The following is a 144,179-nucleotide window of genomic DNA, read 5'->3' on the forward strand; positions in this document are numbered from 1 at the left end:
CTTATCTCAAAATTCATTCAAAATACATCCTCCAATTTCTTCTATCAAGGTGTCCATCATGACTATGATGTGACCTCCCTCTCAACTAGGGAGATTCCTTTCATCTGTGCTCCCTCTCAATCTAGGGAGATTTTTTTCATTCAAGCTCCCTCTTAACTTAGGGAGTTCTTCTTCTTTTCTATGACATCAGAGAATCTTTCATGGCTTCCATCCTTCTCATCAGAGTTATCACAATCATCATCATTCACATAATGCTTATTACATCAACTTTTTCTTTATGAACATCTTCATTATCTTGAAGATCATGTACTTGCACAACTTACATAGAAAGTACAACCAAATCTATTGAAGCATGAAGTTAACCACATCAAAATCATGGAAGCATTCAACTTTATACATCAGATAATCAAACTTAATTGCAAACAAGAGACACATACACTTCAACTTCTTGCTAGGGTTTTTGTCATAAACCCTAGACTACTTCATCAAGACTTTGAGCATTTCAACTTTCATTACATCTAGGATTTCAATGTTTTCTTCCAGAGGTATGACATACCCTACTACATCATATTGCAAACCCTAGAAATAATTCAAACAAATATAGATCTGCGATGTACCTCACAACTTTCAGAATTCATATGTTAGACTTCCGACTAGGATTTCATACAAACCCTAGATTTCATACATGAGATTTAACAATCAAAATGAATCACAACTCAACTCAAAGTAACATTACTAGCTTCCACTAGGGTTTGTTGCAAACCCTAGATTTTCTCAAACAATTAATCATACCTAAGGCTTCAAATTTCGACAACCTTACACAAATATCAAATTATCAAATTGCCATCAGATATTTGGACTTCTACTAAGGTTTAATTACAAAACCATAGAATTCACAAATATTATCATCATAGAGAATCAAACTTCAGCTAGGGCTTCGTTCCAAACCCTAGGATTCATGATCATTAACAAACAAATCTAGTATTTTATCACCATGCATAGGCATCTCATAACATGAGTTAATCAAACCCAACTACACAAATATCAATAAGAGTTAGACATATAACAAACTTGATCAAACTAGGGTTTGATAGGACAAACACACACATGCCAAGGATTTCATTTCTAAGACATTATAAGGGTCTTGCTTATACACCCTACCAAACCCTAATGATATAGGGTTTCAATACTAAACATAGCAAACCCTAAATCACCAATACTTCAAAGGCTCGGCATTTCAGACATTATCATTCAACCTTAATAAGTTAGAGTGTCAATAATCATACCAAAACCCCAAACATTACTTCATCAAAACATCAAACATTTTCTTTTGACTTCAACAATAACCCTAAGTAAGCTAGGGTTTCACACATAATCATCGACATACCCTTAAGTTAGGGTTTTTCACAATGAACCTTTCTAGGGTTCCACAAGAGTAATCAAGGATATGAGGAGGGTAGATTTATCTAATGATGAATCACCCAATCAAGAATATTTAATATTCAAGAAATTTAGACAAAAAGATGTTAATAATAGTTTATCAAGAATGAACATGGAGAGAGCAAAACTTGTAATTCATAACATACATCTTGTTTCTTAACAAACCTTGTATTTCCAATGCTTTGTTTTTGTGATGCCTTCTTTCTTGAGTCTTCAACAAGTTTTATTGAACAAGGAAATATAAGAGTAGAAATGTGATAGTATTTAATGCAAACAAAACTAGATAAGTAAGGAAAACTAAAAAAGAAAATGGTAATAGGATACTTATCTTTGGATGTTGATGGGGGCTCCCTCCAAGCTTGAGGGATACCTATAACCTTAAGAACAAATAAAAATATTTTTCCAAAATATATTAAACCTAAAAACTAGAAATCAAAATGAAATAACAAAAGCTTAGATCAAAAGAATTAGTAGTGTAAGTCCCTTAAATCCAAATCTTCGGGCTTAGTCTTCTTAGGAGATCCTTCTTCAGCGAAATTGGATTAATCCCTGCTTCTCTTCTTGTTCTTTGGATTGTCGGGACAATCACTTTTATAGTGACCCATCTTGTGGCATTGGTAGCATTCTATTTTGGACATATCGACCTTCTTTCTTGGCCCTCTTGACTTCTTGGAGTGTCCTTTCTTGTGAGAGGAGAAGCATGCATTTGACACATTTTCTTCTTCGTTGTTGGATACTAAAGAAGTTTTCATTTCTTCTTAGGTGCAAGCATTCCACAATTGTTCAAAGGTGGGAGCTTCTTTCCAACTATTGAGACCTGAAGCAAAAGAACTCCAAGTAGGTGGTAATCCTAATAGTGCAGTGATTACTAGCTCCTTCTCTGGTACTATTTCATCTATGGCTTGAAGTTCATCTCTAATTCTTGATATCCTTACAAAGAAGGAAGCCATAGTATCATCCTTTGTCATCTTAGTAGTCCTTAACTCATTCTTCAAGCTTACTACTTGACCAATATTTTTTATAGTGAATAATTGTGTCAATGCTTCATAAATTTCTTGAGCATGGTCTATATTAGAGATGTATGGGACAAGATTGTCCTTAATTCTTTCTACCATCAAAGTCTTAGCTAATATCTCCAATTCTCTATACTTCACCTTGTCTGCATCACTGGATTCTTCAATAGGTTTCTTCACCTTCCCACTAATCACATCCAAGACCTTGTTTTTTTTTAAGAATGAGGTCAATTCTCTTCTTCCAAGATCTGTAGTTTAATGTTCCTTCCAACTTGTTCTAACTCTTTAATGTGTTAGACATTGTCCTTGAAGATAGTGCAATTCTTATCTTATAAGATCTCCTTATATGATCCTTAAATCAATCCTTTAGGTTTATTCTAGTAAATACTCAAGATTGCCTCTTTCCTCCTTCACCTTGGCTCTGATACCATGTTGGAAAATCAAAAAGGCAAAAAGATTTTCTTAGATAGATAATTACTTGTGATTCTTTTATCATTATGTTCATCAAGCAATTACCAAAACAATAACACAAGGACAACAGATGTAAGCGGACATCTAGGGAAAAATCCCTATCTAGGGGAAAACCCAGTCAACAATTCTTCCTTTAGTAGTTTCTCGAGATAATCCAAGACTTTGGACCCAGATAGAGATTCCGTCCACACCAATTCAGCCCTCAATCCTTCCTGCAGATGAAAACCCTTTACAAGCAACTTCAATCTGGCAGCATCAACAGCAGCTTCAAACCAGCAGCAGTTGAAGGAGCAGCAGCGACCAAACTTGGAGAACTTCGATCTCCCTTGATACTCTCCCTTGATACACCTCGAAATTGAGTGAGATTTGTCCCAAAATTTCGATCTTGAGGCCTTCTATCTTCCTCCAGAAACTCACACTTCTTTCCAACTCCTTTTCTAGCCCTTCAACAATTTCGCACTTTTCTAGCTTCCAGCTTCAAAGATCGAACTATGTGAGAGAGAATCAGATGCTCCAAATGAATTCGAACTCCTTGTAATTATAGCCTTCTAGGGAGGTTGAATTACTTGTCTTGAGGCCGACTTTGTGTGGAGGAGAATAAATTCATTTTTTGACTCAAAAATAATTATTTTTACATGATCTAAAAGCCTAAGAAGGGTCTCTTTAAATGTACAATGACTCTAATGACTCAGAATAAATCCTAGAAGTCCTCAACGGGTACTTTGACCTAAAACATGATGACCCAAGCATGAAACCCATGCTTTAATAAGTCAGAAATAATAATAAAAATATTTTCTTCATTCTTTTGATAAGTACATCTCAAATACATTTATGAAGACCAAACCTAGTTACAAATTTCAACATGCCTAGCAAACCAAATAGGTCGAGGTTCTTGAGTCGATGTTTGACTTGACAAGGGGGCAGTTGGACAAAGTTGGACCAAGTCTACTTTGCCCATTAGGCTAACCTTGTGATTGACTAAAAGATCTGGGTGTGTCTCTTATTGAACTGAAGAATTTCTCTAAGCAAAAAGGTTGTTGGGTTTCCCCCCATGCAAGTTTTCCCAAGGTAAATGTTCGTGTTCTTCTTTGGTCATCTCTTTATGATCCTATTGACATTTAGTTTCTACTATTGAGATCTTTTGTGTAATTGTGTTATGATAAATATGAATGCAAGAAAAGAGTAACTAAAGAAATCATAAGCAATTATCTATTCTAGAAGATCCTCTGAAAAATCAACACTGAAGAGTTACCTAGTATGTTTGTCAACCCTTTTTACCCTTGTCTGATGTGACTAAGAATTAGTTCACTTGGAGGGGGGAGGCCTAGATTTTCTCCTCTACCTTGAGCCTCAACAACTTGATTTGGGGGTATCTTCAGTCATATCATTTGTTGTAGTAAACAACACAAACTAAAAGGATGGAACAACGAACCCATAATAAGAGACGTGAACCGCCCCAAACCAATATCCTCCCGACAACTTATAAAATTATCTCTTGGTCACCATAGAGGAAAGACTAGCCTATAGGTATTAGAACATAAAATGAATGATATAGAGAAAAACCTAGGACAACCCAACTCACCATCGACACTTGGAACCAAAGACGCGGGATAACAAACAAATTGTAATGAGACAACCCCTCAACTATGAGCAACAGACCAAGCACTTGAGATCTCAATAGGAATGTCAAGCCAACACAATAGAGAATTGAAATTAGGTAAAAAACGTAAGCACCCAAAAGAACAAGGATTAAAACTACCTTAACTATCAACAAAGCCAACATGGTGGAGGTCTTACCCTTGTGACCCAAGGATTCAATCATTACCCTTGTGACCCAAGGATACATGATTGATTGAGTCATGCTTCTGCATTGAAGGATACTATCTCCACCTAAAACCATCATCTCCCAAGCCATCAACTATTTGACCTCCTTATAGTCTCAAAACTTTGTATTCAAGTCATTATTTGAACCATATAGTTATGACCTTGATTCAAATCTCCACTAGCTTCAACAAACTCTCACATATAACCATAATAACATTTGTATTATAACCAAAGTAGCCCAAAGAGGAAATGATATCTAAGAAGACATATGTTAGGCCTTTACCCTACATGTGGTAGAGGCATTAGTTCCATAGTTGATTACCTAATTCAAGGGACCCTCCTATCTTACAATTACTTTATTTATATTTATAACTTTATTTCTTATCGATTTGTATATAACAATGTTATTCAATAAACACTTTCAAACAATGTTTTGTATTCTTTTTTATTTTCTCATTCTCCCTTAACTTCGTATTAAATTCTAGCACTATTATCTAGAAGTGATATGTTAGTTCATAAACCTCACACCCCTATTTATCCATATTTCACTACTTGAATGGTCAAATGGATTTTATTAATTTTACTTCCTCTCAACCATCTAAATCCTCTTAATTGATCATCCTTTCTTTGAACATCTTCCTTTTCTTTTTGACCACAACCACATCAATGACATTAAAGAAAATATTTAATGGATTTTATTAATTTTACTCTCTCTCAACCATCTAAATCTTCTTAATTGATCATCCTTTCTTTGAACACCTTTTTCTTTTTGACCACGGTCACATCAATAACATCAAAGAAAATGTTTATATTAATGACACCTTTTACACCTAAAGTAATTAATAAATTTGGCTTAAAGTAGTTTTAAGAACATTCAATTTTACAATATTAAATACTTAAAGTAGTTTTAAAAACATTCAAGTTTGCATTTTTAACTAGTCCCTTTAGATTCATATTCATACATATATAGAATAAAGTGGCCAACGTAAAGGCCTTTACTTAGAATTTTGTATATTATTTTTATTTTATTAACATTTTTCCATATCAAAATTCCAATGGTTTATTGGGTATCTTCAGCATGATTGCATAATTGCAAAACCTTTTCTTTGTAATAATATATCAATAAAAAAAGCATATTTGATTAACCAAGATAGTTATTCTTGTATAATTTTTATTTTTTTAACTATATTTCCAACGAAGCTGTAAAGTCAAATTTTATTAGTCCATAAACTAGACAAGATAATTATCCCTCCACTTAAATTCATTTTTAATTTTTTAACATTTTTCCTTGAAGCTTTAATTTTTAAGAAAAAAGAGACATCTGGTGAAATGCCTTTTTAAACTTATTTTATGTACGGATAATAATACGCGAGACAGTTATTCTCCCACGAAATGTATTTTTCAAAGTTAGCTCGGAGTTGGGATAAGGTTCCATTTAAGGAATAAAGAGAAACATGGTGAAATGCTTCTTCTTTTTTTCTTTTAGTTTTATTTACATCCTTTTGTTGGAATTATACAACATACTCACCAAAGTTTATTCTTAGTGATTCAGTCCTATACTATCAAACTTTTTACAGAATTAAAATTATATATCTACAGTCGTTAAAACAATCTTATGGTACTCAAAATAGAATTGCTGTTCCCCTCGACATGACCAATTAAAATTATTATAATAACTTGCCCAATTCATCATATAGAACAAAATTAAAATTATATATCTACAGTCGTTAATACAATCTTATGGTACTCGAAATAGAATTGTTATTCCCCTCAACGTGACCTTTGTAGCTAAATGTAAATTACACTATCAAAATTACTGGTGGGCAGTACATTTCAGAAGGGTATTAAGTGAAGACAAGCTTGATCTGTTGACAATTCTAAAACTTTAAGATGATCGTCCATAGATTGACTCTTCCCTCGTACAGCATGACTAGATTTCAAGATGAAACTCCCCTGTCCCAATTCTTGAATAAACGTACTGGCAAAAACAAGAATTGATTCCAGCATATGTTGAAATGTATCTAATTGGCAAATATCGTACTGTTAAACTAGTCAAGGATTAATAGCAACTAAGATCTGATCATGCATGTATTTGTACACATTATAATAGAGATGTATTTGTCATAGAAACAATTTCAGGAAGCACAGATTTGCACAAATTTTTAGTGATGGCCATTTTTTAAGGAGACATGGGAAAAAGTGTATGGTAGATTACTATCAAATTTTTAGTGATGGCCATTTTTAAGGAGACATGGGAAAAAGTGTATTGTAGATTACTATCAGTGAGATTTCATTTTTTTGCTTGCATCCAGGGGTGAAAGCCAAGCAACAAGCATATTCACACTGCAACCAATCAACCATTATGTCAGTAGGAGGCGCCACTTCCTTGTGGCCACCCTCATTGGCGTATTGGAGCCTAGAGCTTATATTTTGTTGTGGACCACATCTCTCCACCAATGTGCATTAATTATTTTTGCATAGAGATATTTCATGTCATTAAACAAATCCAAGACACAGATTTAGGTGTATCCTACTTAGTAATAAGCATTTTTAAAATAAACAAAATTTCAAAAAAAAGGAAAAAAAGAAAAAGATATAGAAAGAAAGATACAGTGTCCAAAGTGTGAGATTAGCAAGATCCAATGCATGATAGGAATTCAGAGTCAGCACATAAAGTTAGTAGTGTGGTATCCTTCAAGATGTCGATGTATGCATGTCCAAATGGAGAGCTGCTTCGAGTCACTAGCTCACACGTCCCGCCTTTAATCACCTACACCAAACTGACCCAAGTCAGATATACATCTCATAGGTGATATATACTAGAAGCTAGAAGCAAATATGACCTTAGCATCTAAAAACTATAAGTTTCACTTTTACCTGTAAGTCATTATATTTTTTCCCACAGAAATCCATGCATAAAACTGACTTCATTTCGTATGGAGGCTGAAATGGATCATTTACTGCTTTAGGTCTGAAGATAAAATGTTGGCTTTCTCCAACTACACCAAAAAAATCAAGTTTAATGCAAAATTGTACATTTTGAGAGATGAAAACACAGCTAGTTATAAGATAGATGCAAGGGAGTTTAGAATGCTGCAAACTAAGTAAGTCAAAGACAAATTTTTCATTTTGATATTGAGCTGGTGGGGCAGGCCACATGCAGACACAGTAGCATACGCCTGCAAGGGTGTCCAGTGTGTGTTTTAGAGAGAGAGACCTTTTCGTGTGGCATGTGAAAGAGCCCTAGGGGCAAATTGTCCGATCAAATCATTCTGTCCAATACAGATCCTTCCAAGCCACTCTGTATGAAGGCATCTGTGTGTTTCATCAAAAACAGGACTGAATTTCTTATGTGGAGGATTATACTCATGGACAGGACTGCCAATGGACTGATGATGAACTCCCTCTTCATATGTAAGCCGTGCTTTGAGCATGACATTCACAGATGGAAAGCAGGAAAAGTCTGTAAAATTCCTCAAAGGAACTGCTACTACAAATTTGTACAGCTTATCTTCAACATCAATTCTTCTTACAGTTGATGTGCTCCCCGCAATTTGTCCATGAACTGTTGTAAGTAGCAGTGTCGCTCCATCCAGAATCAGTCCTCTGAAATAGAGGTGCTCATTAAATTTTTATAGTATTCATGGCCTCAACAGAAACTTCTAGTTACAAAGCATGGAACAATACTTTCAACCATAAATTCTAGTGTTGCATTATAACATGAACCATTTTAAAACAAAGGATTCTTAATTTTTTAAAGTATACAAGCTGTAATTCAATAATAAGCAACCACACCCATCTAGCATGCTTCAAAACATTAACCCTCTTACCTGCCTTTGGCCATCTAGATTTGATCCAAATATATGCTGCCTACAGGAATTAGCAAATCCACAGAAACAGCTGCATTTCACTTTATCTTAGACCAATATCAAATCCACTATTCTTTATGACTCCAAGGTTTGAGGGGACTAGTCTGAAGTCAGCTCATTGAACATGTGTTGAGAGAGTTCAATCTAACATTCCCAAGCCTATGATCCGTTGTAGATGGACTTTTCCGCAGGCCACTGTTCAAGCCAAGTTTGGGCCCCATCTTTTATGCCTCGAGAACATTTTTAACATTGTCTTTTTCCTTCATAGGATATCCATTATAATATGAACCTTTTTAAAACAAAAAATTTACTTTTTCCAATTATATAATAGCGGAAATTTAATAGTAAGCAACCATACCCATCTAGCATGCTTCGAAAAATTAACACTCTTGCCTGCTTTTGGCCATCTAGATTTGATCCAAATGTACACTACCTAGTGGAATTACTATTATTGCATCCACAGAAACAGCTGCATTGCATTTTATCTTAGACCAAAAACAAACCTACCATTCTTTATGACACCAAGATTTTGGGGGCCTAGACTGACTTCAGCTCATTAAGTATGTGTGGAAAAAGTACAGGCCATTGTTCAAGCTGAGTTTGGGCCCTTTTACCCACCAAAAAATGGTAACCTCTAGGAGAAATTTTTTCTCCTCTTCAGCCATATCCAGCAGACCTATATGATCATCAAATAACATTATGCCAGGATCCTCTACGTATGCTCTGGTCAGATTTCTCTCCCATCCGGCATTCCTTCATGAAGGAAGATGGGTCATCCATTGGCAGGTACTTTAATCATTTTTGCAATCATGTGCTCTCAAATAATGTTATGGGCATACTAATATGGATCACAGGGAAAAACTGGATAATTGATTGATCTCGATTGTATTCTTGTTTCCTTACTTCACCTAGAAGACTAGTCTTTGAGTCTAGTCCAATGGGACCTCCTCTAAAGCCTTTGGGGTTTAGGAAGGGCACTGCTAGGGATTTGGGAAGCACTAATTAATGTAGCATGTCCAAGGTAATCCGTACTTACCACTCTCCATTTTTCCTTTTTATCCATCTCCATTCTTCAGGCTAGTTATCATTGCTCATTGGGATTGGCACCTTTCATTCACATTCTTGAGTTAGGGCCTAGAAACATGGCCTTCAAGGTTGATGCAGCTAAAAGAAAGAAAAAAGCATAGAAAGCCACAGTAAAAGAAAAATGTTAAATGTAAAAGATGGGTGGACAAAAGCCTAGCATCAATTCTACCTCTCCTTAGCCATCACTTAGTTCCTCAAGTATTTGGTGCTTCATCTAACGAAAGGAACTCTTGAAAGTCCCAAACTAGATGAGCAATAAATTGCTTTATCTTAAAGGGGTTTTATAAAAATACAAAAGAAAGCATGGGCTCCTAAGCTATTCACCTAATAAAGACAAATCATAAAAAGTAAAAGGCACACCAGAGGGTGGAAAAAGCAAGTCGAGGAAGGGGTGAGTCATGACCATGATTGCTCCCTATAAATTGCTTTATCTTAAAGGGGTTTTATAAAAATACAAAAGAAAGCATGGGCTCCTAAGCTATGCACCTAATAAAGACAAATCATAAAAAGTAAAAGGCACACCAGAGGGTGGAAAAAGCAAGTCGAGGAAGGGGTGAGTCATGACCATGATTGCTCCCTACTTACATCTAAACACTTTGGATGTTGGACCCTCCATTAGCTGGTCACATGATTATGTCACTACCTTAAAGTCACTTCCAGTCTGTAACCATCATTATCACACACACCTATGGATTGATAGGCTAATCTAGGACATATCACTCCACTATATGGATGGAAACACCTAATAGGGTTTCCCTAACTATCCCTAATATAAGTGAGGTAACCTATTTACATGTCTTAATCTAGTTAGACATTTGAAAGTGAGATTTATGTTAGGTATTCTTAAGCCCCTAGCATTAGGTATGGTCCACTATGATGCATTAATGGTTATTGTTCCTCATGATTGTCAATTTCACTTGACCTTGAGAAGAGTTTGTCAGGTGATGTTTTCACATCAACAAAGATGCCTTGAGAATAAGGCTTGATCCCCTTCAACAACACTCCAGAGGTTGTTGTATCCCATTCAGAGATTAGTTTTGACCTTGATGATGCAATGTTGCCCCTCTAGAGATGAGATTTGGGCTATGAGATGATTCCACATGGTACTTGTTTGGTCTAAAATGCATATGCAAATTAGAGTTTAATTTAATGTCAACCCAGGAAGGTAAACTTAGAAGTGCCTATCTAAAATATATAGAACTAGAAAGGTTCCTAATTTGTCCAAGATCTTAAAGTCCCCTTAAAAGAACATATTCATTAAGATCTCTTTCAATAACTAATCAAACCTAGATCTAACAATTGTTTGAGATCTATAATTCTCTTACAAGAACATATTCTACAAGATCTCTTCCAAAAATTAGATCATCTAATAAGAACTTAAAAGCTGAAATGAAATAAACCTAGATCTAATAATTGTATGAGATCTTACGGTTCTCTTACAAGAACACTTTCAAATAAGATTCCTCCAATATTAGAACATTTAACAAAACTTGAAAGCTGAAATCAAACAAAAACATAAAATAAATTATACCTAAAATAAGCAAATAAGCATACAAGTGAGCCATGGGGCCCTCCATAACTCCACAAGCACACCACTTCATTGGAGACTCAAATGTAGAAGCAAAATTGAAGTATGATCCTTTATTCCAAAATCTCCATTACAAACCAACTCTAAGATTACAACTCTAAGCTTCTAAGATTACATACTCCAAAATTCTAAGATTACAAAAACTTCAAGATTCTAATATTACAAAAACTTCAACATTCTAAAATTACAAATGGAGGAGATTGTACTCCTATTTATAAAATGGGATGAGTAACAAACTCATAATGATCATCCACTAATCTCTCATTTAGTTCCATAAATCTCTCAACCATCTAGACACATAACCCCCTTTTGTCCTTGATCTTCTCCATGAGATCATAATCTTCTCCATGAGGTTTATCTCTTCAAATTCGAATTTGATCCTTCAAGGCCACATAAAGGTGTCTTGGAAGCTTCCTTGGCACCTACACATGTCACAAAAACAACCCACTTTCCATATATAAAGTAAAATATATTATTTTCTAATATTTAATCAAGAATTTCTCTCAAAAATGCTTAAAAACAAATAATATTTGGAAAATATAAATGAGACCCATTAATGGTGAATAATAGGGAAAATGGAGTGACAAGGTGGTGAATAGTGAGTGATATAACGGAAGCATAGGTGAAAAATGAGTGATATTTGTATGACATTTTTGGAGCCCAACAGTACTTGACTCTCATGAGCACCACCAAATGCTAAAATGTTGCCCACTAAGGTTGGGCATTGGACCTACTAATTTTGTGCCTAGATGGATCCAAGACACCTCCAAGTTGGCCTTGACACTATTTGTTGGGCATTTCTTGTTCTTGAGTTCGGATAATAGTTGTTTACCCTTGAGATGAAATGGGAGGGCTTGCACACCACCTTTCAACCCCAATGCTTGGGCATGATGGTGCCCTAAGTCACCTGACACAGGGATTCGGGATACGTAGGATTCGGGATTCGTGGTGTCGGATTCGGACACGTTGACCCCTCGAAACAGGACACGTAGGATTCGTTATATATTATTTTATTAATATATATATATATATATATATATATATATATTAAAAATTAGATATTTCTTACACAAATTTTAATTAATGATACAAATTTATTGATTTCAAACATAGATCTTCATCTATAGCTATTAGCATGCATAGTACATACAAAATTCAAATAAATGTCAGTGGTACTAGTCACATAAATTTGGTGAAGTAGAACTCTCAAATGGAAATTTGGTGGTGGCTTTCCTCAAAAATGGAAGGGGGTCTTCATTCTTGGGTTTTTTTTATTTTGAAGCCACATGTTCCATACCAACATTGGCCTCCTTTTCCAATTTTTTTCTCTTTTGTAAAGAAACAACTTTACAAGCTCCAATCCCACAACCAGGTAAAGCCAACAAATGTGATTTCACATGGTAATATGTGCTTTTGAAAGAAATGTGACAAAAGTTACATTTCCATGTGACATTGCCTCCTCCCTTTCCCTTGGTGTTCGGCCCATCCTCTCTTGTGACATATTTCCACAATGGATATTTATCATTGTCTTTAGGTCCTCTTCCCTCAACATTACTTGCAGCAGACTCTGATGATATTAGGGGAGGAGGGGCATCGCCACCCATGACATTCTTGCCCTTCCTTTGCCCCTAACTGCCGCCTTTGATTGAGCCATGAATACTATAAAAGAAATGAACAAAGCATGCACAAATTTGTAAACAAAAAATCATATACAAACTGTTGTAAGAAATACAAAAAAATGGAGGTGAAATGCACTTACCTGGTAGTTGATTCTCCTTGTTGAATGCTCTACTCCCTTAACTCCTTGTTGCAAACCCTTCTCCACTTGCCAACAGCTCACAAAACACTTTGCCAAATGAAAATATGCGTGGCTGTAATGCGCAAACACGCCTTTTTCATACCCGAGCAGGTCACTTTTTGAGCCTAGCGAGTCTTGGAAAATAGGACACGATTCCCAAAATCGTGACACGCTACCAAAATCGTGACACGCAGTCGGATTCGACGTGTCATGGTTTTTGGACATGAATCTCGAGAGAATCGTGTCGGACACGATGGATTCGGGATTCGTGGGGCCTATAGGACGAATCCAGTTTCATAGATGGTGCCACATTACTCTTTTTTCCCCAAAAAGGGTGACATAGGGCACAATTTTGATGAAGTTATGGGTTTGGAGGCACTTATGCAAGCATACCCATCCACTTAAAGATTTTCTTGGAGTGACGAGTGTTACCCACCAAAATGGGTAACCCTAGAGGAGAAAACTTTTTCTCCTATCCCGGACAACTAGTTAGCCAACAACCCTATGCATTCCTCAGTGATGGAGGCATGCCCATGCAATTTGAGATTTTCTTGGAGTGAGGAGTGTTACCCTCCAAAATGGGTAACCCTATTGGAGAAAAAAATTCTCCTATCTTGGATAGCCAATGAGCCAACAACTCTACACATTGCTCAATGATGATGATATGCCACATTCCTCCGCTTTTTGCATGGCATGTTACCCACCACCAGTGGGTGACCCCATAGGAGAATTTTTTCTCCTAGATTTTTCTTCAACCAACCACTGACAACCAACAACCCCTGACAGCCACCAGTGTAGCCGATATGCCCATCTATCAAGAGCATATGTTTGAAGGTGGGCCATCCAATCCTAAAGGTATGTCTTTCATTGTGCCATTAGGTGCTTATTCTTGTTTTCATGGGCACACTTGGGTATGGTATGGATTATTGAGAGACTTGGAAGGAGGAAGGGTTTTGACTATAGTATTGTTCCCTCACCTTAAATGGGGGTTAATCCTCAACCCTAGTCCTGTGGGATCTCCCCTACTGGCTTATAGCTTTAGGATGTACACTACTTGGGAAACCTCGATTTTGGTAGCGAGGTCTCGTTTTCCCAATCCATATTTTTCACTCTCCTCCACACATTACATGCCCTATTTCATCATTTTCCCTCTCTAGGTCCACAAGGCTCTAGCACTCCCCTCCCCTTGTCCACATGTTTGGATCGGGCCTGGAATAATGCCCCAGAAGGTTGATGCAACTAAAATAAAAAGGAGAAAAAAGCATAATATGGCCACCTACAAAAGGAAATAATACCACAAAATGCAAAAAATGGTCGCTACGATAAAATTTAACACATGGGCCAAAAACCCTACCCCATATCATTATGGCCATCAACATGTTTCCTAGGGCCCCTATGAGTGCCCCTTGCATGTTCCAACCCCTAGTCGGCGATAAAATGCCCCACCTTAAAGGGGTAATCATGGCTATATCATACACAGCATGCTCTCATCCCCTAGAGTCTCGAGCACTAAAATAAAAGAAATATCAATAAAAAGGCAAAAGGCAAATGAAAAAGGGTGGAAAAACAAAGGCCAAGGTAACTCATGTACCACGATTGCTCCCTCCTTCATTCATACACCCAAATATGTGGACGTCCCTCATCATTACTACCCTTGAGCCCATGGAATTTGGCCTTGAGACGCTTGTGTCCCAATCCACCTCATCATTATCCACATGACACCTACCACTTGAAGGATGTACCTTGAACATGTCCTTCCCTTTAGGGGCTGGGGACACCTGATAAGGTAATTTATTAACCACTCCAAACTGGGAAGGTAACACCATCACATGCTCAAAGCCCCAAATTTGGAAGGGAAACCCACTATGAAGTCTCATTTGTGCCCTTGACTAACAAGCTTGATTCACTTGAAGGTGAGGAAACACATTGGATCTTATACATGACTAGTAGGTGGTTTCATCATGGGTTGGGCAACTTACCTAGGTCCCAAGCCCACCAGAGGATCATATTGACACTTATAAGGGAAGCATTGAGAGCCATGGGTTTCCATCATGTGACAAAGCATTATCTCCTGCTACGGGCAGCCTCAGGGCCTTCAACAGCTTGTTCATTGCACCCACATTATATGTGAGATGATGCACTTGGACCAGTAGTGCCCCCGACCAGCTTAGCAGTATATACAAGGTTTGGGAGTTGATCCAAGGCCCAGAGAAGGTTTGTCTCATCTTTGAGACATAAGAGGGAATGCCCTATCTTTTGTGCCCTCGTTTGGAGCAATCTACATGCTTATTTCTCATTAGGAGACCATGAGCCCATTACTTGAGCCCCAAAGCCACATTGGAGCACCACATGATGTTTTACTTGGAGATCAAGGGGCCACCCGCTTATCTATCGTTCATGGAGCCCTCACTCTCAATATGGCACCTTGAGGAGTCATCCAACGACCCTTCTACACCATCATTTCATCATTTCAGCTAGCTTTGGATGGCTTCTTCTTCACTTTATGAGTTACTTGGTGGGCTTGTCATCAAGGATATGTTATTTTGCACATTAAAATAATTTTAGTGGCATCTTATGCTAATTCAAATTAGATAGAGGATCATATATATTTAGATCTCTCCTATTGAGAGAGATCATTATCATCACACTTGGATCTATTCTCTTGAAGAATTTCACACTTTTTCTTGGGTGACTATTAGAGACATCTATTGATGCATTTCGATATCATTGGAGGCTGAAATTTTTGTCCTTTCTTGGAGCCAATTGTTCTATGGATGGATATATCTCTTGTCATCTTGAAGTGTTATTTTGTTGAAGATCTCACTTGACTAATGTCTAACGTGTGGAATTGTTGCAATTAATTAATGCTTTTGTGCCCTAGTTTTGTTGAATATCATTGTAAAAGGTTATTTGATTGGCAATTGCACATGTTACTCATTGTATGACAATAGATGAACGTTCCTAATGGATGGGATTCATCTTTCTTCCATGAAAATCCATAAAAAATTGGGTGGGTAATTGTTAAAGAGAGCTTGCTAGGGCATCACTCTTTGGCCTCCTTGAAGACAGTTTTGGAAAAAATTTAAATCATCATAGACTCCATAGTCCAAGGATTAGACACTGGTCCAAGAAAAATTGGTGGTCACCTCCCCTTTCCTTCTCTTTTCTCTTCTCCAAACCTTTCAACCCCTTTTACAAAGCAGCCAACTAGGATTTCCTACAAAACCTTATAAAGGGGTGATCTTTCAAAACCATTTGGATAGGCATCTACGTTGGTGTCTCCTCTATAAGATCTCCAAGTTTCGTTGAATTCCCATGGTTAAATCTCTGAAAATTTGATGCCCTAGCTATGTCTTTGGATTAAAACCTAGTTCTTTCATCCCTTGGATAAGGGGTCTTCTTAGAGGTTGCAAAACATGATATTCGTTGGAATAAAACATTCAAGACCCCATTCCTTCTCTCACCTTGACCTACTGTGCTTCTCTTTGGCATTTTTGTGGATGTATAGACTCTTCATTGTGTTGTAAATGCCTTTTGATGCTATATTTTATGGTCTAATGAATGTCTAATGCACAAAATCTTGTCTTATGGTATTTAATGTGCCCTAATTAATGAAATTTTGTTAGAACATTGAAGCTATTGGAAATTTTGCATGAGTTACTCATAAGATGATGAATGAATGAATTTTCCTAGAGGGTTATTTGCATTTACATCCTTGAAACTACATAATAAGTGTCATTGAAGTATAAAAGTCTAAAGTTGCCATGTAGCTACATCCATAGATAGTGAAGTTGCTTCTTTAGGACTCCTTGAAGAGCAAGTTTCCATTTCTTGGTTTATCCTTGACTCCAATTATCACAATAGGTTGACATTGGATCTTAGATCCATGGTGATCACATTATACTCGAAAAATTATTCTGCCTTCACCTCTTTCTCACCCTTTTCCTCATCCCTTTAAGGATAAGGAAGCCTCTCTAAGGCTTGGTGTGAATTCCAATAGAGGAGTGTGTTTGGATTTCCGTGTGGATGGGCCTCTTCCTTAGTGTCTCCTCTAGGCATCTTCAAGTTTTGAACGAATTCCAAAGGTGGAATCTCAATATAATTGATGCCCTAGCCATCACACCAAGGGTGAACCCTAGAAGCTAATCCTTCAACTTGGGGATTCTTTGAAGGTTTATGTTTCAGCACTTGTTAAAATATATCATTTGCAACCTTTTCTCTTGTCTACATGGACCTTGGATGAAATCTTATCTCGTCAAATATCTTAGCCCTAGGTCTCTTGTAGTTTTCCTTTCAAGGGGTTTTTCTTGGAAATCTTCCTCGCTTCTCCCAAAGCTCCAACTTTCATTGAACCTTTCAATTGAATGAACCACCTTGCCTCGCTTCAAACCTATCCTAGACACATCTATCACAAGTGAGCGATACTGGGACTCCTCCCATTGGTGAAAATCCGAGAAGAGAAGGGGGCTTAGGTTGTGGTGACAGTTGGCTTCTATCCTGTTGTGCCCTCTAGCTTTTGCCTATCTATTAGGCCTGCTAGTTTGTGCCACAACATTTTTGGCGCCACTGTTGGGGACATAAGATGTGTCTCATACCTATACAACATTATCAATATATCCTTTTGGCGACTCCATTGGAATAACAAAGCCCTAGTTCTTCATTGAACTTCAAGGTCAATGCTTGTAGGGTGAAGCAAGCATCTCTCAAGGAAAACTTAAATTCACCTTGCCGACTGCTACATAAGTGATATGTATAACCTAACAGGATGTCTTGCATTAATGAAGAACCTCCTCCCAGGATTAAAGGGCTCTATGATGAATGTCGTGAGCAAAGAGATCAAGATGCTACTAATTATCACAGGGCTACTTCATTCAAACCATTGGACTTTGATGCATACCTCAATCACATCTACCAATTGCTAATGGAAGTGATGTTGTTGATGCCTTAGACCATGTCCATAGTTTTGTATACGAGATCACTTTAATGTTCTACAATGAGCTTCTTGTGTACAAAGAAGGCATAGAAGATATTATTATGATACTCTTTGCATTAACATTAGAAGAAAATGCTTGGAATTGGTATAATGAATTGCATCCAGGGACCATTTTCAACTTTGATCAATTTGAAGATATTTTCATAAAGCAATGGACTAATCACCAAGACAAGAAAGGTGGCTCTAGTAATGTTCAAGAAAATGAGGAAAAGGTAGCCCCCTTTCTATATCATCAAGATGAGATCAATAGTGAAGGCAATAAAGAAGAAGAAAGCCAAGAGAAGCCTTTCCTGTGAGAATTCCTCAACCGGAATCCCTACTATAGCAACTGATAATATTACTCCTGTTTGTTAAATTCCTTTAAACAAATTACTTGTAGTTTCCTACGGCAATTATCGTAATACATACATTGCAGCCTTCACTCAACTAAAATATATGCGGAAACAAGAGACTGAGCAAGAAAGAAAATACAACACAATCAGCACCGTTATTTCTGGAAAAATGTCCCTGGAAAAACCCAATGCGGGAAAACCAGTGCAGCAGATCTGAGGGTTTATTATTATTAAGCAGTAGCAAATTATGAATACATCTCTAAATACCTCTCGTGTTATTCAGTTATAGAGAGAAATATTGGCAGAAAGATTTGTGAGATTACCTCACACAATCACTGAGAAAATCCCCACTGATCTGGATACTGAATGAAGTGTCTCTGGTAGCCCCTACACTGCCTCTGCACAGTCCTCACGTAGTCTCTGCGACTACCTATCTAGGCACTACATCACCCAGTTTGTTGATCAATTTGTTGCCCGAAGTCTCTGCTCTCAGCCTGCCGATCTCACACCCCGACTCCCGGCTTCTGACACTGACTCTCCTCAGCAAAATCTCGAACTCTCTCTCACCCTCTGCACTGCCTCTACGTGGCCCTTCGTTAGCCTCTACGTCTAGGTTGCTAGATCACTCTTTGCCTTTCTTTGTTGATGATTCTCCAACTGAGAAAATCTCTCTCTTCGGATGCCATCCCTGCTCCTCAATTGTAAGAAATCTCCTCGATCAGAAATTCCTCCTGAAAACTTCACTTCAGGAATTCGATCTCTTGATCTCTTGGTGTGTTTTTCAAATGACCCTCAAGCTTCCTTAAATAATCTTCTCGTTGACATTCAACTGCCCAGATTAAAAGCTAATCAATGGCTAAGATCATTTTAGCTTGATCCTTGTCTTCTTCTAGAAGTTACACCCACAATTAGATTAATACCCATTAATATTTTTAATTTCCTAAGTTTAGACTTAGGGTCCCATTAAAAAATATTAATTATTCTAATAAAATCGTTTCTGGGTGGAATTTCCCAAAACGCTTTTTGGGTTCTTTAGAATACATGTGTCCAAGCCTCCCTGCAAAATTTGATGCCTAGAGCACATCCGATGCTATCCCAAATCAACACTCCCTCTTAGCGAGGAATGTGCTCTAGCAATATAGTTGCATATTGCTCTAACTCTGAAGCATCGTCCTCTGCGCTGCTAATGTCTAACATGTTTTCCACCAACTACTGCGTAAATTTTGCATCTGTACTGTTGCTGACCCTACCACTGTCAACACTGCATTCGTATTGCAACTCCCTCTGAATTTATGCATCTATGTTGTTGTTGGCACTGCCACTACAAATTGTTGTTGCTACTCTATCAGCAACAGAAAAACATCCAAAATTACTGAACTAATTGTGTTCAGTATGATACCACGTGAATGTTGAAGCCTGACCACTGCTAGTCTTTGCGCTGACCCTCTGAATATACTGCGTTGATGCAGACCTTTGCTCTGTGCCATCTGCACTGTTGCCAACTCTGCTCTGCGTTGTTCACTCTCTGGCACTCCTAACCATTGCAACTGTCTCTCCAACACTCCTCGGCACCATCCGACACTAGTCCATCCTGCCACCACAAAATTGGGCTCCCGTAGCAAGGTATTGATCCATGAGGTGGAATCCTCAAGGATCCTGCCCATCTGTAGCTCTTTCGAACTATAGCTCCAAATCAGCCCACCTCCCTCCTGAAGGTATCTTGGTTGTCATGGTGAACTCCTCTTCCTCAATCTTCGTGGGCGCAGTGTTCGGATCATGTTTCTCATCCTTGTCCTTCTTCCTGAGAGGACACTCTGTAGCGTAGTAACCCATCTCACCACACCTGAAACACTTGATCTTCGAGACGTCCTTCTTACGTCTCCATTGCTCCTGTTGTCCCTTCGATGCAATGTTTTAAAACTCTGACTCCGACACCGACTCGGTCGAGGATCGACTCCGACTCAGTGTCAACTCGGCCGACTCGATTTCATTGTAAAAAATACATTAAATATTTAATTTTTTATAAAAAAACATAATTTTGAAGATTTTCATTCATGCTTACAAACACATAGCATTAGAATATATATAGAAGACAACATATGATCAAAGCAGGCTCATGTATATATCCATTATATCAAAATGGCACCCAGTGCACAGTCCAATACATACATGATGATGATATAGAGAATTGAGATCAAAACAAAAACACATAACAAATGATGCAAGATATTCTAATTATTAGAACACGGAAAATTCAATCCAAAAATTTGCACAGTAAGGATGAAATTTCTTTTTTTTATTAAGCAGTGTCAGTCTGTTCATCCACTTCAAGTGGCTTTATTAACTTACCCTTAATCTCCATGTTCTATTTTGGATGTCTGGTTAATCCTTGAATTTTGTTTTGGAGGAAAAGGAGGATGCATAGAGAAAAACATTTTTGTGCATGGGACATAAACTATGCCTATTACATGATGCATCAAAGGAGTGGATGCCATATTATTCTATAAAACTTAGGCATTGCTGATGATATTTCATGGATCAGAACAACTATTGTAGAAGGTGTGGTGACAAGAAGGAGAAAATGAAAAAATTATTGGATTTATAATTATATTAATTTGTACTTCATCGAATGGAGAGATTCTTCTATTACTGTAATTATGTTTGTCTCTAAATTTCCTTTAGGCTTAAAATTGACACCTTTGTGTCAATACTTTTCAAAAGGGAAGAGGTGAAAGGTCGTGGTCTTTGTGAGGTCAGTGGGATTTGGTGATGTGCTATATGCAACTAGTCAACTGACACTTCTGCAGCAAATATTGCAACTAACACTTTTGCAACAAATATTGATCTCCGAGTTGTGTTTTAGAAACTATACATTTTGCAAGGTGAAACTCAGTTTTCTATGGGATTCAATTTCCGATTTTGTAGGCTCCTAGTCTATCATTTGTGATTCAAATATCCAATAATCAGAAAGTTCGTTTGCATGTTAAAATGTCACAGTGAATTCAGTTTTCTAAAGAACATTGAATCTTTTGATTGATGATACTTAAGTTATTCCAGGCAATTCATCCGTAGCCTGGGCCTCTTTTTCTAACCCGACTGGGTTAATGCTGGCTTGGCCGAGCTGGCCGAGTTGTTAGACAACTCGGCTAGCTCGGTATTAACCCGGCCGACCGAACCAAATCCAAGGCCGAGTCAATTTTTTTTGGCCTGGCTCGGACCAACTCGACCGAGTCGGTTTCGAGCCGACCGGTTTTGAAAATGGTGCTTTGATGCAAGGATTGCATTATCCTCCTCCTCCTTGGGCTTCGACCCACAGCTGCTGCTTCCATCAAGTTTAACCTTGACTAAGTCTCTCCTCAGCTCCTCTTGTTTTAGATCTGCCCACATCTCATCCCAATTCGGCAAGGCTGCTTCTCTACCCAGGATACTCTGGACAAAGACTTGCCACTCATCTGAGACAGAATTGAGAACCAGTCTAACCAACTCTGAATCTTCAGGTGTATGCCCCACAGCAGACAATTCATCCAGGTCTCCTTAAACTTCGTGAGGAATGGATCCACGCGCTCCCCCTTCTGCATCTGAGCAAATCTCAGCTTCTGCTCCAAGTATATCTTCCGCTGCTCGGAAGATCCCTGATATAACGTAGACAAAGCGTCCCACATCTCCTCAGCAGCCCCTTTGCTAGCAATGTGACAAACCACATAATCCTTTACCCCGTCAAGGATCATTCTTTTCGCCATCTCAACTCAGTACTTCTTCAACGGATCTGCATCTATAGGTACAGACACCACGCTATCGACATATGTCTTGAGGGCATGCTCATCTATAAGGAAGGACATTCTGGCCTTCCAAACGACGTAGTTGGATGCCCCATCCAACCTATTCTGATCCCTCAAGCCACTGGTTCCCATTTCTGCCACAAATGTCGAAAATCTCCGCTCTCCTCTGCGCTGCTGCTAGGCTAGCCTACGCACTCCCTGCTGGAGCTAGTAAAATTGTTGCCCCTTGCTACTGCTCAGCACTAGAGAATTTGAATTCCTTGGCTAGGAATTCTCTAAGGAAGAAATGTTGATTTCTAGTAGCATCGGATGTGCTCCAGCCTCCAACTTTCAAAATTTGCAGGGAGGCTTAGACACATGCAGTCTCCAATACCCAGAAATCGTTTCGGGAAATTCCACCCGAAGATAGTTTTATTAAAATAATTAATTATTTTTAATGGGACCCTAAGTCTAAACTTAGGAAATCTAAACTATGGGTGTACCTTCTCGAAGAAGACGAGGATCAAGCCAAAATGATCTAAGCCATTGATTAGAAGTTAATCTGGGTCGTTGGTTGTCCAACAGAAAGATATAAGAGGCTTGAGGGGCACTTGGAGAACACACCCATAGAGAAGATCAGAAGTTCGATTTTCTAAACCAGAGTAGCTGTCGGAGAAATTTTCGATAGTGATCTTTTGCAGAGGGGCAGGGATAGTATCTGAAGGGAGATCTTTCCCAGTCAAGGAATACTCAACAAAGAAGGCAGAGAGAGATCCAGTCGAGGCAGTGCAAAGCCAAAGAGGTTGATGCTGAGCTACGCAGGGCCACGCAGAGTCAGTGTAGGATGACGCAGAGGCAGCGCAGAAGCCTTGAGGGAGTCTGGAATTTGCTGGAGGGTTCGATTTCTGTCGCTGGAAGCCAGGGTGTGAGACCGAGAGAACGGAAATCAGAATCTCAGAGGCAAATCGATCAGCCGAGAAGAGTGATGCAGATCCTAGACAGTGTGATGCTGGGCTGATGCAGACACCGCGCAAAGGCAGCCAAGGGTTTTTCATTAAAGGTTTGATCAGCCAGGACTTCCAGTGATAGTGTGAGTTAATCTCACAAATCTCTCTATCAGTAATATTCTCTATAACAGGATTGTCGGGAAGGCATCTAGAGATTGAATTCAGAAATTACTACTACATAATAATAAAACCCTCAAAGCTGCTGCACCGGTTTTTCCCACATTGGGTTTTTCTGAGGACATTTGTCCAAAAATAATTGTGTAGATGTGTTGTATCTCTTTCCTGTTAAGTTTCTTGTTTCTGCTTATAATTTAAATGGTGTAGACTGCAGTGTATTAATTTCGATATTTACTGTAGGAAAGAGTAAGTAACTTGATTCAGAAATTAACAAGTAGGAGAAACTTAATCAGTTGCTATAGTAGAAATTTGGGCATCCAAATTTTCACATGGTGTCAGAGCTACAAGTGAAACAAGAGAACAGTGCCAGAAGAGCCCAACGTTGACGGAGGAAGGGAGTTCATAATTCCTGCAGAGGCAGCAATTCGAATCCCCTGAGGGTTTGCACAGTCAGGCCAGGAGGGAAATATTTTCGTAGTAAATCTCTCTCTGAGTGAGTCGACAGAGAGGTAGGATTTCCAGATCGAAATCTGTCAGTGGCAGAGGGAGTAGCGCAACAAAAGCTTCAGCGAAGACAGGTTTCTGGTGGGACGTAGTTTTCTGCAGGCAGTTGCTAGGCAAAAAGACGTCAAAAGGAAGGAAGAAGAGACACTTGAGGGATATTCTTCCTCAAAGAATTCCTAGCCTGGGAATTCGAATTCTCATTCGCTGAGCAGCAGCAAGGGGCAGCAGATCTACTGACTCCAACAGGGAGTGCTAGGCTAGCCCAGCAACAGTGCAGAGGAGAGAGGAGGTCATTCGTCATTTTTGCAAAGATGGCCACAGATGGGCAGGATCTATGGAAGAGCAGCAAATTAGATCCAGTTGCTACAGATTTCTCACATGGATCAGTGTCCTTGCTACGGGAGCCCAACATAATCAGTAGCTGGAGGATCATTGTGTTAGCAGACACATCTAGTCATTCAAATGATAGTTGCATAGCTAGTTGCAGTCAATTTCCGGAAGACAGCTGCAGTGACAGTGACACAGGCAGTGTGAATTGCCCAGTTACAGTATACAGGTGTAGTTTTAGCTAGGAGATTCCCAACGCAGAGCTTTGCAGTCCAGTGTCCAGTGCAAGAGAACCGTGTGAGTTGCCAGAAGGGAATAGAGAGATTTCCCATAGGGAGATCGAGACTCAAAAGGAGTCTAGTTTCAAAGGGAACAACCCTATGGAAGCTAGTAATTCTGGATCTGGGGAGATCAGACTCATTATTGCAGTAGTTGCAGCAGTAGAGCAGTAGCAGCCGCAGTATGAGTATATCATATTTCGCCATGTTGGCAGCCATACCTCTAGGACAGAGGTGGGGTGATTTAGAGTTGTAGTTCGAAAGGACTGCAGATGGGCAAGATCCTTGAGGAGCCCACCTCTCGGATCAATTCCTTGCTACAGGAGCCCAGATCAGAAGTAGCAGGATGGACCAATGTCAGTTGGTGCAGAGGAGTGTCGAAGTGACAGTTGCAGTGGCTAGTAACGTCAGTCTGAGCAACGCAAAGCAGAGTTGGTAGCAGTGCAGATGGCACAGAGCAGAGGTCAGCAGCAATGCAGAGGCTTCAAAAGGTCAACACATATACTAGTAGCAGTCAAAACTCCAACAAAGAGATGCATCATATTGAACACCAGTTCAGTAACTTGGGATGCTTTTCTGTTGTTGATGCAATAATAGCAGTAGTTGGAGAAAGTTGCAATGCAGATGCAGTTGGCAGTGCCAGTGCCAGCAGCACGATGGATGCGGAATTAAGAGGGAATTGCAATACAGATGCATTGTTGACAAGGGCAAGGTCAACAACAGTACAGATGCAGCATTTGCGCAGTAGTTGGTGGATAGGATGTCAGACATCAGCAGCACAGAAGGAGATGTTACAGAACAGAGTGATGCTTCAGTAGGGTGCATTGCTAGAGCACATTCCTCGCTAAGAGGGAGTGTTGATTTCTGGTAGCATCGGAAGTACTCTAAGTTTCAAAATTTGCAGGGAGGTTTAGACACATGCATTCTCCAATACCTAGAAATCATTTTGGGAAATTCCACCCAGAGATAGTTTTATTGAAATAATTAATTATTTTTAATGGGACCCTAAGTCTAAACTTAGGAAATTAAAATAATTAATGGGTATTAATCTAAACTATGGGTGTAACTTCTAGAAGAAGACGAGGATCAAGCCAAAATGATCTAAGCCATTGATTAGAAGTTAATTTGGGTCGTTGGTTGTCCAACAGAAAGATATAAGAAGAGGCTTGAGGGGCACTTGGAGAACACACACAGCGAAAAGATCAGAGGTTCGACTTTCTAAAGCAGAGCAGCTGCGCAAAGATTTTCAATAGTGATCTTTTGCAGAGAGGGGTAGGGATAGTATCCAAAGGGAGATCTTTCCCGGTCGGAGAATACTCAGCAATGAAGGCAGAGAGAGATCCAGTAGAGGCGGCACAGAGCTAGAGAGGCTGACGCAGGGCCACGCAAAGGCAGTGTATGCTGACACAGAGGTAATGCAGAAGCCTTGACAGAGTCTGAAATTTGCTAGAGGGTTTGATTTCTGTAGCTGGAAGCCAGGGTGTGAGACCAAATGAGCAGAAGTCAAAACCTTAGAGGCAAATCAATTTGCCGGGAAGAGTGACGCAGATCCTAGAGAGTGTGACGTTGGGCTGATGAAAACACTGTGTAGAGGCAGCCAAGGGCTATTCATTCAAGGGTTGGATCAACGAGGACTTCCAATGATAGTGTGAGTTAATCTCACACATCTCTCTGTTAGTAATATTCTCTGTAACTGGATTGTCGGGAAGGCATCCAGAGATTGTATTCAGAAATTACTACTGCATAATAATAAAACCCTCAAATTTGTTGCACTGGTTTTCCCGCGTTGCGTTTTTCCGGGGACGTTTGTCCAAAAATAACTGTGTACATATGTTTGGGCAACCAAATTTTCACAAGAAATTCCCTCAACTGTGCTTCTCTTCTCTCTTCTGACGATTTTCTGCCCAACTAACTGCCTGCAGAAAAATCTGCGTCCCACCAGCTTCTCCTCACACTGAGGATTCAGTGCTGCTCCCTCTGCCCTGGCAAAAATTCGAACTAGGAGTCCTTCTCTCCGTTGACTCACTCGGAGAGAGACTGCCTCGAAATTTCACCCCTCCAGCGAAGAACTTCCCAAACCCTTTGGTGTTTCGAACTGTCTTCTGCTCAGCGTTGGGTTCTCTAGCACTGCTCTTCTTGTTCCACCTGCAGCTTTGATACCATGTGAAAATTCCTCAACCGGAATCCCTACTGCAGCAACTGATGATATTACACCTATTTGTTAAATTCCTTTAAACAAATTACTTGCAGTTTCCTACGGAAAGTATCGTAATACATACACTACAGCCTTCACTCAACTAAAATATATGCGGAAACAAGGGACTGAGCAAGAAAGAAAATACAACACAATTGACACTGTTATTTTTGAACAAATGTCCCCGAAAAAACCAAATGCGGGAAAACTGGTGCAACAGATCTAAGGGTTTACTATTATTAAGCAGTAGCAAATTCTAAATACATCTCTGAATACCTCTCGGGTTATTTAGTTACAGAGAGAAATACTAGCAGAAAGATTTGTGAGGTTAGCTTACATAATCACTGGGAAAATCCCGATTGATCCAGATACTGAATGAAGTGCCTTTGGTAGGCCCTATGCTGCCTCAGCGCAATCCTCACGCAGTCTTTGCGTCAACCTCTCTAGGCACTATGTCACCTAGTCTGTTGATCATTTGCTGCCTAAAGTCTCTGCTCTCAACCTCCCGGTCTCACACACCAGCTCCCGGCTTCTGAAACTGACTCTCCTCAGCAAAATCTCGGACTATCTCTCACCCTTTGCATTGCCTCTGTGTGGCCCTGCGTCAACCTCTGCATCTGGGCCGCTGGATCACTCTCTACCTCTCTCTGTTGATGATTCTCTAGCTGAGAAAATATCTCTCTTTGGAAGCTATCCCTGCCCCTCAACTGCAAGAAATCTCCTCGATAAAAACTTCCTCCTAAGAACTTCTCACTTCAAAAATTTGATCTCTTGATCTCTTGGTGTGTTTTCCAAATGACCCTCAAGCTTCCTTAAACAATCTTCTCGTTGGCATTCAATGGCCCAGATTAAAAGCTAATCAATGGCTAAGATCATTTTAGCTTGATCCTTGTCTTCTTCTAGAAGTTAAACCCACAATTAGATTTATACCCATTAATAATTTTAATTTCCTATGTTTAGATTTAGGGTCCCATTAAAAAATATTAATTATTTTAATAAAATCATTTCTGGGTGGAGTTTCTTAAAACGCTTTTTGGGTTCTTTGGAATACATGTGCCCAAGCCTCCCTGCAAAATTTGAGGCCTAGAGCACATTCGATGCTACCCCAAATCAACATTTCTACTTGGTCCGCGTGAATCAAGTGATGAGGATGTTGTTGGAAAATGCACCTTGGAAGGGGTGACCAAAGAAGCCAAAATCTTACTCAAGGTGCTTCATCCAGGCCCTTGGATGATGATATTGGTGACTATTTATATATTGAAAAAGGGAAATGGAAGGTTAGTGGCCATCCTTATGATTAGGACCCTATCTATGACACCAAGAATGACATCAATAGGGGCCCTTTCTTGCCTTGCCTTCCTTATGATCCTGGGGATATATCTAAGTCATTAGTGGATCCTTTCCTCATCCCTTTTCAGGTAATCATTGATGATTGTAAGCTTTCTCCCCCTTCTAAAGATGGCCTTGAGGAAAAGCAATTCATTAGATGTATCACTTCTTCCCAGCCATGTTTTGAAGATAATGAGCACATAATGTTTGCCCCCATCAAGAGTGATCATCTTACTGAGCAACATGCTTGTTGTATCTCCCCGTGTCATCAATCCCCTTTTCCTTCCCATCATGACCTTATGGTAACCAAGAAGCATGACATCATTAAAAAGGATCATGATGAGAATGATATGCTTGAGGTTGATCTTCATCGGAAATTCATGAGCTTGATCATTGATATCTCTATCTTTTGGCTAAAAGAAAGAATCCAATGGAGTAGGTTGCATCCCTTTCTTTCTTCTTCATCCATGATCTCCCATATGTAATCACCTTATTTTTCCACCCTCTCACCCTTGTGACCCTCCATATGATTCTCCTCGCTCTTGGATTTGTTGCATGAGTAACCATTGGGGCAAATGTCATTATATTGATATAATGATATCTTGGTTGCATTGGCTTTATGATTAATCATTACACCTATCATTTGTATATCACTTGCGTGTTAGAGTAGGATGCATTGCATATCGGTTTTTGCATTAGAATTTAATATCATATTATGTTATCATGCTAGATTAGGTGCATGTAGATTAGATTTGCATTCTAGAATATATTTTATTTCCTGTTGATTTTATGGACTAGCAATGGCATGGGTAATCAAAGGATGCCATCAAAACATGCTGCCCTGTTTACTTTGTATATGATGTGCAGGTTATAGGTCTGCGGTCCTAAGAGATTGTTGGTGTTCTCATGACCTCTCGTTCGAGTACATGGTTTGTGCACTCTACTGAGAGCTCATATCCCAGTTGGAGCCAAATGTTACCCACCACCAGTGGGTGACCCCTATAGGAATAATTTTCTACTAGATTTGTCTTTAGTTGGTAGCCATCAGTGGGTGACCCCTATAGGAATAATTTTCTCCTAGATTTGTCTTCAGCTGGCAGCCATTAGCACCTTGCAACCACCTGATAGCTCGGTGTGCTACTGTTCTCTTTGACCAAATATTGTGTCTCCTATTGCTCTTGATTGTCTTCTGTTGTCTATTGCATTTACTATTCTATCTACAATTACTGGATATTGCATTGGAAGATTGAATTCTTTTGAAAGATTGCTAATTCAGGAAGGCAACTCGGCTAAAAGTGATTGTTATAGCATAGAACAATGGAAATTTACCACTTGTGTTTGGCTATCTTTTCTTGATATCATTTGCATTATTGTTTACTGTTGAAGACTTTCCATGTGTAATTGCTTAATAATGAATGTGATGCAAGATATTCTAATAATAAATTATTGGAAGTAATTACCTATTAATGGAAATCTAGATAATTCAACAATATAAATGGAGGGCAGCCTTATTTACTTATTCATCATCATTCTTTATCAAGTTTTTCTTTCTTTGGAAGTGTGCACTAGCTCTTTGTCTCTTTTCTACTTTGCCACTATGTGATTCTATGGTGTGAATTGCTCTTGGAGGAGGATTTTTGCTTGAAGTGAGTTTCTTGGGATTGATTGAAGAGATTCTTGTGGAGATTTTGTAAGTTTATTGCTCATTTTCTATATTTTGCATGATATATTGTGTAAACTAGGGTTTCCACATGTGCCATGGTTAAAATTGCTGCATTTCTCTTGAAAATCTCGATTCCTTATGACATGCAAGAATGTTTTCCTTGAATCCCTCAAGAAAACTTTTAGTTGTGCATCTCTTGAATTTAAAATCTCTCCGTTAAAGAAGCTGCTCAGGTTTGTAAAAAGAGGCTTTAGCCCTCTCACCCTCTTCATCAAGGCCACCCCTAACAAATTTTCCCAAGGTAATAATCAAGGCACTAGTCTAGGTGGTGGTGATCAATCTCTACAGTTTAACTATTTTCTCTCTCTTCTCTCAAATTCTAGATATCTAGGGTTAGGGTTTTTTTAAATATTGCTAAAAAGTAATTTCGCTTGATGTGTTATTTCCCTTTAGATAAAAATTGCATTAAATAATTGAGAAAAAGAAAAACCAGACATTTATTGCATTGTAAAACCCTATCTATAGGGTTGACATCATCATTAAAAACCTATTTCTAGGGTTGATATCTAGAAAAATCTCGTTATCTGCCTCTACCAAAACATGCAAGTCTTCATTGTCCAATGCAGTGTTGCAGGAAGCGCCCCCCCCCCCCCCCGGATCCTAGGCCGGAATCGCGTCCCGTACGGAAGCGTTCCGGAAGCGCGATTCCATTTTTTCCGAAGCGCGATTCCAAAATTTTAATGCGCTTCCTGGTTTTTGAGAATGCGGATTGCAATGGAGACAGTTCTGTTATGTATTACAGTGACTCAATGTTATTCCTATCACAGTTTCGATGCTACCTTGTTATTCCTATCACAGTTTCGATGCTACCTTGATTTCGATGCTATTACAGTGATCACACTTCGGTGATATTACAGTGATCACACTTCAGTGCAGTGATGCAGTCACAGAAACTCGAATTATCTCTGAAATAAAATTTGGGTACCACAGTAAGGTAATGCAGATTAAAGGTTTTGTGCTACCACAGTCTTGGTGCCTCAAGAGTCAACAGTAAGAACAGTCATCAATAGATTTTGGTATAACTACAGTGATACAAATTTGGTATCACAACAGTGAGAAAGTTTTCATCACAATAAGAAGATCTTGGTACCTAACACAGTCTCAATGATAAGGGTTCGGTGAGAAGGTTTCACTGTCAAAGTCTTGACGCATAACAATGATATTACAAGGATAAGGACTTTGCATCACATACATAGAAATTCGATCAAGGCACTTCAGAGTTTCGATGATATTATGTAATGCTTAAATCAAAATTTTCCCATTTAATTTTACAATTGAATTGCTAAATTCATGTAATGCCCAAAACAGAATATAATATCCAAATTAAATTTCGAATTTGTTCTAAAATTTACTAACTACAATTTAAGCAAGAAATTTATCAATTTTAATGCACAGACGCCTACAGTTGCTCACTTGCTAGATAAATCATAATATGCTCTATGTTTTATGTTTTATAATATGCTTAAATGTTTTATGTTTTATAATATGCTTAAAAATTTGATGTATGTTTGTAATAGCTAGAATATAGATGATTGTTGTACATACTAGTAACTACAATGGAATCATGGATGCCATATCTATCTTGATTTATGCAAAAATATGCATGTTTTCATGTCTTCTACAATTAATTTGGTATTTGGGATGTTTGTTTTGAGTATAAATGCAAAAAAATATAAAAAATATATATATATATAGCAGACGCTTCCGCGGACGCTTTGCTTCCTAGATTTTTGGAAAATGACGCTTCCGCGCTCCGCGCTTCCGCTTCGCTCCCGCTTCGTGCAACATTGGTCCAATGGGTCTGGCTTCAGATCTTGCCTCTGTAATCGACTATCCTTGCCAGATTCTATCCCTCTTATGAATATCTTAGCCCAGGTTTCTCGCTCCATTCTTGAATGAGTATTACCACAAGGTCCAATGCAACAATAACATTTCCAGCCTGAAGTCCCTTTTTGATAATAAGGAGCTTCATACTTAGTTCCTGGACTTCAGGATCTGCACCAGTTAACTCCATAAAATCTGGTAGTCTTATTTAAGCTAGCGCATCTGGTTCTTCTGTAGCCCATCTTGATCTTTTCTTACCACTACATTCACCTTCAATTGCTACTCCTCCCTCCTCGGGCATAATGTCCTATTTGCTGCACCTCCTTTCATCAGAGCTTCCACCACCGTAATGTCTCCAAGTTTCCTCTCCACAATTGTGCCGGTTTGCTGCTTCATTACACAATTCTGAAGCATCTGCACTCTCTAAATCTCCTTTTCCATTATTGACATTTCTGAAACAGTTTTTAATCTTTGTGGGTGTTTCCAATGCATGAGGTGCAGCTTGATTGAAGGATAGGCAGTTTCCCATATACTGGCTATGTCTTCACTCTTAGAATGATAGTTATGTTACTGTTTTTCTGAACCATCATCCAAATGGGACGGATATTCTTCCATGCTTTTTCATGTCAGTCATAGCTTTTGGAACTGTGATGCTGCATATTTCAGTCAATGGCATCTAATTAATGAGAAAATCAAATTTTTTCCAATATCAGCAAGCAGAAAATATAAGATGTGAACCAGTCTTGTCTGATAAAAGATTGGGTGTGCACAGACTTTTTCTAGTCAAATGAAAAATCATTGCACTCTGGCTCAAAGCCGCTGAAAAATATAACACTGAAAACAAACTTTCCCTGTGATATAAATCCAAACTTTCAACAACCCAACAATAGTGCTATGAGAATAAAAGGGAGGAGACAAAAGGGACAGGGGGGAAATGACCAATACAAAACAATTACAAACATCCTTATATTAGAACAGAATTAAGCAATACTAAAGCTCTGCCCTGTTTTATCCTTTAGAGTCTTTGGCTAACCAGAAATAAACTGATTTTCAAGAACAAAACCATCCCTATTCGTCAAGCAGCCTACAAGATAAGAATTTCTTTCAAGGAAGCTGGAAATCTCCCTCAATAAAAGCCCAAAAGGTCATCAGAGAATTCACATAAATCAGATGATTTCTTTGGGTCACTTCAATGGGGGCTAGCCAAGGAACCCCAGGTATCTGTGCTGCAGGGGTTCTCCTTTTTCTCAATTCTCGTAATTATTTCCACTGGAAATTATGTGCTGGCCATGCTTCCAAATTCCAATAATAGATTTGAATTCTATGCTCTTTGGCTGCTTTTAAAACAAGCAGTAGACAGAGGATTGGAGAAGCTCAAAGTCTTGCGAGATTCCAAAATGATCATAGATTGGGCCAACATGAACTGTAGAATCCAAAATATAGACTAATCTCCTATTCTGAGCAGAGTTCAGAGGGAATAAGTCCATTTTTAGAACTCTTTTTTAGCCACATCTACAGAGAATAAGTTCCAATGCTGATAAGCTGTCAAAAGATGCCCTTTCATTGCAGGAAATCACTCTCATTGAGCAGGAATTTAAAGACAATGTGCACATCTCAGAACTGACAAAGTCATCTTTTAATTATTTCTGATATTGAGGGCCAGACTAAAGACACAGGTCAACATTTTTCTGATATTTACAGAATCTCTGAAGGCTGTTTGTAACAGAAGATTGTACTTATAGAACTGTAAAGGGCTACCTGTTTGTTCTATTATGCTTAATGATGGCAGAAGACTGTAACTATGTCAAACAAGATTCTTGAAGGGAGGCTTATAGCTTACCACTTTTGGGCTGTAGCTGTTTGGCCAATTCTATGTATATTCTGGTATATGCTTTTATTTAGAAAACAAAAGGAACAAGATCTGCCGCTCATAAGTCTCTCAAATAGTTGTACAAACACTTATTAACTATGATAAAAAAAGGGGGTGACTAACAAAAATTTGCATGCATAATGTGCCTAAGTTATTAACCTAAGTTTTCAGGAATTTCTCTTGGAAAACCAAATAAACAGCAGAATAAGAATAATTGCAAGCAAAACAATTGGATCAATCATTCTGAAAAAAAAATCCAATGAACTAGGTCAACCATCAAACTTAGATTCAATCAATCAATAAAATGGTTTACTCAAAATAGAAACCTAATACTTTTGGCAATGCCTTGTGGCTAAATGAAAAACTTTAATTGTATGAGATGTGATCCTAAAAATCTACACCAAATCTGCTAAAATTTTGATATGTTAGCCTAATATCTCCTCCTAGCAAATCATTTTTCATTGAATGTGAATTTGTCTAGAAAAAGCTATGGATGCGTGATCACCATTCCTAAAAGTGCCAATCCAAGAATCTACTTGTTATAACACCACTTGGTATGAACCAAGTTATCTAAAACAGCCAGAGAAGAACTATGCCAAATATAGGTGAGAGGCACAGCTCCAACGATGATGAGTTGCACAACCCCAGAGAAATAAGAAAATAAGTCTAAATAACCCATATAGATAACAGTTCGAAAGAATCACAGCATTTGTGTGACTAATAATGTATACTAATTTATCAGTGATTAATTTGGCCAACCTACATGATTCATGTATTAGGTTCAGCTCAAAACAGCATATTCTTCTAACTCTACAGTAAACAATAAGATAAAATTATCTTTGGTGAAAAAATTTCTTAAAACAAAGCATTTTGAGGCCCGGGTGAACACTTAAGTCACATGACAAGTGGACAGAGGTCATAGAGGACACATGGATACAAGCATCCAACACATGACTCGTCAACCCCAGAAATAGGACACATCACACAGGAGACATGTTTGGACTCTCAAAAAGATGATGAGATTCACATTGTAACCATTATGCATTTCAAGAAACTGGCCAATTATCTCAGTCTACAAAATAGGATCAACATATTATTCATAAGTAGCACCGATATTCACCTTCAAGAAGAGAGAATAAAAAGGGAATGAAAAGGCAATGGACAGCTAAGTGCCAAGACACTCAATGTTGTAATTCCAGAAACACATTCAACATGATCCAAAGCAACTCTGTGCTAATATTATAACTGCAGAAACATTGGAACAACTTTGTTGGTAAGTTGTGTAGTTACAAGATGTATTGAAAGGAACTGGAGGAATCTTTCAAAACACTGCCAAATATCTGGCCTTCATCAATAACCTTAGATGTCATTTTCTCTAGTACCTCAAAGATTTTGCTAAATTTCCAATAGTACAAAGTGTGCATCCTGGTTGAACTAAATCACCGCTTTCTTATCAATATTTTGCTCGCAAAAATTCAGAAGTAGACAATGAAGGTAATTTACTTTGTAAAAATTCAATCAAAGATTAATTACTTCTGTTTGATATAGATGCTCAAATTTTAGTCTTAGAATGAAATATTATATATCCCTGAAATGTTCTCATGTCACAGCACCATTTCAGATAAAAATCTTTCGTATTCCAATTCCACAGCTTTCTTCTCATATCCAGAAGGAAAAAAGTTAGAAGGCCATGGAGTAGTACCCAAACCTCTCAATAATGAAGCTTGTAATGTTGACTGGAATATGCACTGCCCGATGGAACTGATGGAGGTGCATAGTGCTGATATGTAGAAATCCTGGATTGGTTTGGAGAAAAATGGCTCATGGCATCAGCTGAATGGAAATTTAATTTTGACGTCGCGGAATCATGGACATTGCCTAGCAATGGTTGAGATCTAGGCGGCCCATGCATGCCACTAGATGATTCTGCTGAATGGAGTGGCATCTCATATAGATCATATGTACGATATGAAGTAGCTGGCAGACTGTTGAAAGTACCTCCTTGCAAAGGATTGACACTATGGTGTGGCATGCCAGAACCATTGTTATTAGAATAAAGATTATAAGGAGATGATGATACAGGCCTAGTTGAAGGATTCCATGATATCTGTGCATAATCACCCTTGCTTATATCTGGTCCTATTCCAGCACTTCCCTTTACTGTGTGTTCCAAACCTCCAGCTAACCATGACCGATAATTGTCACTAAGACCCAGTGGTTGAGTGGACTGTCTTGGAATCCCAGACCCACTCGTTTCCAAAGAAACCTTATTTATCTCTGATCCTATTCCATCTTTCCCACTTTCTGGGTGTTGCAAGCCTCCAGTTAACCATGACGTATAATTGTCTGTAAGACCCAGAGATTCAGTGGACTGCCATGGAAACCCAGACCCACTCTTTTCAATAGATACCTTCCTTATCTCAGGTCCTATTCCAGTATTTACCTTCTCTGGGCGTTCCAAGCCTCCAGGTAACCATTTCATATAATTGTCTGTAAGCCCCAGTGGTTGAGTGGACTGTCTTGGAGGCCCAGACACACTCTTTTCCACAGACACTTTCCCAGGTACTATTCCAGGATTTACACTTTCTGGGTGTTCCAAGCCTCCAGCTAACCATGCCATATAACTGTCTGTAAAACCTATTGGTTGAGAGGACTGAATTGGAATGTCAGACCCCCTCTTTTCTGTCGATACCCTCATTACCTCAGGTCCTATTCGAGCATTTCCATTTTGTGGGTGTTCCAGTCCTCCAGCTTGAGCTAAAGATGACATATAAATGCCGGTGGGACTCAGTGGTTGAATGGACTGTCTTGGAAACCCAGACCCACTCTTCCCCATAGATGCTGCCAATTTCCCTGTTCCATGTTCAAACTTCAAAGCATAAATCATGGTCATTCGTGATATCCACTTTTGTGCCCTGCGATGGTACCTTCTCTAGACTTTTCTTCCTCACTGGACAAAAGGCTAGCAAATGACCTTCCTGCCCACAAAATCTACAAATAGAAATTTTGGCGGTGCCTTTAATGTTTGCCAATTCCAACAGTTGAGCCCGTTTGAGTTCATTGCTTCCTTCTTCTACAGGCACAAGCAATTTTTCAACCATAGTACAAGCCTTCTCCAGAGCAGTCTCATCATCTGCCTCTACGATAACGTGCAAGTCTTCATCATCTGATGGGTCTGGCTTTGGATCTTTCCTCTCTGATCCTTCCCTTCTGGATCCTCTCCCTCTTAGTAGTATCTTAGCCCCAGATTCTTGCTCCATTCTTTTCAGGTTATTACCACGGGGCCCTATGATAAGCCCAATGAAGTTGTACCCAGGGTATTCCTTAACAGGTACGTAAATTTTTTCGTGTGGCTTTTTTTTGTCTGGATTTTTTTTGCGTGGCTTAACAATGACAATTTTCTTAGAATCTGCAGGTGGCCTTAAGGCAGTGATTTTTGCATTCAACCTTGCAATTATCATATCTCTTTCCCGTATGAGCTTTTCTCTGGCTCTAACCTCCCTTGTATTGATTCTCATCCCCAAATTATTATATATAGGCTCTGGGGAGGGAGATCTTTTCCCATTGCTTGACTCAACAATAGCATTTCCAGTCCGAAGTCTCCAGTTGATCATGTAGAGCTTCAGCTTTAGTTCCTGCACTTCAGGATCTACAACAAACTCCTTCATAAAATCTAGAAGTTTGCTTTGCCCTAGCATTGACATTTTTGGTTCCTCTGTATCCCATCTTGATCTCTTCTTCTTACCACTTAACCCCATCACCTCTGGGAGTTTTGTTTGCCCTAGCATTGAAATTTTATGTTCTTCTGTAGCCCATCTTGATTTCTTCTTCTTACTACTACATTCACCTTCATTTGTTACTACTCCCTCTTCGGGCATAGAATTCCATCTGCTGCGCCTTTTTTTACCAGAGCTTCCACCACTTTCATGCATCTGAGTTTCCTGTCCATAATTTTGCCGGTTTGCTGCTTCATCAGAGGACAATAAAGAGCCTGCACTCTCTAAAACTCCTTTTCCATTAATGACATTTTCTGCCTTTGCTTTACTTGACGATGTTTCCAATGCATGAGGTGAAGCTTGATTGAAGGATGGGCATTTGTCCTGCAGACTGGCAATGTCTTCACTCTCATCAGAATAACTGCTCTGTTGCTGCTTTTCTGAACCATCATCTGAATGGGAAGGACTTATTCCTCCATCTTCGTCCATTTCAGTCATAGCTTTTGGAACTGTGGTGCTCCCTATTTCAGTCAAAGGAATGAGGAAATCAAAATTTATCCAAAATGAGCAAGCAGAAAATATAATAAAAGAAAGAAAGTATTAAATGCAAGCAACAGTCACGTCTGATAAAAGATTGGGTGCACACAGACATCTTCAAGTTTAGTAAAAAAGCATTGGACTTGGACTCAAAGTCACTAAAAAATATAATGGCAAAAAAGAATTTTACCTGTTATATAAATCCAAACTTTCAACAACCCAACAATAGTGCAGTGGGAACCAAAAGGAGTCAACAGAGATGGGAGGAAATGATCAATGCAAAACAATTACAAACATCCTCATATGTAGAACAGGATTAAGCAATATTAAAACTCCGCACTGTTTTGCACTTTGGGGTTGTCCGCTAACCATAAATAAAACAAATTTAATGGAAAAAATCATCCCAATTTTTCAAGCAGCCCACAAGATAAGTATTTATTTTCAAGGAAGCTGGAAACCTCCCTCAATAAAAGCCCAACGGGTCATCAGAGAAGTTCACATAAATCAGGAGTTTGCTTGGGTTACTTTGATAAGGATAGACAAGGAACCCCAGATATCTGTGTTGCAGGAGCTCTCCTTTTTCTCAATTCTCATCACTATTCCACTGGAAATTATATGCTGGCGATGCTTCCAATGATAGAGCTGAATTTTATAGTCAATTGATGCTTTTAAAACATTCAGTAGACAGAGGTTTGGAAAACCTCCAACTCTTGGGACATTCCAAAATAATGATAGATTAGGCCAACAGGAACTGTAGAATCCAAAATATAGCCTCATCTCCTATTATGAGCAGGGTCACAGAGGCAATAAGTCAGTTTTTGGAACACTCTTTTAGCCACATCTAAAGAATTAAATTTCAAGGCTAATAAGCTGTCAAAAGATTATAATTTTTCTGATGTTCACAGAATCTCTTAAAGTTGTTTGTAACAGAAGATTGATCTTATTGAGATGTAAAGCTTTATCCTACTTGTTCTTTTTTGCTTAATGATGGTGGAAGCCTGTAACCATGTTGATCAGGACTGTGTGTAGAGGCTTATGGCTACCTCTTTTTGGCTGTAGGATTTAGGCTAAGTCTATGTATATTCTGATTTCTTTTTTCTTTGGCAAAAAATAAAAACAGGATTAGGCACTGATACGTCTCTCATGCAGCTGTACAAACACGTATTAACTTTGATCAAAAAAGGGGTATGACTAACTTAAAGTTTACATGCATAATGTACCTATGTTATGGACATAAGTTTCCAGGAATTTCTCTCGGAAAAGAAGAATAACTGCAAGCAGGACAAATGGATCAATCAATAAAATGCTTATCTTATGACACCCTGAAATATATTTCCAGTGAATTAGGGCAATTTAGTTTTGATCAATCAATTAAAAGTTTTACCCAAATTATAGACACCTAATATTTTTGACAATTCTTGACAACTAGATAAAAACCTAAATTGTATGGAATCTACACAAATTCTGCTAAAATTTTGATATGTTAGCCTGATTTCTGCTCCTTCCAGCAGATCAGGTTACACTGAATTTAGATTTGTCTGGAAAATATTTTGGATGTGTGAACAAACAAAGGATTTTGAGGCCCTGATGAAAACCATAGAGTTTTATGCCTATTTATCTGATCTCTGATGAAAGAATTGCAAATCTTCCTTTTGGTTATAACTTTTGTGATCACTGAATTAACCCAAGATTCCAAATTCATATATCTGAAATATATTGTGTGCTCATATCAGCTACTGTTTCTTAATTGATCCATGTTAAGACAAAAGAATGGATGCATGTTGGAACTACTCAAAATGAAAGAAAAAACTTTCAGAAGTTTGAGGGTGCATTACCTCTACAAATGTAGAATGCAAAAATATAATAGATCAATTGTAGAACAAAAGAATCCCCTTGAGTTTTCAGCAATTGTTGATAAAACAAGGGCATTGTTTGTGAAAATTTAATATACAATAAACATCCTGCAGACCCAAACATAAAATCTAAATAGAAAACTTATACACACCTAAAAATCATATCCAATCATTCCTATGTAGGAAGTAGACAAAATAATGAAAACTTCTTTATCAAGTAAAACATTATCCATTACCAGAAGCTAATTCAGCTTAAGTTTGGACTCTGAAAAAGAAGGTGGTGAGATCCCTATTGTAACTACTATGTTTTTTAAGAACTGACCATTTGAGGTTACTAAACAAGATCAGTATATTACTGATAAGAAGCATGGATACTCACCAAAAAGGAGAGATAATAAGAGGGAACATGTTATGAACATAATTATGTAAAAGTAATAAATATAGATAATAAGTAATAATCACAATAAAATGTAATTAAAATAATAATTAGTTAAGCAAAGAGGCATGTCTCTACAGACATGGCCGTTCGTGAAAGGGTACATACCTGGCTATATATCAATGTTGCACTAATCATTATCGGGATTAATTCGGCGCAGGGAAAAAATAGGAAAAAATCGTTTGGTACAAAATATTCATTTTTTTTCAATTTTTTTAATATCTAAACCATCTACAACATAAAATAAATACATTGACACATAAATATGATAAAAGAACTAATATATAAGATGTTTAATATCATTTCTAGTGCTAAAATCACACATAACAGTGAATCATGTCCTGAATAGTAAGTCCTGACTCCTGAGTCCCAACTCAGCCTCAAAATATCAACAAAAAATATAACAATGTATCTCATGAGTCATAATGTCAGAAACAATGAAATGAACAAAATAACTAAAGTCTAATACTATTGATTTCCTCTGCCCCTCTTACGAGAAAATGCCATAGCTTTCCCTTTCCCTTTAGATGTAGATGTTGGTGCTTGTGGAGTTGGCAGTGGAGTCTGCTATGCTCTAGACGCTGAAAAACTAGAAGTAGGAGCTATAGGAGGTAGACCACGTCCTCTACTAGTGGCAGGTGTAGCCCGGGCAGGTGGTGTCACCTCCTCCTCCTGTTGCTCCAACTCCTCCTCCTCCTCCTCCCCCTCCACTACATCCTACACTAACCAATCATCAGCAGACTCCATGAGAGGCCTCTCAGCCTCAACCCTCCATGCAGCAATGGTGTCAATCCCATCCAATGAGATGGCCTCCATATCAGGTGTCCTCTCAAGTTGCCTCACCCACAATCGAAGACTGTAGTAGACACAGACCATGTCATTAAGTCGCTAAGACTCCAACCTGTACAAAGATCATGAAATAATAATTATAAAAAAAATATTGTTTAATGAATTCAAAAATTTATTTGGAAATTTGCAATATTATAAATTTTTAAGTGTTAACCTATTGCGCTTCTTGTTGTGTATTTTTTCAAATACACTCCAGTTGCGCTCACATCCTGAGGAGCTACATGTTTGGCTGAGGATTCGAATGGAAAGCTTTTGCAGAAGGGATACCCTGGCACCATACATTCTCCACCATGTATCTACAATAAAATTACAAATAAAATTTTAAATAAACATAAGAAAAGAAATGGAATTTGAAGAGACAATGAAATTTGAAACAAACTAAAAAATACCTGGCATTTTAATCGTCCTATCAGTCACAACCATGTCAAAGCCAAATGTGCCACCTGCCATCCTATATGTCTCAATTTCTTTAGAGATTTTTGTACGTTCTGCTGGAGATCGCACCATCCTCTGGACACAGGATAAGAATCCATCCATGATCTCAGCATCAAATACGAACCTACATGCGTAAGAAAATACAGGGTTCAGGAAAATCCCAACAGCATGAATGGGACGATGGATGTGTTGTTCCATCGTTCATCAATCACTCCCCATAGGAGGAGTTGTTTCTGAAACCCCTCATCTCCCTTATCATCATAGTAGGCCCGAATGGATTCTTTGGCCCTATCCATGGCCTCATACAAATAGCCCATTGCGAGCTTCTCACCATCAACTAACCAAAAACCTTTACCAAAGGTTCAATAACGGCGCACACCTCCTGCACTCCCGCCCAGAAGTCTTCCTAGTATGAAACTAGTCTGCATATGGCCTCTTCCTCTGGTTTGCGGCTCATTGGCAAAGCACGTCACTCCTCTGAAAGAAACATTCTCTTTACGTCCCACATAGAATTCAAGAGGGATTGAAGACATATGAAACTGGTGGCAAACCGTGTAATGGCGGGGCGCACCAACTCTTTGTTGTTGGTGAATCTTCTCGTCAAGTTAAGCACAAATGTATGATTATATATAAATTTTGTAATGCTTTTGGATGACTCAACAATATCTTTGACAAAGGGAATTTTCCCTATGTCCTCCAACATCAAACAATACAGTGTGCAGCACAAGGTGTCCAAAATACAGTAGGATGCCTGTCCATAAGCACCTATCAGAAGCAACATAATTTGCAGCATTGTCCATTATGACTTGGACAACATTTTCTGCACCCACCTCCAAAATAAACACATCCAGCAAATCACATAAAGTTCTTGCATCTTTGATTTGTGCAGATGCATCAACAGATTTGATAAACATAGTCCCCTTGGGACAACTAACCAAGAAGTTTATAAGGGTTCTCCCCTTTTGGTCAGTCCAACCATCTGACATCACAGTGCATCCTGTTTGTGCCCATGATCCCCTAAAATCCTCCAATCTTTTGGTGCAGTCAAGCTTTTCATTTTGAAGAATTCGGCCTCTCATGTCATGATAAGAAGGGATTTTGTACCCTGGGCCAACAGTTGCAATAGCATCAACAGCAGGCTGGAAAAATGGATTATTCCTTACAATGCTGAAAGGAATATCACTCCAAAGGAGAAATTTTGCCAGCAACTTGTCAGCTTGTTCTTTCTCAGTTTTTTTTAGCATTGAACTGATAGATGGCTGTGAACCAGGTGTGGTTCGAGGAACACACCTGGTTGGTTGATGCTGCAGTAGAACCACTGCCACTTCCTTGTTCAACTGACTTTTTTAGTTGCCTCTTCATTTCTGCTTTGGCCTCTCTATTGTGGTCTAAAGTTTCCAATGCTTTCATGGCTCTTCAAATGAGTTCAGGATTTGTCTTTGTACAAGGCCCTACATCAAATCCAAGGATTTGTGCAAGGTGATACTTCAATCTATACACCCCCCCGGACATATGGTGCCCACACAACTTGCAAGACAAGTTCATTCTATCATTCAGAGCATCAGGTTCACCAAATTCTCAGAAAGGGTCCAATTTCCTTGGCATGTTTGATTTTGAACTTTGAAATTGAAAACTTCAATGGTGTTTCGACGAACCTATGGGAAAATAAGGATTACAATTTAGTATTTACAAGTTACAAACTTACAATTTAGTATTTTACTATTTACATTGTACAAAAACTATAAAAAAATTACATACAATTTAAGAAACCCCATTCCAAACCCAACCAAAAATACTAAAAAAATACATTGGACAAAAGTGAAAAACCCCATTCCAAACCCAACCAAAAAAAAACTAAAAAAAAAATACATTGGACAAATGTCAAAAACCCCATTCCAAACCCAACCAAAAACATAGAAAAAAACAAAAACCAAGTCACAAAACAATGAAAACACAAAACGTTGGTGCCCATACCAGTTTTATGGAGATAATGTGTCTCCTCGAGTCCTCCTTAGCTCACTCTTCAATTTTCTCCTCCAGTTAGTTGTTTTAGCTCCAAAATCTCCAAGTCTCCAAACCCCAGCGCACCCTCTGTTGTCCAAATGGAAAAAAGAAAAAAATCGTGTTTTTCCTAATAAACACACGTTGCCTGATGGGCCCACGCTTTTTACCGAAAAAATTGCGATTTTTTCGAAAAAAAAAACGGCTAAAAAAAAATTTTGCGATTAAATCGCCCGATTTAATCGTTTTTTTTTTTTTAAATCACGATTAAAGATTTTTTCCCAATTAGTGCAACACTGCTATATATACAGAACCCTCACTCTCAACTGTAACATCATTCTTATTCATACATTTTAATATATATATATTTTCTTGTATCTCAAGAGTCAATGGAAATCTTTATATTCCAAGTCTTCCAGAATATTTAACCTATTTGGTATCGGAGCCACGTTGGCAGATCCCGACCTTTGGCCATCAACTTGTCGTCGCAACTAAAGCGTTTCGCTACACGAGTTGGAGTTTCTCCATTTTTGGTCAGGCCCTTGGCCACTTGCAAAAAAAAAATCCAAAAATTCAAAAAAAAAAAAAAAAAAAAACAAATTTATATATATATATAAAATATAAAATAAAAAAACAGAGAGAATATTAAAAAAATTAACTATAAAAGAATTATAAAAAAAATAAAAATAAAACCAATAAAAAAACATTATATAAATGTATAATTTGAAAAAAAAGCAAAACAACAAACGCTGATAACTACAGTTGACATTGCCAACACTGACCGCCACTGGATCAACCCTTACCTAGCCAACCATCCATCCGCACGACAGACCACCGACTGGCCAACATAGCCCAGGGGCCAGTGTTCTCACACCGCCATGGAAGTCAAAACTTCTCCAGCCACTGTTGTCCATAGCTGCACGTTGCTACCTCGCACAGCTACTATAAAGTTGCACGATCGACGTGTCCAACAACGAACTTGTTTTTCCCTAAGTTGTCGTTTCTTATCGTTTTATCTCAATTTTCCGACTAAAGAATTTGTGCCCAGTTCATAGATACTAAGTCGTATCGAAGTGTGATGCTTGTGCAAGGTCACGACTTTTGCTCAAAGGGCGCGTCCATTCGAAAAAACAATACAATCATTGACCTGTATAACCTGCAATTAATTCAATGATTTGTCCGGTTCGAACTATCCTAATTAAAATATAAAGAGCTGCATCAATTCCATGGATTGGAGAATTGAAACAGTCTTCATTCTCACTATCATTCCACATTATCTCGAGGGTTTCGTTGTGTGGTTAGCAAAATCTAAGAAGCATTGTAACAGTCACTGCAACTCCACAACGCATTCGTACATTCGCGTAAACTCTCGTGCAGTGATTCGGGGTATCAGTACCATTCATACAGTGCCTCTCCATTCAGTTAGAGTTGGAGCCATAAAAAAAATTATAAAAAGGTGGTTTAGAAACAGTGACTTAATAAAAAAATATTATTTAAAGTAACTAAAAATTCTAAAAAAAAAAGGAAAAAATAAAGACATTTTAATATTGAAGTAAAAAGGTGAAGAGGTAACCTTAAAAAGTATTATTAAAAGTTTTAATTAAAAACAAAAACAAAAAATCAAGTTATAAAATTATTGAAAAGATATATAGAGTAAGCAAAGATCAAGTTATATATATTGGAGAAGTGGTTCTTCCATAGGAGGAATATATCAGTGTCGCTGACAAAAAAATTACGGACAAGCAAAAATAGAATCTGGTTCGGTAATAAAGGAAGGAAGATTTCTAGAAACCTCACATAATTATGCTTCAGTGCTATTTAGAATTAAAGGGTCTATTGTGAGAAATGGTGTCACTTGCTATCTCACCTGTTGAAGATAGAAATTATATGACGCCTAAAATCGCAAACCAATTAGTGATTCCGGAGTCAAATATAATCGAAAAATTAGACCTTTTTGGCAACAAAAAATATGACATAACCATTTACAGTTAAAATTGAGGATTATACATTTATATCACAATTCTCAGTTCAACCCTATGAAGCAATCAAGGTGACATTATTTTGGGTTCACCCTGGATGGAAACTCTAGGATCCTTCATCTTAAATACGAAAATGAAGTTTGTAAAATTTTCCTATAGGAAGAAGAAAATAACACTCCAGCATGTTACACTGAAGCCAAATCCAGTAACACCAGAAGACATACAAGATATTTCAAAAATAATTTTTCAAGAAGGTAAAAAAGTACTACAAAAATGCAAAAGAGAAATTGACAAGATCACCATTGACAAAAATGAAGAAGTTTCTCGACTTAAAGACCATAGTGAAAAATTACTGAAGCAAATTAAGAAGCTTAAGAAAGACAAGAAATAATTAGAAAACAAGGTACAACAACTTATCGAGAAGGGAGCATCAAATGTAGAAATTCAAGTTGACGAAAAAACAACAAATACTGATCCAATGAATGTCGCAACTCAAGAAGAGGACAAACTAGTTGAAGTAAAGATGTACTCAGAAGTTGTAGTGCCAGCAACAAAAGATTCAAGTGAAGATCCAGAAATTAACCATTCAACTTCCATAACTAAAGGAAATCAGGTACTTCAAATAAATCAAGAAAACGACACAAACAAGATAAGGGAAAATCAAATCACTAGAATTCCTTATCAACATCTGAATCACGAGAGTAGACAACTCAATCAAGCTACATATTTAGAACAGAAACAACAAACTGATGTTCCGAAGACTACTAATGTCAGTACAATTTAGTCTTGTGTGTTGATTTTTGGTAGCATCGGATGTGCTCTAAGTCTCAAATTTTGCAGGGAGGCTTGAGCACATATATTCCAAAGAACTCAGAAAGCGTTTTGGGAAATTCCACCCAAAAACAATTTTATTAAAATAACTAATTATTTTTAATGGGACCCTAAGTCTAAACTTAGGAAAATAAAATAATTAATGGGTATTAATCTAATTGTGGGTGTAACTTCTAGAAGAAGACAAGGATCAAGCAAAAATGATCTTAGCCATTGATTAGCTTCTAATCTGGGTCGTTGAATGTCAACGAGGAGATTATTTAAGGAGGCTTGAGGGTCATTTGGAAAGACACACAGAAGGAGTTCAGAGAATCGATTTTCTGAAGCAGAGCAACTGCCGGGAGATTTTCGATAGTGAGCTTTTGCAGTGAGGGGTAGGGATAGTTGGGTTGGAGTATCTTCTCCAAGACAAGGATCAGCGGCAGAGAGGCAGAGAGACCAGGAGGAGGCAGTGCAGACCCAGGAGGGGTTGACGCTCGGCCAGAAAGGCCGACGCAGAGCCAGAAGGGCTCACGCAGAAGCGTCACAGTCTTCCAGTGCAGATGTAACGAATAAAATATATAAATAATATAAATATAATGTAAAAGATAATAATCATAAATAATAGTTAGTTAAGTAGTAATTAGGTTGAAGAGGCATGTCTAATTGAGACATGACTCTTCATGAAGAGACACTTGCTTGGTATATAAGCAAGCCTCTCATTTTCATTTGTAATTCATCATCATTCATTCTTATTCATATATTTAATATATAATATTTATATCTTCATGGATATCTTGATATTCCAAGTATTCTGGAGTAATTAATCTTAAGAAGGAACTTTGTTCGCTTCATTTGGTATTAGAGCCATGTTTGGTTGATCACCAAGCCTTTGGCTATCAACCTATCATCAACTTTGTTGCTGTCATAATTGAAGCGTTTCACCACACATTGGGAGATTCTCCATTTTTTAGGTCTTTGGCCATTTGCTACTATTTAAAAAATAATAATAATAATAATAAAGAATAAAAAAGAAGGGTATATAAAAAAAAAAGAGGAGGAAAGGAAATAATATATTCTGAACAAACAAACAAACAAAAGTGAAATATATATATATATATATATAAAAGTTTTACATTATTGATAAAATGTGCATAATAAAGTTAAGCAGGAATTTTTTCAAGTATATTTAAGACTTTTTATGTGGAGAAGCTCGTGGTTTTAGAAACCAATGGTAATTGCCTGTGGTTTTAGAAACCAATGGTAAGTTTTACATTTTACGTGGAGAACATTAACCGAGGTTTTAGAAACAACCCATGGTAATTGCCCATGGTATTTTAGAAACCAATGGTAATTGCCCGTGGTTTTAAAAACCAGTGGTAAGTTTTACATTTTACGTGGAGAACATTAACCGAGGTTTTAGAAACAACCCATGGTAATTTCCCATGGTATTTTAAAAGTAAAAGATATTTTGATAACATTGGAGAAAAAAGGTGTGATCTAAATAATTTTAATCATTCAAATCTAAAGATTGTGACCGTACCAAGAGTCACGTCTCATCCAAATTTTCTGAGAAAAAAAAATATTATTATAATTATAAAAAGGGATACTATATAAGCCTTATATAGTTACATATAAAAGGAAAAGCGGGTCTCAAAAAAGTATATATAAATTTTATATAATTATAATTTTATAATATATATAAATTAAAATTATATAATATATATAATTTATAATTATATATATTAAATAAAAAATTTATTATTATATAAAAAATTTATTAAAAGAGTGAACAAAAGTGAAGAAAAAGAAAAAATATGGAATCCATGAGTAAGGAACAAAGACAATCAATCACAAGAGATATAGAACAATTATTTACAATATTTGAGCGACGAATTGAGAAGAGAAAGAGAATGGATTCCTTCTTCGATTCTCTACATCCATCATCACTTCCACAAAATGATGTTATCCAGTGTACCGAGAAAGTGCAGCTAAAAGATCAAGAGAATGACAAAATAGCCAAAATTCAACAAAGCAAGGAAGTGTTAGAACGCGAACATAAAAATCTTGTGGATATACATTACAAAGAAATAATGGACAAGAACGAAGAAATTTCTCGTCTCAAGGACCACGTCGAAAAATCACTGGCACAAGTGAAGAAGACTAAAGTCTCAAAGAAAGAACTCAAGCAGCATTTATCACAACAAAAAGAGGAAAATTTACATTTAAAGAACCTTAATAAAAATTTATTAGAAAAAATCAAAGATCTAAAAGATGAAAATCTTAAAATTCAAAACACTGAAAATAAGGTTGATGAATCAAGAACCAAAGAAATTTTACGTCTGAGAAACCATAATCAAAGTCTGCTCAATCAAACTAAGAAACTTAAGGAGGATAAGAAAGCATTAAAAGATAAGTTGGAATAAGTCACTCAAGTAGAAGTATCAGAATCTCCAGTCGCAACCGTTCAAGTTGAAAATAAGGGAACGAATACCGATCCCGTGAATATGACAACTCAAGAAGACAAGTCAGTTGAAGAAACGACACATGTAGATGTTGAAGTTCAGACAATGAACATCCCAAGTGAATGTTCCATAACCATCTCAACAACATCTTTGCCAGAAGAAAATATAAAAATTGTCACATGCCCAGTAAGGAGAAATCAAACCAAAAAAGCTCCATATCGACATCTGAATCATGAGAGTAGACAACTAAACCATCCTAAGTATCGGGACCTATGTTACTTGGGAGCGGGAGCGAAAGCAGGGAGCGGGAGCAGGAGCGAAAGCGGGGAGCGAGAGCGGGGAGCGAGAGCGGGGAGCGAGAGCGGGGAGCGAGAGCGGGAGCGACATTTTCAGAAGCTCCCGGTTTGGGAGCGAATCCCAAAGTGATTTTTTTAAAATATATATATTTTTATATTTTTTAATTACATATATGTCAACAAAAACATGTAGAATGATGAATTAGATATAAAAAACATAAAAAAACATAGATTGATCATTGAACCATATCACATCAATCATCTAGAAGTTATAATCTTCATCAACCATGTCCACAAGTTGGTAAAATACATATTACAACTGCGACCTCAATGAGTCTCGTGAATCATGATTCATCAAATTCAATCTTAAAGTTTCAACTTCAAGCTTTCAAAATTGAAAATTCAATATATAACATTTATCATCATTGATCACCAAAGTTGTACTTGTAAGCTAAGTTTAACCATTACAAGAAATAATATCTTGATTCTTAGATATTTCTAAGTCCTAACTTCTAACTGTTAACATGAAATGAAATGTTATAAAATGAAACATGAATAATGAAATGAAATGAAACAACTTTAGTCTTTCACGAAGCATCATATTCATAATTCACAATCATTACCAATGAGTTATAATTGCCAACTCTAAACTTCAAATTTTCATTGTCACAGTCATATATTGTTTACAAAAAATATCATTATGATATGAAAGAGTCAAGGACTCAAGACTCAACAGTTATGAAAACTAATAGAAACTAGAAAAGACAAGTAAACTGTAATTCTACATGTGGCCCTTGCCACGAGAGTCTCCAGGAGTATAAGCAGGTCATGGTGGTCTTCTAGGAGTCTCCCGCATAGACCGACGGCGAAAACTAGAAGGCACATGCCCTCCACGTGAGCGTGTAGATGGAGGTGGCGACAGCAAAGGAACAAGACTCAGAACTCGAGCACTGCTACTGGATGGTGGAGGTGGCATGGCTGCTGCAACTGCTTCATCTTCATCCCTTATAAGTTCCTCTTCCAATTCTTCAAGATGTATAGTGTCGTCCTCCAAATTGTCATCCTCTGGGTGATTGTCCCAAATTTTATATGTGGGATCCTCATAAGCCCGATCACAGTAATGACTCAACAACCTCAAGTTGTAGTGCACATAAACCAAGCTTTCTACTCGGTTTTCATTGAGTTTGTTTCTTTTCACATTATGTATGAAGCTATAGGTGCTCCAACACCTCTCTACAAAAGAAGTATTTACAACCTGTGATAGAGCTTTTTTTGCCAATTTTGGCAAAAGTCCCTGGCCGCCATATGTTTCCCACCATGTGAGCGAATCAAATCTGTCTCTGTCTTCCATTGCATGGAAGTTACCAAACAAACCAGTGCCACTGAAGTATTTGCCTATTTCAAGGCACACAGCTGCACATTCCTCCCTGTCAGGTATCAACTTTTCTAATGCTTGCAAATATCCACTAGTTACCTCTGCATCTAAATGGGGTTTGGTCCTAATCCCACCCCTGGTGCAGGTTGGCCCAACCAAGATGTAGAGTAGTATTTTGGCGTAAGGATATACGCCAAGCAATGTAATGGAAGATTAAGTCTATTCCACCGTTCACACACACAATCATGAATCAGTTTGTACAAGTCGGGATCTCTATTATGAATAGTATCTTTTATCTGCCCCAACATGGTATCCTTCTGCTCATACACCTCACCAATCACTGGTTTATCTATATCTACAAACCGAATCACGTGATAAATGGGCTTGGTGAAATCCAATACTTGCCTCACACTTGTCCAAAACTGACCATCAAGAGCGACCTCCTCCACCAGTTCAAAACCTCGCCTGTCAGCTGCATTTGTAGCCCTTTCCTTTAATACCTACCAATGTGCACTTGATACCATGCTAGCCAATGACTCTCTTACCTTCAAAATGCGCCTGAAGGTGAGGTAATAGCTACCAAATATGGTCTTCGCAATCTTCAGCAACTCCAATCTCAAGTGACTGCGGAAAAGGCCATGGGTATTGCTATGATTTGTAATAAATTTTATGATTTGTTTGCCTTTCTTGTACAAATCACCAATCCATTTGTATTGTGCATTTTTGTTCTTGACAACATCATGCATCAGAAGGTTCAATGTGTGAACCAAACATCCAGACCAAAATATGTTGGGGTATTTATCCTCAATAATTGCTCCCGCTGCCTTACAATTAGGAGCATTATCAGTGATGACTTGGATGACATTGTATGGCCCAATATGGTCAATTGTTTCAAGTAATGCTTCTGCAATGTTGATGGCGGTCCTGAACTTGTTTGAGTAATCATGTGCAGTTAGAAAAATGGCACCACTAACAGACACAGCAAGAACATTTATCAATGGCTTGCCTTTTACATTTGTCCATCCATTAGATACAATGGACACCCCATGGTCAGTGCAAGAACTTGTCATTTTATTCAAAGAATGTGATATTTTTGCTTTTTCGTGATCAAGTCCAACAATTCTTGCCTTGTCATACCCAGGGCTCTTGTATCCTTTAGGGGCATCATTTATGGCAGAAACCATTTCGTGCCAATAAGGTGAGCGAAGAACATTGAATGGTATCCCACATGCATAGAGAAACCTGTAAACCTTTGAATCCACATCATTCCTACACCCCTCATCAAGGAAATCTAATATGGTTCTACGCCTTAAAGCTAATGACCCTGTGCCTCCATATCCACTGCCTTGGGAGGATGTTGAAGGAGTTCTTTGTGCTTGTGATTGTGAGCTTGGTTCAAAGAAACCCCTTGATTTTTTAGATTTGTATTGGGCTTCCTCCTCTTCCCTTATGTATTTGGCTCTATCCGCTGCTGACACCGCTGGACAAGTTTTGATTCCTATTTGTTTATCTCCATCCCATGGCCTTTTCCCGCAGAGGTGTTTTCTGGCACGGGTGTATGAACCTGTATAATTATTGTTGCAATGGGGGCAATGAAATTTAGTGGTTCCACCCCCTCTCCCTGCTTCAGGCCTGTTAACATATTTCCACAATGGGGTTTGGTCTTGTTTAGTTTTTTGAAAGTCATGTTCACCCTCCTCCAGCTCCTCCTCACTGGGGTTTTCATCAAATCCACTTTCTCCAGCTTCTTCATCCCCCTCTTCATTTTGGCCCCTCCGTTTCCTACTCTCCAGCACCATAATAACCATAAAAGGGACCAAGAAGAGGAAAATGCCAAGAAATATAGCCAGGTCCATGATGTTTGATATTTGTAGGCTTCTGAATCTGCAAAATTTAATGCGAATGGGAATGGGAATATGAATGAGAAAATTACTTTAATTTATTTAGATTAATTAATTTAATTTATTAATTTAATTTAGATTCATGATTTTTGTACTAAATAAAGTTAAGAAACTAAACTAAACTAAATTAAACTAACTAAACTAAACTAAATTACTACCTAACTAAGGTTTAAAATACTAAATTACTAAGTTACTAACCTCTTTGCAGGCTTGCTCCTTGCTCCTCAGCGCTTGCTCCTCGCTTCTCCTCGCTCCTTTGCTCTTGCTCTCCAGCTAAACTCAACTCATTCAAGTGATAATGAAATGTTTTTTGCCCCAATGTGATTTTAAAATATAATTTTTTTTAAATTAAATTTTTTTCGCGTCCGCGATTTTTTTTTCCGCGGAACGCTCCTGGCGTCTCTCAAATCGCTCCCGAAGCGAAATTTTAACACTCGAGAGCGACAGGAGCGACGCTCCCGATTTTGGCAGGGAGCGCAAATTTTTTTATCGAGAGCGCGCTGCCGACCCACTCCCGCCCGGAGTGCGGATTGAGAGCGGGTTCGAAAGGGGGGGGAGCGCTCCCCCGCAACTCTGATCGGGACCATTCAGACCAGAAACAACAAATTGATGTTTCAGAGAATAATGACGTAAAATCAATCCAGTCTTATGCTAACAAGTCATTACAAAATTCTAGTGATCAGAGTACTATACAGAGGATTAATTTGGGATGGTCTGATCCCTTCTCAGTGCGACAATTTTGTTTGTCACTAAGAAGATCATATCAACTTGTATCGACAAGGATGACTATTCCGAGACAGAAAGACTTCCGAAGCTGGAAAAGAGATCAAGCCTTTTTTCATCGACAAGCTTTGAGGACAAAGCTTTTTGAGGAAGGAGGCAATGTAACAAATAAAATATATAAATATAATGTAAAAGATAATAATCATAAATAATAGTTAATTAAGTAGTAATTAGGTTGAAGAGGCATGTCTAACTGAGACATGACTCTTCATGAAGAGACACTTGCTTGGTATATAAGCAAGCCTCTCGTTCTCATTTGTAATTCATCATCATTCATTCTTATTCATATATTTAATATATAATATTTATATCTTCATGGATATCTTGATATTCCAAGTATTCTGGAGTAATTAATCTTAAGAAGGAACTTTGTTCGCTTCAACAAAAGTCTGAAATTTGTAAGGGAGCTGAGATTTTTGAGTCGGGTGGGCTAGAAACTGCTCCAGAGGGTAGAGGTTTCCCAATTGGGCTGACGCAGGGCCTATGCAGGGACAGCGCAGAGATAGCCAAGGACAGTTAGTTCAGCTGTCGGAACAGTTGGAATTGTCGAGTAGAGTGAGGTAATCTCACTAAGTTTTTCTGCCAGTTTATTTTTCTCTGTAACTGAAGTGTCGGAAGGGCATCCAGAGTTATATTCAGAAACTACTGCTTAATAATAAAAACCCTCAAGCTGCTGCACCGGTTTTCCCGCATTGGGTTTTTCTGGGGGCATTTGTCCAAAAAATATTGTGTCACTTGTGCATCTTTCTCTATTTGTTCTATTCTTGTTTTGGGCAAATTAATTAATTAAGTGAAGGTTGTAGTGTGTTAGCTTCGATATTTGTTGTAGGAAACAGTAAATAATTTGTTTCAATATTTAACAGATAGGAGAAGTTTATTCAGTTGTTGCAGTAGGTGATTTGGGTCAGATTCTCAAATTTTCACATGGTATCAGAGCATTGCAGGTGAAGCAAGAAAAAAAATACCAGAGACCCAGCGCTGAGCAGAAGAGGGAGCTCGAAAAAGCTACAGGAGGCAGCAGTTCAAAACCCCAGAGGGTTTCCGCAAATTCTAACTAGAGGGCTAAAATTTCGAAGCAGTCTCTCTCTGAGTGAGTCAACGGAGAGGACTTCCAGATCGAGTTTTTTGCCAGCGCAGAAGGAGCAGTGCAGAAGCCTCAGCGTGAGGAGAGCTGGTGGGACATAGTCTTTTCTGCTGGTCGTTTTGTTGGGCAGAAAGATGTCAGAGAAGGAAGGAGAACGGTTGAGGGAATTTCTTCCTCAGAGAATTCTTAGCCAAGTAATTTGAATTCTCTAGCGCTAAGCAGCAGCAAGGGGCAGCAGTTTTACTAGCTCCAGCAGGGAGTGTGTAGGCTAGCCCAGCAGCAACACAAATGAGAGAAGAGATTTTCAACATTTGTGGCAGAAATGGCAACCAGTGGCTTGAGGGATCAGGACAGGTTGGATGGGGCATCCAACTACATCATCTGGAAGGCAAGAATGTCGTTCCTTCTAGATGAGCATGCCCTCAAGACATACGTTGACAACGTGGTGGTTGTCCCTGCAGATGCAGATTCGTTGAAGAAATACAAGGTTGAGATGGCGAAGGCGAAAAGAATGATCCTTGACAGAGTGAAGGATCATGTGGTCTGTCACATCGCTAGCAGAGGGACTGCTAAGGAGATGTGGGATGCTTTGTCTACGTTATATCAGGGATCTTCCGAGTAGCAAAAGATGTACCTTGAACAGAAGCCAAGATCTGCTCAGATGCAGAAAGGGGAGCGTGTGGATCAATGTTGCACGAAGCGGGAGCGAAGCGGAAGCGCGAAGCGGAAGCGCGGAGCGCGGAAGCGTCATTTTCCAAAAATCTAGGAAGCGAAGCGTCCGCGGAAGCGTCTGCTATATATATATATTTTTTTATATTTTTTTGCATTTATACTCAAAACAAACATCCCAAATACCAAATTAATTGTAGAAGACATGAAAACATGCATATTTTTGCATAAATCAAGATAGATATGGCATCCATGATTCCATTGTAGTTAATAGTATGTACAACAATCATCTATATTCTAGCTATTACAAACATACATCAAATTTTTAAGCATTACATGAATTTAGCAATTCAATTGTAAAATTAAATGGGAAAATTTTGATTTAAGCATTACATAATATCATCGAAACTCTGAAGTGCCTTGATCGAATTTCTATGTATGTGATGCAAAGTCCTTATCCTTGTAATATCATTGTTATGCGTCAAGATTTTGACAGTGAAACCTTCTCACCGAACCCTTATCATTGAGACTGTGTTAGGTACCAAGATCTTCTTATTGTGATGAAAACTTTCTCACTGTTGTGATACCAAATTTGTATCACTGTAGTTATACCAAAATCTATTGATGACTGTTCTTACTGTTGAGGCACCAAGACTGTGGTAGCACAAAACCTTTAATCTGCATTACCTTACTGTGGTACCCAAATTTTATTTCAGAGATAATTCGAGTTTCTGTGACTGCATCACTGCACTGAAGTGTGATCACTGTAATATCACCGAAGTGTGATCACTGTAATAGCATCGAAATCAAGGTAGCATCGAAACTGTGATAGGAATAACATTGAGTCACTGTAATACATAACAGAACTGTCTCCATTGCAATCCGCATTCATTGTGATACATAACAAAATTGAACCCAATCTTCAACGCAATCTTCTATGAGATCCGAGATAGTAATCTCAGTCATATCACCGAAACTGCTCTCTAAAATCCTTACCCGAATCCCAGGAAGCGCATTAAAATTTTGGAATCGCGCTTCGGAAAAAATGGAATCGCGCTTCCTAGGGCGCTTCCGGAACGCTTCCGTACGGGACGCGATTCCGGCCTAGGATCCGGGGGGGGCGCTTCCTGCAACACTGGTGTGGATCCATTCCTCACGAAGCTTCAGGAGACCCGCGATGAATTGTTTGTTGTGGGGCATACACCTCAAGATTCAGAGTTGGTTAGACTAGCCCTCAATTTTGTCTCAGATGAGTGGCAAGTCTTTGTCCAGAGTATCCTGGGCAGAGCAGCTTTGCCAAATTGGGATGAGATGTGGGCAACTCTAAAACAAGAGGAGCTAAGGAGAGACTTAGTCAAGGTTAAACTTGACGAAAGCTGCAGCAGTGGATCGAAGCCCAAGGAGGAGGAGAATGCAGCCCTTGCATCGAAGGGACAAGAAGAGCAGCAAAGACATAAGGACTTCTCAAAGATCAAGTGCTTCAAGTGTGGTGAGATGGGTCACTACACTACACAGTGTCCTGTCAAGAAGAAGGACAAAGATGAGAAGCATGATCCGAAGGTTGCACCCACGAAGATCGAGGAGTTTGCCATGACAACCCAGAGACCTCAAGGAGGGAGGTGGGTTGATTTGGAGCTGTAGTTCAAAAGAGCTACAGATGGGCAGGATCCTTGAGGAGCCCGCCTCTAGGATCATTTCCTTGCTACGGGAGCCCAGATCAGAAGTAGCAGGATGGAAGAGTGTCGGAGGGTGCCGAGGAGTGTCGGAGAGACAATTGCAATGGCTAGGAGCGCCAGAGACTGAACAGCGCAGAGCAGAGTTAGCAGTAGCACAGATGGCACAGAGCAATAGTCAGCAGCAGCACAGTAGATTCAGAGGGTCAGCATAGAGACGAACAGCAGCCAGGCTCCAACATTCACATGGTATCATACTAAACACAGTTAGTTCAGTAATTTGGGATGTTTTTCCGTTGTTGATGAAGTAGCAACAACAGTTTACAGTGCAGTGGTAGTTGGCAGTGGCATTGGCAGTTGACAGTGCCAGTGCCAGCAGCACGGATGCAGAACTCAAAGGGAGTTGCAGTACGGATGCAGTGTTGACAATGGCAGGGTCAGCAACAGTACAGATGCAACATTTGCATAGTGGTTGGTGGACAGCATGTCAGACACCAACAGCGCAGAGGGAGATGTTACGGAACAAAATGATGCTTCAGCAGGTTGCATTGCGAGAGCGCATTCCTTGCTAAGAGGGAGTGTTGATTTCTGGTAGCATCGGATGTGCTCTAAGTCTCAAATTTTGCAGGGAGGCTTGGGCACATGTATTCCAAAGAACCTAGAAAGAGTTTTGGGAAATTCCACCCAGAAACAGTTTTATTAAAATAATTAATTATTTTTAATGGGACCCTAAGTCTAAACTTAGGAAAATAAAATAATTAATACGTATTAATCTAAATGTGGGTGTAACTTCTAGAAGAAGGCGAGGATCAAGCAGAAATGATCTTAGCCATTGATTAGCTTCTAATATGGGTCGTTGAATATCAACGAGGAGATTATTTAAGGAGGTTTGAGGGTCATTTGGAAAGACACACAAAGGGAGTTCAGAGAATCGATTTTCTGAAGTAGAGTAGCTGCCAGGAGATTTTCGATAGTGAGCTTTTGCAGTGAGGGGCAGGGATAGTTGGGTTGGAGTATCTTCTCCAAGACCTAATATCAACAGTAGAGAGGCAGAGAGACACCAGGAGGAGGCAGCGCAGGCCCAGGAGGGGTTGATGCTGGGCAAGAAGGGCCCACGCAGAGCGAGAAGGGCTCACACAGAAGCAGCGCAGTCTTCCAATGCAAAAGTCCGAACTCTGCCGAGGAGTTGAGATTTCTGAGCCGGTTGAGCTAGAAATTGCTCCAGAGGTCAGACGTTTCCCAGTTGGCCTAACACAAAGCCTGTTGAGGCTGACGCAAGGTCAGCGCAGAGATAGTCGGGGACAGTGAGTTTAGCTGCCAGAACAATCGAAATTGCAGGGGAGAGTGAGGTAATCTCACTAAGTTTTTCTGCCAGTTTATTTTTCTCTGTAACTGGAGTGTCAGAAGGGCATCCAGAGTTGTATTCAAAAACTACTACTTAATAATATAAAACCCTCCAGAGTTGCTGCACTGGTTTTCCCGCGTTGGGTTTTTCCAGGGATGTTTGTCCAAAAAATATTGTGTCACTTGTGCATCTCTCTCTATTTGTTTTGTTCTTGTTTTAGGAAAATTAATTAATTAAGTGAAGGTTATAGTGTGTTAGCTTCGATATTTGTTGTAGGAAACAATAAATAATTTGTTTCAGTATATAACAGATAGGAGAAGCATAATCAGTCGCTGCAGTAGGTGATTCGGGTGGGATTCTCGAATTTTCACATTGTGATAACAATTCACACAAAGTATCCAGTAACCACAAGATTCCACAGAAAATTAATTTAGGATGGTCAGATCCATTCTCAGTTCAACAGTTTTATTTATCACTCCAAGCATCATATCAACTTGTATCACGAAAATGACAATTCTGAGACAAGAAGACATTCAAAAAAGAAAAAGAGATTAAGCCCTTTCATCAGCAAGCTTTGAGGACAAAGCTTTTTGAAGAGGAAGGCAATGTTATGAATATAATTATGTAAAAGTAATAAATATAGATAATAAATAATAATCACAATAATATGTAATTAAAATGATAATTAGTTAAACAAAGAGGCATGTCTCTACAGACATGGTCATTCGTGAAAGGGTACTTACCTGGCTATATATACAAAACCCTCACTCTCTCAATTGTAACATCATTCTTATTCATACATTTTAATATATACATTCTTGTATCTCAATGGAGATCTTTATATTCCAAGTCTTCTGGAGTATTTAACCTGAAGAACGAACTTTTTTCGTTGTTCGTTCCAGAACAAAATGGCAATGGACAGCAAAGTGTGAAAAGAAAGCAAGACTCAATGTTGTAATTCCAGAAATTACATTTCAACACTGTCCAAAGCAACTTTGTACATGTACAGTAACTGCAGGAACATCATAACAGTTTTGTTAGTGAGTGGTGCAATTCCAGGATGAAATTGGAATAATCTTTTTGCACCCTGCAAAATGGGTGGCCTTCATCAACAACCTTAAATGTCATTTTCTCCAGTCCTTCGAAGATCTTGCTAATTTTCCAATAGTTCACAGAAATGTGGAGGGAAGTGAGAGTTGGGAGGAGTGAAAGAAAAAGAGGGCAGTCAAGTGCGGGTGGTGGAGGTAAGGGAAAATGAGGTGGGGGTGGTGGAGGTAAATGATAGTTCAATGAGAAGAAAGGGGGGATGAAGGGCAAGGTAATGGAGGAAGTAGAAGGGGGATATGATTCCACAAGATAGGGTGCTAAGGGGCTAGGCCATATTCAAATATCGCATTAAACCCATCTTGGAATTAGTAGGAAAAGGTGATTATGTGAGCTTCTTGGTTGAGCCAAATGGTGCTTTGAGAGCATGCGTATGTTAACCATATTTTTTGGTCGTTAAGTCATTCTTGATTATTCTTCCTTCTTATTCATCCTGATTCTTGTTTTGGCATTGAAAAGAAAAGTTGGCTGAGAAAGAGTCTAAGCTTATTGATTGTATGAGATTGTTGGTTATAACAATGGAGGGAAAATGATGCCTACGAACATGAGAATGATGGTAGTTGAGGAGAACTGTCCACAGTTGAGATTCCCTTGAGTTTCTAGATTTGCAATTTCCTAGCTAGTAGCACTAGCGCCTTGGGAAAAAAGTGGAATAGCCTTGCACTAGAGGTTTGGAAAGAAGTGGAACAACCTAAGGGGCTGAATTGCAGAGAAGGGGGCTCCTTAATTTGGGTTGTGTAGGCTGAGGGAGAAAGAGAGCTAATAAACTGGGATCGTTGTGGTTGAGAAAACTGTGAGAATTTGATAGTTGATTGATGTGTGAAGACTTAGAGTCATAGCCTCCCATCCTTGTGGACTCGTAGCCTCAGCTCAAGGGTGACCCACCACTGAGAGAGGTGGAGCAATGAGGTCTACGGTTTGGTGAATGCTCAGTGGCTGCAATGAATCAGTGTAATCGTCTTTTAAAGATAGGTTCTATATTCTTTGCACTATGATTTCATCTATGTTAATCACTTTTTAATGTTGTATCTTGCTTGAGCTTATGATTAATTCATTTTTATAGAGTTATGTGTAAACCTATAACTATTAATATGGTTCTTAATTGTTGCATGCACTTGCATCATGCTTTGTGTTTAATTTAATAATATTGGTATCAAAAGTTTCATATTCATAACAAAAAACTTGAATTCTTGAAGGTACCCATTGCATTGGGTATGTTACAAATTGGTATTAGAGCACCATTTGCAGCTTCAGGTTGTGTGGGTCTACAGTAGCACAGGCCAAGATAGAGAGTACCTTAGCAAGCAAAGACAATTTTGAAACTTTCAAAAAAAAATGAGGCTTTTGTACATTGACATCAGTAACGATGTGGGGGGGGCCATCATGGGTCAACATTGGCAAGATGTAAAGTTTTGTAGATGTTCTATGCTAAGAGCAATTTCACCTTTCTCACAGCAATCATACAAGTAGTTAAGCAAAATGCAGATAGAACATATAAGCAGATCTTACAGAAGACAAATCAGAAACAAGAAAAATGTGTGTGTTCGTTTCGGCGGTCAACAGGATGCTTCAACCAGCAAAGTCTCCTTTGGTCAGCCAGCCCAGATGTGTCACAAGATCCCTCCAACTAGTAGATGAGTCAACCCAAGTCAATTCTACAAAAAATCAACGCTGTCCTGAAAAGTCAACGCAGGGGCAGCTAGCTAAAAGTCAACGCAGCAGCAAAACGGTCAACCCTTTGACCTCGATTTTTGTGCCAGATAGTACGGCCTTCAAAAATCGAACTTTCCACCAATTTTCAGCTTGATTGGACCAAGTGTTGACCAAAGTCAACGCTGGTCAAACTTTCTGCGAAACCCTAGCAGCAGAAATCCTAGCAGCAGAAAATCCGTACGGTCTGTCCTCTTCGTCCTTCCCACGTGTGGCTGAAATTCGTCCTCCAGGTAGCGTACTCTCTAAGATGAGAGAGGAAGATGTGAGTTGAGTTGTGATAAAATTCTCTCCAACTTTTCCTGTATATATATCCATCAATGAGGGTGTGTGACACATCTGTTGGGCATGTAAGCCTACATTACAAAACTGGCTGACCTTGCACATATAATTTATTAAGAATAATAAATTCACAATATAAGTTCTGCTCATCGGATTAAGACTATTTTTATATGGATTTTACACCTCTCAGAAAGAGGAATCCAACAAAAATATTAGCCTCTTAATCTGAGCATCAGAACATGGAGTTTGGACCTAGTTGTCCAAATTTAACACAAGACCACAAAGGCAAGTGCACAAGAGGTGGGCCACACTGATATCGATGCCATGACCACAAGGAAATGTACATGACGTTGGGGAAGTGGTAGTGCAAATGTTGCCATTGAACTTTATAACCAATGAGAAGACACCATGTGGAGGAAGGACAATTTTCGATTTATGAGCCTTTGGTGACTTATTACTCCTCTACTCAAAGTCTCATGATGAATCATGACCATTGATCTCTACCCCATCTTTATTGTCCAATCAAACACATGATAAGTTTGAATTATTTAACCCAGGCACATCTAAGTGACCCATAAAGGATTCTTGTCATAGATCTAGATCAAGGATGAGAAAGATGCATGCCAGGGAAAAAGGTGTGGGATGGGACACCCCACTAATTGTATGGGCTAATGAGATGGTGCCATGTGGTAGCTCGATACCAGTGGGGCATGCCAAGGGAAAAGGTGTGAGATAGAACACCCTGCTATGGGCTAACGCGATGGTGCCATGTGGTAACTTGGTACTAGTGGGGTGTAATACCGTAACTGAGGAATTCTTAAGCAGACAGTAATTGGGTTTAGAATTTTAAATTTTTGCAGAAGAATACCTGGAAATTGTTTTTTTGTTGAGGTTAATTCGAGTTGTTGTCACTCCAAATTCACTCTTGTTACCAAAAGACAAACTCCCCTGCCAAACTGGACAAAATCTCGGTACCCAGCTCCAAAATACTTCCAATTTGAAGTAATTTGGTCCTCGTGCCCAAAAGCTTCAAGGACAATTAAGGTTGCTCTAACTGTAGTTCTTCACTGTAAATTCTTCCTTCCTGCACTGCGTTCTCCAGGCCAACCTCCTCCTTCGAAGGCAAACTCCCTTTTCTTATATAGGACCCTCATCTGTTTCAGGGCGGTGATTTTTTTGTTCCCCAATTCCTCCAGCAAAGGGTTAAGTGATAAGCTTTGGCTTACGGCTGAACAAGCATCTGCCACCTGCGTTTATGGTTGACAGCGTTCTCTTTTAAACTCTTATAATATTTATAGACCATATATGTTATGTGCCTTATATTGCTTTATATATGTTCTATGGTTTTGGTAAAGTTTGCATAGGGTCATGATATGTTTTATTATTTTTTTATTAATAATTATTTCTTTGAATTTTATTTAATATTAAATTTCATTAATTTAATAATATCAATAATTAATACAATATTTAGTTAACATAGTTAATAATATTATAGTTACCCTTTTATTTTGTAAAATACTCAATTTACTTTCATTCTGAATAATATGTTAATTATGGTGGTATATATATATATATAGCAAGTCACCCACCTTAATATGCTTATTATATTCTGGCGAGTCTGGTTATTTACTTAGTATGTCAATAATTCATTCATTGGACTTTTCATAAATGGTTAGCCCATATACTAATGCAGTGCATGCGATACATACATATGTAGCTATCATATGCATGTGTCATATGTATGCTAATGTTCACATTTTGTTTGTAAATTGTAGGTGGGTCATTACAGCTTTGGTTTGCCCATTAGTTTACAGATGTAACACAACTGACTTCAATTTAGAATTTGTTCTTTCCTGTAAGGTTGTCCAACACTTATCCAAACATATTGCATCTTAATTGGACGCAATTGAAAGAAGCAATCTAAAAAGTAATCAATACATTTGAGAAGAATAATATGGTTTATTCATGGCCCTTAATGTTCTTTGTGCAAAGGGCATGAGCAAAACATTTTGCTAAATTGGTCCACAACCTCATATAAGTAAACATGACCTCACCCAAACATTGGTAATTCTCATATGTAATCCACAAAACTTTCATGTGATCCATTGGAACTACTGTTGGCATGTTTAGCCCAAGCTTCATGTTGTTTTGTTTATTGGTGCTACAAAGAACACAACCTTGTATATGCCCAGAAACCTATTCTTGCATCTTAAGCCAATATGAACACTTGTATAGTTTCAACATGGTCTTTACAACTCCAAAATGTCCAGCAACTCTAAAAGTATGAGTTTCTCTTATCAACAAAATTATTCTCTCCTGCGGTATGCACAACTTATTGATTTTGTAAATGAACCCTTTTTCTAGATGATATTCTTCTTATGAATCAACCACTACCATCTATACCAATTATTGAAAACATTTTCAAATCAATGTCACTCGCATAGTCTTATCCCCTAACTTTATTGTTAGAAGGTTCAAGCTACATTATCATGCTTACAGTTACAATTTTATGATTGGGTACCTTGACATGTGATCTTCAACTTTGATTGTGATATCATCCTTCATTTGACTACTAGTTGGAATTGTTTCAAAATCCCATCCATTTATAGCATCTTGCTTGTTGCAACACAATCTAACTCTAGAAATACCAAAGTGCTTGATAGTTGGTATGAATCAAGGCCACCTGTATTAAGAGATGGTGCTTGTAATGAACCTTGGTAGATAAAGATATAAACCTTGATAAATGTATAAACCCTTGGCTTCAAAGTTAATAAAATGCAATCACATGAGAATGGACACAAGAAAATGGAAAAAGCCCTTAACATAGGGTGACATTGTCAACTACTGCTTACAAACGCCATGCTTGCTAGAATACAATACACAACATCCACATATCTTAATACAATGATATCCATGTGTATACATACCTTTAATGAGTATACCTTGAGGCCTATGTCAACTACCCCTTACTATTATATTATTCCTTCTAAATACCTAGTGGGTCTATTAGACAATTATGGCCATATTACACTAAATGTCCCCCTTGGGTACCTCCCTAGGTACCTTATACTCCATGTGTACATTACGTTCCATCCCTCTTCGCATGTTCCATCCTCGAAACATGATTAGGCACCATATACTATGAACTTCTAAGCAATATAGTCAATTGGTACCAAGCATGAGCATCCATCCACCCCAGTGAAATGTGGATATAGGGTCTAACTACTTCCTTACTACCTCGATCTCGATTTCAGTGGTTACTTTGGTCCATATTGTCATTGTTATACCTATAATATCTCGATGCGATGCTTTTAGTCCTCCACGTGCCCCTTTACTGCATGCCTTTTCAGTTCCATGTTAGTGCATGGTAAGGTTGTTAATGTTCACAATCTCACTTTGATGAACTTGGTCTCTCATCGTGGTGCTATTGGGCAATATGCAACAAATTTAGCTATTAGGTCTTCACTATTTGACTCTTCAACATGTGGTTCTTTCGAAGAATGCAAATTTGTATATTCTTTTTCATCTTTATGCCCTTATTGGGGCTTTTCTTCTTGCGTTGATGTAGGTCCTACTTCTAATTTAACATCTAACTTATGTCAATAGGTATTGCAATTTGTTTCCTTGTAAGTACTTCATGTCAATAGGACTTACTGGGGCTAATTCGTTTCCTTGTAGGAACTTCTTCATGCCAATAGGACTTGTTGGGGCTTTTCTTCTTGTGTTAATGTAGGTTTTACTTCTAAACTTATGTCAATAGGTACTGCAATTTGTTTCCTTGTAAGGACTTCCTCATAGTGGTAGGACTATCTCTCTACACAAGAATTTGAATTTATGTAGAGGGGTTGTGAGAAGGGATTCCCCTGATGTCTAGTCATGTGAGTCTTTTCATTTTGTTGATAAGGAAAATCCACTTGATGAAGGGAATAGTAAAGTCACCTTAGAAATTGTGAAAAATTGATAAGAATATCGCTTATTGCATCAACCAGTAATTATCCAATGTATTTAATTCTAAGCAAATTTATTTTACTACAAATACTAAAGAAAAACACGATTGTAATATTCACCAAAATATAAACTGCAGAAACTTGAGAAAACCAATCACAAAAAGGACACCAATATTTTTGGACAAAACATCCCTTGAAAAACCCCAAAGGGAAAACCAGTTCGTCAAATCTGAGGGTTTTATTATGATCTTTAGCAAATTCTGCAATTGATAAATATTACAATGCCGCTTTCCAAACCTCGGCAAAGCTCCGGCAAAATATTTCTTCACCTCCATAAGTCGATATGACCCTTGGAAGGCTCACAACCTCCCTCTGCAACTTGACATGGCCCCACACTGGAAAATGGCTTGTACGGCTTCACATGTGCGACTCTTGGACCCTCTGATGCTCATGGCTTGGACAGGATTAGCCTCTCGGCTCTTCTAGTAACTCGTACAGCCCTCTTGGCAATCTTGTACATCCTCCTCCTAGAAAATACTACCTCCACAAGGAATCTCAGCCTCTCTCAGAGAAAACACGACCCTCCTAGAACCTTCACGACCTTAATAACTCAGACTCCTTGTCTGCAGAATAACTCTAGGAGAATTGCTCCTCAGGATCTTGAAACTTGGAAGAACACTGATGAAAAAAAACCCCAGAAAAATTTCACTACTTCAATTGTAGTTGAAACCCTAGCTGGTGTCAAACCCCAATAACCATGATCATGATCTCCAAGGCTGCCCATTGATTTCCTTTATAATCTCTCGTTAAGAAATCAACGGCCAAGATCTAGATCTGAAATGACCTAACTGATGGCTAAGGTCACTTGGAAACTTTTCTACAAGTCTGTAGAGGAAAATCGACCATGTCTCAATTATTACTAATAAATTAAACTATTTCCCTAAGTTAAAACTAATTAATTAATTTGATTAAGACATTTGCATTCAAAAGAGTAACTTGGGCTTGGAGACATTTTATGCTCTTGTATTCCTAGCCTCACTGACACCACCTGAGGCTAGAACACTTATACGAGCTACATCAACCAACAAAAACCTTTGTTGAGGGGAGGGTTTTACCTCTTACGACTAGAGCAGGGGCCATAACCACTTGTTTTACCAATTATTGAGGGTTTAGATCCTAATTTCCCAAAAGACCTAGGGCCTATGACTATAGGGAGTAAGTCAAGTTTGAAACTAGCTCAAGAGAGTGTAATTAAGAAGCAAATCAATGTAAACAGAGGTTGATCATAAGGGCCCTTAGAGCAAGCTTAAACCCCTCTTTTGTGTCCTAATGAAAGTACTTTCAATTAATATGAGAGGCTTGGAGAGGAAAGCCAAGAGATTAGCCCTCAAATGTTTGTTGGAGTTAGACAAATAGGATGTAATTCAAATACAATAAACAATAAGAAAGGGAGACCAGTTAATTTTTGAACTCAAAAATCTTTGGGGGGATGTTACTTTCTTCTTTTAGATTCAGAAGGGGGTTTTCAAGGGGATGGTACTTTCTTCTTTTAGATTCAGAAGGGCTTTCAAGGGGTTTGATCACTAGTTGGAATCATAGTGTATCATGTACTAATCATTTCTCTATTCACTCAGGACTTTGCATAGAGGTATAAAGTAAAAGCTTGTGCTTGACTCTAACCTTATTAAATGCATATGGGCCTTGAGTGTAAGAAACTTTACTAGGGAAAATTTGTTTGTGTTTGAGTGTTTTAAAGTTGATAACTCATTATTGGGGGGGAACTGATATCTTACATTGAATACAAGGGAGATATGGGGGTCCAATGCTAGAGTGGATAGATTAGTTGGATTTTTCCATGACTTGTTTAATCTGGCAAGTGTTTTGGACATTGAGCCTGTCAAGCTTGAACCAACTTGAAGCAATAATAGATCGAGGATAGATTGTGTTTCCAAGAGGATTGATGAGTTTTTTATCAATAGGGACTTTCTACAAAAGATGGAAATGTATTGGTCATGGGTAAGATCCAATAGATGCTCAAATCACTTCCTAGTTGTTTTGGAAATGGATAAAAATGATCAAAAGCTAGGAGATCCTTTCAAGTTTAATCCAAGATGAGCAATTGAGGAAGAGTTTCAAGATTTGGTGAAGGTAAATTGGTCAAAGTACGATCCTTCATGGGAGGGCACACTACTTGTGAACAATTTGTAATAGCTTTGAAAAGGGTCAAGGAGTAGGTGGCAAACTAGGTAGGATAAAGACAGAGATAAGGAATGGTTGATGAAAAAAAGTGGAGAAGAACCTGGAATAACTTTTTCATACTAATCTAGGATGTCAGCATAGTGATGAGGATAAGGTCATTTTGAAGGATTTGGAGTTGAAAAAGGCAAAGTTACTTGTGAATAGGGAAAGGGCATGGTTGGCTCAAAAGTAGGGCTACCTAGTTTGATTTGGGGAATGAAAACCCATTTTTTTAAATTTGCCAATCACGAGAGTGTTAATATAGTATGGAACTAACCAACAAGGGAGGAAGGTTGGCAACTTTCCAGATGATAATTTAGGAATACAACATTTTGAGGTGTTTAAAGAACCAAATAGAGCATGCATGGAAAAATTCTCAAAGTGGCATCTTATTTTCCTAGATTGGTCAGGGAAATGAAAAATGAAAGGATGTATGGGCAATCACATGGAAGGAACTTCTTTATGTTTTTAATCCTTTAAGAAAGATAGAAGTAGCCTAAACAATGGAACAGTGGTATTATATATTGAGTTTTTGACCTGTTAGGTGGGAACCTACTCAAATTGGCTAAAGAAGTTAGAACATTTAGGAGAGAATTTGTAATTCCACTTTTATTGCTCTCATCAAGAGGATTGTCCTAAGAATTTTGATGGCTTTAGGCCTATTACCCCTTGCAATTGCAATTACAAAATTATTTTGAAGGCCGTTGAAGTTAGATTAAAGACTATTCTCTCATAAGTAATCTTGGATTGAAGATTGTTTTCTCATAGGTAATCTTGCACTGAAGACTATCCTCTCATAAGTAATCTGGACCGACGAAATTGCATTTACAAAATTATTTTCAAGGCCACTGAAGTTAGATTAAAGACTATTCTCTCATAAGTAATCTTGGACTGAAGACTAAATTCTCATAGGTAATCTTGGACTGAAGACTATTCTCTCGTAAGTAAATCTTGGACTGACGACTATCCTCTCAAAGTATTCTCACCTGAACAGTTATGGTTCCTAGAAGGGAGTGAGCTATATGAGGCTATTGGATCAGCACAAGAACACTATCAAAACCTCATGTATTCCAACAACAATGATCATGTTAGATCTTTCTAAAGTGTGTGATACGATCTCATGGTTGGACCTCCACTTGCTCTTAATTCACATATGTTAAAATTGGCAACCAGGGCAAAACTTCATGTGGGTCATCTTATTCATGGCTAATAATATTTTTATTAGATTCCTCTCGTCGAGAGGTGTAGGATTGATATAAAGATCATCCAATTCCGATAAGTATTCATGGAGATATGAATTTATTTTGATTATGGAATTATTATCAAGCCGACCTACAACTCATGTAGGCTCAGAAGCCCAACAGTCGCATCTATTCACCCTCCAACGTTGTGTATAAATATAAGAGGACTTTTCCTCATTTGGACACACTCATCTCATCACATCTCTCTCTCTCTACTGCGCAGATATGAGTCTCTTCTCTACTGCGCTGAAATGGGTCTCTCTCTCTCACACATGTGAAGCCGGAAACTGCTGAAATTGAAGCTGCAACTGCAGAAGTAAAGATTGACTTGCGTGGCCTAGAAGATCTCCTCTTTGGAACTGCGTTGTAGGTTCATCTGAACCTCCTTTGAAAGCCGCAACTTTTGGTGGTGGAATGAAGTCAATCCGACGAACGGTTTGCAAGATATCGACTGCCCTAGTTTGAAGCCGGAAACTGCTGAAACTGAAGCTGCAACTGCAGAAGTAAAGATTGACTTGCGTGGCCTAGAAGATCTCCTCATCTGAACTGCGTTGTAGGTTCATCTGAACCTCCTCTGGAAGCCGAAACTTTTGGTGGTGGAATGAAGTCAATCCGACGGTCGGTTTGTGAGATATGGTCTGCCCTAGTTTGATAATGAAGCCGCTAATGCTGATGCTGCTGATCTAGGGTTTGCTACTGCTGATATGAATCAGCTTTATTGTACTATTTCTCTCTGCTGAATTATTGAAGATAAAAGAAGATTTGATCAAAGGGTTTCCCCACACATTGTGGGGTTTGTCCCCGGCTAGCCGCCACATCTTGTGTCTCTTGTCTTGGCTTGTTTTCTGTCGATCGTTTAATGTTCTATCTGCACTTTACTTTATGTACATGTGATTGCTAATCGGTGGAATTTAATAAGAAAAAGAAGTAAAATGTTATAAGCATAGAACATACCATAACTTAACATGGTATCAGAGCTGAGGTGAAGACAAAGCCCGAGCAAGAGCAAGAGCAATCATCGAAGAGAATATTGGCAAGGCTATCCTAAAAGAACTATGAGGTCCTCAACACTCTTTCCTGCTAAAGACAAGCTCCGTGGGAAAGCTGACTATCACGGATGGAAGATGTCTATCGATCTAACCCTTGAGAATCAAGGAGTGTTGGATCATGTGAGAGGCAATATTGTTGAGCCTCCATCAAATGCATCCACTGCTGCCTGGAACAAATGAAAAAATGGAGAAGTCAAAACAATAGAAGATCATCCGGGACTCTATCGACAAGCACTTGGTGGCCTACATCTCTGAACTGGACACCTCCAAGGAAATCTACGATAGACTGGTGAGTTTATTTAAAGTTAATGATGCAGATCAAGTTTTGTTTCTTAGAAATAAGATGAGGGAAATCAAGAAGGGTAAAGATGAAAGTATGCAAGCATACTTCTTAAGAATCACCGAGATCAAGAACGATCTCCTATCTATTGGGGAAACTATTACTAATGGCACTCACAACTCTTGGAGGATTGCCATTTGAATGGTATGTGTTCAGGACTACTCTTTTGAACTATAATGTAATTCCTGGTTTCGAGGAATTAATGGCTAGATGCATTCAAGAACAAACAAGGGTAGAAGAGCAAGAAATGCCCATGCCTAAAGGTCCTCCTGCTGCCTTTTCTTCTCATGCAAAGAAAAGAAATAATTCCGAGACTAAATCAAAAGGAAAGGCTGGACCTAAGGCTAGAAGAAAATGACGATGTTACATTTGCGATAAAGCAAGTCACTATGTATGAGATCATGAGCATCATGATGAATGAGATCATGGACATAAAGGGCAACATGAGATCATGCACATATAGGATAGCATGATGATGATGCACACTAGTTTGAGCAGCATTATGATGGATAAAATCATGGACATGGGCAGCATGATGATAATCATGATTAGAGAAGCATGGTACAGTATGCAGTGGTGCAACTCGAAATCCCTCTGATGGCAATCAAAGGAATGACAAATTCAACAGCAAAGGTAAGAGGAGAGTTGGGAATCAAGGAAGAGGACAAGCATTCAAGAAGGCTAGAAATTCTAGGATGTATTAAATGCACCTGACCTCAAAAGGAACCTGGTGTCCATCTTGGAAATGGAAGACAGAGGCTTCAAGGTAACCTTCAGCAATGGCAAGGTATGTATATGGAAAAATAATGTTAAAGATGCCTTTACTCTTGGGTTTAGTGTTGATTCATTATATCAGGTCGATGGAAGTCCGCTAGGTGTCATGTCTTGTGACACATCTCTTTAGTCCGAACTTTGGCATCGGAGGTTTGCCCACCTTCATTACAAAGCTCTACCCGATGTAAGACAGATGGTAACAGAGATGCCCGAATTCCAAGTAGAGAAAGAAGGTGTATGTCCGGGATGTGCCTAAGGAAAGCTCAAAAGGGGACCATTCCCCTCAAGCCAAAGCAAGACCTCCGATATATTACAATTGGTTTACTCAGGCACACCTGAGGTTGGCATTAAGAGGGAGACTACTACACCACATACTCCTGAGCAGAATGGTGTGGTGGGAAGGAAGAACCACACGATGATGGAAGCTGTCCAGGCCATGCTACATGATCAAAGACTTCCAAAGTTTCTATGGGCTGAAACTGCAAACACTGCCGTATATGTACAAAATCGATGCCCTCATCAAGCATTGGGTTCCAAGACTCCTGAAGAAAAATTCACCGGTAAGAAACCTGATGTTTCTCATTTTAAAATTTTTGGAAGCCCTGTATACTTTCATGTGCCGAAAGAGAAAAGAAATAAATTGGGAGCATCTGGAAAGAAGGGAATTTTCGTGGGCTATGGTGAAAATACTAAAGGCTATAGAATCTATGTAGCCGGTCAAAGGGAAGTCATAATTAGTCATGATGTCACCTTTGACGAAGATATGGCTCTCAGCAAGGTGATCAATCTTCCGACTTTGAGGAGCTATCAAGAAGCCGACACCAGGGAACCGAAAGAAAAGGATGATGAATCAATGCCTGATGTAGAAGAACCCATGGATCCGATTGATCCTCCTCCATATGAGCCTTCCTCTTCTAGGAAGAGGCCTTCATGGCTTAAGGGGTTACTTGATGATGCTGAAGGACATGCTGCACCCCGAGGAACCTTTCGTGAAAGTAAGAAACCTTATAGGTATCAAGGATACCTGACCATCATGAGCACGATCATACAAAATGATCCTTCGTCATTCTCAGATGTCGTCAAGCATCAAGTATGGAAGGATGCTATGACCGAAGAATATGAGTCTATCATAAAGAATGATGTTTGGGAAGTAGTTCCCAGACCCCAGGACAAGACTGTTGTTACTTCCAAATGGCTTTACAAGATAAAGCATGCAGCAGATGGAAGCACGGAAAAGTATAAGGCTCGTTTTGTTGCTCGAGGTTTCTCCCAAAAGGAAGGTATAAACTATGATGAGATATTTGCACCTGTTGCCAGATATATGACCATCCGCTCGATCATAGCCCTTGCCGCTTCACAAGGATGGAACCTACATCAGATGGATGTCAAGACTGCGTTCTTGCATGGCTCGATCAAAGAAGAGGTCTACGTGGAGCAACCCGAAGGATTTGAGATTTATGATCGAAAATCTCATGTATGCAGGTTGAAGAAAGCTCTCTATGGGCTGAAGCAAGCACCCCGAGCATGGTATGAGAGGATCGATAGCTACTTGATGAAGCTGGGATTCACTAGGAGTGAAGCTGATCCTAACCTTTACTTTAAGGTTGAAGATGACAAGCCTCTCATACTGGTGTTGTATGTGCATGACCTCTTTCTAACAGGTGCAAACCCTCTCATTCACAAATGTAAGAGGGAGATGGCTTCTGAATTTGAAATGAAGGACCAAGGACTTGAAATGTGGCAGAAGCCACGGGAAATTTTCCTATCTCAAGGAAAATATGTGGTAAATATATTGGAAAGATTCGGTATGATGAACTGCAAGCCTGTGACTACCTCGAGGATCTTAACTTTTAGAAGTTATATGGTAGTGATGTCGGACCAGACTTGGGAAATGCCTCTGAGTTTCAAAAACTAATTCGCATTGATGTTCTTGGTGAACCTCCGTCCGAACATATGTTTTGCAGTTAGCATTGTGAGCTCATATTTGGTTGAGCCTCACTGGATTGATGCCAGGAATCTTCTGAGATGTCTTCAGGACACAATCTCTCATGGATTAAGATACACTGTCGCAGATGTGAGACTACTTGGATATACTGATGTTGATTGGGCAGGCAGTGTGGTGGACCGTAAGAGCACTTTCGGGTACTGTTTCACCTTGGGATCTGCTTCGATATCCTGGATGAGTAGGAAGCAGAAGTCGGTGGCTTTGAGCACCGCCGAAGCAGGACATATTGTTGCTAGCATAACCTCGTGTGAGGCAGTCTGGTTGCGAAAGCTCTTCAGTGAGCTGTTTGGATTTACATTGGATACCACTGTGATTCTCTGTAACAACCAGAGGTGGGATTCGATTATTGAGGAATCCCGTATTCGTCAATTGCTCCAGCAGATAGACATCATCTGGGATATGGTACGTCGATGAGCAAGGAAGCTCCATCACATTAAGATGATGTACAGGTTGATACACCTTGTCAAAGCCCCGAGGAAAGATCTAATCTGTGATTTTCCCAAATGACTTGGAGTCGGCAAGAAACCTTTGTACAAGGGTCCTGCATGTTGCATACATTGAGCTCTGGGAGCTCTGAGGGCTTGCAGTTCCTACTGGAGCAACATATGACCACAGGGTGACTCACCCTCCCCTGGTGGTGCACACTGGAACAAGATGATTCGCTCTCTTGTGGGACAAGATGATTCGCTCTCTTGTGGAACAGGATGATTCGCTCTCCTGTGTAGTAGGATGATTCGCTCTCCTGTGTAGCAGGATCATTAGTTCTCCTGTGAGGCCTGGATTGATGTGTTCTCCATGGCAGCCTGGATTGATGTGTTCTCCATGGCAATTGTAGCAGGATTGATGTGTTCTCCTGTGAAGCCTGGATTGATGTGTTCTCCATGGCAATTGTAGCAGGATTGATTAGTTCTCATGTCGAGACATCCTACCCATGCAGTCTGGGACTCATGGGAAGTACCTCTCATCTGATCAATGAGCAGGGAAATGAAGTTAGGGACCATAGTAGTACCGATGGACGCATCGTTGTAACTATCGTACTCCCTACGCTAGGATGACCTCCATTGATCTGGGATCAATGATACTGGTCTGGGACCAGTGGTAGGAGTTGTACCATACTATGACGCTAACTTCGGGTCGGTTGAGACTGGTCTGAGATCAGTGGTACATACTCTGAGACTGACTTTGAGTCAGTGGAGGATGATATTGGTCTGGGACCATTGGAGTTGTACTCACTATGACGCTGACTTTGGGTTGGTTGAGACTGGTCTGGGACCAGTGGTACATACTCTGAGACTGACTTTGAGTCAGTATGATACATCCTCGATCATTTCTTCTTCTTCATAATTCGGACAAAAGCAGAGTAGAACAGAACAATGCAAGAGCAGAGCAGAACAGAACAAAACAGTACAGATCAGTGCAGGGCAGAACAAGACAAAGCAGAACAAGCAAAATAGAGCAGAGCAGGGCAAGAGTCAGGCTGTACAGGGCAGTGCATTTGATGGATGAATAGTAACGACCGATAGACAGATTGCAGATGAAGTTCTCCATGGTTGAGAGGGAGTGTTAAAATTGGCAACCAGGGCAAAACTTCATGTGCGTCATCTTATTCATGGCTAATAATATTTTTATTAGATTCCTCTCGTCGAGAGGTGTAGGATTGATATAAAGATCATCCAATTCCGATAAGTATTCATGGAGATATGAATTTATTTTGATTATGGAATTATTATCAAGCCGACCTACAACTCATGTAGGCTCAGAAGCCCAACAGTCGCATCTATTCACCCTCCAACGTTGTGTATAAATATAAGAGGACTTTTCCTCATTTGGACACACTCATCTCATCACATCTCTCTCTCTCTACTGCGCAGATATGAGTCTCTTCTCTACTGCGCTGAAATGGGTCTCTCTCTCTCACACATGTGAAGCCGGAAACTGCTGAAATTGAAGCTGCAACTGCAGAAGTAAAGATTGACTTGCGTGGCCTAGAAGATCTCCTCTTTGGAACTGCGCTGTAGGTTCATCTGAACCTCCTTTGAAAGCCGCAACTTTTGGTGGTGGAATGAATTCAATCCGACGAACGGTTTGCAAGATATCGACTGCCCTAGTTTGAAGCCGGAAACTGCTGAAACTGAAGCTGCAACTGCAGAAGTAAAGATTGACTTGTGTGGCCTAGAAGATCTCCTCATCTGAACTGCGCTGTAGCTTCATCTGAACCTCCTCTGGAAACCGAAACTTTTGGTGGTGGAATGAAGTCAATCCGACGGTCGGTTTGTGAGATATGGTCTGCCCTAGTTTGATAATGAAGCCGCTAATGCTGATGCTGTTGATCTAGGGTTTGCTACTGCTGATATGAATCAGATTTATTGTACTATTTCTCTCTGCTGAATTATTCAGAATAAAAGAAGATTTGATCAAAGGGTTTCCCCACACATTGTGGGGTTTGTCCCTGGCTAGCCGCCACATCTTGTGTCTCTTGTCTTGGCTTGTTTTCTGTCGATCGTTTAATGTTCTATCTGCACTTTACTTTATGTACATGTGATTGCTAATCGGTGGAATTTAATAAGAAAAAGAAGTAAATTGTTATAAGCATAGAACATACCATAACTTAACAACATAGGGTTCTCACTTCCTTTGGTCAAGTGGATTGTGGGATGTGTGGTTGTTGCCTCCTTTGCAGTATTGATTAATGGATCAGCATCAAATTGATTTAAGGCTTCATGGGGACTTAGGCAAGGATTCCTATTCTCACCCTACATATTTCTTTTTATAGCAAAGGCATTAAGTAGAGCCATTAGTGACGCTAGGAGAATGAGGAGAATCAAAGGTGTGAGAATAGCAAGATTTGAATCACTCATATATTTATTGTTCATATATGTTCTATTGTTTTGTTTTGGAACAAAAAGGAGGAGCCAATGTTTCAAGAACATTTTACAACTTTACAATATGGCTACAAGTATAGAAGTAAATGAGAATTAGTTTCCAATTTATATAGTGGTTAGGAAGGTGTTCATAATTTGGGTATTGGATGATTGTTCCTTTATCAAACTTGAAAATGTAACTAGTGTGGGTCTTCATAATGTAATAAAAATTTTATCATTGGCATATTTATTATTATTATTTATTTTTGGTCAAAGCATGTTCTTCATGCTTGTAAGAGTCAAAAAGAAATTATTTTGAGTCAAACGAAATGTACTTGAGTCATGTCCCATTTGGACATTTATATAATAAAAAGAATTTCAAATTCTTATTGAGTCAAAGTCCACCAAAATGTACAAATCGGCCCTCCTTGTGACAAGTCAGCCTGGGCTTCCAAGAGCCACCTATTCAACCTCCTGGACAGATACATGTAAAGGACAGTTCGATCACTTTGGAGCACATTCACTCATCATCATCATACATATCTTTTGCACCTAACTAATGAAGAAAAGGACAAAGAAGAAGGGAAGGAAGAGTTCACATATGTGGAAGAATTTCTGTGAAGAAAGGCAGAAGTTTTGATCTACTTGCAGGCCCAAAATTTTAGGAGTGAGATTTTGTTAAGGCTACCAAACTCAAAATTACCACCAAAACTTCAAGTTCAGCCTCCTCCAAGTCACCTCCACACTCAAAGTCAACATAGGTCAAATTGCATAAAATCTGGTCGAATTGTTCCACTTCTTGAAATTTCAGGGGCCGAAATTTCAAGAAGTGGAACAATTCGACCAGATTTTATGCAATTTGACCTATGTTGACTTTGAGTGTGGAGGTGACTTGGAGGAGGGCTGAACTTGAAGTTTTGGTGGTAATTTTGAGTTTGGTCGTGGTCGTGGATATCTTATTTTGATCTAATTCTATAAGAGAAGGATTGTTGTTGGGTTTTCCCCCTTGTGGGGTTTTGCCCTAGCTTGGAGCCTAATTTTTGGTGTCTCTTGTCTCTTGTGCATTATTTTCTCTATATTTTGCTAATGTGTAATTGCTTGATAACATAACTAACAAGTTAAAACTAAGAAAAGAATGAATATCAGTCACAAGTAATTACTATGAAAAGACATTATATCATCTATAAGAATTTCAACAATCAACACTTAGACACGTCAAAAGGGGTTAAAATTTAACTTTCTGAGCTTTACTCTTAAGTGTAATTGCTATGGAAATATAGAATGGTACTAGATGTTACAAATTATAAAACACCTCTTTTTGGTCTAACAATTGGCTCTCAAGGGGATGCAGCTTGGTTTTGATAAAGTTAGTACTAGAAGTTGTTCCAATATATATGCACACCTTAACCCATATACCCAAAGGTACTTTTGAAAAAATTAGAAAATTTTGTTTTAGTTCTCTGCAGCAAGGGAGCAGTGATTACAAAGGGAATCATCTGGTTAAGTGCTAGAGGATTGCAATGCAAAAAGCCCTAGGGGGATAGGTATTGAAAAACATAGATTTACATAGTAAATCTTTGGCAGAGATATCATTATGAATCTCAACACAATGGAGAGCATATGAAAAAGGATTCTTACCTCTGTGGGAAAAGTCCCAATAAAATCGCGATAACATTGGGAACTTGCATATTTTCAACTCGTCGATTTTATCAGCCGAATTTTCACAATTTTTTCAGAAATGAAAAACTCGGGATTTAATCATTAAAATTGGGTGTTTATCCAAAAACTCGTGAGTGAGGTGTTAGACAGCGTATAAGTTAGGAAAAGGCTGATTTTTCCACTCATTTTGCACTCTAACCTTTGTGATTCGTGCCTGTGGAGAGAGGTGTTTGTCACTGCCCAAGAGGAGGAGATTTACCGGGTTATGGGTGAGACAACTTCATAAAACCCCTGATGTGGAAGCCATCTCATTGGACCATATTGACACCACTATTGCATGGACGGTTGAGACTAAGAGGCCTATCATGGACTCAATCCCTGATTTGTTACAGGTGGATCTGGAGGTACTAGAGGCAAAGGAGGTAGTAGTTGCAGGGGAGGGAGAGGTAGAGGAGGAATAGGAACAATATGCGAAGCAGCAGCAAGAGGAGGAGGCGACACCATCTACGATGGGCAGCAACAAAGGACAAAGGCGACCTATTTTTGCTTCTAGAGGATGACAAAGCCCATTTGTAGCCCCAAGGGCAATGCCTTCTTCCTCTAGAGGAAAAGGCAAAGCCATTCTCAATTCCCATAAGAGGGCAAAGGAACTCAGTGACTAATGAGTTTATGACACGTAGATGACTCATGATGATGAATCATGATATACAATTATTATATTTTTTGTTGATATTTTGACTCTTGAGACTGAGACACGACTCAGGATTCAGGACTTGATTCACTATTGATATATACATCTTATATATTAGCTTTATCTTCGTGTTTATGTGGCAATGCATTTATCTGATGTTGTGGATACTTTAGATGCTAAAAATATTAAAAAAAAATGTACTTTTCAAATTTTGTTGAGTATTTGCCAATTTTTACAAAAACCTCCCGACTTCAACAACTTTTTCAATTTCCAAACCCTTGCCGATTTATTCCCGAGGTCGACTTTGTCCACTTTGATTCTTACACAGAAATACACTTCTCCATAAACTCTCTTTGACTAGATCAAAAGGAAAGGAAAAGGATACTAAATGTATCCTTCCTCTTCATATCCCTCCTCCTTCCCTCTCTGTCTCTGCATCCACAGGGATGTGCCATCTTGGTTGTCAATTAAATTAAGTGTACATTTTACAATTACTTGTAGGTGGTGTATGAATTCGTTAGAAAGGATACATTTAGTATCCTCTTCCTTTCCTCTCTGTCTCTGCGTCCCCCCTCTGGCTCAAACTCTTCCGACAAAATGTTGCTCTCTGGAAAATCGAACTGCCCAAGGAAACTCGCTCTCCAAGTGTGTCTCTCCATCTACCCATTGACCTCTTCTTATAATCTTCAATTGGGACTCCAACAACCAAGATCAAAATTTAATCGATGGTTGAGATCATCTCCAAGTCGATTCGTGTGAGTTTCTAGATAATTCACACCTTTCTCAATTAATTACTATTACTTAACCATTTTTCCTAAGTTTGACTTAGGAAAAATTTAAATGATGGTCAATTAATTTAATTGAGCTATCTCTAGGTGGAATTTCCATAAACGATTTCTGGGTATTGGAGAACTCCTGTGTTTTAGCCTCTCCACCAAGTTTCAAAACTAAAACATCATTGATGCTGACACCTCTGAAGCTACAAAAACTAACACTCCCTCTTGGCGAGGAAGGTGTTCTAGTGCTACACTGTTGCTACAACGCCTTGTCTCTGCAACATCGTCCATACACGCTGCTAATGTCTAGCAATTGTGACTGCCTACCACTGCCCACCAACTACTACACAACTCTAGTGTTGCATTTGGGCTAATGCTAACACTGCATTGTACAACCTGTACTGCTACCAACTCTACACTTGCACTGCAACCCAACCAACACTCCTCAATTGTTATTGTTGCTACTGCAACTATAGCAACTGAGAAGCATCCAAAATACTTGAATCAATTGTGCCTTTGTGCTAAACTGTCTCCTGAGTCTCTAACTGCTACTAGCTTGTGCTTTGTCTACTACGAAATTTACATTGTTGCTCTGCACTCCCCAATATTTGACTACTACTAGTCTGCAACTGTCACTCTGGAACTGACTGCACCAACTGACATTGATGCTCCTACTATTGAATATTGTGGGCCCTTGTAGCAAGGTAATGTTCCATGAAGAAACACCATCCAATGCTTACCTCAATAGACCCTGCCCAATCCTTTGCGCAACACTGGGACTAATGTTCTACATCGCCCCACCTCACTGCTGGAGGTGTAGTTGCAAACATGGAAAAATCTTCCTTTAGCCTAGAGGAAAGTTTATCTATCTCTGCAGATGTTGCCACTTGATCCTGCTTCTCCTTGTTGTCCTTCTTTCTTTGATGACACTGAGGATTGTAGTGGTCAAACTCGCCACACCTAAAGCACTTGATCTTTGACTGATCCTTTTCTTCTTCTTCTATCCCTATGAGCCTTGTCCCTCACTGGGACCTTTTGCCTTCCCTTTTGATGCAAGGGCCGCATTTTCTTCCTCTTTCACACCCTTCTATGTCTTGTTGCTACTGTCGTTGATGGATCTCTTTACTAGAGCTCGCCTCATCTCCTCTTGAGCAAGATCACCCCACATCCAATCCCACAAAGGTAGCATATCTCGTCCCAAAATGCTCTAGACGAAATTCTCTCAATCCTTGATGACACAGTTGAGGTCTAACCTCACCATTTTTGTTAGTGGAGGTGTCTCTCCTATAGCTACTAGCTTGTCTCGGATATCTTGAAGTCTGGTGAGAAAGGGATCAATGCCTTAACCCTTCTTCATCATAGTATTCCTCAACTTTTCCTTCAAGAACATCCTTCGCCGCTCGGAAGGATTCCAGTACAACCCTGAGAGAGCATCCCACATCTCTTTGGCGGTATTCTTGCCTGATATGTGAGACTATATGGTTTGGAACTCCATCCACAATCATTCGCTTCGCCTTGGCCATCTCCTTCTTGAATTCTTTCCGCTAATCAGCATTAGTAGGTTCTACCACAATGTTTTCTGCAAAGATTTTCAAGCCAAGCTCATCCAGCAGGAATAACATCTTGGCCTTCCGAATGATATAGTTGGATGCTCCTTCCAACCTGTCATAATCTCTAAACCCGACTATGACCATCTCTGCAAGAACTCGACCTGGGGTGGAAATCTCCCTCTTTCACTTGCTTGGTTGTTGGCTCTGCTATTCACACTCCCTTTGGAGTGAGAAAATCTTCCTATCGCTACTACTTACTGCAATTGGACATAATGGATTTATGAACTAGAAACACTCTGAGAAAAATTTCCCTCTGTGTGCAGTTAGACTTCCTCCTGGCACTGATTTCACTTTTGTAAATTGTTGCAAAACCCTTTATGCCCAAACAAGAAATTTGCTTTGGGAAAATCTAGGTTTTTGTTGCTCCCTCTGCCGCGGGAATCGCTGTTTTGGACAAATCAAATTATCTGCAACCTGCAACCAAAAAATCAAACCTTTGCCTAGCAATTCGCACTGACTAGCTAGGCACTGTGAAGCCTCTAGAAATTTCACCTTGTTGCTCCCTCTGAACAGCAAATTTTCTCTTTTCCACTTCTGAGCCTTCTATCTGTCAAATACGCTCTAATACCATGTGAAAATTCTTTGAAATGCAGCAATTGGAATTAATTCTCCAAACTGATGAGCAGTTTATTAATTTTTTGATTAATATTGAATTATTCACACTGCAATTTATTCAATGTTAAAATTGGCAACTAGGGCCAAACTCGATGTGGGTCATCTTATTTATGGCCGCTGATATTTTTCTTGGATCCCTCTCATCGAGAGGTGTAGGATTGATCTAAAGATCATCGAATTCCGATAAGTATTCATGGAGTTATGAATTTATTTGTGTTATAAGACAATTCGTCAAGGTCGGCCAGCAACCAAATAAACCCCACAAGTGCTCAACGTTTTAGTATAAAAGGAGATGACTTGAGAGTCATTTCACACACACTTCTCACTTTATTTCTCTCCACTTGTCTTGGCTTTTAGTGTGAGAGAAATCTAGGAGGAAGAGGCCCTAGACGTTGGAGGAAAAGAGGTTGCCCTAGCCGCAGCAAAGATGGCAGGCCAGCAAAGCCATGGAAGGAACCTCTACGCTAACCTAAAACTGCCCTAACATTGTCCTAAAGGATGTCCAGTTGTAGATTGCCCTAACCAAGAGGACGCAGTCAAGTTAGGAAGAAGAGAAGCACTAACGCCATCAAGGAAGACAACCCTAACCTATACGTTGGGCTCTACGCAGTCTAGAAGAGGCCTAATGTTGTCCTAGAAAGAGGCCTAACGCAGTCTTGAAGGAGAAGCCTCAACGTTGTAAAGGAGGCTACCACAAACCTCTACAAGCCCTGGCCGCAGTCCAAACAAGTGCCACAAGCTGGTGGTTTGGAGTGACCCTAACCACAATCCTAAGGTTGCCCTAACCAGCAAGAGGGACAAAACAGAGTGGGTTGTTTTAGGGTCATTTTTGAAGACCCAATTGTTGTTATAAAGGGTTGAAGTACCTTCCTTGAAGGCCGAGGTAGATGAGGCCTATTTTGTGCTTGATATGTGGGTTGTAAGCTACAAAAGTGTTGTGTGCTAGGCCGCAGGCCATAGCATCACAGATAGGACTTGCGTAAGGTGAATTGAGGGCTCAAATATGCCCTGAACAACAGTGTGCTAGGGGAGGTGATTCATGAAGGTATGTTGCAATCCTTGAGGGTTGTTTGTGGACTGATAGATGGGTGTGTAAGGGCTGCCAGATGCCCTAACCAGTCACAATATAAGAAGCAGTGAAGGCAAACTTGGAACAACAGTGTTGAAGGGACAACAGTGCTAGTAAAACGGGACCGCTCGGCAGTAAAGCTTGGTGGAGCCATGATACATGGGACAGCAAGGTGACTAGTGCAACAAGATACATGGAACAACTGGGATACATAGTGCTGCAAAGATACATGGACAGCTGGGCTACATAGTGCTCCAAAGATGCATGGGACAGCAAGGTCACATGGTGGATAATATTGACGAAGCACTATGGTTGGCTATGGCAGTTGATGCAACATGTTAGTATAGTGCTGCATAATGATCGAGTGCACCCCATTGATGGGAGAATGTGATGAAGAGCAACTTAATGACAAATGTGCAGCGTGATGATACTTTGCAGTGTACATTGAGCACAGTCATGGGTACAGCCATGACTAGTGAAGCATGATGAGATGCAGCATAGTGATGATGGGTGCAGCATGGTGCTGCACAATGAGGTGCAGCATGATGATGAGGAGCAACACAATGACAGTTGCAGCAAGGGGATGGAGAATCAATTGAAGCAGTATGTCTTCAACTGAGTTCAGCTACCTCATGTATCATCTTCTTAGAGATGATCTGTGCTCTTATTTAAATAAGTCAAAGTGTTGACTTTTGTTGTAAATGTACTCTCTCTCTCTCTCTCTGCTGAACTATTGAAGAACATATAAAAAGAATTGATCAAGGGTTTCCCACATTGGGGTTTGTCCCTGGCTAGCACCACATCTTGTGTTCTCTTGTCTTGGCTTGTCTTCTGCGATTTATGTTTATGTTCTATTTGCAATTTACTTTAATGTTGATGTGATTGCTAATCTGGAAAAGATATTGAGCTAACTGTGAAAATTGAAATAAATTTCTCAAAGCATAGAACATACCTAAACTTAACATGGTCTCAGAGCTGAACTGAAGACAAAGCCCAAGCAAGAGTGAAAGAGCAATCACCACAGACAGTTGGGAAAGGACAAAAGGAACAACGGATTCCTCATCCCTCTTTAAATTCACCGAGGGTGAAATCGAAGCAGAGAATATTATCAGAGTGGCGGAGCGGAAGCTTCTGATGGCCTACCTAAAGATCACTTCAATGGGAAGTCCGGATCTAAGGGTGGAAGGAAAGGCAGATGCCTTGGTTGTAATAAATCCAGCGATTATGCAAAGGAGTGTCCGAATGGTAGGGACACATCACTTGATGATGATAACAATCATTTGAGGGACATCTTCAATGATCAAAGGAATGACAGGTAATGCAGGCCATCAAGGAAACGGTCAACTCTTTAGAGAAAGCAAGGAACCCCAGGTATGAAGAATCAAATATTGTTTCTGATAAGATAAAGAAGCGTTATCTTGTATTGGCCCTCTCCTTCAGACTCTTTTGGAATCTGGCTTATTGATTGTAGTGCTTCAAGGCACTTCATCGGATAGAAGGGTGCTCTCTCTAATTTGGTAGAGATGGAAACAATCGTGGGAATATACTTGGAGTCGATGCCACCGGTCCCAGAAAGGGTGTAGGGAATGTTACCCCTCAAGTGAATGAGGTTAACTCGATTCATTTAAAGAATCTCTTTTATGTACCTGATCGCAAGAAGAACCTGGTGTCCATTTCGGCAATGGAAGTCAAAGGTTTCGGGGTGGCATTCATTAATGGAAAGGTACGTGTTTGAAAATGGAATTTTCAAAGATGTTTTTGAGTTCAGGGTTAGCAATTTGTATCAAGTTGCAGGATGGTCCATTGGGAACCATGTCAGTCGACACTTCTCATCTATAGCACCGGAGGTCTACTTATTATGGGGCCCTACCCGATGTGAGTCAGATGGTGATAGGGATGCCTGAATTCAAGAAGAGCATGAAGGTACATGTCTGAGATGTATCGCAGGAAAATCTTACAAAGGGACCATTCCCCTCATGTAGTAGGTCCACAGGTTTGGAACAACCCGAGGGGTTTGAGATTCATGATCGAGAATTGTTAAGTTATGGTATGTTCTATGCTTATAATAGTTTACTTCTCTTTCTTGTTATATTCCATAGGTTGGCAATCAAATGTACATAAAGTAAAGTGCAGATAGAACATTAAATGATCAACAGAAAACAAGTCAAGACAAGAGACACAAGATGTGGCGGCTAGCCAAGGATAAACCCCACAATGTGTGGGGAAACCCTTTGATCAAATCTTCTTTTATCTTCAATAATTCAGCAGAGAGAAATAGTACAATAAATCTGATTTGTATCAGTAGTAGCAAACCATAGATCAGCAGCATCGACATTAGAGGCTTCATCATCAAACTAGGGCAGACGATATCTCACAAACTGACCGTCGGATCGGCTTGATTCCACCACCAAAAGTTGTGGCTTTCAGAGGAGGTTCAGATGAACCTACAACGCAGTTCAGATGAGGAGATCTTCTAGTCCACACAGGTCAAACTTTACTTCTGCAGTTGCAGTTTCAGTTTCGGCAACTTTCGACTTCAAACTAGTGTAGTCGATATCTTGCAAACCGTCCATCGGATTGACTTGATTCCACCACCAAAAGTCGTGGCTTTTAGAGGAGGTTCAGATGAACCTACAACGCAGTTCAGATGAGGAGATCTTCTAGTCCACGTAGGTCAATCTTTACTTCTGCAGTTGCAGCTTCAGTTTAGCAGCTTCCGGCTTCAAACTAGGGCAGCCGATATCTTGCAAACCGTCCGTCGAATTGACTTGATTCCACCACCAAAAGTTGCGGCTTTCAGAGGAGGTTCAGATGAACCTACATAGTAGCTCAGATGAGGAGATCTTCTAGTCCACGCAGGTCAAACTTTACTTCTACAGTTACAGCTTCAGTTTCGGCAACTTCCGGCTTCACATGTGTGAGGGAGAGACCCTTTTCTACGTAGAAGAGAAGAGACTGCGTAGTAGAGAAGACTCTTTTCTGCGCAATAGAGAGAGAGAGAGAGATGTGATGAGTTGAGTGAGTTGAGTGAGTCCAAATGAGGAAAAGTCCTCCTATATTTATACACAACGTTGGTGTTTGAATAGATGCGACTGTTGGGCTTCTGAGCCTACATGAGTTGTAGGTCGGCTTGATAATAATTCCATAATCAAAATAAATTCATATCTCCATGAATACTTATCAGAATCGGATGATCTTTATATCAATCCTACACCTCTCGACGAGAGGAATCTAATAAAAATATTATCAGCCATGAATAAGATGACCCACATGAAGTTTTGCCTTAGTTTCCAATTTTAACACTCCCTCTCAACTAGGGAGAACTTCATCTGCAATCTGTCTATCGGTCATTACTATTCATCCATCAAATGCACTGCCCTATACAGCCTAACCCTTGCCCTGCTCTGCTCTATTCTGCCTGTTCTGCTTTGTCTTGTTCTACCCTATACTGATCTGTACGGCTCTGCTCTGTTATGCGTTGCTCTGCTTTGTTCTGTTCTGCTCTGCTTTTGTCCGAATTATGAAGAAGAAGAAATGATCGAGGATGTATCATACTGACTCAAAGTCAATCTCAGAGTATGTACTGCTGGTCCCAGACCAGTGTCAACCAACCCGAAGTCAGCGTCGTAGTGAGTACAACTCCACTGGTCCCAGACCAATATCATCCTTCACTGACTCAAAGTCAGTCTCAAAGTGCGTACCACTGGTCCCAGACAAGTCTCAGCCGACCCGAAGTCAACGTCATAGTAAGTACCACTCCTACCACTGGTCCCAGACCAGTATCACAGTCTCAGAGAGTGTACCACTGGTCCCAGACCAGTCTCAACCGACCCGAAGTCAGCATCATAGTATGTACCACTCTCATTGGTCCCAGACCAGTACTACATTGACACAAAGTTAGTCTCAGAGTATGTACCACTAGTCCTAGAACAGTCTCAACGGACCCGAAGTCAGTGTCATAGTATGGTACAACTCCTACCACTGGTCCCAGACCAGTATCACTGATCCTAGATCAATGGAGGTCATCCTAGTGTAGGGAGTATGGTAGATACAAAGATGCGTCCATCAGTACTACTATGGTCCCTAACTTCATTTCCCTGCTCATTGATCAGATGAGAGGTACTTTCCATGAGTCCCAGACTGCATGGGTAGGATGCCTCGACAAGAGAACTAATCAATCCTGTCCTCACAGGAGAACACATCAATCCTGCTACAATCGCCCTGGAGAACACATCAATCCAGGCCGCCATGGAGAACACATCAATCCAGGACTCACAGGAGAACACATCAATCCTGCTACAATCGCCATGGAGAACACATCAATCCAGGCCTCACAAGAGAACTAATCATCCTGCTACACAAGAGAGCGAATCATCCTGTTCCACAAGAGAGGGAATCATCTTGTCCCATAAGAGAGTGAATCATCTTGTCCCAGTGCGCACCACCAGGGGAGGGTGAGTCACCTTGTGGTCGTATGTTGCTCCAATAAGAACCGCAAGCCCTCAGAGCTCCCAGAGCTCAATGTATGCAACATGCAGGACCCTTGTACAAGGGTTTCTTGACAACTCCAAGTCATTTGGGAAAATCACAGATTAGATCTTTCCTCGGGGCTTTGACAAGGTGTATTGACCTGTACATCATCTTAATGCGATGGAGCCTCCTTGCTCATCGACTTACCATATCCCAGATGATGTCTATCTACTGGAGCAATCGACGAATACGGGATTCCTCAATAATCGAATCCCACCTCTGGTTGTTACAGAGAATCACAGTGGTATCCAATGTAAATCCAAACAGCTCACTGAAGAGCTTTCGCAACCAAACTGCCTCACAGGAGACCATGCTAGCAGCAATATATTCTGCTTCGGCGGTGCTCAAAGCCACCAACTTCTACTTCCTACTCATCCAGGATATCGAAGCAGATCCCAAGGTGAAACAGCACCCGGAAGTGCTCTTACAGTCCACCACACTGCCTGCCCAATCAGCATCAGTATATCCAAGTAGTCTCACATCTCCGACAGTGTATCTTAACCCATTAGTAATTGTGCCACGAAGATATCTCAGAAGATTCTTGGCATCAATCCAGTGAGGCTCAACCAAATATGAGCTCACAATGCTAACTGCAAAACATATGTTCGGACGGAGGTTCACAAAGAACAGCAATGCAAATGAGTTTATGAAACTCAGAGGCATTTCCCAAATCTGGTTCGACATCACTACCATATAACTTCTAAAAGTTAAGATCCTTGAGGTAGTCACAGGCTTGCAGTTCATCATAACCTCTCTTTCCAATATCTTTACCACATATTTTCCTCGAGATAGGAAAATTTCGCTTGGCTTCTGCAACACTTCAAATCCTTGGTCCTTCATTTCAAATTCAGAAGCCAACTCCCTCTTATATTTCTGAATGAGAGGGTATGCACCTGTTAGAAAGAGGTCATCCACATACAACACCAGTATGAGAGGCTTGTCATCTTCAACCTTAAAGTAAAGGTTAGGATCGGCTTCACTCCTAGTGAATCCCAGCTTCAACAAGTAGCTATTGATCCTCTCATACCATGCTCAGGATGCTTGCTTCAGCCCATAGAAAGCCTTCTTCAACCTACATACATGAGATTTTCGATCATAAATCTCAAATCCTTCGGGTTGCTCCACGTAGACCTCTTCTTTGATCGAACCGTGCAAGAACGCGGTCTTGACATCCATTTAATGTAGGTTCCATCCTTGTGAAGCCACAAGGGCTATGATCGAGCGGATGGTCGTATATCTGGCAACAGGTGCAAATATCACATCATAGTGTATACCTTCCTTCTAGGAGAAACCATGAGAAACAAAACGAGCCTTATACTTTTCCATATTTTCATATGCTTGCATGATTTATCTTGTAAAGCCATTTAGAAGTGACAATTGTCTTGTCCTGGGTCTGGGAACTACTTCCCAGATATCATTCTCCATAATAGACTCATATTCTTTGGTCATAGCATCCTTCCATACTTGATGCTTGATGGCATCTAAGAATGATGGAGGCTCATTTTGTATGATCGTGCTCATGATGGTCAGGTATCCCTGATACTTGTTAGGTTTCTTACTTTCATGGAAGGTTCCTCGGGGTGCAGCATGTCCTTCAGCATCATCAAGTATCCCCCTAAGCTATGAAAGCCTCTTCCTAGAAGAGGGAGGCTCAAGTGGATAAATAAGATCCATGGGTTCCTCGACATCAGGCATTGTTACATCATCTACCCATAGACATCTTCCACAATCGTATGGTTCTTCCTTTTCGCTTAGGAGTATGTGGTATAGTACACCATTCTGCTTAGGAGTATGTGGTGTAGTAGTCTCCCTCTTACATCTTCCACAATCGTATGGTTCTTCCTTTTCGCTTAGGAGTATGTGGTATAGTACACCATTCTGCTTAGGAGTATGTGGTGTAGTAGTCTCCCTCTTAATGCCAGCCTCAAATATGCCTGAGTGAACCAACAGTAATATATCGGAGGTCTTACTTTGGCTTGAGGGGAATGGTCCCCTTTTGAGCTTTCCTTTGGCACATCTTGGACATACACCTTTCTCTACTTGGAATTCGGGCATCCCTATCACCATTTGTCTTACACTGGGTAAAGCTTTATAATGAAGGTGGGCAAACCTCCGATGCCAAAGTTCGGACTGAAGAGATGCGTAATAAGATATGACACCTAGCAGACTTCCATCGACCTAATATAATTAATCAACACGAAACCCAAGAGTAAAGGCATCTTTAACATTACTTTTCCATATATGTAACTTGCCATCGCGGAAGGTTACCTTGTAGCCTTTGTCTTCCATTGCCGAGATGGACACCAAGTTCTTTTTGAGGTTAGGTGCATTTAATACATCCTGGAATTTCTAGCCTTCTTGAATGGTTGCCCTCTTCCTTGATTCCCAGCTCTCCTCTTACCTTTGCCATGAATTTGTCATTCCTTTGATTGCCATCAAAGGGATTTTGATCATCGTCCCGGTGTGAGTCCTTTCTATCGGGGCACTCCCTTGCATAGTGACCTTCTTTATCGCAGATGTAACATCATCCTTGTCTTCCACCCTTAGGTCCAGCCTTTCCTTTTAATTTAGTCTCGAAATTATTTCTTTTCTTATCATGAGAAGAAAAGGCAGCAAGAGGACCTTTAGGCATGGGCATTTCTTGCTCTTCTACCCTTGTTTCTTCTTGAATGCATCTAACCATTAATTCCTCAAAACCAGGAATTACATTATTGTTCGAAGAGTAGTCCTGAACACGTACCATTCGGATGGTAATCCTCCAAGAGTTGTGAGTGTCATTTCTCTGTCAGTAATAGTCTCCCCAATAGATAGGAGATCGTTCTTGATCTCGGTGATTTTTAAGAAGTATGCTTGCATACTCTCATCTTTACCCTTCTTAATTTCCTTCAGCTTATTTCTAAGAAACAAAACTTGATTTGCATCATTTGATTTAAATAAACTCACCAGTCTATCGTAGATTTCCTTGGAGGTGTCCAAATCGGAGATGTAGGCCACCAAAAGCTTGTCGATAGAGTCTCGGATGATCTTCTTTGTTTAGACTTCACCAGTTTTCCATTAGTTCTTGGCAGCAACAGATGCATTTGATGGAGACTCAACAATATTGCCTCTCACATGGTCCAACACTCCTTGATCCTCAAGGGTTAGATCAATAGACATCTTCCATCCGTGACAGTCAGCTTTCTCACGGAGCTTGTCTTCGGCAGGAAAGAGTGTTGAGGACCCCATCGTTTTTTTAGGATAGCCTTGCCAATCTTCTCTTCAGTGATTGCTCTTGATCTTGCTCGGGCTTTGTCTTCACCTCAGCTCTGATACCATGTTAAGTTATGATATGTTCTATGCTTATAACAATTTACTTCTCTTTCTTGTTATATTCCATAGATTAGCAATCAAATGTACATAAAGTAAAGTGCAGATAGAACATTAAATGATCGACAAAAAACAAGCCAAGACAATAGACACAAGATGTGGCAGCTAGCCAGGGACAAACCCCACAATGTGTGGGGAAACCCTTTGATCAAATATTATTTTATCTTCAATAATTCAACAAAGAGAAATAGTACAATAAATCTGATTTGTATCAGCAGTAGCAAACCATAGATCAGCAGCATCAACATTAGCGGCTTCATCATCAAACTAGGGCAGACGATATCTCACAAACCGACTGTCGGATCGGCTTGATTCCACCACCAAAAGTTGTGGCTTTCAAATAAGGTTCAGATTAACCTACAACGCAATTCAGATGAGGAGATCTTCTAGTCCACGCAGGTCAAACTTTACTTCTGCAGTTGCAGTTTTAGTTTCGGCAGCTTTCACCTTCAAACTAGGGCAGTCGATATCTTGCAAACCATCCGTCGAATTGACTTGATTCCACCACCAAAAGTTGCGGCTTTCAGAGGAGGTTCAGATGAACCTACAACGCAGTTCAGCTGAGGAGATCTTCTAGTCCACGCAGGTCAATCTTTACTTGTGTAGTTGTAGCTTCAGTTTCAGCAGCTTCCGGCTTCAAACTAGGGCAGTCGATATCTTGCAAACCGTCTGTCGAATTGACTTGATTCCACCACCAAAAGTTGCAGCTTTCAGAGGAGGTTCAGATGAACCTGCAGCGTAGTTCAGATGAGGAGATCTTCTAGTCCACGCAGGTCAGACTTTACTTCTACAATTGCAGCTTCAGTTTCGGCAACTTCCGGCTTCAAATGTGTGAGGGAGAGACCCTTTTCTGCGCAGTAGAGAAGAGACTCTTTTCTACGCAGTAGAGAGAGAGAGAGATGTGATGAGTTGAGTGAGTCCAAATGAGGAAAAGTCCTCCTATATTTATACACAACGTTGGTGTTTGAATAGATGCGACTGTTGGGCTTCTGAGCCTACATGAGTTGTAGGTCGGCTTGATAATAATTCCATAATCAAAATAAATTCATATCTCCATGAATACTTATCAGAATCGGATGATCTTTATATCAATCCTACACCTCTCAATGAGAGGAATCTAATAAAAATATTATCAGCCATGAATAAGATGACCCACATGAAGTTTTGCCCTAGTTTCCAATTTTAACAAGAATCTCATTAATGCAGGTGGAAGAAAGCCCTTTATGGCATGAAGCAAAACACCCCGAGCGTAGTATGAGAGGATTGATAGCTGTCTGATGAAGCTGAGATTCACTAGGAGTGAAGTCGATCCAAACCATTGCTTGAAGGTTGTGGATGATAGACCTCTCATACCGGCACCTCGTAAGGACGACCTCTTTTTGATAGGTGCAGACCCTCTCATTTGCAGAAGTAAGAGGGACTTGGATTCAAGATTTGGAATAGTGAACTGCAAGCCCGTGACTACCTCGATGGAGCTTAACTTTCAGAAGTTATGTGGTAGTGATGTCGGACCAGATTTGGGAAATGCCTCTGAGTTCCATAAACTCATTCGCATTGATGTTCTTGGTGAACTTCCGTCCGGATATATGTTTTGTAGTTAGCATGGTGAGCTCATATATGGTTGAGCCTCACTGAATTGGTGCCAAGAATCTTCTAAGATATCTTCGGCGCACAATCTCTCATGGATTGAGATACACTGCCAGAAATGTGAAGTTGCATGATTATTCGAAAGTTGACTGGGCAGGCAGTGTGGAGGATCTCAAGAGCACTTCTGAGTGTTGATTCTCTTTGGGTTCTGTTCGATATCCTGGATGAGCAGGAAGCAAAAGACGGTTGCTTTGAGCACTGTTGAGACCGAATACATAGCTACGAGTATGATCTCGTGTGAAGTTGCCTGGTTGTGGAAGCTCTTCAATGAGTTGTTTATACACATGATGGATACCACCGTGATCTTCTGTGTCAACCAGGGGGGGATTTGATTGTTGAGGAATCTCATATTCTATGATTGCTCCAGCATATAGACATCAGATACTACCTTATCTGGGATATGGTACATCGATGAGCGAGGAGGCTCCATCGCATTGAGACTGATGTACAGGTCGCAGACATTCTGTCAAAGCCCCGGGGAAAGGTCAAATTTGTGACTTTCCCGAACGACTTGGAGTCGTTGAGAGACCCTCTTATGAGGGTCCTGCATGATGCATGCATTGAGCTCTGGGGGACTTGGGGTACTTCTTAGAGCAACAAGCGACCTATGATTGCTCCAGCATATAGACATCAGATACTACCTTATCTGGGATATGGTATGTCGATGAGCGAGGAGGCTCCATCGCATTTAGACTGATGTACAAGTCGCAAACATTCTGTCAAAGCCCCGGGGAAAGGTCCAATTTGTGACTTTCCCGAACAACTCGGAGTCGTTGAGAGACCCTCTTATGAGGGTCCTGCATGATGCATGCATTGAGCTTTGGGAGCTCCGGGGGACTTGGGGTACTTCAAGGAGCAACAAGAGACCATAGGGCGACTCACCCTCCCCTCATGGTGCGTTGTGTACAGGGTGAATGGCTCAACCTTCACCTGTGATACCCCGTTGCGACTTAGGGACAGGATGAGTGGTTCTCCTGTCGAGGCATCCTACCCATGCAATTTGGGACTACTCATGGGAAGTACATCTCATCTGGCCAATGAACAGGGAAATGGGGTTAGGGACCATAGTAGTACTATCAATGGACGCATCGTTGTATCTACTGTACTCCCTATGCTAGAATGACCTCCATTGATCTGGGATCAGTATGAGTGGTTTGAGACACTCTCTTATGATATTGGTCTAGGACCAATGAAACTGACTTCGGGTCAGTAAGAGTGGTATGACACACTCTCTTCATATGGAACAGACTTCGGGTCAGTAGAGAATGGTATGAGACATTCTCGATCAATTCTTCTTCTTCATAGTGCAGCAGAGCAGTGCAGGGCACTAATGGCAGAGATAGTACAGTCTAGCAGATGGATCAGCGGATGGAGTTCTCCCTAGTTGAGAGGGAGTGTTAAACTTGGCAACTAGGGCCAAACTCCATGTGGGTCATCTTCTTTATGGCAGTTGATATTTTTCTTGGATCCCTCTCATCGAGAGGTGTAGAATTGATCTAAAGATCATCCGATTCTGATAAGTATTCATGGAGTTATGAATTTATTTGTGTTATAAGACAATTCATCAAGGTCGGCCAACAACCAAATAAACCCCACATGTTCTCAACGTTTTAGTATAAAAGGATATGACTTGAGAGTCATTTCACACACACTTCTCACTTGATTTCTCTCCACTTGTCTTGGGTTTTAGTGTGAGATAAATCTAGGAGGAAGAAGCCCTAGACGTTGGAGGAAAGGAGGCTGCCCTAGCCGCAACAAAGATGACAGGCCAGCAAAGCCATGGAAGGAACCTCTACGCTAACCTAAAGCTACCCTAACATTGTCGTAAAGGATGTCCAGCCGTAGTCTGCCCTAACCAAGAGGAGGGCACAGTGAGTTAGGAAGAAGAGAAGCCCTAACGCCATCAAGGAAGACAGCCCTAACCTATATGCTGGGCTCTACACAGTCTAGAAGAGGCCTAACGTTGTCCTAGAAAGAGGCCTAATGCAGTCTTGAAGGAGAAGCCTCAATGTTGTAAAGGAGGCTACCACAACGTTGTTTAGAGGAGGCCTCTATAAGCCCTGCCGCAGTCCAAACAAGTGCCACAAGCTGGTGGTTTGGAGTGACCCTAACCGCAGTCCTAAGGTTGCCCTAACTAGCAAGAGGGACAAAACAGCATGGGCTGTTTAAGGGTCATTTTATGAAGACTGAATTGTTGTTATAAAGGGTTGAAGTACCTTCCTTGAAGCCAGTGGGCCGTAAGCTACAGAAGTACTATTTGGCATTTGCTAGGCCGCAGGCCATAGCATCATAGTTAGGACTTGCGTAAGGTGAATTGAGGTCTCAAATATGCCCTGAACAACAACGTGCTAGGGGAGATGACTCATGAAGGTATGTTGCAGTCCTTGAGGGTTGTTTGTGGACTGATAGATGGGTGTGTAAGGGCTGCCAAATGCCCTAACCAGTCACAATATAAGCAGCAATGTAGGCAAACTTGGAACAGCAGTGTTGAAGGGACAACAGTGCTAGTAAATGGGATAGCTAGGCAATGAAGCTTTGTGGAGCCATGATACATGGGACAGCAAGGTGACTAGTGCAGCAAGATACATGGAATAGCTGGGATACATAGTGCTGCAAAGATACATGGGACAGGTGTGCTACATAGTGCTGCAAAGATGCATGGCATAGCAAGGTCACATGGTGGATAATAATGATGAAGCACTATGGTTGGCTACAGCAGTTGATGCAACATGTTAGTATAGCGCTGCATAATGATCGAGTGCAGCCCGGTGATGGGAGCATGTGATGAAGAGCAGCTTAATGACAGTGGTGCAGCGTGATGATACTTTGCAGTATACATTGAGCACAGTGATGGGTACAGCCATGACTAGTGAAGCATGATGAGATGCAGCATAATGATGATGGGTGCAGCATGATGATGAGGAGCAGCACAATGACAGGTGCAACAAGGCAATGGAGAATCAGTTGACGTAGTATGTCTTCAACTGAGTTCAGCTACCTCATGTATCATCTTCTTAGAAATGATCTATGCTCTTATTTAGATAAGTCAAAGTGTTGACTTCTGTTGTAAATGCACTATCTCTCTCTCTCTGTTGAACTATTGAAGAACATATAAGAAGAATTGATCAAGAGTTTCCCCACATTGGGGTTTGTCCCTGGCTAGCGCCACATCTGTGTCCTCTTGTCTTGGCTTGTCTTCTGCGATTTATGTTTATGTTCTGTCTGCAGTTTACTTTAATGCTGATGTGATTGCTAATCTGGAAAAGGTATTGAGCTAACTGTGAAAATTGAAATAAATTGCTCCAAGCATAGAACATACCTAAACTTAACATGGTATCAGAGTTGAGGTGAAGACAAAGCCCAAGCAAGAGTGAAAGAGCAATCACCGAAGACAGTTGGGAAAGGACAAAAGGAACAATGGATTGTTCATCCCTCTTCAAATTCACCGAGGGTGAAATCAAAGCAAAGAATATTATCAGAATGGCGCAGCGGAAGCTTCTAATGGCCTACCTAAAGATCACTTCAATGGGAAGTCTGAATCTAAGGGTGGAAGGAAAGGTAGATGCCTTAGTTGTAATAAATCCGACCATTATGCAAAGGAGTGTCCGAATGGTAGGGACACATTACTTGATGATGATAACAATCATTCGAGGGACATCTTCAATGATCAGAGGAATGACAGGTAATGCATGTTGGAAATACTGAGAGGGGGGGTGAATCAGTATTTCTTTTCAATTGTTATTTTTTCCAGTCAAAACATTTATATTCAGAACACAAGATGACCAACAAGAATAAATGCTTTTATTAATATAATCTTTGCAATAAAATAGATACAATATATATATATATGGTTTCAATCTGTTGCCAAGCACCAATTTGGACTTTTGTGAGGCTCCAACCTCCAGAGCACCAACTTTGTTTTGTCAAGGCACCAACCTTGGACTTAGGAGCACCAACTCCCAGGACACCAATCCTTCCAGTTCTGAGGCACCAACCTCAAGGGCTCCAACCCTCTACTGTCAAGGCACCAACCTTGGATATAGGAGCACCAACTCCAAGGACACCAATCCTTCCAACTTCTGAGGCACCAACCCCAAGGGCTCCAACCCTCTGCTGTCAAGGCATGTTTGATAGTAATGTTCTGCTCCCAAAACTCTTCTTTACTGAATTTTGTCTATTTACAGCTTCACTGTAGTCTCCATGCTACAGCATCAACAGCAACCAGTCTTCATATGAAGAAGTCTTTACAACTCTTCATACTGTCCACACATAGTTTGCAAAAGTTATCTCATGATGATATCAAATAGCCATCATGATCTCTGATAATGTCTCCACACAGCTTTAGTGAGTATACTATTAGCTACACTAAGCTCTGCACAAGAACCAACTCTCTGTTTCAAGCCTCTGTTCTACCAGTCATAGTAAATGCTTCAGGCATGACTGCTTCTCACTGTTCTCTTACTTCCCAAAAACAAAATCACATATGCTTCAATGCTGGTGCTGGCTACTGTTCCCTTCAAGCGATATCAAATGAAACTTTATTTATCTTTTCACAAAATTGTTCTTCATAATGCATTATGTACCTGATTAATTCTTCACAGGTCTGAGTCTTTCACAAGGTAACACGATCAACAGAGTTGCTCATCCGTCAGCTTCCTCCTATCCTGCTGAACCTTCGGCTTCCTCCTGTCCCGCTGGACCTTCGGCCCTTTTCTGTCCTGTTGGACCTACGGCTTGCTCCTTTCTTCCAATTCGCCAACAACAACTGCATAAAGACAATTCTCTGTTTTCTTATCTTGATACGCCTGACCTTTGGCTTCCCTTTCGCTAGCTTGAGCTTCGGCTTCCGTAACGCTCGCTCGACCATCTATGCTCGCTTGACACTTCGGCTTCCCGATCCATGGCTTCCTCTGTCTATTCGAGTGTTCCAATACTCACAAGACACGTTCAGGAGGAAGAGAGGCTGAAATACAAAGAAATGTTGCTTATTAAAAAATATCAAAGAGGTCCTTTTTCCTTTAATAATAGACTTCATTATTTACGGAAGATTTCATTAGAGAGACTGTACCAACAGGGAGGTCCCACATGCCACATCACAATCGCAATCGCAATCGGCGGTTTGACATCCCTTAGAGACTAGCGATACAACGGATGCGATATTACATTTAGTCATGTTAAATGGTGCATTCAGGTCCGTAATATATATTGCAATCGGCAGTCCGGCGGTGTCAATTCTTTTGAACATTGCGATTCAACGGATGCGATATTTCAATAGGTCGTATTATAATGTTGCAGCAGGTCCGCATACATATCGCAATCAGTGGTTCAGGGGTGACAGCCCTTTATAACTTGCGCTATGAGAGTTCCGATAGGCGGATGCGATATAACAATAGGGCAATTTATAATGGTGCAACGGGTCCGCATATATATCGCATCTATATATTATATACTCTTCTGCTCTTTGCTATAACCTGTTCGGGTCCATGTATTATCGCAATCGGCACTTTCAATGTGGCAAGGCTTTACAAGAGTCTTGCGATATGGCGGATGCAATAATATATTAAATCATATTGCAATGGTGTAGTCGGGTCCGCAACTATATATTGCAGTCGGGAGTTTCAATGCGGTACTTAATAGAACCCGCTGATGTGATTTCTCCGATATATATATATATATAACCTTCCCACTCTATAACATTGGTTATATAGAATTTAACCACATGAAATCCTTATATCCGCGCTATTTCTATTATAATGTTTATATAATAGAAATACACAATAATCATGCGTAACTTACCTTTTCCGCCTTTTTATAGCCTTTGCACATTTTCTGATGTTTGCCTTTTTCGAATCAATCCTCCACCGTAGATCTTACCATCCCATCCAACGGTTGATATTACACCCAACCAACAAAGTTGCTCGGTGATCCTGCACCGTAGATCACAACCGCATTTGATCCAACGCTCGACAACTATATCGGGTGAACTACATGCATGAGGATTACTCGCCCGAAAAAGCGGTTTCCTCTCTCCCCCGATGTGTGACGTGTCAATTGCTTAATGGAATCGAGTGACTCCCTCCTATTACCACTTACTGCTTATTCTCAACCCGATAAACCATTTCCGCTTATAAACCCGCCTTTCTCTTTGACTAACGCCCGAGCTATTTAGCGCCCGATGACCATAGATCTTCTACCATCGACGGTTGCGACAGCTCCTCTGATTTCCTCATCCGCTAATACTTAAATTAATCTCCGTCGTTCATTTCTTTGACTTTACGCTGCGCGACTTAATCCTGGCCGCTCATTACAAACAATCTCATCCGTTGATCTCCAAGATCCAACGGTTCCTGTGCATTCAATCTTCATCTATCTCCTCACTTTGACTTTGATTCATTTCTTGATTTCTGCCGATATTATATACTGCTCCGCTCTTATTTGCTCTTGGCTTGTCGCTCCTATGGCTTCCGATACACTGCTCCAATAGCTCTTCTCTGATATTCCTCCGATATCTCATGATATGGTTCCTCTGTTAACTGCTCTTTCGCTGGCTTCTCCTCCTGATGCGTGTTCCTCTTTGTTCCTTCTCTTTTGATGACTTCTTCCTCTTTGCGGGACTTCTTGGGCATATAATACATGCGATACTCCCGATATGGCTCCTCTTGCTCCAATAGGTCTTCCTTTGGCTTTGCAATGTCTTTCAATGAACTTCTCTGATACCTTCATACCTTGATGGCTTCTAATATCTTCTGATATCTTTCCCCATATGCCTCTCTTGCTCTGATATTCTACAATATTCCTCTGATGTGTTCCTCTTTTAATGGCTTCCCTGATGGCTTTGCCCCTTGGCTTCTTGCTCCTGTTTCTTCATGGATCCGCTTTGCTTAGCTTCACATCATTGTTTACTCATCCAAAATATTGCCATATTGACATTAATGACAATCTAGGCCAACAATGCAGGTCATCAAGGAAACATATGACTCTTCAGAGAAAGCAAGGAACCCCAGGTATGAAGAATCAAATATTGTTTCTCATAAGATAAAGAAGCGTTATCTTGTATTGGCCCTCTCCGTCAGACTCTTTGGGAATCTGACTTATTGATTGTAGTGATTCAAGGCACTTCATCAGATAGAAGGGTGCTCTCTCTAATTTGGTAGAGATGGAAACAATCGTGGGATTATACTTGGAGTCGATGCCACCGGTCCCGGAAAGGGTGTAGGGAATGTTACCCCTCAAGTGAATGAGGGTAACTCGATTCATTTACAAAATCTCTTTTATGTACCTAATCGCAAGAACCTAGTGTCCATTTCGGCAATGGAAGTCAAAGGTTTCAGGGTGGCATTCATCAATGGAAAGGTATATGTTTGAAAATGGAATTTTCAAAAATGTTTTTGAGTTCAGGGTTGGCAATTTGTATCAAGTTGCAGGATGGTCCATTGGGGACCATGTCAGTTGACACATCTCATCTATAGCACCGGAGGTCTACTTATTATGGGGCCCTACCCGATGTGAGTCAGATGGTGACAAGGATTCCTGAATTCAAGAAGAGCTTGAAGGTACATGTTTGAGATGTACCGAAGGAAAATCTTACAAGGGGACCATTCCCCTCATGTAGTAGGTCCACAGGTTTGGAACAACCCAAGGGGTTTGAGATTCATGATCGGGAATCTCATGTATGCAAGTGGAAGAAAGCCCTCTATGGCTTGAAGAAAAACACCCTGGGCGTAGTATGAGAGGATTGATAGTTGTCTGATGAAGCTGAGATTCACTAGGAGTGAAGTTGATCCAAACCATTGCTTGAAGGTTGTGGATGATAGACCTCTCATACCGGCACCTTGTAAGGACGACCTCTTTCTGACAGGTGCAGACCCTCTCATTTGTAGAAGTAAGAGGGAGTTGGATTCTGGATTTGGAACAGTGAACTGCAAGCCCGTGACTACCTCGATGGAGTTTAACTTTCAAAAGTTATGTGGTAGTGATGTCGGACCAGATTTGGGAAATACCTCTGAGTTCCATAAACTCATTCGCATTGATGTTCTTGGTGAACTTCCGTCCGGATATATGTTTTGCAGTTAGCATGGTGAGCAGCGCCAAGAATCTTCTAAGATATCTTCTGGGCACAATCTCTCATGGATTGAGATACACTACCCGAAATGTGAAGCTGCATGATTATTCAAATGTTGACTGGGCAGGCAGTGTGAAGGATCTCAAGAGCACTTCTGAGTGTTGATTCTCTTTGGGTTCTGTTCGATATCCTGGATGAGCAGGAAGCAGAAGATTGTTGCTTTGAGCACCGTTGAGACTGAATACATAACTACGAGTATGATCTCGTGTGAAGCTGCCTGGTTGTGGAAGCTCTTTAGTGAGCTGTTTATACACATGATGGATACCATCGTGATCTTCTGTGTCAACCAGGGGGGATTCGATTGTTGAGGAATCCCGTATTCTATGATTGCTCCAGCATATAGACATCAGATACTACCTTATTTGGGATATGGTACGTCGATGAGCGAGGAGGCTCCATCGCATTAAGACTAATGTACAGGTCACAGACATTCTGTCAAAGCCCCGAGAAAAGGTCAAATTTGTGACTTTCCCGAACGACTTGGAGTCGTTGAGAGACCCTCTTATGAGGGTCCTGCATGATGCATGCATTGAGCTCCGGGAGCTTTGGGGGACTTGGGGTACTTTTTGGAGCAACAAGCGACCATAGGCGACTCACCCTCCCCTAATGGTGTGTTGTGTACAGGGTGAATGGCTCAGCCTTCCCCTGTGATACCCCGTGGCGACTTAGGGACAAGATGAGTGGTTCTCCTGTCGAGGCATCCTACCCATGCAGTCTAGCATTCATGGGAAGTACCTCTCATCTGGCCAATGAGCAGGGAAATGGGGTTAGGGACCATAGTAGTACTATCAATGGACGCATCGTTGTATCTACGGTACTCCCTATGCTAGGATGACCTCCATTGCTCTGGGATCAATATGAGTGGTTTGAGACACTCTCTTGTGATATTGATCTGGGATGAATGAAACTGACTTCGGGTCAATAAGAGTGGTATGACACACTCTCTTCATATGGAACGGACTTCGGGTCAGTAGAGAATGGCATGAGACATTCTCGATCAATTCTTCTTCTTCATGGTTCAGCAGAGCAGAGTAGAGCAGTGCAAGGCACTAATGGCAGAAATAGTACAGTGTGGCAGATGGATCAGCGGATGGAGTTCTCCCTAGTTGAGAGGGAGTGTTAAAATTGGCAACTAGGGCCAAACTCCATGTGGGTCATCTTATTTATGGCAGTTGATATTTTTCTTGGATCCCTCTCATCAAGAGGTGTAGGATTGATCTAAAGATCATTCAATTCCGATAAGTATTCATGGAGTTATGAGTTTATTTGTGTTATAAGACAATTCATCAAGGTCGGCCAGCAACCAAATAAACCCCACATGTGCTCAACGTTTTAATATAAAAGGAGATGACTTGAGAGTCATTTCACACACACTTCTCACTTGATTTCTCTCCACTTGTCTTGGGTTTTAGTGTGAGAGAAATCTAGGAGGAAGAAGCCCTAGACGTTGGAGGAAAGGAGGTTGCCCTAGCCGCAGCAAAGATGACAAGCCAGCAAAGCCATGGAAGGAACCTCTACGCTAACCTAAAGCTGCCCTAACCCTATCCTAAAGGATGTCCAGCCGCAGTCTGCCCTAACCCTATCCTAAAGGATGTCCAGCCGCAGTCTGCCCTAACCAAGAGGACGCAGTTAAGTTAGAAAGAAGAGAAGCCCTAACGCCACCAAGGAAGACAACCCTAACCTATACATTGGTCTCTACGCAGACTAGAGGAGGCCTAATGTTGTCCTAGAAAGAGGCCTAACGCAGTCTTGAAGGAGAAGCCTCAACGTTGTAAAGGAGGCTACCACAACGTTGTTTAGAGGAGGCCTCTACAAGCCCTGGCCGCAGTCCAAACAAGTGCCACAAGCTGGTGGTTTAGAGTGACCCTAACCGCAATCCTAAGGTTGCCCTAACCAGCAAGAGGGACAGAACAGTGTGGGTTGTTTTAGGGTCATTTTATGAAGACCGAATTGTTGTTATAAAGGGCTGAAGTACCTTCCTTGAAGGCCGAGGTAGATGAGGCCTGTTTTGGGCTTGATATGTGGGCCGTAAGCTACAGAAGTACTGTGTGCTAGGCCGCAGGCCATAGCATCACAGTTAGGACTTGCGTAAGGTGAATTGAGGGCTCAAATATGCCCTGAACAGTAGCGTGCTAGGGGAGGTGACTCATGAAAGTATGTTGCAGTCCTTGAGGGTTGTTTGTGGATTGATAGATGGGTGTGTAAGGGCTGCCAGATGCCCTAACTAGTCACAATATAAGCAGCAGTAAAAGCAGACATGGAACAACAGTGTTGAAGGGGCAACAATGCTAGTAAATGGGACAACTAGGCAATGAAGCTTGGTGGAGCCATGATACATGGGACAGCAAGGTGACTAGTGCAGCGAGATACATGGATAAGTTGGGATACATAGTGCTGCAAAGATACATGGGACAACTAGGCTACATAGTGCTCCAAAGATGCATGGGACAGCAAGGTCACATGGTGGATAATATTGATGAAGCACTATGGTTGGCTACAGCAGTTGATTCAACATGTTAGTATAGTGCTGCATAATGATCGAGTGCAGCCCGATGATGGGAGCATGTGATGAAGAGCAGCTTAATGATAGTGGTGCAGCGTGATGATACTTTGCAGTATACATTGAGCACAGTGATGGGTACAACCATGACTAGTGAAGCATGATGAGATGCAGCATAATGATGATGGGTGCAGCATGGTGCAGCACAGTGAGGTGTAGCATGATGATGAGGAGCAGCACAATGACAGGTGCAAAAAGGCGATGGAGAATCAACTGAAGCAGTATGTCTTCAACTGAGTTCAGCTACCTCATGTATCATCTTCTTAGAGATGATCTATGCTCTTATTTAGATAAGTCAAAGTGTTGACTTATGTTGTAAATGTACTATATCTCTCTCTGTCTCTCGAGTCTCTGCTGAACTATTGAAGAACATATAAGAAGAATTGATCAAGGGTTTCCCCACATTGGGGTTTGTCCCTAGGCTAGCGCCACATCTTGTGTCCTCTTATCTTGGCTTGTCTTCTGCGATTTATGTTTATGTTCTATCTGCAATTTACTTTAATGCTGATGTGATTGCTAATCTGGAAAAGATATTGAGCTAACTGTGAAAATTGAAATAAATTGCTCCAAGCATAGAACATACCTAAACTTAACATTCACCAAATAAAATAAACATTACAGAAAATAAGTACAGGAAACTGAGAAATATGTTAGCACACACATAAAAATGACATCGTTGTTTTTCAACAAAAGTCCCTGGAAAAACCTTATGTGGGAAAACCGGTGCAGCAACTGATAGTTTTTATTATTATGCAATAGTGAGAAATTTTGAGTACAACTGGATGCCCCAAACTTGTGATCCTCTACAAAATAAACTGGCCACAAAAACTATTGAGACAAATCTGTCTCACCTGGCAATAATCCAACTCCACAACTGGCACAAACAAGCCCCAAGAAAGCCCCTGCGCAACGCCTCAAATGCTCTGCCTGGAAGTTACTTCTGATCAAGTCGTTTATCCAACTCAGTCTCTGAGAATGACTCATTGGCCCTCTCTGAAAATTCTCCTGATCTCTAGCAACTGAATCAACCCTCTGTCTAGCCAAATCGACTTTGCCTCTGAAGCTTCTGCGCAATCCCTGCTCAACCTCACTGAGGAAACTCAACCCTCCTGTAGTTGACTCTCCAAGACTAGAAAACTTCCTTTGAACTCATTGTCTTTGCCCCTCTCTGTCTCTACATCCCCTCTCCGGCTCAAACTCTTCCTACAAAATGTTGCTCTCCGGAAAATCAAACTGCCCAAGGAAACTCGCTCTCCAAGTGTGTCTCTTTATCCACTCATCGACCTCTTTTTATAATCTTCAGTTGGGACTCCAATCGATAGCTGAGATCATTTTCAAGTCGATCCGTGTGAGTTTCTTTCTAGATAATTCACACCTTTCTCAATTAATTGCTATTAATTAACAATTATTCCTAAGTTGTATTTAGGAAAAATTTAAATGATGGTCAATTAATTTAATTGAGCTATCTCTAGGTGGAGTTTCCAGAAACGATTTTTGGGTATTGAAGAACTCCTGTGTTTTAGCCTCTCCACCAAGTTTCAAGACTAAAACACCTCTGATACTACAAAAACTAACAGTCAAGGCCCAAATTCTATTAGTGAGATTTACTTCATTCTATATATTTTAGGGACACGTAGATTTCAGGTCGAAGGTAATATGGGAAGAGGAATAAATAAGCCCGGGGAATTCAAGGCCTTATATACTACTTACTGAAATATGGTCTGGACAGAAGGATTGATAAGCTTCAGGTCATGGGCAAATCTTCTATGATAATCAATAAACTAGATGAAAGAAAGCCTTCAAGTTCAAAATAATTCTCTTCTTCCAATAGCACATCCATTAAGGTTAATAACTAATCAGTTTCTTGGGTCATCTACACTCATATTTATAGAGAGCACAACAAGAATGCAGATCAGCTCTTAAAGTAAGAACTTCAACTACATGAGCATTATGGCTCCTTGGAAGAAATACAAGATGGCCATATAGTAGTCTTAAAGCAGTTTTCATTTAATTTCTCAATGAACTATATGATCCTTTTTAGACTGCACCTAGACCTGCTTATAGTATTTTTGTTTGTCTCTAATAAATACACAGTTTTCTTGGAAAATGCAAAAACACTTAATAGCTATGATAAAAAAAAACATGGTGAGAATAACAAAAATTTAAATGCAAAATGTGCCTATGCTATCTTGGAAAATGCAAAAACACTTAATAGCTATGATAAAAAAAACATGGTGAGAATAACAAAAATTTAAATGCAAAATGTGCCTATGCTATTGACATAAGCTTACAGGAAACTATAAGAAAAACAGATAAACAGCAGAAGAAAAATAACGGCAAGCAAAAGAGTTCATCTCTTTTCATAGCAACAGAAAAAGAAATTGACATCTCTAATGTCCATCACAAAACTTCAACGGTCAACCCTGAGAAGAAGAAGTGTAACAAAACAATAGCTATTGTCATTTGTACAGAAAGATGACAAATTACATAGAATACACCCACAAACAAATCCATGAAAGAGAAGCTGTAAAGAATTGAGGAGAAAGACGTGTGTAACAATTTACAGCCATACCCATATCCTAATTTAACATAGTAGCTTTCAAGACATCCAGCACTAATTGGCCACAAGAAATTATCTTACCACAGGACAGAAATATACCAAATGGATGATTCTTGTCCTTTGTATATAGTATACAGAACAAATTTGTCCTTTGTATATACAGAACAAATTTGTCCTTATGTACTTCGTCTAGAATACGAATTTTCATCAAACCTCGACTATGAACAAAAAAGAACCTAGATTTTGGTTCACAACAGGACCAGATGAATATATGTCTGTACACGTGATCTTGACATGTTAGGAAAAGCATACGCAGAGGCATATTACAACAGCTTATTTCCATAGAATTTCCATTGTAGTGTAAAGGACTAGTGTGCACGCCTACGAAGACTATGTTAGGTGAGGCATATTACAACAGCTTATTTGCATAGAATTTCCATTGTAGTGAAAAGGACTAGTGTGCACGCCTACGAAGACTATGTTAGGTTTAAAAAGCTTTACGAAAAGGGCAAAAACAATACATACAGCTACTGTAAATACATAAGAAACGAGGGCACATCAACGCAGCTATAAAATATAGGCAATAATATGCATATGAAGGCATGTACGTTTTAGCCCAGTAAATTAATCAGATGAAATCAACACCCCATAACAAAAAGGCTACATAAGAATGGATTCAAAAGCAAAAATGCCCCGTTAAAGTTCAAATTAAGTAAGAGCGTGTCCTTTTCTCATTAGCAACAGAAGCTATAATGTGCTTGTTTATCTGAATGAGAATCGATCCCATGGCCATCAAATTGTTTTTTAATCGAATACTAGCATAGAGAAACAATTTCCGATGAAATTAACTGAAGTTTCCAGCAATCTTGACCTTATATCAATACCATACGAAACTCAACAAATTCAGGGCCAAATAGGTCAGATGGGTAGAGAAATGGGGACCTGTGTGTCTCAGGATGAGAGATTACTCTTATGCTAATTGGATGTTCTCATGCTCTCGACGTTCTCTGGGCTTCAAACTTTATATGTATTTTTTGGCCAACGATAGCGAAAAAGGGAAAATGTACAACGAATACAATATCGGATAGTCTCCCATATTATGAACAGAAGCCAAAGACGCACGCCGCTTATATTGGCATCCCACATGATATGGAAAAGAGAGTCTATGTATACAAGACGGTTAGCCATAGGAAACGATTGACACAAGGATGGGTTTTCGAGAGTATCATGTGTGTTGAAATGTTTTGGGCACGCTTCTTGGTGTGTATATATATATAACGATGTATATGTTTATTGGGTAGAGGCACATCTTTATAATTTTGTAGGAGATGTTGTAGGGTTTACAACTGTAAATATTTAAAAATTGATTTAGTTGAGAAGATGTGTTTGTAAAATAAAACATTATATTAAATGTTAATAATATAATATAATGTCTATTCAATTAAAAGGTAATGGAAATTATTATAATAATATAGCATAGGAAAAACATGAAGAGCACGTAGGCTTTTGAAGTTATAGAGGTGGAAGGTCAGAGAAGACGGACGATGTGCTAGGGTTTGAAGTTAACTAGGGGAGCTCCTCTTCCCTTAGTAAAAAGTCCTTACCCCTTACCGCTTTCATCTGGCAGTTTGTGCTTTCCCTATTAACGGAGGTGAGGAGCCAACGGGGTTTTGGTGCATACGTTTTTTAGGATTCTAAGCAGGGAGGAAAATGGGGAGAAGTTGTTCCAAGGAGACCGCTTTCTGGTGGGTCTAACACCTTCCAATCTGGCATTCTTGGGTAGATTTCAGCGTAGATATGGAGGATTTGGTCGACTATGAAAGATGAGTGGTGATGAAAGTCCCATTTTTAGAAACTCTAAGGAGCTTATAGCTTCCTGGCAAGCAAGGAGATGGGTCGTAGCAGGATTTACCCTCCAATCAACATTTTCCACAGGTCCAACCTTGGTGGAGGCTTAGGGAGAAGGTATATAGTTAGTCCAGATTAATTTCTAAAGAAAAGTTCAAATTCCTGGAGGGAAGACAAACACATGAAGTAATAGGGGTAGCTCAAGAAGGCTTGCACAACATGAAAATCCATCAGCTAAAAGGGAAAATTCTCAAAATTGTTCTTTCAAAATCCTATGACAGAGTAAGTTGGGTCTATCTTAGGCTCATTCTCACTCAAACATGCTTCCCTCCTCCTTTTGTCAATTAGATCATGGGCTGCATCCAATTTGTTTCAGTTGCAGTCCTTATCAAAGAATCGATTTCATGCATCTCGTGACTTAAAAAAAGGATGCTCGTTACCCCCCTTCCTCTTCCTTTTAGCGGATGAAGGACTCAACCTCCTGTTAGTCGAGGCAAAAAGGCGAGGTGACTTCCAAGGTCTGAACATTGCTCAAGGTATGAATATCTCACATCTACTTTTCATAGATGATATAATATTTTTTTGCAATGATTCCATGTGTGAAGTTGACAAATTGTTTGAAGGTTTAACTCAATTTAAGAAAGCCACTGGTATGAAAATCAACACCAAGAAGTCTTCTATTTCCTGTGTAAAATTGGAGAATGAAGAAAATAGGTATCTTTCTAGGAAGTTTTCTTTTGAACTAAGGGGTTTTGAAGATGGCGTAAAATAACTTAGGTTTCACCTGAAACTAAAGAATTACTCAAAAACATATTGGGCCTAGTTGTTATCAAAACTCAAAAAGGGACTCAAAGGCTAGAGTTATAGATGGTTATTGATGGCATGTAGAATAGTTCTAGTTAAATCCGTCCTAGAGGCCATCCATGTTTATTAGATGTCCCTCACCTGGATTCCTAAGGGAATGCTTGAAAAGGCCAAAAATATATGTTTTTCATTCCTGTGGGTTGGGCAAAAAAAACATTTTATGGCTCCCTAGGTAAGATGGCAGAAGGTAGCGTTACTGGAAGCCTTAGGAGGCTAGGGACTTAAAAATATCTTTCATTTCTCGATGGCATTAGCTGCAAAATGTGGATGGGACTAATCACTAATGATAACCTGTGGACTAAGGTGGTTACAAGAAAATGTATAACTCCTCATCTCTGGAAGATTGGTTGTGTACTCTAGTCAAGTCAAGGGTGAACATTTATATAGTTTTGAGAGTGGTGCTGAACTCCCCTGGTACTTTTAGCAATGCACTGGTGTGCAAAGTAGGGGATGGGAGGCGCATTAGAATAGCTATTGATCCATGGGCAGGAAATGGGGACAGAATAATATTATCTGAACAAATGGTCAATTGGCTCAGGGATAAAGGAGGTTTGAGATTAAATCAAGTATTAGATCCTCAACATACAACTCTATGGCAACAGAACTGGAGGTCAGCAAGAGGCCTTAATGTAATTGGACAACGTCAAATTGAATGGATGAGATACGTGACAACTTTGCAAGAAACAAATATTAGATTATGTTGGACACCTAATCCTCTAAGGGTTGGTGTGGAAGCTAAACAACCAAAGGGATTCCAAGGGACCACTTGGAATATGAAACCAAGGGTCACTCCTATGTATTTGTTGTGCTATACAACAACGCCCCCAATTTCAAATTTCTGTTAATCTTATTCTAAGATGCTAAATAGGAAATAGGGTCCCTTTAGTTTGTAAAAAGCAATAAAACCTTTACATAGAAATAAATTTCTTTGTTTCTTGCTTTTTAAATAAAAAGTGCTTCAAAAAACTTTCTAAAAAATCACACATCGCAAATCGCAATCGCTTAAGGCTAAGGTACATTCAATCCAAATATTCATGTTGCGTTGTGAAGTTACCGCAAAAATCTCAGTCGTAGAGCTTCCTAAAACAATCCATTGACAAACATGTGATGCGATAAAACTATCGCATATCGCATATCGCAGATTCCAAAGAATATGTTTTAACGGTCCATTGAAACTTTGCGATGCGATATGATTCTCGCATTCCGCATACCCCGAAAACCAAAGGAAGCTAGCCCCGAAAACTTGCGATGCGATATACATCGATCGAATATCGCAATCCTAGTGGAGCCAAATGATACTTACCTAGGGGACGCGTGATGCGATGTTAAAATATAATAAAGTGGTTCAATAATAATAAAGGGAAAACATGATCCGGGCATGTTAAATGAGGAAGTTCCCAACTCTATATGCTAGGTCATCACTTATCGCAATTGCAGAAATTCAAAAGACTCTTAGAACATGGCACTTATAACTCTCAACTTGCGATATGCGATTTTCTCTTTAAATATTAAAATAATATATTAAAATCGCTAATCACAAAACCGGAAAGTTTATGGCACACATTCTAATAAGACCTTTGAAAACCTGTGATGCAATCTATTCATTGAGCATTAAATTTCATGTTGTTGGTTATGGAAAAGCATTAAGAACAGTTATGACTTCGGTCCTTCAAGATTTCATCCTTCGTGTTAATATTAATTTACAATATGAAATCTTTCACATCAAATGTTGCCGCTCTAATTTTCGTTTGTACTAATCTCAACACTACCTTTACAAGCATTAGCTACTCTGAAAGTTTTAGCCTATCGTTGTTCTCTGTCTCATTTTGCAGTTTGAATCTGGAAGTATGCAGCGAGCCAAAATGTCAATGAAAGCTCGAAAGATGAAAGTCCCCCTTGCTGTGGCAGAAGGACCGGAAAAACTGTGTTAATCTCGGATATTACATGTCAAGATTGTGGGAAAATTTCATGGGAAGGCATATATGATATGTTAGAAATGGAAAAGCCAAAGGTAACGGAAGGACATGCAACAACTGATGGACCTGCAGAGTCAGAAAACACACTTGGTGATTTAGCTGACTCTTTTCTTCATCGAATAGTGGCCCGCCCAAAGGTTTTGCCATATAATGATATGGTAAAATGGGTAATTGAAAGCATCAATATAACGGACAGGACACTCTTCACAGCTAACGAAAGAATTTTTGGATCCTTTAAGCCTGAAGACGTGAAGAAAATGTATCATTTGTCAAAGCCTCAGAAGTACTACAATAAATCATTCCTTGAAGCTTTCTCGAAGGAAAATCAAATAGAGTCGGACCCCATCAGACAATGGAGGCACTTCCCTAACAAACACAAGCACGAATCATCCGGTATGTATTCTGTGGACTCCCTAGCGTCTCCATATTGTTATGCTACCGCTATGATGTGTAGACTATTTGGAAGCTCCAATTCTGCTAAGTTTTCCATTGAAATGGTTCCATTAATAGAAGCAACATTGAACTCTTTTGTGATGGATTGGGCTAATATCCTATCAGATAAAATGGCCATCCAAATACTTGATTATAGGAAAAATAGGTATGTTTCCACCCGAGTTGTTCCCCCATTTTATATGAGTGCCTATATAGTCGATACCATTTGTTTCAATTCCGATTTTCCCATAATGGGATGGAAGTGGACTATCCAAGACCCAACCCCTATCCATGTTTACCATAAATGCCTGTGGAAGAAACAATATAAGAAGCATTTCTACAAAATTTGTCATGGCTTCATCCTACCCATTCATCAGGCCATTTTTAATAGACCATCTCCTCGGTTGTCTGAGGAGGCTAATATTGATTTAACTTCAATTCGCAATTGGTTTGGAGAAGAACTATTCACATACATTAGGGTTTTTGGTAAAATTATCGACCTGCATGTCCTTCCGCTTTATGTCCCTGACAAACTATTGGCTAGGGAAATAGCCTATCAAACAGTTGAAAAAGGGCTTACAAAAAATCTCAAAGACGCCAAGAAATAGTTATGGCATGCCTTTCATGTTTGATGTGGAATCTATTCATTGCATGACTATAAACATGCCCAAATTGAAGCCGAGAAAACAAAGGGTTTGAACCTAGCTATTATTCCCAAAAGATAGTATGACCCGAATAAAGTTGCTTTTAATTTTACTACTCAGGTAAAGGTTAAACAATTCATCCATGAGGACAATGAATTCGATGACTTATTTACATCAGCAGAGACATTCACACAAGTGAGCCACCTGGCAAAAATCAAGCTGGAATCAGCAAAAATGGACCAATTCATCCAATACAGGATGCAAAGGCTTCAGACAGTACCACTGGACTTATTGAATATTGCACCAGTCATCCAGCAAACAGAGAAAAGCACGGAGCAGGATATAGAGAAAACTTTTGGTGCAACCGAGACAAGCGACAAGGCAAGTGAACAGTTAGGCACAGATGTCCACATTGATCTGATATTGATCAAAGAATGGGAACAGTTTGATCAACAGATCAAAGGTCAAAGTGATACCCAAAATGTTATCACAACGGGATCCCCCTTAAGACAATAGCCCATGATTCATGATCCTGTGATTGAAACACCATCCAGCAAGGACTCAGCTCTAAAAGAAATTGAGGTAATCCTTGAGTATCCTTCATCAGAGATTACACTGAGCATAGAGGAAATTCCACCGTTGGATGTGTTTTATAGCCCTAAACACAGAGCTGTAGTCAAAAGGCAACGGAAAAAGAGAAAGATAGACCAAGCATCAACAACAATTCCTCAAGGTGAATCCATGAATATCATCTGGAAAGACTTAGAAGTCAATCCCTCTGAGGACTTGACCAAATTATCTAAGTTTGCAAGAGCGTATACAACTACCACAATAGATAAATCAACCTAAGTTAATCAATTGGTCAAGGAAAAAGATCAAAAGATTAAACAACTTGAAGAACAGTTAAGGGTGGAAAAATAAAGGATTGATCAGCAGGCTATTAAAAGACAACAATAGCTATCTCAGGAGTTCGAACAGCTAAAACTAGCACATCATGAAGAGATCAAATCTAAGGATGAGCAAATAAAGTAGCTACAACTCTCAATGGAGCAATTCAAAGACAATCCCAAAGTTGAAGAGTTTATAAAGGAAGCCTTAGAAATAAATAATTTCTTATCTCAACAGCTAACCCAACTCTACCAAAAGATATCTCTCATTCATCCACTATGTATCAAAACCAATGCACTGATAAATCAAGCAGTCAATTCCAGGTTGGAATTCGAGGATGCAGATGACAAAATCACAGGTTACATCTCTTGGCAAAACACAGAAAAGGGAAGGGCTGCTAAATTGCCAGTAATTGAAGAATCTCATAAGGAGATATTATTTTCAGAATGGGAGACACAACTGATCAAAGCAGAAAGAGCAACTTCAAGGGCCAGGGCAGTGATGAATAGTATCATTGAGTTGATAAACGATAACTTACACAACACCAATTTAATTTTTGAGTGTTCCCTAGAAAACCTTCCAAAAGAAAAAGTGTTGGAAAAACAATGGAAGCAAGATTTGAATACCAGAGAGGAGCAACTCAAAAAATTAAAAAGCCTCAATTGGGATACACATTGGTTCTATTTGGTCAAACCACATAGCCAACAAATGACAATCAAATGTCTTGCTGATGCAGCCGATCACATGATGCCAGAACTCTCGGATGCAGTATACACATGTCAATTACATGCAAGGATGAGTCATCCGCCAGAGATCCAAACTATGCTCGAGATTTGTCAGTTAAAGCCGCAGGAGGAATAATAGATCAAATGCATATTTTCAAAAGTTATCGCAATTCTAATTTTAACATGAAATCCCATATTTTGGGAAAGGCTGTTCCAACCACCTTAAGCATTTTTTATGAACAGTTTGTTTTTATTTTGTTATAAAGACCCTTTCATGTCATTTGAGAGAGGGTCCTGAAATTGTATTAAAATTAGATTGAAGAAGATAGCATTTCTACACTTCTTAATTTACTTTTGTAGAAGACAAGGATCAAGGTTCAAACTTGTTGTAAAGGGATTTCAAGAGGACTTGCATTTCTGTATCTTTTTGAAGTTTTCAGAATAAGAAGAGCGAACCAGACTATTACTTCCGTAAGAGGATTCAAATACATATGGTACTTTTATCAATGTCCTTTGTTTCATGTTATGCAATTAAACAATCTTTTGATTCGATATTGTTGTTATATGTGAATGTTCATACAATTCTGCATTATATCACTTTTGAATAAGTTGGAATTGATATTCTAAACACATATGTTGACAATTGATGTTATTATGATATGTGATATGTTCTATATCACTTTGTTTAAAGTGATCATCATTCATGCTTAACTTTCTGTAGCCAAGTGATTGATCTTCATTAGCATTTGATTACCAGAAATCATTATAAATCGCATTGATATTGGATTACCCGGGTTATATATAGATCTATTTGTATACTTTCATAAGTTTATTGTCCAAACCATCTATCATTTTGTTATATATATTAAACACCAATTCATCAAATCACACTTTATTGGGAAATTGGTCCCATACTATCCAGTCGGAGCCACCATACCAAATGGAAAAGGAACTGCATTAAGGGCCGGACCAGGTGGTTATCCCCAATGTTGGTGCAACGATTTTAGAGGCATCAACATTTTTGGCGCTAGAAGGAGGGCCTGACTATGAATGGCAAGTAAATCTAAATCTACAGGCCATTCTAAGAGTAAAACTCCCTCACCATCACCTCCAACTTCTCGTTCGCATTCCAAATCTCCTATGCCCAAGCGAGAAGCTGAAAAGAAAAATATAGAACCCACTGCTGAAATCCTAAACAAGCCAGACAGTTCTTCTTCTAAACCCCCTGAAGTACAATCTTTGATCCACAAATTGCAGGGGATTTCAATATCTCAAGAAGAGTCTGAGTTATCCCAAGGCAGTGTCACTTCTCAATATATCCCATCACAACCGCTAACTAGAGCACAGAGTGAAAAACTTGGAATCCCACCAGTTGAATTCCCTCTACCAAGTCGTAAAAGGGCTAAGAAGACACCATCAGAATCTAACATCGAGGTTCTTTCGTCATCATCATTCATTCCATCCATATCATTGCAAGGTCACACACCTGCTTCCCAACTCCAGATCATGATTCACACGGGTACAAGAGCTACACCATCCTCTACCTAATCACCTTCACCCACTGCTTCACTCTCTTCTACTAATATCCCAACAATGGCACAGAATCAACCTCAGCCAAGGCCATGGACCAACCCAGGGGTTGTTAGAATGGCTAGACCTTTGACCCAATTGCCAGCACATCCAGAAAAATGGTTACCTAAATTTAATCCTGATAGTGGCATGTTAGCTGAAGAAAGTATAAATAATTTCATGTTGTCCATTAATTTGAATGGAATAGCGGAAGAAGACGAAGTTGTAAGAATATTCCCATATACTCTACAAGGAGCAGCTGGATCATGGTACTTTTCATTACCGTCTGGCTCTATTAATAGTTTGGATTCTTTTCAAGAACAATTTTTAACTAAATTTGGAGATGATAGGTCTACAAAAAATTTGATAAATGACCTCTCGAATTTGAAAGTCGAACCAAAAGAACCCATTAAGGACTTCAACTCACGTTTCAATAAGTTATTGAATAAAATACCTACGGCGTCCAAGCCTAGTGAGGAGGTTCGAAATGAATGGTACATTTCTGCTCTACCTTCAAACACAACCATCTTCTTTGATAGGGCTGCCAAACCGACGTTAGCAGAAAATATGAAAGAAGCAATAACTGTTGAAAAACGGATCTTGGCCGTAGAAAAGAAAAACACATTAGAGGAAAGAAAATCCAAGAAAGTAACCTTTAGAGATGAATCAAAGAAGAAAGCAATCAAAGATCCATATGACATGGAAGGTTTGCAAAAGGTTCTCAAAACTATGCCCAATGAAATGGTAGAGATTAAAAAGCAGGTCGTTGAATCTTCATCCAAAAGACCATTTAGGAATTTTAAAAGAAATCAACCAGAAAATACTTAGACTCCAAACATTATATCAAATGCAGAATCTGATACAGCTTTATCAGCTGAAGAAACAGAGGAAGACAAAACAACTGGATGTCATGGAATGTGGGACTTTATTCTACCCAACTCTGATAACGAAAGTGAACAGGAAGCCCTACCAGTAAACACCAGAAGTAAAAGTATCTTAGAGCCTAATCAATCAAATCAAAAGAGAAAAAACTCAAATCCTGTTACTAAAGAGAAAATTCCTGTGAAGAAAACTCCAATTTCATCTCCCCAAACAAAACCATCTTCATCCAATCCTCCATCATCATCAAAAACTCTAGTAGTTTCAGATTCCATGGATTATAACATAGTTGAAGATATGAAGAAGACTTGAGCAAACATTTCTCTTCATGAACTTAGCAAACTCAAACATCAACAAAAGTTGTTGCTTAAGGAATTAAATGCAGTACCTTCTTCTCCTCTTCCAACTAGTGTATTATCCAAGGCTGCCAGAGGATTGGGTGGGCCACCATCTGATAAGGTGGATTCTACGAATGTCGTGTTTATTGGAGATAGATCAAATTCTCATACCCCTCATTTTCTTTTGACTTATGAGATCTACAATAGAATTTTGCATAACTGCTTGATTGATTCAGGGGCTTCATCAAATATAATGCCAACATCAGTTTGCTCCAAATTAAATATTGAACCCCAGAAGTCTGCAGTTCATATTGTCCAATTGGATTGAACTAAGGTTCAAGTTTTAGGAGAAATAAATTCAGTTACTATTAGACTATCTGCTGATCCAAGGGTTGTTCAAATAATTGATATATTGATTGCTGAAATCCCTGAGTTTTATGGTTTAATTCTTAGCAGAGATTGGTCTGAAAAACTTCATGGCTATATTTCAACTGACTAGTCTCACATGTGGCTTCCTTGTAATGGAAAGCCAAATCAAATTAGAATCAACCATGAAAAACACCTAACTCACACAGTAACGGAATCTGAAGAAGAAAATGAACTAGTAGCCTTCAATAATAATATTCTTGGAAACTATTCGGCTGAATCATTTTTTGGAAACTTCAATGCTCAACAATCGCCTTTTTCAGCTAGTAGTGTCACATCACAAGTTGAGAATTTTTCACAAACCAATACTTCTAAGTGTGTTAATATTGTAGATAAACTTGTAGATAAACCTGTAGATAAGCCTTTATTTTGGTCCTTGTATTTTGATGGATCTAAATCTAATGATGGTGCAGGAGCAGGATGTATTCTAGTTAGTCCTGAAGGAGAAAAGACAATGTTATCATGCAGGTTAGAATTTGAGTGTACCAATAATACTGCAGAATATGAAGCCTTGATTCAAGGTCTTTATAAAGCAATAAGTCTTGATGTGAAATATCTGAAAGTGTTTGGTGATTCTGAAATAGTGATAAAACAAGTAAGAAATACTATTCATTGTACTTTAGGAAACCTCAAACATTATCAATCACTCGCTCAAGATCTTATTTCTCATTTTCTGGCATTTGATATCTCTCCTATTCCCAGATCACAAAATGCAACAGCAAATCTCCTGGCTAATGTAGCTTCTAAGCTCCTTCCATCTGAGGATTATAGTCCAGATAGATTTTCTATTGAATTAATTTTTAGACCATCCATCCCAGATAATGTCACCAATTGGCGTGTGTTCAATCATGATGAGGATATCTTGAATTTCTTAACATCTGAGGAATCTTATGAAGACCAAATCATCGATGAAAGTGATCATGATCTTCAATTAAAGCATAAACTCAATGAAAATCCTATTCCTAAATCTATGGTTAAATTGGAAGATTTGTATGATATTAAGGATATATTAAAAAAAGTCACTAATTCAAAGCTTCAAAGTTCGACTTTAAGGTTTGAATTAGTAAATCTTGGTACCGATGCCAAACCACAAAATGTCAATCTAGGACTTGGACTTTCACCTGATGAAAGATTTGCTTTCATCCGATTATTGAAAAAATATAAAAATGTTTTTGCTTGGAATTATGAGGATCTGAAGACTTATGATACCTCTATTATTCAACATACAATTCCAATGATTTCTGATGAGAAACCTGTACAACAGAAATTAAGGAAAATTCACCCCAATCTTGAGAGTCAAATCAAATCAGAGTTGAATAAACTCCTTAAAGCCAAAATAATTTTTCCTGTCAGACATTTGAAATGGGTCTCAAATTTGGTACCTATCAGGAAAAAGAATGGTGATATTAGGATTTGTATAGATTTTAGAAATCTCAACAGAGCATGTCAAAAAGATAATTTCCCATTACCAACAATGGAGCAGATACTTCAATCAGTAGCTGGCTCAGAATTAATGTCTTTTCTTGATGGTTTTTCAGGATATAATCAGATCCTGGTACATCCAGATGATAGATTAAAGACTACATTCAGAACCAAATGGGGAACATATGCTTATCAGAAAATGCCTTTTGGTTTGATAAATGCTGGAGCTACTTTCCAACGAGCCATGGACATAGCTTTCAAAGGTTTGATCAATAAAACAGTCGTTGTTTACTTGGATGACATAACTGTCTATTCTAAGAAAAAGAGCAACCATTTGCATGATTTAAAGCAAATATTTGAATGTTGCAAAAAGTATGGGATTTCCTTAAATCCTAAAAAATCATTCTTTGCTCTTAATGAAGGTAAACTCTTAGGGTTTATTGTATCTAAGAATGGCATATACATTGATCCTGATAGGATAAAGGAGATTTATGATATCCCTTTACCACATAATAAGAAATCTATGCAACCATTCTTGGGACAGATAAATTTTGTAAAAAGATTTGTTCCTGATTTTTCTCATATTGTTATACCCTTGCAATCCATGATTAAGAAAAAAATCAGTGTTCAAATGGGGACATAACGAAAGAGAAGCTTTTGACTCAATCAAACAAGCAATTATTAATGCTCCAACATTGAATACTCCGAATTTTTCTAGTCATTTTATTTTGTATAATTTGGCCACTCAATCATCTTATACTGTTGTTTTAACACAGATCAATGATCAGCAGGTGGAAGCACCCATATCTTTCTTTAGTTCCAATTTGCAGGGTGTTGAGCTTAATTATTCAGAAGTCAAGAAACAAGCCTTCGTTGTATTCAAGTCTGTTAAACATTTTAGACCTTTCCTCCTGAAAACACATACAAAAGTGATAGTCCCATTCTCTACAGTGAGGCAATTACTAATTCAAAGAGAAGTAGGAGAGAAAAGAGCTAATTGGGTAACAACTTTACAAGAACATGATATTGATATTAAACCAGCGAAAATTGTTAGAGGACAAGGTTTTTGCAGGTTGCTGGCAGGAGCTTCCAATATACCAGATCATGAAGATTCAGGTAGTACTGCACAAGTAAATGAGATAAGTATCATTGATTCTGAATCTCAATATGCTGATATGATATTTTACTTGAAAAATGGATATTCCCCCCCTGAATTTAGCTACAAAAACAAATGTGCCCTAAGGTTAAAAACTTAACACTATGAAATCATTGATAATGTGTTATTCAGGAGAAACCATGATTCTGTTTTGTTAAGATGCCTTGAAAAATCAGAAGCGCGAATGGTTTTATAGGAAATCCATGATGGCCCAACTGGTGGACACTTTGGAGGAGAAACTACAACACACAAGATACCACACGTTGGGTATTATTGGCCAACTTGTTCAAAGATACCCATGACTATGTGAGGAAATGTAAGATATGCCAAACCGCTAGTGGGAGACAAAGGAAACCAGCCTTTCCTTTACAACTAGTTAACATTGAGAAACCATTTGAGCAGTGGGGGCTTGATATTATAGGAGAGATTGTTCCTCATTCTTCCAAGCAGCACAGATACATCCTTATAGCCACGAACTACTTCACTAAGTGGGTAGAAGCAATTCCACTAAAGGTAGCAAATTCTGATGCGATTATTGAATTTATTGATCATTTCATCATCACCAGGTTTGGTTTACCTAATGCGCTTATCTTTGACAATGCATCTTATTTTTCTGGAAATAGTTTAGTTGGATTTGCTCTTAAGAGAGGTTTTAAGTTAAAATACTATGCAAATTACTATCCCCAAGGAAATGGCTTAGCAGAGTCAACTAACAAAAATCTCATCAGGATTATTAAAAGAACTGTTGATCAAAGCCAAAAGAATTGGCATAAATCTTTAATATTCACACTATGGGTAGATCGTATAACTCAGAAGGCCTTAATAGGTACTTCTCCTTTTAACTTAGTGTATGGGAAAGAAGCTGTTATTCCACCAAATCTACCCCTCCCATCACTAGCCCTAGTACAATTCATTTAAGAAACTCCTTCTTCCTCTATTCAATTAAGGTTTGACCGAATTATTAAATTAGATGAGGAAAGAGAAAAAGCCAAGATTACTCATGCTAAACATCAACAAGTCATTAAATCCTCTTTTGATGCAAGTTCAGTCGGCTCAAAAACATTACAGATTGGTGATCTCGTTTTGAAATGGGACAAAGCACATGATGAAAAAGGTAAGCATACCAAATTTAAGAAGATGTGGCTCGGACCATTCCAGATTGTCGAAAAGATAGGCTCATCAACATTTCTACTGCAAGACTTAACAAGAAAGATAGATTCTCTTCCTGTGAATGGGCTTATCCTAAAGAAATTCTTTCCCTAAGGAGGTAACCCCTTCTTATCTGTACATATTTTTTATGCAAATTTTGATTTCTTTTAGAAATAATGTTGTAAATAGTATAGCATTGGCTTTTTGCTATTGAAATCTCTTTGAAAATATATTGTAAATATCCGCTTTTAAAAAGTAGAAACTTTCAAGAAAATGATTACAATTTTGGAAATTAGATAAACATCATAAAACTCTGAGATGTTCTTTGAAATTGTGAAATCTATCAAACCTGGAAAACATAGTGAATCATTTTAAATTTTATCAGATAAGAAAGGTTATTTTAAAAAAAAAGTAAAGACTTTCTACAACTAAGCATCTACATCTCTATAATTGTCATCCAATAACTCTTAAGAAGTCAAAGATTCACCCCATCCACTAGGATTATGATTTTTTAGAATGTAATTCTAAAATATATCTGATTTAAAAGATAAGAGGTCTCACTACAAGCCTGCTTACCATGATCATAGGGAACTAATTAAACTGGCATTACCAATATTGCATACCAAAACAGGGTAATGGCTTATAATCATAAGACAAGGGGCTCATTACGAGCCAGCTTGTTCAATTCAATTATAACCAGTGAATGGAAAAGTCATCTTCTGGCTCCCAAACCAGGGCAATGACCTTCATCAAAAGTCAATATATATATATATATATATATATATATATATATATATATATATATATATATATATATATATATATATATATATATATATATAGATATATATATATGAATTTATCTTTAAAAGATTATACTCTTAGATGGATGGGATAATGAATAATTGATGGTTAAAAGGTAACCCTGTCGAGACTATAGACGTTTGCTGGCAGCAGTGGCACTACCTGTGACAAAAGAGTAAATTCAAAAGCTAAGTTGGAGGAGCCCCCTACTTTATCTTTAACAACCAATCAAGGCTTGAAGAAACCAAAAATGTTTTCATTTATAATAAGGGTTTGTAAAAGAAATTGCAAAATTGATCAATTTTTCTTATTCAGAGTAATTTTATTTATCTAACTAATTTCAAAATAGTTTCCTTTTCCTCAATTGTTTGTACTTGAGAAAGTGTTAGAAATTTCATCATTTTATTCAGAGATAACTGGTTCTTTCAGTGAATCACCAATTGTTGTGCTATACAACAACCCCCCCATTTCAATTTTTTCTTAATCTTATTCTAAGATGCTAAATAGGAAATAGGGTCCCTTTAGTTTGTAAAAAGCAATAAAACCTTTACATAGAAATAAATTTCTTTGTTTCTTGCTTTTTAAATAAAAAGTGCTTCAAAAAACTTTCTAAAAAATCACACATCGCAAATCGCATTCGCTTAAGGCTAAGGTACATTCAATCCAAATATTCATGTTGTGATGCAAAGTTACTGCAAAAATCTCAATCGTAGAGCTTCTTAAAACAATCCATTGACAAACATGCGATGCGATAAAACTATTGCATATCGCATATCGCAGATTCCAAAAAATATGTTTTAACGGTCCGTTGAAACTTTGCGATGCGATATGATTCTCACATTCCGCATACCCCGAAAACCAAAGGAAGCTAGCCCCGAAAACTTGCGATGCGATATACATCGATCGCATATCGCAATCCCAGCGGAAACAAGTGATACTTACCTCGGGGACGCGCGATGCGATGTTAAAATATAATAAAGTGGTTCAATAATAATAAAGGGAAAACATGATCCGGGCATGTTAAATGAGGAAGTTCCCAACTCTATATGCTAGGTCATCACTTATCGCAATTGCGGAACTTCGAAAGAATCTTAGAACATGGCACTTATAACTCTCAACTTGCGATATGCGATTTTCTCTTTAAATATTAAAATCACTAATCACAAAACTGGAAAGTTTATGGCACACATTCTAATAAGACCTTTGAAAACCTACAATGCGATCTATTCATTGAGCATTAAAGTTTCACGTCGTTGGTTATGGAAAAGCATTAAGAATAGTTATGACTGTGGTCCTTCAAGATTTCATCCTTCGTGTTAATATTAATTTACAATACGAAATCTTTCGCATCAAATGTTGCCGCTTTGATTTTCGTTTGTACTAATCTCAACACTATCTTTACAAGCATTAGCTGCTCTGAAATTTTTAGCCTATCGTTGTTCTCTGTCTCATTTTGCAGTTTGAATCTGGAAGTATGCAGCCAGCCAAAATGTCAAAGAAAGCTTGAAAGACGAAAGTCCCCCCCTACAGTGGCGGAAGGACTGGAAAAAATTGTGTTGATCTTGGATACTACATGTCAAGATTGTGGAAAAATTTCATGGGAAGGCATATATGATATGTTAGAAATGGAAAAGCCAAAGGTAACAGAAGGACATGCAACAGTTGATGGACCTGCAGAGTCAGAAAACACACTTGGTGATTTAGCTGACTCTTTTCTTCATCGAACAACGACCTGCCCAAAGGTTTTGCCATATAATGATATGGTAAAATGGGTAATTGAAAGCATCAATATAACGGACAGGACGCTCTTCACAGCTAACAAAAGAATGTTTGGATCCTTCAAGCCTGAAGACATAAAGAAAATGTATCATTTGCTAGAGCCTCAGAAGTACTACGATAAATCATTCCTTGAAGCTTTCTCGAAGGAAAATCAAATAGAGTTGGACACCATCAGACAATGGAGGCACTTCCCTAACAAACACAAGCACGAATCATCCGGTATGTATTCTGTGGACTCCCTAGCGTCTCCATATTGTTATGCTACCGCTATGATGTGTAGACTATTTGGAAGCTCCAACTTTGCTAAGTTTTCCATTGAAATGGTTCCATTAATAGAAGCAGCATTGAACTCTTTTGTGATGGATTGGGCTAATATCCTATCAGATAAAATGGCCATCCAAATACTTGATTATAGGAAAAACAGGTATGTTTCCACCCAAGTTGTTCCCCCATTTTATATGAGTGCCTATATAGTTGATACCATTTGTTTCATTTCCGATTTTCCCATAATGGGATGGAAGTGGACTATCCAAGACCCAACCCCTATCCATGTTTACCATAAATGACTGTGGAAGAAACAATATGAGAAGCATTTCTACAAAATTTGTTATGGCTTTATCCTACCCATTCATCAGGCCATTTGTAATAGACCAGCTCCTCGGTTGTTCGAGGAGGCTAGTACTGATTTAACTTCAATTGGCAATTGGTTTGGGGAAGAGCTGTTCACATACATTAGGGTTTTTGGTAGCATTATCGACCCGCATGTCCTTCCGCTTTATGTCCCAGACAAACTATTGGCTAGGGAAATAGCCTATCAGATAGTTGAAAAAGGGCTTACAAAAAATCTCAAAGACACCAAGAAATAATTATGGCCTGCCTTTCATGTTCAATGCGGCATATATTCATTGCATGACTATAAACATGCCCAAATTGAAGTCGAGAAAACAAAGGGTTTGAACCTAGCTGTTATTCCCAAAAGATAGTATGACCCGAATAAAGTTGCTTTTAATTTTACTACTCAGGTAAAGGTTAAACAATTCGTCCATGAGGACGATGAATTCGATGACTTATTTACATCAGCAGAGACATTCACACAAGTGAGCCACCTAGCAAAAATCAAGCTGGAATCAACAAAAATGGACCAATTCATTCAATACAGGATGCAAAGGCTTCAGACAGTACCACTGGACTTATTAAATATTGCACCAGTCATCCGACAAACATAGCAAAGCACGGAGCAGGCTATAGAGAAAACTTCTGGTGCAATCGAGACAAGCGACAAGGCAAGTGAACAATTAAGCACAAATGTCCACATTGAACCAATATTGGTCAAAGAATGGGAACAATTTGATCAACAGATCAAAGGTCAAAGTGATACCCAAAATGTTATCACAACATGATCCCCCTTAAGACAACAACGCATGATTCATGATCCTGTGATTGAAACACCATCTAGCAAGGACTCATCTCTAAAAGAAATTGAGGTAATCCCTGAGTATCCTTCATCAGAGATTACACTGAGCATAGAGGAAATTCCACCATTGGATGTGTTTTATAGCCCTAAACACAGAGCTGTAGTCAAAAGGAAATGAAAAAAGAGAAAGATAGACCAAGCATCAACAACAGTTCCTCAAGGTGAATCCATGAATGTCATCTGGAAAGACTCAGAAGTCAATCCCTTTGAGGACTTGACCAAATTATCTCAGTTTGCAGGAGCGTATACAACTGCCACGATAGATAAAGCAACTGAAGTTAATCAATTGGTCAAGGAAAAATATCAAAAGATTAAACAACTTGAAGAAGAGTTAAGGGTGGAAAAACAGAGGATTGATCAATAGGCTATTGAAAGACAACAACAACTATCTCAGGAGTTCGAACAGCTAAAACTGGCACATCATGAAGAGATCAAATCTAAGGATGAGAAAATAAAGCAACTACAACTCTCAATGGAGCAATTCAAAGACAATCCCAAAGTTGAAGAGTTTATAAAGGAAGCCTTAGAAATAAATAATTTCTTATCTCAAAAGCTAACCCAACTCTGCCAAAAGATATCTCTCATTCATCCACTATGTATCAAAACCAATGCATTGATAAATCAAGTGGTCAATTCCAAGTTGGAATTCGAGGATGTAGATGACAAAATCACAGGTTACATCTCTTGGCAAAACACAGAAAAGGGAAGGGCTGCTAAATTGCCAGTAATTGAAGAATCTCATAAGGAGATATTATTTTCAGAATGGGAGACACAACTGATCAAAGTAGAAAGAGCAACTTCAAGGGCCAGGGTAGTGATGAATAGTATCATTGAGCTGATAAACGATAACTTACACAGCGCCAATTTAATTTTTGAGTGTTCCCCATAAAACCTTCCAAAAGCAAAAGTGTTGGAAAAACAATGGAAGCAAGATTTGAATACCAGAGAAGAGCAACTCAAAAAATTAAAAAGCCTCAATTGAGATACATGTTGGTTCTATTTGGTCAAACCACATAGCCAACGAATGACAATCAAATGTCTTGCTGATGCAGCCGATCGCATGATGCCAAAACTCTCGGATGCAATATACATAGGTCAGTTACATGCAAGGATGAGTCTCTGCCAGAGAATCAAACTATGCTAGAGATTTGTCAGTTAAAGCCGCAGGAGGAATAATAGATGTAATGCATCTTTTCAAAAGTTATTGCAATTCTATTTTTAACATAAAATCCCATATTTTGGGAAAGGTTGTTCCAACCACCTTAAGCACTTTTTATGAACAGTTTGTTTTTATTTTGCTATAAAGACCCTTTCATGTCGTTTGAGAGAGGGTCCTAAAATTGTATTAAAATTAGATTGAAGAAGATAGCATTTCTACACTTCTTAATTTACTTTTGCAAAAGACAAGGATCAAGGTTCAAACTTGTTGTAAAGGGATTTCAAGAGGACTTGAATTTCTGCATCTTTTTGAAGTTTTCAGAATAAGAAGAGCGAACCAGACTGTTACTTCCGTAAGAGGATTCAAATACATATGGTACTTTTATCAATGTCCTTTGTTTCATGTTATGCAATTAAACAGTCTTTTGATTCGATATTGTTGTTATATGTGAATGTTCATACAATTCTGCATTATATCACTTTTGAATAAGTTGGAATTGATATTCTAAACACATATGCTGACAATTGATGTTATTATGATATGCGATATGTTCTATATCACTTTGTTTAAAGTGATCATCGTTCATGCTTAACTTTCTGTAACCAAGTGATTGATCTTCATTAGCATTTGATTACCATAAATCATTATAAATCACAATGATATTGGATTACCCGAGTTATATATATATATATATATACTTTCATAAGTTTATTGTCCAAACCATCTATCATTTTGTTATATATATATTAAACACCAATTCATCAAAGCACGCTTTATTGGGAAACTGGTTCCATACTATCCAGTCGGAGCCACCATACCAAACGGAAAAGGAACTGCATTAAGGGCCGGACGAGATGGTTATCCCCAATGTTGGTGCAATGATTTTAGAGGCATCAACAATATTATAAATATGTATCATTGTGAAAAAGATATGCAATTCAATTTATCTTTCATATTCTGCCTTCACCATATATGTGTTTAGCATGGTATCAGAGTAGGCGATATCCTGCCCTGCTCATATTTGAGCCACTTATTTTGTGGCCTCTCTGTGCATGTCAGTTCTGCCATCAGTTCTACATTTCATGAATGTTTTCTCAGCTAAATTCTAGCTATGATATTTGCCATGTAACTGCCATTTTCTCTGCACTTGCAAACCAATAGAAATTGAGCGCTCTTTCTCCATTCCACATTCAAACGAATAGATTACATCGCCAAGAATTTACTCTCTAGTCCCATGCAGAGCAGTTTTGAAACATGCAAAGCAATGGGTGCAGAAGAATATCTGAGGATTTAATCCATATCGCAGAGAGTCGAGGAAATTAAGTTAGAGAGAATATCCTCCACCACTGTGAACCAAAGCCCAAGCTCTCTAAGTAATATCTATGTGTTAAACGGTGCATATGGCTACGATAGAGGGTGAATTCTTGAAACTTCGCCAAGAACCGTGGTGAACGATGCCCAAAGTGAATGCTTATGTTTGATTAAATGACGTGGTGAGTTTTTTTATGGCCCATCTCTGCAAATTCGTTGGAAGTCATTGAACTCGTATATGTTTTGAAGTTTTTATGGTATATAAAAATCATTGAGTGGCATATTGTGTTGAGAGTGGAACCATATACAGTACATGTTGCCTGTGCATTAAAGAGTGAACCTTGAAGGGTTGTATTCCTTTGTTTGGGTCGGGATTCATTGTGTCATAAATAATTAGTTCTGACATTTATGCTCTCTGTCAAAAGCATTTCCTCCGTTTAATCCCCTGAAATTTTGCTCTCAAAGGAATTCTCCTTGAAGAGCGATTTATCTAACCATTTGTGTGTTGGCCTGACAAAACGCTTTTGTGCTACTGTGTTATAGCACCTCTGTTGATTCCTTGGCTTGCCAAGGTTCACTGTGGTAACTCTGCGCTCAAATTGTCGGTGTTTGTTCGACTGTCTCTATGAAAACCATCGCCTATTGACCCGAATTGTTGACACCCCTCCTTTTGGTACAACATTAATCTCCATTTCCAGGAATGACAAAACGACTAAGATCTCCATGAGGCTCAACATGTAGAGAGGGATTGAGACTCAAACCTTCTCCCTCCACTTTTGTATGAGAAAAAACAGCGTGAAGAAAAAAATCACCAAGAATACCTTGTTCATGAAGATAACGTGAAGAGGCAGAGCATCTGACACCATTGCAGATGCCTTGGAATCCTTCTTGCACCACGTCTGGTGCTCGAATTATTCTCGATTACCTCAGTTATGAGAGACACAACAATGAATTTTGACAAGAGATCACCCAGGCAATGTCATTGATGCAGAGCAGATATAATGAATCAGGAATGACAGCTTCTGCGAGCCATCGACCAAGGATTTTGTGTTGGTGTTGGCGTTAGGTCCCGACATTACAATTCAATTCGATTAACATGGAGTTCTTGTGTAACGCCAGGAATCTTGATTCTGATAGACATCGAGGAACGTGCCAAAGGGCGACACATCTTCATCTGCTCTCCATCCCAACATGGGTTAAAGGTCATGCAACATTTTCTTTGAAGCTAGTTCCATTTATATATGTCTTGAACCATTAATGAGATGGACGTTTCATGAAGAGCGAGTTGTTCTAGATGCCATGGCTCCATGTCAAAACGAAATCATGCACCTGCTCCAAAAATCGATTCACAAAATTTTGTTTGGACGACTTGGACGCCTCTGACTACATTCGATTGGAGGAAATCATCCGCAACAATCCATTTGAGAGTTATTCCTTTTCTTGAGAATTATTGATGAGACTTATTATTGCTAAGTGTTTCTCCGAGCATTCCAAAAAAAAAAGCTTCATTGCGCTCTTCTCCGCAGTATTCTTTCCAATGCAGGTCCTTCATTTTTGCCGAAAAGCATCCCATTTATTTAAAAACAAAGTCATTGCTCAAATTTTTGTTCAGAAATGTGGCCATTGAGATTCGTTCACTGGATCGTTATTTGAGGATTTTATATTTCTGTGGCTTTTAACCACATTGGTAAGAATCATCAATAGTGAAGCATTCAAGGTTGTTCTTAGATTTGGTAAATGGTGGAAGGCACATTGAAGGTTGTGGCAGAGGATTTATTTGTGCCTTACAGAGGCATCCATGTTAGTTGTTTTCTCGACAAATAAGCTGAAACAACAAGGATTTTGTTTGTTTGAAAGGTGCGTTGTTGGGATGTTAGCAAAGTTGTTTCTTGTTCAATTTACTTGTTCATGTTGTGAAGATTGGGCATAAATTTCTGTGCAATAAACAAATTTCATTTGTTTGAAAGAAGTTGGGAAAGTGCGTTGTTGGGATATTAACAAAGTTTTCACGTGTTCAATTTACTTCTTTGTGTTGTGAAGATTGGGCATAAATTTATGTGCAATAAACAAGAACCAAAGCAAAAAAAAAACAAGCTAAGAGTGGCCTTTAGGTTTGTGGTGACATTATTTTCTGTGCTTTGAATTCTAGAGGAGTCTTCAAATAGTAATGGGATTATCCTTCTTTTGAGTGGGTATGAGTGGATTTCTCTCTTATCATTGGGCACATTTATTTTGAAGAATATTGCATTACTAGCTATCTGTTTTTTATAAGTACCTTTTGGTCATTTTTTGACTTGCGTTGTTTGAATAATGGTGAAAATTCATGGCTTATTAGAGTTACTGAAAACTCTAATCAGGTCCACTGCTGATAGCACAGTCAAAATTAGCAAAGCCTCTCTTTTAGACATTCAAACCTGTCTGCAAAATGCACATGAAAAGATAGAGTTTTTGCAGCTTGAATCTCAACTGCAGCAGGAAGAATTACAGCAATGGAGTCATCATTCTGAACATGTTTCTGTTCAAAACATTGAAATAGATTCCCATAAGCAGCAAGTTGATTCAGATCCAGTGCCCAATGAAGGAGCAAAGTTACATGCAGATGCAAAAATTCAACGTGCACTTCCCAAGCCCATCATTACACCTTGGGAAGAGCTTATTCACAACAAGCATAGAATAGGTCTTGGATATGATAAGGAGGTGTCTTTTCATATTCCAGTCTACTCAAAGCCTATCAAATTTCAGAGTGATGGGTTTCTTTATGGTGGTTCACCTTCACCTGTTCCAGATTTTGCTCCTCTTCCACAACAATAACAACAAAATGTTAAATGCCAACATTGTGACAGAGTTGGACATATGAAAGATCATTGTTTTGATCTTCGTCCATGTGAGCATTGTCATAAAACCACTCATTCTTCAAACAAATGCTTCAAAAACAAGTGTCCTACAAGAACAAAGATTCATCTTGGATGGATCACTTCTTGGCAATGGGCTTCAATAGCCAAGAAGATATATCATTCATATGTCAGAATTTCTTCTAGAATATTAAAAGATCTTGCAATTGAGTTTTCTCCATTATCTCACCTTGTATCTGACAGGGGGGAAAGTGATGGCATCTACAAGTTTCAAAGCCACATCAAGCGAGCCTGAGCCACAACCTGCCATACCAAATTCAGAGTTGTAGCCAGAAACAAAGATGCCCCTGAGCATGCCTTCAGTTGGTGATACCTCTTCAAAGAATTGGGGACACTTCCTCTAGTAGAAGACTTCAGCTTCTTGTCAGTTTTGGAATAGTTCCAGGAATTTCATTAAGCATTCCAGAGTTGGTGGTCATCCTTAAACCACCACAGGTTGTAGAACTCCCTATTTTAGGTTGAAGGTCTCCCTCTCCAAATCATTAGGGACACTTCATCTAGCAGATGACTTCATCTTCTTACAAGCTTTGGAAGAGTTCCGTGAACTGCACTAAGCATTCCAGTGTTGGTGGTCATCCTTAAACCACCCCCTTATACCAACATTTCAGAGATCACATTCAGCCTAGTGCTTCCATGCATTTTTGCACATTTTGTATTACAATTCTCTTATTGGACTCATACATACCCCTTTGGATTAAGGGGGGGAATGTTGGACACCTAATCCTCTAAGGGTTGGTGTGGAAGATAAACAACCAAAGGGAGTCCAAGGGACCACTTGGAATATGAAACCAAGGGTCACTCCTATGTATTATAAATATGTATCATTGTGAATAAGATATGCAATTCAATGTTTATCTTTCATATTCTGCCTTCGCCATATATGTGTTTAGCAAATTAATAGACCAGGATGATGAATTAATTTGGTCCTTCTCACCCCTAGGGTAATACATTCCAAATCTAGGATATCTCCACATCAGTATAGGGGGTCAGCAAATCAAGCAAGGCTGGTGGTGGAGAACCATATGCCAAATGAAATTCCTTATGAAGTGTCGGATATTCATGTGGTGTCTCCTCACAGGGAAGGTGCTTACGTGGGATGTGATGAAAAAGGGTTCAAAACTAAGAACTAGGTGGTTTTGTTATGCAGATCAACAAAAGAATCTATAAGTCACCTTTTTCATTGATTGCCCCTTCTCGAAGGTGGTTTGGGTAGTACTCAACTCCACTTTGGGACCAATGAGTGTATGGAAGGGCCAAAGTGTGGAAGAATTCTCGAAGGGTTTGTTCTCAAAACCTGGCCACCGCATCTATAAAAGTTCTGCCTTTGACACCCACAAGGGGCATATGGCTAGCCCATAACAAATGCATTTTCTAGGAAAAATTGATTAGGTGCTCAGTATTTAGCTCAAAAATCAAAGTTCTCAGAATGGATCGAAACCTGAATGACCGCATCCGTCTCAGTGAAACAATCCCAACACAACTCGTTTCACTAAAAACCAAGTTATTATGAGGAAGATATCACGTTCTATCCGCTTTGCCAAAGGGAGGAATTTTTGAAAAAAAATGTATAGTCACTGCACAGTCAGTAGTCTATACTGCTAACGTGGCAAATGACTGGGCAGGGTCAACGAATGATCAACATCCAATCAGAGTTTGACAAGTCTCAAGTTTCGGTTGGTTTGCAGTTTGTGACGTGGCATGCTTTCATTGGTTAATGGAGGACCAATGACGAGGGGACAAGTGGCAAGCCCGGAGGCTGCCATGTGTCCCTCCCCAAAGGTCAGCTATGGCGCACACCAAAATTTTATGGCAGGCTGGGGGTTTAAACTAGGGACCTGCTGCTAACAAACTTTGTGTCTTACCGTTGCACCCGCACCATGAGTCTTAACAATGTATGGACTCCGTTTGTATTTAAATTGTAATGGTTCAGCGGTTGGGGGTTAGGAGGGCCAACCCTCCCATGTGAACGCTGTCGGTGGCTACGGTTACGTTAGCTAACAGCTAGCACTACACAAACCATTAGCGTTTATGCCATCCCATGTGAACACTCCTCCAACGGTAACAAATAATGGTTATCATCCTGTGGCTACGCAACCATACCACTCACAATTAATGCCACATGTGACCACTCACGAAAAACCGCAAACTGATAGTTAACTAACTGTGTGATTAGCGATAGTTAATCCAGATTAACTCTGAGTTAAACGCACTTACCCATAATTAAACTCACAGTTTAACTCGACGGAATTTTGGCAAATTCCTCCATTTTTGGCCACAACTCCAAAATTAGCGGGACTAAATTGAGTTCCTCCAGTTTTAGTGGAGGTTTACTAGGAGAAAGCAGTTTTGGTCATAACTGGAGAAAAATTCGACCAAATTGAGCTCAGGAAAAGGTGTTCCTAGCTAATTTGAGCATTATGAACACATTGAAGTAGGTTTCAGGAGCAGTAGAGATTTGTAAACAACATTTTTTCCATATTGAGCTAATACAGAGGCCTAAGCCATGGAAGCTGGACCAAGGAGATGTAGCCTAGGAGGGGTGAACTCCTTCATCAAAACACTGTGTTAAGTGTTCATGTTGATGGTTTGTTGTACTTTTCATTGCTGTTGTTCAACACTTGTTTTTCATGTTATTTTGCTCATGTATTTCACATAAAACTTGATAAAATTTACCTGTTTCCAATCACAAACACCATAAGAGAACCATGCACATGAAGCAATTGACAAGCATTTGTTTATAAATCTGAAGTTGAAATTAGCAAATCAAAACTAACATTCAACAACAAATCAAGTTGGTATCAGAGTAAAGGTTCATTTTCTTGATTGCTTGAGTTTTATGCAAGTAGGGTTTTAATGGTTTCAAAATTGTGCTGCTTACAAGGTTAAAATTGCAGAGAGGAGAAGGGAAACTATTAGTAGCAACTCCTGAGGTAATGCCCAGAAGAAGGAGAGCCACAAGGCCACAATCTCCACCCAAAGTTCCAATCCCAACTGCACTTGAAGCACCTCAAGTTTTACCTTCAATTGAGATAGAGGAGGTACAAGTAGTACCAGTAACTTAGCTTGAATCCAAAGCCATCACGTTTGGAGCAAGAGAGACTGACGGTATTTCAGAAGAGGAAGCATTCAAGAAATATTTCTATGACTTGACTGACATGGTTAGAGTCCTCTATGAAGAGAGGAACACTAGAATGGCTGGAGAGAGTTCTAAGCCTCCACATGGAGAGGGAAGCTTAGGAGATAAAAAAGATGATAAGAAGGATTCAAAGGGTAATGGAGGAAATCCTCCTCCATCTCCACCATCTTCATCATCTTCCTCATCATCTTCATCATCCTCAACATCTCAAACAACAACATCTTCCACTTCCACAACAAAAACTACTCATACTCATTCAAAAACCCCAAAGGAAAAAACTCCCTTACTCAAATTGGACATTAAGTTTGAACTTCCCATGTACAATGGTGAGGTGAATGTAGAAAAGTTAGACAATTGGATTCGACAATTGGAGGTTTACTGCAGAATTCAGAACCTTCAAGAAGATGACATAAAGATCCAGTTGGCTTCATTGAGGCTAGAAGGAGCAACCCTAGTCTAGTGGGAAGCAAAGACTTAAGAGGAAATGTCATATTCATGGTAAGATATCCATTTCTTGGGTTGAATTTGTTTCTGCAATTAAAAGACAATTTTATCCTTTAGCCTATATGCAAAAAGCTATTATGAGTTGGCAAAATTTTAGGCAACTCAAGGGCCAAACAGTCCAAGATTATACACATGAGTTTAGCAAGAGGGCTTTATTGTTAGGAGTAAATTTGAATTCCCAAGATACACTATTGAAATATATTGGGGGTTTACATTTCTACTTAAAACATATTGTCCTTATGTTCAATCCAAGCAATTTGGATGAGGTATGTGTGCAAGCCATGCACCTTGAAGCAAGAGGAAAGAACATTCGGGAAGAGGGTAGTAAGAAGAAGCCATTCAAGGGTAATGAGAAAGAGACAGGAGGAAAATGGAAGGGGAAGAAGAATTCAAGTGTGAAGAAAGAAGGGGAGAAAACCATATGCTAACATTGTTCCAAAGTTGGGCATGATGAAGCCCACTGTTGGATATTACATCCTGAACTAAAGGCCTAAGAAACCAAACAATAAGGGAAAACAAAAGACGACTGCTACCACACAACATGATCTTGGATCATATTCTGGTGATGAGACCAAGATTTCAACCATGGTAACGAAAGGAAAAGAAGATGTTGCAAGCACTAGTTCCTCACATAGTGACAATAATAGTCCAAATGAAGAATGAAGAATAGAATTGTTCCATGTAAGGGTAATTTCAAATCATACAAAGATTGATGCATTATTTGATAGTGGGTCACAGTCAAACTTAATTTCAGAAGACTTGGTCAAAAATCTTAACCTTGAAACTATACCTCATCATAAGCCATATCCATTGGGTTGGATAGTCAATAATGCAAATTTATAGGTTACAAGGAAATGCTTATTCAAGTTTTCCATTACTGAAAAGTTCATTGATGAAGTTGAGTTAGATGTAGTTCCACTTGACATATCAAGAATCATTTTGGGTAGTCCATATTTGTATGATAAGAAAGCAGTATCTTATCGCCATGAAAACAATATTTGTTGCTCAAGAATGGGGTGGAGTACATTGTGAGAGCCCATCGCAAAAAGCTAAACATTTCTTTGGTTAATGCAGGGCAGATGAAGAGACTAGTAAATGCAAGTAAAAATTTTGTGCTTCTCATGATCAAGAAAAAGAATGATATTGATTATGAATCTTTTGAAGGTTGTGATGACAAATTAAAATCTGATTTGTTTGATGTGGTAAGCAAGCATGGCGAGATGTTTCAAGAACCAAAGGGGTTACCTCCGAAGAGGGGAATTCAGCATGAGATACAACTGCAGCTGGATGTTCCACTTCCAAACATTGGCATGTATCGCATGTTGATTATGGAGAGCATGGAAATCAAGAATCAAATTGAAGAATTGTTTAACAAAGGTATCATACGCCCATCTACTTCGCCATATGGTTCACCCATTGTCTTGGTGCCAAAGAAGGACGGGACTTGGCACACGTGTGTGGATTTCCATGCACTAAACAAAATTACGGTAAAGAATCATTATCCACTCCCAAGAATTGATGATTTGCTTGATAAATTGAGGTATGTAAAGTATTTCACTAAGTTAGATTTACGAAGTGGTTATCATCAAGTTAGAATTGTTGAAGAGGACATTTGGAAAACCACATTTAAAACTAAACAAGGATTGTTTGAGTGGCTTGTTATGCCTTTTGGTCTTACAAATGCTACAACTACTTTCATGAGAGTTATGAATGATGTATTGAGATTTCTAGATGACTTTGTCATTGTTTAGTTAGATGATATTCTCATATTCATCAAATCCAGAGATGAACATGTCATGCATGTGAACAAAGTACTCGATGTCTTGAGAAAAGAACAATTGTTTTTAAAGATGTCGAAGTGTGAATTTGGCAAGACTTCTTTAGTGTATTTGGGACACATTGTTGGAGGAGGTGAGCTGAAGATACACCCCTCTAAGGTTGAGGTCATTCTGAATTGGCCCAATCCCAATATAGTTACAGAGGTAAGAAGCTTTCTTGGGGCAGCACAATATTGGAGGAAATTTGTTGCTAATTTTTCTTCCATTGCAGCTCTATTACATGCATTGACTAGTGTCAAGAAAGTATTCCATTGGGGAGATGTACAACATAAAGCATTTGATGCTTTAAAGCAAAAGATCAGTTCAACACCGGTATTGTCTCTTCCAGATCTTAGACAACCATTTGAGATTCAAACGGATGCTAGTGATTACGCCATGGGAGCAGTTCTTATGCAGCATGGTAAGCCCATTTCCTTTCATTCTAAAATTTTTAATGGGGTTGTGATTAACTATCCCAATTATGACAAAGAACTTTACACATTGGTACAAAGTGTCAAAAAATGGAAACACTACTTGATGGGGAAGGAGACCATTATCCATACTGACCATCAACCATTGCATTACTTACAGTCACAGACAAAGTTGTAGCAACCATGACATTTCAGATGGATGGGTTTTCTACAACAATTTCATTTGGTTATCAAGTACAAAAAGGGAATCTACAATAAGGTAGCTGATATGCTTTCTAGGCCTATTGTAAATTCATCTATTTTACTCAAGCAAAATTATGTTTTGCATGAAAGTTACATTGAGAAATATGCATATGATAATGACTTTCAAGATGTGTATGCAAGCTTGAGTCAAGGGAACTGAATTGAAGAGTTAGATTACCATGTACATAACAGTTTGTTGTATCACTTGGGCAAGTTATGTATTCCACAGGGAGAAAGAAACAATATCAAAAGGGAGGCGCACACTTCATTGATTGCTAGACACTTTGGTGTAGGAATGACAGTAGCGAATCTCCAAAGGTATTGTTATTGGCCACGCATGTTTGATAATGTATCTCGTTTCATTAGAGGATGTTCTTTGTGTGAAACAAGTAATCCTAGCAATAGTAAACTAGGATTGTACACTCCACTTCCGGTACCTTCGCATCCATGGGAGAGTATCTCAATGGATTTTGTGGGAGGTCTTCCATTGTCAAGGAAAGGTCATGATTACTTGTATGTAGTTGTAGATAGTTTCAACAAAATGTGTATACTAACACCATGTAAAAATAAAATCACAGCTGAACAAACAACTCATCTTTTCTTCCAAAACATTTGGGTTCATTTTGGTCTTCCTACTTCCATTGTAAGTGATCGAAATTCTCGATTTTGTTGGGAGTTTTTGGTCAAATTTGTGGGACATGATGGACACTAATTTGAAGAATATTATAGCCTTTTACCCACAAACAGATGGACAAACCGAGGTGGTAAACAGGACAATCATTCATCTTCTTAGAGGATATTGTAGCAAACATCCAAAGTTGTGGGATGAACAGTTGGATTACATACAACATGCATACAACAGGGCAAAGCATTCTTCCACAAACACATTGCCATTTGAGGCATGTTTTGGGTACTTGCCAATCTCACCATTGGACTTCATCGTTGAGAAAGATGTCGCCATCGATGGTCACAGTGACATCAATAAGGCAAGGAAGTTCATAGAGCAAATTCAATTGATACATCACACAGTCTAGGAACAACTTGAAAAGAGTCAAAGCAACTACAAAGCAAGGCATGACAAACACCGTGTCGATCATAAATTTCAAGTTGGATATGAAGTTTAGTTATATATTAGCAAAGAGAGACTTCAAGGGGAAGGTAAAAAGCTTAAGCCAATCCGTTATGGTCCTTTTAAAATTCTGGAAAAGATTGGTAACAATGCATTTAAGCTTGATTTGCCTCCTTATATGAAAATATGCTCTGTTGTTAATGTTGAGAATTTGAGATTGTTTGAGCCTCCTTTGATTGATGATCAAGGAGAGCATGTTCAGCTACCATCAATAGATGATTTCTCGCTAGAATATCTTGATGAGCTACAGAAAGATCTCATACTCGACAGAAGAACCAGAACTTCAAAGAGAGGGAATGTCGAATAAATTAGAGTGGGACTCAAGGGACAAAAGCCTTCTAAATCCAAATGGTTGTAGATCTAGAAGGTGTGGGAGATGTACCCTCACCTGTTAAACAATTGATAGTATCTTTTGGGGTCCAAAAGGCTTCTATTGGGGAGGAATGATCAAGTGCTCAATATTTAGCTCAAAAATCAAAGTTCTCATAATGGCTTGAAATGTAAATGATCGCATCCATCTCGATGAAATGATCCTAACACAATTCGTTTCATTGAAAACCGAGTTCGTATGAGGAAGATATCGCGTTCTGTCTACTTTGCCAAATAGAGGAAGTTTTGAAAAAAAAATGTACAGTCATTGCAAAATCAACAGTCCGTACTGTTGACGTGGCAGATGACCAAGCAGGGTCAATGGATTGTCAACATCCAATCAGAGTTTGACAAGTATCAAGTTTTGGTTGGTTTGCAAGTGTGTGACGTGCCATGTTTTCATTAGTTAATGGAGGACCAATGAGGAGGGGACAAGTGGCAAGCCCAGAGGCCGCCACGTGTCCCTCTCCAAAGGTTGTTTATGGTGCACACCAAAATTTTATGGTAGGTCAAGCGTCGAACTGGGGACCTGCTCCCAACAAACTCTGTCTTACCATTGCACAAACTTTCTGTCTTACCATTGCACCCACACCATGAGTCTTAACAATGTATGGACTCTTTTTGTATTTGAATTGTAATGGTTTGGCGGTTGGGGGTTAGGAGGGCCAACCCTCCCATGTGAACGTTGCCGACGGCTATGGTTGCATTAACTAACAGCCATTGCTACACAAACTGTTAGCGTTTATGCCATCCCATGTGAACACTCCTCCAACGATAAAAACTAACAGTTATCATCTGGCGGCTACGCAACCATACCACTCACAGTTAATGCCACATGTGACCACTCACAGAAAACCACAAACTGATAATTAACTAACCATGTGATTAGTGCTAGTTAATCTGGATTAACTCTGAGTTAAACATGCTTACCCATAATTAGACTCATAGTTTAATTCGGTGGACTTTTGGCAGATTTCTCCATTTTCGGCGGCAACTCCAAAATTAGCGGGACTAACTGGAGTTCCTCCAGTTTTAGTGGAGGTTTACTAGGAGAAAGTAGTTTTGGTCATAACTGGAGCAAAATTCGACCAAATTGAGCTCAGGAAAAGGTTTTCCTAGCTAATTTGAGCATTATGAACACATTGAAGCAGGTTTCAGGAGCAGTAGAGCTTTGTAAACAACATTTTTTTCCATATTGAGCTAATACAGAGGCCCAAGCCATGGAAGTTGAACCATGGAGATGTAGCCCAGGAGGGGTGAAATCCTTCATCAAAACATTGTCTTAAGTGTTCATATTGATGGTTTGTTGTACTTTTCATTGTTGTTGTTCAACACTTGTTCTTCATGTTATTTTGCTCATGTATTTCAGATAAAACTTAATAAAATTTACCTGTTTCCAATCACAAACACCATAAGAGAACCATGCACATGAAGCAATTGACAAGCATTTGTCTATAAATCTAAATTTGAAATTAGCACATCAAAACTAACATTCAACAACAGATCAAAAATGCACCTTGCCAAACAAGGCAACAACCGAGGGAATGACAATTCTCTCTCATTTCCCTCGGCCCTTAGTCAAATCTAAATTTTGCTAAATTAGAGAGGAGAATCCTAACAAATCGATTCCATAGGATAATTTCAATGGAGCCTCCCATGATGAAAATCAGAAGAGTGGGGTGATTCGTCCTTGTTCTCACAAAGGAGCATAATTTCCATGCCAAAATGGACTTTGGGAGGGGTACAAATAATTTAGTTGAGATTCTAACCATCAAAACCCTCTTAATCTTTGCAAATGATAAGGGATGTACTAGATTCAGGTTTATGGTGATTCTCTGATTGTTTTTAACTGGGTCAACAATTGTCATTAGTGACAAAATTTCATCTTTTGTCTGTGCTAAAAGATATTATGAGGATGAAAAGATCTTTTTCTTATTTTTCTTGTGCTCATATATACAGGGAAAGGAACCTCACAATGGATAGCCTTTCTAAACAGGGCTTGGACATGGACAGGAGCCCCTGGTACATCATATAGCATATAGAATATGAACACTACGAGTTCTTTCACAAGCTTTATATCGACGAGGCAATCCAAAATCTTGCAACTGAAGGATAAAGCCACATCTTAGAATCTACTCTTTATTTTTTCTTTTTGCTTTATATCTAGTTTATCAGACTCCACACACACACACACACATATTGTTATTTCAGTTGGCATTGAGGAATATCTATTATTCCTAAACTATATTATGGACTCTTTTTTTTTTAATACGAGATCTCTTTGGTTTAAAATCATGTTAATGGTTTTGAGGCACATCTTAGACATATTTTGGTGTAGATCTTTGCTGGTTTTTTGTGAGGCTTTATATAAACCTCAAGAATACGCTCTTGAAGTGTGTATAAACATAATGTAATTTTGATCCAAAGGTTTTTTTTTCACAGTAAAAAAAAGGTAATAAAAAATAAAAATAAAAAATCAATTCTTTTTTTTGAAAAAAAATCCTAATATACATATTAAGTTAAAATAAATATGAATAATAATGATTTATATTAGTTCCCACCATATTTCATAATATAAAATTAATAAACATATAAAAACTTAACAAATTTAATTAATAAACATATAATCAAAAATAAAAATATTTCTAAACATAGATATGTTTATATGTGTGTGTCAAGTTTCATATTCATAACAACCACCACTAGTAGCTCAATTATCGATTCTTGTGAAAATGAAATGTTATGTACTACAAGATTCCAAGTTCAAAACCCTTGAGTTTACTTACTCAAAAAAACTTTGTTACAATACCATGACTTATCAACCACATGTCCAAAAAATCACAACTTACTTCATATGACAATTTTTTTACTTAATCAATTTAATTAAAAGGGAAAAAAAGAGACATTGCTAAAATTAAAATAATAATAAAATTACCTAAATAATAATTATATTTTAAATTATTCTTATTATTAACTATTTAAAAATTTAATATACAAGTTAAACATATATTATTTAAAAAAACATGGAACATGATTTTTAACCATGGAGATTCTTAATTTGTAAGCTTTGTTACAATACCATGACTTGTCAATACCACATGTCCAAAAAATCATAACTCGCTTCATATGACACTTGCTCATATGACATTTTTTTAATTAATTAATTTAATTAAAAGGAAAAAAGAGCATAATTACGTTCGAGATAAATCTCAACCTTTGATTTGTGTATATTATTATAAATATTCTAGAAAATTTTATGGATCTTAAATCCCTACCATCCACCTAATATATATTGATAAAATTCTAGATGCCCTATTCCAAAATAGCCACATCCACGTAATTATCAATAATTATTACTTGGATGGTGGGGATTTAGCTTCCATGGAATATTTTAAATTAGTCTTAGTAGTAACAATTTAAAGGTTGCGGCAAGTCCCACTAGCACAACCGGTTGAGGATGGGCCTCGAGGGGGTGGTTGTGCTTTTGCTAGGGGGAGGAGACACGCTAAAATCCAGCCAACTTAGGGTTGGTGTGGCCCAAGATGGGTGCGATCCCCTGGTGACTTTGACGGCTTAGATGCCCTTGGGTCGTGGTTTCTCAAGCCATAGGTCAAGCCTAGAGGAACTGAGACAACTTGACAAACAAAAAAGAAATAAATGAAAGGTTGCAATATATCTCAAAAGTAGTTATGTCATTTTTGCTCTTTTCATTAAAATGATTAACTAAAAAGAATGTCATATGAATATGAGCTATGGATTTTTTGGCATGTGGTATTAGTAATCTATGGTATTGGCCCATGATATTTCAACAAGCCTATTTATAGTTGAGAATATCCATGGTAATTTTATTTATTTATTTATTTTATTATAAAAAAAACTTATATTTCCAAAAAAGAAATATACATTGAGAGGACCTTTTAAAGTTCTCTTCATGTCCTATCAAAAAAGCTTCATATGTAAACATTATGTCCAACCTAGATCCATCTTAACTCTGGATCTACCAAGCTCCTAGAGGGATCAAATATCTTTGCATCATAAGAGATCTGTATCTCAGGGATTTGATCACTCTCGGCGCTTGGTAGATCTAGAGTTGAGATGGATCTAGATTGGTTTAATTCCCCCCTTTAAATAGGCTATATTCCACACGAATACCATGGGCAATACCATCTGATCTCATAAACCTGGAACATAGAAACCACCAATAAATTGACTCGTCAAGTTTACCTTAACTTCTAAACAAAAATTAATAAAAATAAATTAATAACATGGATTTTATCAAGGAATTTAGACTTCTGTGATCCATAATGTTTGTTTAGAATTTTTTTTGGCGAAATCACATAATTGATCATTTGTCGACGCGTTTCGAACCAACTAGTGTGGTTCATCGTCAGGACAAGTTGAAGATACAGATCCAGTATAGCGAGTTAAATAGTCCAAGCAGAGACTCCAACGGCTAAAAAGACTAACGGCTATTTAGCATAGGGTTATTTTTATTTTATTTCAAGTTTACCTCAACTACTGAAGAAAAAATGATTAAAAAAAGAATAATGTAGAATTTTTATTTTTATATTGTTTTATTTTGACCTAGTTAAAATGTTTATAAGATAGGACATCACAACATCTCTTGCATATTGGGTTGGAGAGCGCTTCTCAGCTTATAAACAAAATTAACTCATATCGTGAAACTAAATGATTACATCCTCCAAGGCTTGATCATCTAAAAACTTTGTAATATGGAGTGTACCAATCAAAAGTCTCAAGGCCTCTTTTGATAATCGATCTGCTAGGCTATTTAGCTCCCTAAAAATGTGATTCACTTCAAACCATTCCAATTTTGCATATTCATTCTTGATTTCATCAATGACAACATCAAGGTGTGTGGTTTCCACCTCTTATTCTCATTTATCCAATTAATAACTAGTTTTGAGTCTCCAAATACTTGTAATTTATTAATGTTATAAAAACCCATAACGTAAAAAGGGCCCATAAAGCAACAAAATTTGCCCATGAATTTGTGCCCCTTCCTAGAGTGAATAGAATATGATAGAAATGACGATGATTTGCATAAAGGACAACTTCAACTCCACATATGGTTGGTTGGCCGTGACTGGGCCCATCAAAAAACCCCAAGGCACATCAACAAGTAGTGGAGGCTTAATAGGGATCCTTTTTTTTTCCCTTTAAACTGTTTAACTGATGATTCAATAACCCCAACAACCATTTCGGCTAGAACAATCTTATCATGAAAGATAACACAATTTTTTTCCCACCAAATGGAGTGAACTAAGAAAGTAGGGAAAGATGGGAATGTCTTAACTGAGTTGTCACTTGCCATTTGTGTACACATGCCAACACTGATACTTTGTTCTAGCTAGACATTTGGGGGTTGAAAGGTTAAATAGCCAAGGATCAGACTTGTAGAGAGAAGGCATAGCCAATGAAAATGTGGGAGATAGTTTCTTCAACCTATTTACCTAGTGCACACCGACTTAGTCCAATCCATTCACATTCGAATCCAACTTCCTATTTGAGGAGTTTATTTGAAATAACTAACCAGAGTGCTAGCTCGTGTTTTATGGGGCTTAGGATTTTCATAAAAAACCCACCAAAATTCTTCCTGAATGTTATATGTAGCCTCAATTACTGATTGATAACTCAACTTTGTCGTGAAGATCCCCAACATCTGGTTTTTGGACCATATTAGAGCATCCACAAAATCATATTTCAACTTAATCATGGCTAAAACCAACAAACCAACATATGTTTTCCATTTGATTGTCTCTAGTTCATTAAATGTATATATGTTTAACTCATATATAAGTTCCTTTTATTATTAATAATAAAAATTAAACATGCAGGGCTTAATCTGTGAGACAAGCATATGACCACTGGCAGGGTCAAATAGGTAACCATTAAAAAAAAAAAAATTGATTTAATGAGCCATCCGCAGTTTCATGGTTTGAATTAATAAATAAAGTTATAATTTAATTAATTTTTATGGCTTTTTTTAAATATTGGCAATGTGAGATGTATCATGAGGTAAGTGTTTTGATGACCATATGTGTTTACCAACCATTTAATTTATATGGTTGCACTAGTATATATAGAAAAAAATATTGCCATAAATTAAATGTGCATTATTTTCTTATATTTTGTAGGTTTCTTATTTTGTTTGCCTTCACACTTCTTTGTAATATTTTATTATATTGAATGAGCAATACATTGTGAGTATAATGGTTGAAATATAGGTTACATTTTTTCAAGGTTTCTTTTATTTTAGAGACCATTTTGTTTTTTCTAGTTTGGGTTATTTTATGAGATGTGATTTCATTGAGGATCTAGTTTGGAGTGGGATGAGATTAACTAAAGGGACATTGCAAAGGAATTTTCACATGTATGGTTTGAGGAATTGTAGGAGAAGTTCCTAACCTCACAAAAGTTAAAAGTGCATTCACTTAGAGTGGTAGAAGTGAGGAGGTGTAGGTTATATAGTTTATCTGGGGCTTTATTACAATCCTTGCACCTTAAAAACGATAAGAAACCAGTAATTACAATCCACTTCAAGGGGGAACCTCCTTTTACAATAATTACAATGAACAAGACAATATTTGATGGTCTTAAGACTATGTCTCCTTAGTATAGATATATGAGACAAAGGATACAATTATAATAAAAGGAACCATGAGGGGTTCTAGCTTACATGATAATATAACAATAGAAATGTTATCACTCAATATATAGGGCTTAATAATGGGTTTGGGGTTAACATGGGGCTTATATAGGCTTAACATGCACCTCCCCTTCAAAGAAGTGTCATCCTCAACACTTAACTATTTGTGGGTGTTTTTGCAAGAAAAACTCATCCTCCCATGTCGCTTCTTTCATTGATAGGTTCTTCCATCTGAAGAGGTAATCAATAATTGCTTGATTTCTCAAGTCCTTCTTTCTAAAATTGTTAGTATTATTCCCCCTTATACCATTAATCTCCTGTAGAATATTTTGTACTGATATCTTATTAATGATTACCTTCTTTAAGCATGAAACATGAAATACTAGATGTATACGTGAAGATGGAGACAACTCCAATTTATAGGCCATACTTCCACTCCTCTACAACACCTTATAGGGGCCATAATACCTCATAGTTGATTTATTGTCCTCCTTTTGCTGCTTGGGGGAAATATGATTATATGGTTGCAGTCTCACAAATAGCCAACTCCGCACGCCAAATTCCCTTTCACTATGATGTTGATCTGCTTGTTGCTTCATCCTATTTTGTGCCATAGCCAAGTTGTCCTTCACTAGTTTGAGAACCTCTTGTTGGTGTTGGATGTCGTCCTCTACTGCTTGAGCCTTTATAATTCTTGTCAAGGGTGATGTGATGGATGGAGGATGATATCCATAATGTGCCATAAATGGTGACATTTTCTATGACGTATGGAGGATGTGTTGTGTCGCCATTCTGCCAAGGGAAACCATTTGAACCATTGCGTCTCTTTATCGTATGCAAATCAGCATGGCTATCCTTTAAACATTTATTTTCAAGCTTAGTTTACCCATCATATTGAGGATGGTAAGATGTGTTGTGAGCCAATTGCGTACCCAAATAAGAAAATAATCTAGTCCAAATATTTATAGTGAAAATTTGATCTCTATCACTTACAATAATCTTTGGTATTCTAGTACTTTCTTTAAAAGGATGAGAAAGAGAGAAAAAGAAGGCATACTTTTTCATTCGACCTACCACTACCAAAATGAAACTCTTTCCTTTTGATTTTGGTAAACATGAAATAAAATCCATTGAAACTTCTTCCCAATGCTGGCTTGGTATGGATAATGGCTAAAGAAGTCAGAAAGTCTTGATATTCTCTCCTTTTTTTTTTGTTGGCATGCCACGCATTTCGCCAGAAATTTGTGCATTTATGTTTTAAGACCACCCCCCCCAAAAAATCTTGGTGCTATGGTATGTCTTCAAGAACCCTGAATGTCCTCCTATACGAGAAGTGTGTAATTCCAATAGGACCTTCTATTTGAGTTGAGAATTATTACATAAGTATATCTCATGTTGATACCATAACAAATTATTTTTCCATGTAAATTTTTATACTACATCAGGGTCCTCCTGTGTTTATTGAATGATCTTGCATATATTCTCTTCTTGCTACCATTATATCCTTGATTCTTCCACCAAGCACGATTGTGTAATGGAAATAGCACATAGTAAACCATTTGTCTCTTCCTCTTTCCTTGACAGTGCATCTACCATAAATTTTTCCCCCTTTTGTAGATAATTTTAAAGTCATAACCCAACATATTTGCAATCCATTTTTTTACTCTTCCGAAGATAGTTTTTTCTTCAATAAGTATTTGAGACTATCATGATCTACTTTCACTTTTAAGTGTTTCATATTAGGTATGGATGTCTTTTCTTAAATGCATGTAGTATGACCAACATTTCTTTTTCATAGATGGGTTTGAGTAAGTTCT

General features: G+C 38.9%; 1 pseudogene across 1 annotated transcript; it reads right to left on the reverse strand.

Moving 5' to 3' along the window:
* Window positions 1-34,888: 34,888 nt before the first annotated feature.
* Window positions 34,889-105,437, reverse strand: LOC149192338 (uncharacterized; annotated as a pseudogene). The gene is made up of 2 exons (XR_016254346.1): window positions 105,251-105,437; window positions 34,889-37,582 (listed from the first exon to the last, which is right to left on the reverse strand). The product of XR_016254346.1 is annotated as an uncharacterized LOC149192338 (transcript).
* Between the last annotated feature and the right edge of the window lie 38,742 nt (window positions 105,438-144,179).

The sequence above is a fragment of the Pinus tabuliformis genome, chromosome 2_2 (genome assembly GCF_031772625.1).
Source record: "Pinus tabuliformis cultivar Carrire ecotype Pingquan chromosome 2_2, CPIR1, whole genome shotgun sequence".
NCBI lineage: Eukaryota > Viridiplantae > Streptophyta > Pinopsida > Pinales > Pinaceae > Pinus > Pinus tabuliformis.